General features: G+C 48.4%; 7 protein-coding genes and 3 long non-coding RNA genes across 22 annotated transcripts; 7 read left to right on the top strand and 3 right to left on the bottom strand.

Moving 5' to 3' along the window:
* The first annotated feature begins 6523 nt into the window (after positions 1-6523).
* LOC125977605 (protein FAM107B) lies at positions 6524-32653 on the top strand. Of its 4 annotated transcripts, none has more exons than XM_049734373.2 (5): positions 6524-6733; positions 27696-27753; positions 30001-30199; positions 30272-30440; positions 31215-32653. In XM_049734373.2, the coding sequence occupies exons 1-5, from the start codon at positions 6710-6712 to the stop codon at positions 31329-31331; spliced, it is 567 nt and encodes a 188-aa protein (XP_049590330.1). In that variant the 5' UTR covers positions 6524-6709; the 3' UTR covers positions 31332-32653. The 4 variants fall into 4 exon arrangements, with proteins under 4 accessions (XP_049590330.1, XP_049590328.1, XP_049590329.1 ...); XM_049734370.2 differs by lacking the exons at positions 6524-6733; positions 27696-27753 and adding exons at positions 27993-28259; positions 29299-29341; XM_049734371.2 differs by lacking the exon at positions 6524-6733 and having other exon boundaries at positions 25608-27753.
* LOC137840749 (uncharacterized) lies at positions 25743-30004 on the bottom strand. Its single transcript, XR_011087738.1, has 2 exons — positions 29855-30004; positions 25743-28556 (listed from the first exon to the last, which is right to left on the bottom strand). It is a non-coding gene; the product is annotated as an uncharacterized lncRNA (long non-coding RNA).
* Positions 32654-34800: 2147 nt separating the features above from the next.
* On the bottom strand, positions 34801-37377 carry LOC137840751 (uncharacterized). 2 transcript variants are annotated; one of them, XR_011087742.1, is made up of 3 exons: positions 36468-37377; positions 35182-35574; positions 34801-35104 (listed from the first exon to the last, which is right to left on the bottom strand). It is a non-coding gene; the product is annotated as an uncharacterized lncRNA (long non-coding RNA). The 2 variants fall into 2 exon arrangements; XR_011087741.1 differs by lacking the exon at positions 36468-37377 and having other exon boundaries at positions 35182-35617.
* Positions 35800-56178, top strand: pik3c2b (phosphatidylinositol-4-phosphate 3-kinase, catalytic subunit type 2 beta). Of its 3 annotated transcripts, none has more exons than XM_049734307.2 (33): positions 35800-36085; positions 38580-39157; positions 45373-45473; positions 45890-46050; positions 46113-46233; positions 46424-46535; positions 46924-47003; positions 47132-47195; positions 47275-47424; positions 47649-47682; positions 47758-47953; positions 48080-48202; positions 48266-48433; positions 48506-48620; positions 48694-48836; positions 48912-49100; positions 49165-49258; positions 49379-49473; positions 49551-49770; positions 50205-50312; positions 50398-50490; positions 50591-50720; positions 50786-50922; positions 51025-51194; positions 51328-51484; positions 51567-51676; positions 51989-52184; positions 52261-52385; positions 52475-52592; positions 52857-52932; positions 54462-54565; positions 54650-54778; positions 55982-56178. In XM_049734307.2, the coding sequence occupies exons 2-33, from the start codon at positions 38600-38602 to the stop codon at positions 56132-56134; spliced, it is 4530 nt and encodes a 1509-aa protein (XP_049590264.1). In that variant the 5' UTR covers positions 35800-36085; positions 38580-38599; the 3' UTR covers positions 56135-56178. The 3 variants fall into 3 exon arrangements, with proteins under 3 accessions (XP_049590264.1, XP_049590263.1, XP_049590265.1); XM_049734306.2 differs by having other exon boundaries at positions 35801-36085; positions 55318-56178; XM_049734308.2 differs by having other exon boundaries at positions 35802-36085; positions 49551-49731; positions 55318-56178.
* Positions 56179-58512: 2334 nt separating this feature from the next.
* LOC125977595 (protein phosphatase 1 regulatory subunit 15B) lies at positions 58513-61696 on the top strand. Its single transcript, XM_049734344.1, has 2 exons — positions 58513-60684; positions 60983-61696. The coding sequence occupies exons 1-2, from the start codon at positions 59215-59217 to the stop codon at positions 61193-61195; spliced, it is 1683 nt and encodes a 560-aa protein (XP_049590301.1). The 5' UTR covers positions 58513-59214; the 3' UTR covers positions 61196-61696.
* A 14639-nt stretch (positions 61697-76335) lies between these two features.
* Positions 76336-81392, top strand: aldh4a1 (aldehyde dehydrogenase 4 family, member A1). The gene is made up of 15 exons (XM_049734343.2): positions 76336-76503; positions 77613-77712; positions 77797-77889; positions 77963-78010; positions 78105-78260; positions 78328-78477; positions 78554-78628; positions 78773-78960; positions 79109-79182; positions 79260-79456; positions 79766-79813; positions 79886-80038; positions 80171-80292; positions 80374-80492; positions 80946-81392. Exons 1-15 carry the CDS (start codon positions 76454-76456, stop codon positions 81056-81058), a joined length of 1686 nt encoding a protein of 561 aa, XP_049590300.1. The 5' UTR covers positions 76336-76453; the 3' UTR covers positions 81059-81392.
* An 8869-nt stretch (positions 81393-90261) lies between these two features.
* On the top strand, positions 90262-106710 carry LOC125977588 (E3 ubiquitin-protein ligase RNF123). Of its 7 annotated transcripts, none has more exons than XM_049734310.1 (41): positions 90262-90431; positions 92168-92280; positions 92736-92820; positions 93775-93857; positions 94279-94376; positions 94452-94506; positions 94619-94704; positions 94764-94850; positions 94922-94989; positions 95200-95325; positions 95404-95518; positions 95605-95709; positions 95778-95903; positions 97357-97449; positions 97593-97666; positions 97738-97855; positions 97929-98028; positions 98303-98364; positions 98446-98517; positions 98912-99032; positions 99456-99557; positions 99697-99797; positions 100596-100773; positions 100879-101027; positions 101123-101206; positions 101277-101384; positions 101458-101635; positions 102056-102130; positions 102269-102356; positions 102431-102518; positions 102596-102680; positions 102895-102921; positions 103431-103570; positions 103649-103705; positions 104030-104161; positions 104233-104308; positions 104370-104454; positions 105014-105216; positions 105285-105379; positions 105952-106037; positions 106154-106710. In XM_049734310.1, the coding sequence occupies exons 2-41, from the start codon at positions 92220-92222 to the stop codon at positions 106257-106259; spliced, it is 3978 nt and encodes a 1325-aa protein (XP_049590267.1). In that variant the 5' UTR covers positions 90262-90431; positions 92168-92219; the 3' UTR covers positions 106260-106710. The 7 variants fall into 7 exon arrangements, 6 of the variants coding, with proteins under 6 accessions (XP_049590267.1, XP_049590268.1, XP_049590270.1 ...); XM_049734311.1 differs by having other exon boundaries at positions 99459-99557; XR_007484688.2 differs by lacking the exon at positions 105014-105216.
* On the bottom strand, positions 106442-113857 carry LOC137840772 (uncharacterized). The gene is made up of 3 exons (XR_011087794.1): positions 113716-113857; positions 110577-112689; positions 106442-110502 (listed from the first exon to the last, which is right to left on the bottom strand). It is a non-coding gene; the product is annotated as an uncharacterized lncRNA (long non-coding RNA).
* A 72-nt stretch (positions 113858-113929) lies between these two features.
* On the top strand, positions 113930-116057 carry mkrn2os.1 (MKRN2 opposite strand, tandem duplicate 1). Its single transcript, XM_049734379.2, has 4 exons — positions 113930-114144; positions 114243-114289; positions 115355-115511; positions 115580-116057. The coding sequence occupies exons 1-4, from the start codon at positions 113930-113932 to the stop codon at positions 115779-115781; spliced, it is 621 nt and encodes a 206-aa protein (XP_049590336.1). The 3' UTR covers positions 115782-116057.
* Positions 116058-116205: 148 nt separating this feature from the next.
* Positions 116206-121707, top strand: mkrn2os.2 (MKRN2 opposite strand, tandem duplicate 2). Its single transcript, XM_068652460.1, is given in 4 exon segments — positions 116206-116645; positions 116960-117009; positions 117080-117250; positions 117420-121707. Coding segments are annotated over 4 exon segments (633 nt in total). The 5' UTR covers positions 116206-116436; the 3' UTR covers positions 117623-121707.
* Positions 121708-140521: the final 18814 nt, after the last annotated feature.

Below are 140521 nucleotides of genomic sequence, written 5' to 3' on the forward strand. Positions count from 1 at the left end.
TCTCATCAGCAATCTTTCTCTTTTTGCCTTTTGAATCCATGGCCCGTCACTCACACACCTGTTTGTTTACAACTCGCCTGTGCTGTGTCGCTTGCTATGATGCAATTTTGCGCCATTCTGAAATTCTGAAATTCTGAAATTTTAATATATTTACAACTACATACATTTTCTACAGCATAATAATGTTTGTGTCATGAGTACCATCTAAAAACCATATTTAAAAAAACAAAACAAAACAAAAACAAAAACATATTTTTCCATTTTTACGCACTTTTGCAAGAGCTCCAGGGAGCCGCTAGGGGTGTGCTAAAGAGCCGCATGCGACTCTGGAGCCGCGGGTTGCCGACTCCTGGTCGAAGTATTTATGCCTCTTCGTTTCCCTTCTTGGATATCGGTGATGCTCAGTGTCTACATCAGTCTGGTTCTCGTGTTGCACTTCTGCCTCATTATGCTGTATCCATCCATCTCTTGTTATCAATCATGTCACCATTATCTTCACTATGTGATGTCTCCTCACCAACCCTAGTTTCAGTGGTTTTACTCCTGATGTCTATGGTTTCCCAATCATAGTCGTCATCTGTTTGTAGTTGACTGTCAACGCTGATGTTTTTGATGAATTTCACAATTTTAATACTTTTCCTGTCTGTGAGTTGTAGACCAGATATGCTGAGCTACTTCTACTATACACAACAAATATCCCTTTCTCACCTCTAGCATCTAGTTTCTTATGATCATGCTTGTATATATAGCATTCTGATCCAAACACCCACATTTTGGAAAGATCTGGCATTCTTCTCATTAGCATATAATATGGGGTGTTTTTGGTCCTGTCATTGTAACATCTGTTACGGATATGGGCAGCATTTTGGACCGCATAAGGCCACAGCACCTTCGGTAACCCCTTTTCTAATAACATACAGCGAGCCATTTGGAAAAGCGTTCTCCACTGTCTTTCAGCGGTACCGTTTTGGTGTGGAGAGTATGGTGATGATGTTTTGTGTCTAATTAGTCTATTTCTCAAGAGTGACTGAAAGGCATTGCTGGTGTACTCTGTGCCATTATCTGACTGCATACGTTTGACATTACCATATGGGGCGCTGTCAGCTAGGAATTTTTCGGTTGCTAGTAAAACATCTCTTTTGCTCTTGAGGAAATAGACAGAAACAGCTCCTGAAAAGTCATCTGTGAATGATATGGCATACCTATAACCATCTCGACTAGTTGGCTCAATGGGACCTGACAAGTCAGTGTGTACCAGCTCAAGAGGGGCGTTCGCTTTTTCATCTGATTTCTTATTTCTTGTGTTTATGAATTTTCCTTCGGCGCACACATTACAATCTCCTCTTGTTTTACCGGTAATTTTCATACCCTTTACCATACTTGGCAATTTCAACACATCATCAACGTTACAATGTCCCAAAATCTCATGCCATGTTTGGATATCACAAGTTAACATCACATCGTCTTTGGTAGTCATGTCACTGATTGATTCATCAATACATTGTTTGTTTGGCTTTACCGTGCTCACGTAGTATAGTCGTTCCTGTTCCTCAATGCTGAAGACCGTTCCATCCTTGGTCATCAGTCCGTTTCGGCCTTCTTCAAATGTTACTTTGTCTCCATCACTCGTAACTGCTTTTACAGAGATGATGCTTTGAGGGTACGTTGGTATGTATAAGGCTTTCTTCAAAGTGACACCAACGCATCTTCCTTTCTTGTCCCGAAGGAAGACCTTGGCGTCTCCTCTCCTCAATGCCACGTTGTTTTCCCTGGTTCCATCAGCTAGTTCCATGTAGTGCTTTGCTGGGTTAAAAGTCTTGTTGAATGTTGTGAATTTGTTTTCTTCATTTATGATGTGTGATGTGGCTCCACAATCAACCATTATTCCTTTTCTTTTGATGTCCTCTGGTAGGTGTTGTAGATTGATCTTGAAGACAAATGTCTTTTCCCCCTCGTGGTCCTCCTGTTTTTCTGGTATTTGTTTTGCATCGTCTTTCGACTTAACTTTTCGCCTGCATGTCTCATCACTGTGTGAGGCACTTTTGTGATAGTTGCACCACTTCTTAAGCCCTTTTTGGGGGCAATCTCTCACAATATGTCCACGATCTCCGCATCAATAGCAGGTTGCTGATGACACATCTACTTTCATCACATTGTCCCTATTGATATTAGAGTCAATTTCTCTGTCTCCTCAAAGCTTTGCAGTTTACTCTTAAACTGGGAAAACGTTAAGTCGTCGCTGCTTTGCGTTGTGTGAATGCTGAAAGGCTTGTATGATTCCAGGAGTCCCTTCAGAATCATAGCTACTATCAGCCCATCACTTATTGTCTCTCTTGCATTTCTCAGTGACGTTACTGCTTTTTCAGCACGAATGATATATTCAGTGATAGTTTCTTCTGGCTCTTTCTTTAGGGAAGTCAGCTCCGTGTACAGGGCGATAATTCTGGGCTTGCGTAATGGCCGCGGAGTATTTCCAGCGCCTTTCTGCCGTCGTCCGCCGCTTCTCTCATTACCAGGGACAAGCTTATGTCATTGAGGAACTGAATTAGCTCCGCGTAGCACTCTTCATTCTTCTCTGGGTCCGGTGCGATGGTGGATAGGATAGTGTCTTTCAATACAAGCATTCGTAAGTGGCCGAGGAATTTTACCTCCCAAAGTTCGTAGTTGTTTTCGTTTCCGTCGAAGCTAACTGCTGCCATCTCCCCGCTTGGTTGCCGCGTCTGGGCCCATAACCTGTTGGGTTTGCAGCTTCGTAGTCCATTTTCTCTCCGACATAATACGACACGATGGTGGCGTTTGGTATTCACTTCTTTATTGTTCCTCGTTCACTCTCATCTCAACACCTGTGCTTCTTGGCGTGCTTCCTTATATTCACTTCCTACTTCCCCTTGCCGCAAACAAAGTAAAAGCCAACGTAAAGTGTCAACAGTACTTAAAAGAGAAAAAGGTCACTGCAGTCAACACATAATACGGCATAAGTCACCAACAGCTTCATTCTCCAGGCTGTTAGGATCCTGAACTCTCTTCCCCCTTCTGCGCAGCGTCCTGTACTTATTTATTGTGTTATTTGTTTATTTATTATTTATTCATCACTCTTATTTATTCATTGTTTGTGCCTTCTTGTTTTATTTTTCTTGTGTTGTTTACTTGTATGTACATTGGGAACTATGTCTTGTCACCGTGGGATAGTGGGAACGTAATTTCGATCTCTTTGTGTGTCTTGGCATGTGAAGAAATTGACAATAAAGCAGACTTTGACTTGGACTTTGATAACGGTTGATTAACATGGACTTCACGAGTCTTATTCTGCATTGGAAGAAGGTGGTGAAGATAGAATTATCCCACTGAATGAGTCTAAATTGAGTCTGAACAAAAATTGTAAAAGTTAGAGCAAATTTTGAATGCCCCATAGAGAATGAATGGGGAAAAAAATTGCACCAACATTTTTTGAAATTTGGAACGAAACGAAAACTATGGGTTTAAGAAGTTCACTTTGAAATTCTAAAGTTGAAACAGGTTGAATCGGACAAAATTGTAAAAGTTAGAGCAAATGTTAAATTTAGGTCACTTCTGGTTTCATTCATGGCACTTCTGGTTGAATTAAGGTCACTTCCGGTTTATTTGGAGCACTTCCGGTTTGTTTGGGTCACTTCTTTTTTTAAAACGTCACCCGGTTTATTTGGGTCACCTCCGGTTTGATTTGGGGCACTTCCCGTTTCATGTAGGTCACTTCCGGTTTGTTTTGGACATGTTCGGTTTAATTTACGTCACTTCCGGTTTAGCTGAGGTCACTTCCGGTTTATTTGGGGTCACGTTCGGTTTATTTGGGCCACTTCCGGTTTATTCAGGTCACTTCCGGTTTGATTTATATCACTTCCGGTTTGATTTGGGGCACTTCTGGTTCACTTGTTAAAATTGGGGCACTTCCCGTTCATTTCCTGTTCATATGAACTTTCTGTTCATTTTGGGGCCCTTCCTGTTTATTTTGGGGCACTTCCGGTTCACTTTGTATTCATTTTGGGGCACTTCATGGTCAATCCAAGATGGCCGCCACACCGTGGAAGTGGGGGTGAAGGGGTGAATTGTGTAAACATAGTCGAAGTGGGGGTGAAGGGGGTGAATATGGTAAACACAAGGTGAACAAAGTGAATAAAGTTGGAATGGGTTGAATCGGTTGAAAAATTTAGAAATTAGAAGGGAAAAACTACATTTTGGAAAATTTGGTGTGAATTTCAAAATTGAAATTGTTTGGTAAGTGGGAAGGCAAAAAATGAACAGTTGAAAGTTGGAACGAGTTGAATCGGTTGAAAAATGTAGAATTTAGAAGTGCATAATGAATACGGCTGGTAAGATTATTGGTGCTTCGCTCCCCTCCCTGAAGGACATTTACACCTCCCATCTCGCCCGCAAGGCAACCTCGATTGCCAGAGATGTGAGTCACCCGGCTCACTCTTTGTTTGACCTTCTGCCCTCTGGGAAGAGGTACAGGAGCCTGCGCTCCCGCACCACCAGACTCGCCAACAGCTTCTTTCTCCAGGCTGTTAGGGCCCTGAACTCGCTACCCCCTTCTGCGTAGCGTGCGGCACTGTTGCGCTATTTTCGGGAATGTCTGCTGTACGCGCACTTGCTCCTTTTTTTTTCTGCTCCTCTTATTTATTTATTTATTGTTGTGTTATTTATTCATTATTTATTCAGCACGCTTTTGTTATACTTGTTTACTTGTTTGTCTGTTGTGAGCCATGTCTTGTCACCGTGGGATAGGGGGGAACGAAATTTGGGTTTCTTTGTGTGTCTTTGGCATGTGGAGAAATTGACAATAAAGCTGACTTTGACTTTGACTTTGAAAAACAAAATTTGGTGAAATTTTGCGAAGTTTTGCGCAAATTTTAAACGTGAAAACGTGAATTTTTTTAATTAGGCAATGTTGGGAATATATCCAATGTGATTTGAATGTGGTAACTCATGTGAATTTCAAACTGGAACGACGTAAATGTGAAATGTTGAATCTGCCATTAAAAATGAATGGGGAAAAATTTTCCGGAACTTTGTCAATTTTGTGAAAAGGGAATTTATTTTTAAATGAAAAGTATGTAAGCAACGGTGTAATGAATATTTGGAATTACCGTATTTGCCGGTGTACAGGTCGACTCGGTGTATAAGTCGACCCCCTAAAATTCGACGGAAATTTACGATTTTATGATATATCCTTTGTATAAGTCGAGCTCAATTGTTGCATTATATTAAACTTCAAAATTCAATATGCGAAATTTATTGATGAAATGTGTTCAAATTCCGGGAGGCCGTGCGGCTGTTTATAAGCACCGCGGAGGAGATCGCGGAGCCTCATTCGACTTCCAGCGGCCGGCGAGCTCGCGCACGCCGCCCGGCACCAACGGGGGGCCGGAAATAGCTCCAAGCCGAGCGGATCGGCACTTTATAAGCACCGCGGAGGAGATCGCGGAGCCTCATTCGACTTCCAGCGGCCGGCGAGCTCGCGCACCCGCCTGGCACATCCGGGAGGCCGTGCGCACGCGCCAAGTGGCCGAAAATAGCCCCCGCCGAGCGGATCGGCTGTTTATAAGCACGGCAGAGGAGATCGCGGAGCCTCATTCGACTTCCAGCGGCCGGCAAGCTCGCACACCCGCCCGGCACATCCGGGAGGCCGTGCGCACGCGCCAAGTGGCCGAAAATAGCCCCCGCCGAGCGGATCAGCTGTTTATAAGCACCGCGGAGGAGATCGCTGAGCCTCATTCGACTTCCAGCGGGCCGCGCACTCGCGCACGCCGCCCGGCACATCCGGGAGGCCGTGCGCACGCGCCGAGTGGCCGAAAATAGCCCCCGCCGAGCGGATCGGCTGTTTATAAGCACCGCGGAGGAGATCGCTGAGCCTCATTCGACTTCCAGCGGGCCGCGCACTCGCGCACGCCGCCCGGTTCAACGCACAATGAGATGCATGAGAAACGGCCTTGGTTACCATCACATTTGAAGCGAAGAATACGAAGTTAAATTTTATGACTCGGTGTATAAGTCGAGGTCGATTTTTTTCGGTCGATTTTGGATCGAAAAAGGTCGACCAATACACCGGCAAATACGGTAGTTAAAAGTGGAACGGAGTGAATCAGTTGAAGTATGTGGAACTAGTTAAGCGTCAAAAAAGTAGGGGGAATAAAATTGTCGAATAACAATAGTGTGAAGGCCTTCGCCTTCACACAATAATAAAGAACAGGAATAACAATAGTGTGAAGGCCTTTGCCTTCACACTAATTAGTTGGTCATTATGTTTATAATTGATTCATCAATTAGTGGCCTTGCTTTATTTAAAATTGGCCATAGACTGCGAATTTCAGCTTCTCGCTTCTCTTTTAAGTAGCTACGACTACGTACAGTGAGCTTGCTTCAGGTGCACGATAAATATCGCATTAATCCCCCTATTGCACTATTCGGCATCCGTATCTCATTTGTCAGACTTACATGGTCAGTATTGTAGGTAATCAGATTACTTAAACCACTTAACTTTAATCTCTTAGCAGGCAGGAGCAGAAAGTCAGAATGGGGACAGGTGGCCTCCCCTTCATTACACTCAGCTTCCTCTTTCTCACCGTTGGCAAACTAACCCGTGCCAGGGAGGAGGAAGACCGGGAGGATAACGTCTCACTGCCACAAAGTGGGCGAGCCAGAGAGGAGAAGGGAGCCTGCCGCCGCCGACAGCATGGGAGCGTCTCACAGCAAAAAGGTTGGTCGCTTCTTCCCTTCTCTGAGCTGAGCTCGAGCTCGGCGCTTGCATTCAGCAAACAAGAACAGCAAGAACAAGGCTCACCCAACCGAGCATGTTGACGACCTTTCTGTACAACGCAATGCTGATGCTCGGGTCAGCTTCACCAAGGTTTTGTTTTCCTTTAAAACGCTTGTCTATTATGTTGTCAGCGGTTGTCAAACTTTTTCATTTCAAGTTCGATTCCCTAAAAGTTGGATTGGACATTGTCAGAACGTTCTGTGCAGTTTCAACATCAACGCACTTCAAATAGTGGTTGCATTGGACTGGATTGCACAAAGACACGCCCGGACTGACCATCGGGAAAACCAGGAGTATTCCCGAAGCGCCGGCCTAAAATTGGCCTGCTGGCCTGCGTCTCTCTGGGTTTTTTTTAGTTTTTTTTTTTCGAATTTTAGTTTGCTGGTGCGGCAGCGCGCCTATCAGAGAGATAGGTCAGGCCACTCAGGCCAGGAGCATGTGAGGAGTGAAAGACAATTGGTTTATATCAGTTAACACCCGCCCCCACAGTCCGTATCAACCACACAGAGCGCATGTGGAGGAAGGGGTGTGTTACTATGTCAGGTACCGTCTGCTGTCGCTAGCGAGTGGTGCAAGTGAGGATAATGGACTTCGAACGTGGTAAAAAGAAGAGGAAAAGCGGTGCGGAGAGGGACAAAAAAAGAAAGGCGCTGGAGGAAGACGCGGCAAAATGCACAAAAGTTACGGATTTGTTCAGCCCCCCCCCCACACACACACACACACGGTGCCATTGAAAACTGTGTGCCCGCGCGTGTATGCCTGCCAGTTTGCATGTATAGTGTGCATATGTGCCGCTGCCATGTAATAAGGCTGTCCATCTGCTGATTTACCGTATTTTTCGCACCAAATGGCGCACTGGATTATAAGGCGCACCATCATTGAATTTTTTATTTTAGAAATTATTTCATATATAGGGCGCACCGGATTAAAAGGCGCATAAAGTAGAAACTACACTGCAACAAACTGAGGTTGACTAGGGTTGCGGTATGCATCCACTAACCCAGGGGTCAGCAACCCGCGGCTCCAGAGCTGCATGCGGCTCTTTAGCACATCCCTAGCGGCTCCCTGGAGCTCTTGCAAAAGTGCGTGAAAAAGGAAAAAGATGGGGTTTTTTTTGTTTTTTTTTTGTTTTTTAAATATGATTTTTAGATGGTACTCATGACACAAACATTATTATGCTGTAGAAAATGTATGTAGTTGTAAATATATTAAAAATACAGAATTTCAGAATGGCGCAAAATTGCGTCATAGCAAGCGACACAGCACAGGCAAGTTGTAAACAAACAGGTGTGTGAGTGACGGGCCATGGATTCAAAAGGCAAAAAGAGAAAGATTGCTGATGAGAACAGAGGGTTTAAGAAAGAATGGACTCAACTATTTGCTTTTATTGCCAATGCTGAAGGATTGCCTGAATGTTTGATTTGCAATGAGAAGTTGTTAAATATAACAAGGAGAGCAATTTGGAGCGACATTTTCAGCTAAAGCATGTTAAATTTGCTGCCGATCACCCAGTTGGAACTGAGAGGAAGGTTGCAATTTGAGGAAAAAAAAACAGTTTCAAGAAGTGGATTGCATCTCCAAACTCTACGACTGCTGCAAGTTTTTTTGCAGCCCGGGAGATAATAAAGCGCGGAAAACCATTCACTGATGGCAAGTACATGAAGGATTCATTCGTCAAAATATGCGCCTATGTAATTTCGGACTTCAAAAACAAAACCGAGATCATTCAGAAAATTAAAGACATGCCTCTCTCCTCAAAAACAGCGAAGGAAATGGTCATTTGAATGGCAAGCAATATCACCGATCAGCAAATCAAGGACATCAATTCAGCTCCAGCTTTCTCAATTGCCTGTGATGAGTCGTGTGACGTGACCGATATCGAATAGACAGCTCTGCTATCCAGGTACGTGAACTCGAATGGGCTGCAAGAAGAAATTGATACCACTAAAAGGCCAAACACGGGGGGAGGACATCTGCAAGGCTGTGCTGCAGTGTTTCAATGACAGAGATACACACTGGCCACATGATTTCAGTCACTACAGACGGCGCACCAAGTATGAGAGGGTCGCAAAAGTTTGTCCATTGCATATTGCACCAAGAGGCGCTGTGTGTGTAAACATTCCCACCGGAGTGTATGGAGGTAATGAACCTTGTCATCCATATTGTGAACAAAATAATTGCAAAAGCATTAAACCACCGCCAGTTCCGTGAATTGCTAGATGAAGTCGACAGCGAATATGCCGATCTCCTGCTGCACAACAAAGTCCGCTGGCTATCCAGGGGCGACGTTTTGCGTCGCTTTGTTGCTTTGTATTTTTAGCCTACTTAATTATTTTAATAGTAGGCATACAGCTCATGTATTGACAGTCTATGTTGCCTTATAAAAAGCTTTTAGATTTTTGCGGCTCCAGACAGGTATGTTTTTTTGGGGGGGGTCAATATGGCTCTTTGAACATTTTGGGTTGCCGAGCCCTGCACTAGCCAATAACTAATGAGCCCTCTGTAAACAATCGCGTTTCTCAAACTATTAAAATGTAAACTACTAAAATGATCGGAACTGACCGATCTAACACATTGGTACTGCTTACTTATGTTTCCCTTCCATATCGATCCGTAAATTTGCTTTTTTTTTTTTTTTTTTTTTTTTTGGATGGCGCCGCTCGAGTGGCAGCCTGTTACAGCAGCTCTGACCTTTCTTCCCTTCTTTTAGTGTTTTTTATTGTGTTATAGTGAGTTTGTTGTTTTTCACCTTCTCACATTATTGAATTAGGCTAGTGCGCAAATATGGATGTTCACGTTGTAACAGTCATAGTTTGTTCCCTACTGATTTTGGAACTCTTTGGTGCGGTGTCGGGTGAGCTATCCATACTTGGCTCTGTTGTCTACACCCGCGATCAGCTGTTAGCCTGGCGCTACACACCCCTTCCCTGCGGGTTGCGGCCGGAGATTCCCAAGGAGATACGGCCGCGGAGAAGAGGATGCCGAGCCGGAGTAAAGTGCAGGCAGCGGAAGACCGTGCTTGCCGTCGGTCATCATGGGAAACGTGAGATCTCTTCAAAGCAAAATGGAAGCACTAACGGCGCTAGCCAGGACGCAGAGGGAATATCGCGAATGCAGTCTCATGTGCTTCACGGAGACATCTCTCGCCCGACTCACACCTCTCCCTGGACGGTTTTCAAGTGGTGCGGACTGACAAGGAGTGCTACGGAGAGCGGTAAGAGGAGAGGTGGGGTACTCGCTGTGTTTGTGAACAATAGATGGTGCCATCCCGGACACGTCAGCGTTAAGGAGCGACTCTGCTCCAGTAACTTGGAACTGTTGGTGGTTCGCATGCGATGTGCTACCTCCCGAGGGAGTTTTCACATGTTATTGCTATAACTGTGTACATCTCTCCCTCGGCTGTCGCTGCTACCGCTACGAACCGAATCCACGCTATCGTTTCTAGGCTTCAAACCCAGCACCCCTAATCTCTCCTCCTCATCTCCGGAGACTTCAATCATGCTTCCCTGGTCTCTTCCCTCCTCACCTTTACGTAATATGTTGACTGCCCCACCAGAAACGATAGAACTTTGGACCTGTTGTATGCTAAAGTCAAGGATACATACACCTCTTCCCCCCACTTGGTCGCTCGGATCACAACCTTGTCCATCTGGTCGCAGTGGTTAAACGGCGTCCACCTGAGAGGAGGTCTGTGATGTTGTGGTCTGAGGAATCCACTGCCAGGCTCAGAGACTGCTTTGAGAGTACAGACTGGAAAGCTCTCTGTGGCCCCCATGGAAGTGACATTGACAGCGTGACCCACTGCGTTACGGATTACATAAATTTCTGTGTGGTAACGACTGTGCCCTCCAAGTTGGTCCAGTGTTTCCCCAATGAATAATAAATAAAGGCTCTGCTTAATGGGAAGAAGAGAGCCTTTGGTTCGGGGGATGTGATGAAGCTGCGTAGAATCCAGAAGGAACTACGGCTGAAGATCAGGCAGGGGAAGGAGAACTACGGGAGGAGGCTGGAGAAGCAAATGGGGCTTAACAACGCCAGAAACGTCTGGAGGGGTCTACAGTCCATCTCAGGCCATGGTAAAGGGGTTGATCGGAAACCAGCTGATGGGGACAAGGACTGGGCGGATGAACTCAATCTGTTCTTCAACAAATTTGGTTCCGCCTCCACCCCACCCCTTCACCTCGCTCCGCACCTCATTCTGCCACCTTCGACACTCCACCCCCCCCGGCAGCTCACCAACCCCCTCTCACCCCCCCCCCCCCCCCCCCCCCCCGGAGTTACTCTGCTGTCTCCACTCCATCACTCCGGTCTTCCGACATTACCCTCTCCTTTACAGATCTTCAGGTGAGGAGTCACCTCGGAAAGGTCAAGGCAGGGAAGGCTCCGGGCCCAGACGGCATCTGGCTGAGACTGCTCAGTGACTGTGCAGACCAGCTGAGTGGCGTGTACCTGTTCAAGCTGAGCCTGAGCCTGAACAAGGTCCCAGGACTGTGGAAGACCTCCTGCGTGGTCCCCGTACCGAAGGTGCCGCACCCCAAGGAGCCTAACCACTTCAGGTTTATTGCCTTGACTTCCCACCTGATGAAGACTATGGAGAGGATCATCTTGGGTCACCTGCATTCACTAGTGGGAGCGCAGCTGGACCGCCTGCAGTTTGCTTACCGGCCTGGTGTTGGGGTGGACGATGCAGTGATTTATTTAGTGCACAGAACACTGCTTCACCTGGAGGACAACAGGAGCACTGAGAGGATCATGTTCTTCGATTTCTCCAGCGCTTTTAACACCATCCAGCTGTCACTGCCTAGGGTGAAAATGGAGAAGGCGGGTGTGGACCAGCGCCTGGCTGCATGGACAACGGACTTCCTCATCGACCAGTCGCAGTATGTGAGGTTACGTCGCTGTGAGTCTGATGTGGTGCACTGCAGCACAGGTGTCCCCCAGGGTACGGTGCGCTCTCCTTTCCTTTTCACCCTTTTCACTTCAGACTTTACCCACGACACCGCTCACTGCCACATCCAGAAGTTCTCCGACAACACAGCCATTGTTGGATATATCTCGGAGGGGAACAATCTGGAATATAGGACGGTCATCAAGGACTTTGTCAGCTGGTGTGAGCTCAACCAGCTTCAGCTGAACACCAGCAAGACGAAGGAGTTGGTTGTGAGCTTCGGGAGGACAGCACCCATCGTCACTCCGGTGAACATCCAGGGATCGGACATTGAGGTAGTGGAGAACTACAAATTCCTGGGTGTTCGCCTTAACAGCAAACTGGACTGGACTAGACTGATCACACCCACGCCCTGTACAAAAAGGGCCAGAGTCACCTCCACCTGCTGAGGTCCTTTGGTGTGTGCAGGGCTCTCCTCCGGACCTTCTATGACTCTGTGGTGGCCTCAGCCATCCTCTACGCTGTGGTCTGCTGGGATGGGGGCAATACTGACCGGGACAGGAGGAGACTGAATAAGATGGTCAGAAGAGCGAGCTCTGTCCTGGGCTGTCCCCTGGACTCCATTGAGGTTGTGGGTGAGAGGAGGACGTTGATTAAGCTTAAATCCATCATGGACAACACCTCTGACACCCTCTATGAGATTGTGCGGTCCCTGAGCACCTTCTTTAGCGGCAGACTTTTGCACCCTCGGTGTAGGAAGGAACGGTTCCGCAGGGCCTTCATTCCCTCTGCTGTCAGACTTTACAACATGCGTGGCACCTGATAAAATTAATGTGTTTTGTCTCTACTAGTGGCACTTGTGTTTGTCCTTGTCTGTTATTTACCCTTTTTTGAAATGTTGGCACTTGTTTTATTCTTGCACTCGTATTATTCTTGCACTCATATGCGCTGCTGTGACAAGTGAATTTACCCGCTGTGGGATGAATAAAGTTCAATCAATCAAAACAGCCGCTGTTCTAGTGTTAAGAACACCAGTGAGATGCAAGTATTGCATACTACATATAGAAAATATACATATTATTGCCCATTTCAGTGCCCCTTGGCGATCGGACAAAAAGTGTTCTCTATTAATTGCCCACCCCCCCCGTTGGACATAAACCTTCTCTAATTATCGTCCTGGGCGATAATTAGAATAAATACGGTAACTCGAAACACTTGCAAGGGTTAATAATTAGAATAAATACGGTATTTAACCATATCATTCTTTTGATATTGATTAAATGTGTTCTTGTTGATATTATAATTATTAAGCTGGTTGTTCTGACAGTCCCAGCAGATGCAGAGTATACTGGCAAGACAAGTCCAGGGAGACAGCAAGACAGTGCAAGGGAAAGGCCTACTCAGGACACAGACAGACAGTTAGACTCAGAGAGACCTTTTGATTATTTTGCTCGCCCTCATTCTAGAGATTTTGATTTGTTTTTCCGGTACCACCCACAACAAAACCCCAATGGTTGTGTACATGTGCTTGCGCACAAATGCGTTTTGCTTGTGCCCATGCATTTAAGTGTGGGTGTGAACATGCACGTGTGGTCAAGGCCAGGGTGGCCTGGTTACATAACTGACTCCTGGCCTGAAAAAATCTCCCAGTCCGGCCCTGCACAAAGACAACAAAAAGTATATTTATTTTAAAAACAAACCTTCATAGAAATAACCTGTATTGAACGTCAAACGTCATTCGGGGTCTAGACATTATACCCATTCACAACGCTAAATGGCACCAGATATCTCTAATGCGAATGCTGAACTTAATTCCCCAGGCCAAAGCGAACCCCTGTCACGAAGAATAAAAATAAAAATAGCAGTAGCACGAAGAAGAAAAATTTAAAATAGCGGTAAGAAAGAAAAGAGAAGAAAATAAGAGAAGAGATAACAGAAAATGGAGAAACAGTTGGTTTATTTACATTTCAAAAAACAGAAGCCATTCATTTACAAATGTGATTGCACTTTAATTTACATTTTTAAATGTTCAGATATTAAGATGTGATAGATGGTTTTTGCATGATTTGACTGAGGCAAATGTCAAACGCACACTTTTTATCAAAGTGTCACCGGCTTTCCATTAAAGGGTTCGATAAGCCGGGGTGAAGGGACTCGTCCATCTTTGACCACCCGAGTTAAATTAATTCTATCAGAATCAATCTAATTTCTTTATGACGCCAATCCCTCTCAAGTCAACCGACGCGCTTGCCGAGTAACTCAATTCGAGGCAAGTCGTCAGAATGACCGCGGCATAATGATGGCTCCCTTCGGTTGTTTGATGCTTTTGTTATGTTACGGATATTTTTAGATGTCTTTGTTAAGACCTCAAGGATTCGTTAATTTACTAGAGCGCCCTCGCCCTAGCTGAGCTCAAGATAACTATTTCGAACCAGATCTGACAATTTTTGATGTTAAGGATTAAAGCTGTCTTCACTTTAAAAAGAATTGAACGGATTTAAAGAATGACTATGATAGGGAAATAAAGACATTTTAAAGTTCTAATTACTGCATATAAAACCATGCTCAACATAGTTAATACGAAATAATCGATAACCGAATTAAGGATTAAGAAGAGATTTAATGAATAAGCAAGAAAAAGAATTACAAGTAAAAAAAAAAAAACAACAACACTCACCCACTCAGAACAAAAGAGGAGACTAAAGGTCTAAAATCCTTTTTGGTTGAACAAGTCGAGTGATCGGCTCTCCTTTGTTCCAAAATCCGAATTCTGTTTAAAAAAGAGGAAAGGTCTGGCCGTGAGGAGCATAGCCAAAAAAGTAAAATTGGCGGCTTCCCCTTTCTGCCCGGAGCGGCTGTCTCCTCTGCCTTCCTCAAAGCCTAAAATTTGACAAAGTCCAATTCAAAGACTCTGGAAATTCATTTTAGTAGATTTCGGTTCAATCTCAAAAAGAATGAAAAATCCATCTTCGTTCTTTTATTCCGGGCAGCGTCACGGCCATCGTCCTGACTAGGAAGAAGCGCCCCGCTCTGTGTTCGGGCAACATATTTATAGGTTTCTGGCATTACCTCATCGGAACTACCTCACCGGCACGTGAGGTGGCCTTTCTGGAAGTTTCTGGAAGCTTCGAGAATGTTCCTTAGCTGATCCCTGTCCAGGCCAGCCGGAAACCACTGGTTGTCTTGGCAACCTTGCTTAAAGCAGCAACCACTGCGCATGACTGTAGTCTGCCATCGGATGCAGCTGTTTCCTGTTTTGCTCATTCTTTCACTAATTGCCAGGTCTAAACGGCATCAGACATTAATCCACACGCTGGAAACAAAGAGGAGAAGACAACCAGTATTCCTTTTGCTCACGAGGAGAATTACGTAGAAGGCCCATTTACAGTCCTCCACCAGTTCTGAGCTCCTCTTCCGCTATCTCCTCTTTTTATTTTGAGTTGCCCTGGTTACAAGAGGCGTTGCTACACTAAAGGGAGGGGATATTGTGGCTGTAGCAACGCTGATTAACTAGCTAACAATGTTGTGTGGTGCAAGGCCGCATGGCCTTGGCCGATTCGTGACCCCAGGAATGCAGAATCTGTTCTTAGGTGGTTGGCAGCCTCGTTCTCGGCTGCGATCTCCAAACCTGGATGCCGTGTCCCTGTAAAACAATGCTTTAGACCAGTGGTTCTTAACCTTTTTGGAGGTACTGAACCCCATCAGGTTCATATGTGCATTCACCGAACCCCTCTTTGGAGGGGTGGGGGTACCGATGTGTTCGGCCATCCGCTGACGGGGTGGGGTGGGGTTGCACCCGGTGTGTTCGGCCATCCGCGGGCGGGGGGGGGGGGGGGGGTTGCTGCTACCGGTGTGTTCGGCCATCCGCGGACAGAGGGGGGGGTGTGCTACCGGTGTGTTCGGCCATCCGTGGACATGGAGCGGGGCGGGTCAGGGGCGGGTCAGGGCCGGGGCAATGACATACCAGCGCTGCCGAACCCCTGACGCCGATTCACCGAACCCAGGTTAAGAACCACTGCTCTAGACTTTCTTGCTACGTTTCACATAATAATAATGATGAGTAAATAATCAGATACCTCTCGTGCATACACTCCAACAAACGTTAAGTAGATGTGAGATAACTTGCATGAAGTCTACTTAACCAAACATTGAGTAAATATGGGATAACTTAAAAACTGTCCCGGTCAACAACAATTTATGAATAGAAGCTACAAAGTATAAAAGAGAGAGAACTTCTCTTGAACTAAATAAAGAACAAAGGTGTTCTGTTCATAACTAGTGAGGGCCTCTCACAGATAAGAAAAGGAAGGGAGTATAAGAACTCCTTAAAGCTAGACAGATATGTTGGCTTGAGCGAAGATATGAGACCTCCGGTTCAGGCCGACCAGCGCTTTTGCAAAAACAATTATTCTAACACTAATAGCCCTTGATGTCTCCTCTCAACTCAATACATTCAGGTATGGATGGATCACCAATGTTAAATACAGATTGGACAAAACATTGCAACATTAATCACATATGACTTGTCAAAGATCAATCTCAACACATAATAGTACTTACCACAATAATGGGTTCCTCCAACTTAAACAGAAATATTGATATTGCTCATCTTACATCTTAAAATTATCGCATCACAAACTCATATTCTAAAATTGTGCGTTGCTACGTGTTTGAACAGGTCGTGTCCTCCCAATTGCTAACAATTTAATTTATTAGATTTGTTAATTTCCATCAGGTCACCCCTATGTCAAGCTTTAACACCATCTCCTGGTGAAATTTCGGAACTACTACATGTTTTGGGATAGCCAATGTGCCTGGGCCAAATTCAATACCTAATTTTACACCATCTTGTGCCACCATGCCACTTGACACAAAATAACCTGTTTTTTCTCTTGAATATAGTGTTATAATTATTTGTTTCAGATGTACTGTGCCGTAATTTTCGAACTATAAGTCGTGTTTTTTCATAGTTGGGGGGGGGGCGACTTATACTGAGGAGCGACTTACATGTGAATTTTTTCAAACATTTTTTCAAAATTCCCCCCAAAAAAAGAACAAAAAAGTTAAACTGCGATAAACGAACCGCGATGTAGCAAGGGATTACTGTAATTTGAATTTCAAGTTACGTCAGTGGCGCGGCTCGGTGGTTGTTTACATAAAGGACAAAGATTTGATCACGGGATGACGAAGATGACGAAGGGCCCCACGTACTACCGGCATCATTAGCGGCTTTGGTTGTAAGTGACACGGAGGACGAAGAGTTTGAAGGTTTTAATGATTTGAAGTGACACAGAAGGTTTGAAAAACTATTATGGCTTTTACGCACGCCCGGTCCTATTCTACGGAGCTCTTTTTCACCTCTGTGGATTGAAGTCGGGGGCCGGCGCTCGGCCGGGTGGCTGTCCAGGGACGGTGGATGGGGCTCGGACATAGCTTTTAAGCACGCCTGGTCCTACTCTACGGAGCTCTCTTTCACCTCCGTGAATGGAAGTCAGGGGCTGGCACTCGGCCGGGTGGCTGTCCGGGGACGGTGGATGGGGCTCGGACATGGCTTTTACGCATGCCCGGTCCTATTCTATGGAGCTGTCTTCCACCTCCGTGGCTGGAAGTGCCACCTCCGGGGATGGAAGTCGACACCGGCGCTTTGGGCCGTGTGATTGTGAACTATTTATGTTATAGTTATTTGATATATTTTATTTCGTATAGCAACTTGTATATGTTTTTATCGTTACAGCTCAGTACTTGTTGGCTCGTTGAACTCTTGTTTTGTTAAATAAAGAGACGTTTACCAAACCCACGTCTTTCCTTGTACCTTGTTAACGCTATAATATAGTTATATACTAGATCTGTGACGTCAGGGCTCACGCGCGGCGTTGTTGCCAAAGGACAAGGAATTTGATCGATGGATTTAATGATTTGGAGTGACACAGATGGTTTGATAATATTGTTGTTTATATGATAGTTATTTGATATATACTTTATATATCGTTATATGGGTCTGTGGAATATTTAGAATATTTAGACGTCAGCGGCGATGCGCATCCGCGGCATCGTTTCCGTAAAGGACGATCGATGGATTTAATGAATTGGAGTGACACAGATGGTTTTATAAGCGTGTTATTTATGTAATAGTTATTTGAATAACTCTGAATGTTACGTCAGGCCCGTTCTCGGCTCTTCGTTTGTTTTTATGTCACGTTAGCATACCTATCGTTTAGCCTGTTGTTGCTCGTTCATGTCCGTTCTTGGTGTTGGATTTTGTCGAATAAATTTCCCCCAAAATGCGACTTGTACTCCGGAGTGACTTATATATGGTTTTTTTTCACGTTTTTGTGCATTTTATGGCTCATTCGACCCATATTGCGGAGCGACTTTTAGTCCAAAAATTACGGTAATTATTTTCTGTATAAAAATTAAATTTGGTGTTCAAAAAATATTTTTTTCAAACTTGAGTCTTGAAAAAGAGGGGGTCGTCTTACAATCAGGGTCATCTTAAATTCGGTCTAATATTGTACTCCCAAACAGTATTCAAGAAATGTATTGTAGTGACTTTTTTTTCTAAGTTTGAAGCCACGCTCAGCTTCTGCTCAATTTGATTCATATGCCTAGCACTCGAGGGCGCTCGCGCACAATACGTGCAAATCACCGTTTGTATCAATGTTTGTCTTGTCTTCAACTTTGGCCTGATGTTCATCTCAATGATAGTCTCGATGTGTTTTTGCACGTATTAATTTCTTTAGCACAATGTTTTGTTAGCAGCGAGACTTTGTTCCACTTTTGTGGTGCGTCGGTTGTCACGGTGAGAGAGCACGCTGTCCAGTCGTCCCGTGAGGTCAAACGCTTGATGTAGTTTTAGCCCGCCGATGGGTGCAGTGGGCAAGCGGGTGCCCTGCACTGCCTTCGTTGTCCGCCGGGAGAGAAGACGACGGCACACACGCGCGTCCACCCATATCACATTCCCACGTACTTGATTGACAGTTATGACGTAGGGACAGGACAGAAAGTAGCTGTCAGACCGGTTTTCGAAGTAACTGGCACGCGTACGTGTCCTCCTTGTCATCGGCTCATTGGCGGCGTTCCGCGCTAGATTGCTAATACCTGTTTTAGCATGCTCTTTGGTCAGCAAACGCTGCTAATGCTATTTTGGTAGGATGTCGATAATGCCGTTGTTTTAAAATGACAACCAGGCAAAGAAAACAAAGTAGCGCTGGTCGATCAACTCGGGACGGCGACACGCAATCAAGGCATCGTTACGTAAGCGCACCAAGAGCGAGTGAAAGAGGCATCCCGAGTGACAAACCAACCAGATTAAAGCCTCTCTAAGTCTTTTGCAGAAAATCCTCCATCTAAAAATACAAGCGCACACGGGACAGAAAGGTATTTTAGTCAGCTACCGCTCACGTAAGTTCTGCTGCTTGAAATGGCGAGAGCCTTGTGTCACTTTCAGCATCGCCACACTTGAGCCATTTTTTGCTTCAACCTTTTGTCGCCTCTTGAAAACTCGATTTGAAAATGATGGCGGGAAGAAGTACTAGTAGTTTGGTCAGTCCGCGAATGGTTAGTGAGATGAACTCTGGTGGCAGATATGGACAGAGGTCAAAGGTTGCATGCGGGATTTCAGCAGATTTGCACCCGCTGCCTTTGCTCTTTTGGCTCTTGTAGCGACCGGTGATGTTTTGGGGCTGTGGCCAGGTTGTCGTGTTGGGGTTTTATTTTTCATAACATCCATTTGTGACATGAGGGTGTTCCTCGCAGGTGTATGAGCTCACATGGGCGCCCTCTGGTGCACTCTGATGCCCGTGTCCGGAGAGTCGGAGTGCGCTCCGCTGCCGTTGGTATCATTTCTGGATGCGCCGTGTTCCCGGTTGGTCGGGGTGCCGAACGCACACCAGTGGCACTTTGCCCTCAGTGTGCTCTCAAAGGGCAAAATCGAACAATGTGATTTCTAAATGCTCAGAGTTGAGCGTCAGAGTCTCCAACGGTTTTTTGGCCGTGCAGCCCTGATGCACCAAAATGGACGTGGTTGGCGGGTCTCTGGAAGCGTAGGCTTGCTTTGGGCGAGTCCCCACTTGGGAAGCGCACCTCGTCTTAAAGCTTACGTATCACAGTAATAAATTCTACTGTTTTATGTTTTACTGACTCAGTTGTGGTCTATATATAAAGTGGAACAGCGATGCTTTTGTTTGAATTCCTCATTTTGATAGCATCACAGGTCCCTCTTTTCGACTTGTTCTGAGGTGCGGCTCAGAGCAAGCCGTTTTGGTGCGGTCTCTTTAATGCAAATGAGATACTTCACACACCACTCCATTGAGGCCGCAAGATGTGCACCTCCCTTTCCGGTCGACCTATTTGTAGTGTGTACTTGCTCCGCAAACTTTTTGTTTGATTAAAAGATGCCAACGGCAGAAGACTTGTCCATACATACATAACATACACAAAATAAATCCCCTCACAATATTTGTGAACACATCTTGTAAAGAAGCACAGCAGTCAAGCTACAAAGTAAGCTAATATGAGTGCTAGGATTAATGAGACGCTAACATTATTGTGTTCCCTAAGAATAAAACAGCACCTTCGATGCCATTCATCTGATACAATTACCGTAGTTTTTGGACTAAAAGTCGCTCCGGAATATAGGTCGCATTAGCCATAAAATGCACAATAACGTGAAAAAAAAACCATATATAAGTCGCTCCGGAGCATAAGTCACATTTTGGGGGGGAATTTATTCGACAAAATCCAACACCAAGAACAGACATGAACGAGCAACAGGCTAAACGATAGGTATGCTAACGTGACATAAACACAAACGAAGAGCTGAGAACTATTACATAAATAACACGTTTATAAAACCATCTGTTTCACTCCAATTCATTAAATCCATCGATCGTCCTTTGTCAACAATGGGTGCGTGCCGCTGACGGCGCTTGCACTTCAAAATATTCCACAGGCCCATATAACGACATATAAATTAGATATCAAATAACTATTATATAAGCAATAATATTATCAAACCATCTGTGCACTCTAAATCATTAAATCCATCGATCAAATTCCTCATCCTTTGTCAACGCCGCGTGTGCGCCCTGACGTCAGCCTCGTCGTTATTCCACAGATCTACTATATAACTATATTGTAGCGTTAACAAAGTACAAGGAAAGACGCGGGTTTGGTAAACGGCTCTTTATTTAACAAAACAAACTTCCAGGCGTGTGGCGGCGTGGATTTCCAGCCATGGAGGTGGAAGAGAGATCCATAGAATAGGACCGGGCGCGCGTAAAAGCCATGACCGAGCCCCATCCACCGTCCCCGGACAGCTACCCGGCCGAGCGCCGGCCCCCGACTTCTATCCACGGAGGTGAAAGAGAGCTCCGTATAGTAGGACCGGGCGTGCGTAAAAGCCATAATAGTTTTTCAAACCTTCTGTGTCACTCCAAATCCTTAAATCCTTCAAACTCTTCGTCCTCCGTGTCACTTAGAAACAAAGCGGCTGATGATGCCGGTAGTATGTGGGGCCCTTCATTATCTTCGTCATCCCGTGATCAATCTTTGTCCTTTTTGTAAACAACCGCCATGCCACGACGCGTCGCGCTGCTGACGTCACTTGAAATTCAAATTACAGTAATCCCTTGCTACATTGCGGTTCGTTTATCACGGTTTCACTTTTTTTTTGGGGGGGGGGGGGGGGGGAATGTTTGAAAAAAAACACATATAAGCCGCTCCTTATTATAAGTCACCCCCCCCCCCCACCCAAACTATGAAAAATAACGCGACTCATAGTCTGAAAATTACTGTACTCAAAATACACCCACAAAAAGTGAAAACAGAGAGCGCACAGCAAAAAGATCAGCAGAAAGATTGACGCTAATGCTATGAAAACGAGTGGATGGACACGCAATATTATTAAAGTGAAATACAGTTTATTATTTTTCTGTCATCTCAAGCTTACCGCTTTACTGTAGCCATCATTACCATTGATTGATTGAAACCATCAATGAAACAAAGTCTTTCGTCAAATCCTCTATACTGAAAAATATTTCTGAAACACCTGTCCTTGAACAAGCAGGACTTTGCCCACAGACGTGGGAACACTGCTTGAAAAATACAATTTGACCAGGCAGTTCTTTGAGGTTCTGATGTTGGGGGACGATGCAATGATTTGTGTGGATTGATTCAACAAACAACAGAACATTTTGATCTCTCCACTTTGGCATCCTTGAGTTGTTTGGACTACAAAAGTCTCTCCGAGGGGCGGCTCAGTGGCGCACTGGTTAGCACGTCCGCTTCAGTTAGAAGGGTGCGGGTTCGATTCCACCTCCGGCCCTCCCTGTGTAGAGTTTGCTCTCCCCGTGCCCGCGTGGGTTTTCTCCTCCCACATCCCAAAAACATGCTTGGTAGGCCGATTGAGCACCCCAAATTGCCCCTAGGTCTGAGTGTGAATGCAGATGGTTGTTCGTCTCTGTATGCCTTGCGAATTGCTGGCAACCAGTTCAGGGTGATCCCCGTCTACTGCCCAATGACTGCTGGGATAGGCTCCAGCACGCCTGCGACCCCCGTGGGGATAAAGCGGTACAGAAAATGGATGGATGGATGGAAGTCTCTCTGACTAATAAAGAGGACGGATTTGCGAAACCGTTTGGCAACATCCTTGTTCCTTGGTTTATCCCGCCCCAATGGATGTGGAAAACTGAACGCAGTAATAAGTAGCCCCAAAACGGATCATAAAAGTATCTCTGCAGCACCTGCAGGGACAAATTACAATTTTCTACCCTTTTGGGGACTCCAAATACACCAAAAAATGAATATAAAACCAAAAAAGGTTGATTTTCCATATGTCTCTGTATGGGAAGCGGGGTTACAGCGTTGTTCGAGGGAACTCAGCAAGACAGTGGGGCTCTTGTTGTGGCTTTGTGTTCGCCTGATGAAGCGGCTCCCAGCAACCCACAACAGAACCCATAAGGCATGCGGGGTGCGACGCTCTGCGATTATCTAGCGACCAGTTCACAAGACTGTCCAGGTAGTCCAGCCGGGTATTCCAGAAAGCGGGTTACATGAAAACTCTGTCAGAGGTGCTCAAACCTTTTCAGCTTACGAGCTACTTTTAAAATGACCAAGTCACAAAGATCTACCCACTACAATGAAATAAATAAATAAATAAATAAATAAATAAATAAATAAATAAATAAATAAATAAATAAATAAATAATATAGTATGTGTATTTTTGTAACGCACTTAGAAAATGACATTGTGAGAAAAAAGTCCAACTCCCATTCCGTATGAAAGTGATACGTTTTTGGCTTCTTACTTGGTCCAGCAACCCCACGCATTTTTGATGGTCATAAACTTTTTTTTTGTTTAAAAGAAAAAAGCGAGTGCGTGCGTTGATAAGCTTATAAACTTTGGCGGTTTGTGTGTGCGCGGCCGTTAAACATGTTGCGGTGAGGGGTTGTAGTCACTGTCTATTGCGCATGTGCGGTTCACTGTGGTTGCCTCCCGACAGGCCTACCTGTATTTTTTTTTTTTTTTTTTTTTTTAAACACTGTTGGATTTTGTCCACAATTTAGGGAGCGCGTTATCTGCGCCTCACGGCAAAAGCCATTGCCAATCACCTGTTATCCAATTTACTCACTGCGTGCTCGTTTGATTTCTTCAGATATAGGAAAATGCTAAGACACTGAAGCAGAAATTAGATTTACACAGGTTGGTTGAGTTCAATCACAATTCTTGTCAAGAAAGCTCTGTTTTCAGGAAGGTACAATACAGCACTGGGCCTTTCAAGAGCGGAAAGTCTCCATTCAGAAAAGGCAACGTTCAAGGTTCTTTGGTCAGCTTATATTCAGTTGCACATTGTGGGCCGAGTTTGCTCAGTTATGCTCCTGCACAGACTCTTAAAAGTGGCACCCAAATGCCAGATTACAAATCAAACCTCCTCCTTCACTCTCACATTTTTGATAAAACAGTCTACTTATCTAGACACTGTCATCACATACGAAATAATGGCCTGCAAATTAAATATAATGTTGTTGCTGTGGTCCCTCAAAACATGTGACTAGGATTTAGACAATTATTAACCCCCATCAATTGATCAATTATCTCCTCACTAATTTCCTAGCCTGTTAACCTATCTGCATAAAGAAGACATTTACAATGTAGGGGATAAGAGAATAACAAGGAACACCTTAACAATAAACAAAATAAACCCAACCCACAATCAAAACCAAATAAACTAGGACCATGACATATGTGGACCCACACAGTACTCCAAATATGTCCTCATTAAAATTTTAGCCTTTTTGTGTAGAGCACCATTGAATTCTAATCATTGACCTAATTTTATCCTTAATTTAATCCCAATCACGAATGCCCACTACTTAATACTTTACTTGGTGTTCTTTTAATAAAAAATGCCCCCTTGCAATGTTGTTTTTATTTGTTGTTTTTAACTCTAAGTGATTCAAATCTTTGACTTATTCTTACACGTAACCACCTTGTATAGTCTAATGTCCTAATCGATCAATAATTCCTCCTAAATGTAACATCTGCAATCACAATTTAATTTTATCCAATTCTACAATGCATGTTCTCTCTTACTCTCACATTTTTTATGAGGGCTGGGCACTCTCCTCGTTGGACCAGTGTCTGCCCACAACCCTCAGATTATTCTATAATTTCTAATTTTTACATTTAACAATGCTAATCTGATAAACCATTTTCTAGCACACCGTTTTCATGCACCATTTTAGCCCAATTCCATCATTCATAACGAACTGATACACAAAGACAAACATAGATAACACACGGGTCCACAACATAGACCTGACAATCTTCCCAGCTGATGACAAGCGGGGGGGGGGGGGGGGGGGGGGGGGCAGTAGACGTGCGGACGTGCGGACGTGCGGAGAGCCTCGCCACCACCAGGTCGAACAATGCAACCCCCCGCCTCTGTCCAAAATATGCATTTGTGCCCACCTGACCGTTTAGTCCAAACTTTACAGCCGCACCCTTTTGAAAACAAAAATGGTTAGTTTAACCCCACCGCACAATGGGATACAACCTTCATGCTAATTATATATATACATTCTTTATCAAATTCTTGTTAAACCATTTTTCTGACTCAACTCACATGCAAAATAAAAAATAAAAAAAATAAAAAAATTTATACAAATCAACTTATTGTTCTTCATGAACCACAACTAATCACTCACTTCCCCAGCTGCGTCGCTGTCCCATCTGACAGTCAAGCCTGCTTTCCACACAATATCAACATAGACACACTTCAACAATTATGTAGCGACCTGGTTAACCCAGTTACCCTTCGCCCTAGACAACAATATAAGTCTCTAAGGTCGCACTATTGAGGCCACTCCGGCATCCGTCCTGCTATATCAGCGATGCCTCCACCTGTTTTTTTCTTTTTTTCCTTTTTCTTTTTCACGAGTCCCTGACTCGTATCGGTGGCCTGGCCAATCCAATCGACCCTGACCTTAGGCAACCGTTCAAAGTCCCTAAGTGTCTACTATTGAGGCCACTCTGGTGCCCATATGCTAGCCATTGGCATCCCACAAGTTCCCTACGGTGTGAGCGCCCTTCGTTGATCAGACGAAGTCCTCACCATCTTTCTGTTTCTTTCTTTTTCCACAAATCACTTTTTACCAAGTTCTACACAAGCCTAAATATCTATACAACAACCCTTCCTGAACACAGAGGTGAAATTATTAATTTTGTATTCCGCTTTTGCGCCACAACATTGCTGAACTGGGAGAGAGAACAAGGTTCCCCCTTACCTTTTGTGCTGATCAGACTGCAATATTGTTGAGCAAGAGCGGAGAAGGAAGAATCCTTTCCTGGAGCATGCACTCTTCCCTCTGAAGAAATCACGTCGGATGGTCACCATTTGTTGGATTTTGTCCACAATTTAGGGAACGCGTTATCTGCGCCTCACGGCAAAAGCCATTGCCAATCACCTGTTATCCAATTTACTCACTGCGTGCTCGTTTGATTTCTTCAGATTTAGGAAAATGCTAAGACACTGAAGCAGAAATTAGACTTACACGGGTTGGTTGAGTTCAATCACAATTCTTGTTCAAAAAGCTCTGTCTTCAGGAAAGTACAATACAGCGCTGGGCCTTTCAAGAGCGGAAAGTCTCCATTCAGAAAAGGCAACATTCAACGTTTTTTGGTCAGCTTATATTCAGTTGCACATGCCAGTGTGGGCCGAGTTTGATGGGAGATGAGTCTTTGGGGCGGGGCAAGTTCGCAGGAGAGTCTGATTCCATGGGAGTGGGTGCTGGTTCGGTGAGAGCTGGTTCCGTGGGGTTGGGTGCTGATTAGGGGCGATTCGATGTGTGGGGGCTGTTGTTTTCCTTTCCGTCTTTCAGCCTTGACGATCATCTTTGGCTGGGCTGTTTCCCTCTGGCACCTGCTGGTTTTATCTCCAAGTGACCTTCCTGTAAACATTCTCCTCCATTCTTGCACATACACTGTCTCACCTAATTCTTTCATCATTCTTTCAATTTTGTCATTTTGTACGAAATTATGTGAGCTTTTGGCTGTGACATCATTAATCTATTACTGTTCCCTGACTATGCAAAGTTTGTTCTTTTGATCTCCATGTACTTGCTTACGTCATAATATTCTTAGTTTAATCATGCTTTCAACCATATCTTTTCTTTGTTAGGCAAAATATTTCCCTCTGTCCAGAACGTTCAGTAGTAATCGAAAACTGGCGTCTAGCATTAGTCAACACATAAGATACAATCAAGTACTGAACATTTTTAGACGACTTTGGCAGTGTCCGTGATTTAGAAAATCAACAGGCATGCATTAAACAGTTCCTTAAGGGTCATTAAGCTATTCAGGCAATATATCAAAAAACATTTGTTATTTCAAAGTGCTCAGAAATATATATATCAGATCATAAAGTTATAAAAACCTTTCTCATTACCACTTATCAAAAATGTCTAGTTATATCTTCTTTATTGATTTGGTGTGTAGGTATAATTATATGCTTAAAATCCATCCATCCATCCATTTTCTGAACCGCTTAGTCCCCACGGGGGTCGCGGGCGTGCTGGAGCCTATCCCAGCCATCAACGGGCAGTAGGCGGGGGACACCCTGAACCGGTTGCCAGCCAATCGCAGGGCACACAGAGACAAACAACCATTTGCACTCGCACCTCGGGACAATTTGGAGTGCTCAATCGGCCTACCAAGCATGTTTTCGGGATGTGGGAGGAAACCGGAGTGCCCGGAGAAAACCCACGCGGGCCCGGGGAGAACATGCAAACTCCACACAGGGAGGGCCGGAGGTGGAATCGAACCCGCACCCTCCCAATTGTGAGGCGGACGTGCTACCCACTGCGCACCGAGCCGCCTCCCACATGTATGTGTGTGTGTGTGTGTGTGTGTGTGTGTGTGTGTGTGTGTGTGTGTGTGTGTGTGTGTGTGTGCGTGTGCGTGTGTGTGCGTGTGCGTGTGCGTGTGTGTGTGTGTGTGTGTGTGTGTGTGTGTGTGTGTGTGTGTGTGTGTGTGTGTGTGTGTGTGTGTGTGATTTTTTTTTAAAAACCCTTTTCCGGCCATATATCTCCAACCTCACACACCGCAGACAAGCACTCATACCAGAGCAAACTTAATGCTTAGAACTACGTTTTTTTTTTGTTTGGGTTTTAAATTATTTGAAGTAACCACTGAAATATTTTAGTTTAAATTAATATTTACTCTGTTTAATAACGTAAGTCCATTTAAAATAATTAAATTAAAATCAAAGAGAGGTGCACTCACAGCCTAACAAAACATACCTTACCTTTGTGACTAATGTTTTTATGTTTCATTTTGAGATGCTTCCAAGTTATTTTTTCTCATGTTGGATTGCATCTAAATCAAATTCGGATTTCATTCCTACTTAAATTCATAACTATAGGCTATGCTACGATCTTATGGTTAGATGTTACATCTGTGAAATAGTATATTCAAACTTGCGCAATTGGGCAGCAATTTCCTTCCTTGTCCTGCAGAGGGCGTACGACATCGCTCGGCGGCCAGGAGACGCAGACGGCAGCAGGACGAGCGCAGGTCAGCCAACGTCGACAGTAGCCGCCCCCCCCCCCCCCCCAAACGCGCACGCACGCACGCAGGCACGAATAAACACATGCACACACACGCACACAAACACCACCCTCGTCTGAGCACGACAGTCTGTGCATGAAGTAGAGTTAGGAGACGGTCCTCCCTAATACCACATGGGTAAACTTTGACAAGCTATCATAGCTTTCGCCTCTGGCAACCTCAAGTGACAGTCAACTGACTCCAGGATGCAGCCAGGTCCACCTGACAGCACAAGAACGCTGTTACCAAGGCAACCTGGGAACACGGAGCGGAAGGAAAGAGAGAAAGAGAAGAGGAAGGGCTTCCACAGTCATGTGACTCGACCAACACTTGACACTCGTCTGCCACCTCACCGGGGATGGAAAAGGAAAAGGGCCCATCGGCATTGGCAAGTACGGACGGACGGACGCACGGCAAGACTGACGAATGCCCGGATGATGAGATTTCCTACAGGGTGGCAGTGCTTTGTTCTGGTAAGACGCAAAACAAATCTAGCGACAACTGTTGGAATCGCACAAGTGGACATTAATGAAAAAAATAATCACCGGAGGAACAATAATCACTAAACAGTTTAATAAGTCCGGTGGGCATCTTTGGAAAATAACAATTCCTACCACTCTGGTGCCTTGACACTCAACTTTCCCCTTCACCTTTTTTGCCCGCGATTGGGGAGTGGGGCAATTTTGAGAGCAGCATCCACCGCGAGATGACGCCCGCACACCTTTCTCGTGGCTTTCCTCACAGCGGCAGGCCCCAGCCAGCGGGTAAGGCTGCTTTGAAACAAAAGAAGGAGCGAAAAGAGATGACTGCTAGTGTGCCTTTTACTCTTGCTGGTGTTTGCCGCTTACGCATGCGAAGAGCAAACTAGTCTCTTCGAGATGATTTGACGGCTGAAGCTCCGTGAAGCATTCAACTTCTCATTCTGAGCTTTGCTGCTTCATTCATCCGGGAGAGAAAAGAGGTCCAAGCAACAAAAGTCACTCGAGTGAAATATTCATTCGCGTTTACCTTCCCGCAATAAAAGTCCAAAGAAATATTAATTTATTATTTGCACAAGACTGTGTTGATTACAGCACCTTGAAATGGATCGATGCATGTTGGATATGAGCATATGTCTTGCAATGGAAAGTAACAACAGGGCAGGGATGTATTCATCGCTTTAGAGAAAATAAAAACTTTTAGAAATAAAATGTTATGTTGTGATGTCGCTCAATCACAGTCATTTGATTGATGTCAGAAATGTGCGCAGTCGAGGAGACTGTACGTTGGTGTGCAGAAGAGAAAAAAATGAAAACGTCTAGTCATGTTTCACATCTCTCGGTGGCGGACGGTGTCTGCTTTCATAAAAAGGTCGAGCACATGCACGTGTGAGGAAACAGGATCCACGTGGAGCAAAGACGAGGGAAGACGGCTTGTTATATTTTGTCCCATTTTTTTCTCTTGAATGCTCACTATGCTACTCATACTGACCAGGAGGCTGCCTTCTCAGTGGAACTATTGAATGTATTCCAGAAAGATGGAGACACAGCTGTGGAGCCTTCTCTGCGAGATTGCGGTAGGTCCCACCTCTACCTCGAGGATTTCTATTTTTGTACTACTCTTGGCCGCCCGCCTGAAACGGGGCGACTGCCTAGCCTGTGATCGATCATGCGTGATCTTGAGGGTCATTGGAAGCAAGAGAAGGCTCACAGCAAGTTAACAGCATAGCTCCCTAGCGCCAAAGAGGACTATCAGTGGAAGCAAGAGAAGGCTCACTGCAAGATAACGGAGTAGCTAAAGCTACCTAGCTAAATACCTAGGCCGAGGAGGCCTATTCTAACAGGCTCACAAGACCAATCTCCTTCTTTGTCCCCTCAAGACTCAGCTGCTGCTCGCGGGAGCTAAAAGCAAACAATGGAGCCTCCCCTCTCCCTTAAACGCATGCATTGCAAACTCGACTCGGGGTAGCAAACCCGCATGTTGTTGCACCGTGATGAGGCAAATTGAGCAGAGCAGAAGTTGTTGGCGAGTAGCGGACCAAATGACGAGTGGGCCAAGCTGAAGGCCATGGCTACCGGCGAGACCTCACCTTCAGTAGACATCTCAGTGAAATGAGGACATCGAGGATGAGCTCTCCACCAGGACTACATTTACTGGCATGCGTGCGTGCGGCAGGTGTGCAGTAGAAGGCTGCCAGTGCAGACCATGGGGCTGACATTGTTGTTGGCTGTGCAGCTTCGGCGTACGACGAGATGCCAGCTCACCAGGGAAGGACGGCACCCGCCGCTTCCTGCAGCTACGCGCCGCCGCCCAACTACTCCACGGACCTCCGTGACCACGACGACCTCATCAAGCCCAGGAAACTCCTTAATCCCGTCAAGTGTTCCCGGAGTCACCAGGAGCTCCACAGAGAACTGATGACCTGCTGTAAACGGTAACCCAAAAATCTGTCCGTCCATCTGTTTTGTGTTTGGTTTTGGTCGTACCACTGCGATTGTGTGCTTAGAAGCAGCGGGGGCGTGCGCGTCGAGAGCAACAAGCCAGAACTTGAGCGAGTCCTTGAGTGTCGGCGGCGCGATCGACTGCTGAGGGAACGGAAACTGGAAGAGGAAGCCCACAGGAAGATTTCGCCCCTGGAAGCCGAGCTCAGGAAGAGGCACCAAGCGCTGGAAGAGGTAGCGCGGAAAAAAAGAAAACACTCACACATTTGCTGGGCGGTCTCCGCAGCGTCCAATGCAATTTGCTCCTCGCGGATTGTTTACTGAAGCGAAATTGCGGCGCGCATGTCACGCTCCGTCCTTACTGCTCCTCTATGTTGTCAACCGTGCTAATAGCGGCGGGGCTCCGAAGTGTGCTTGTCTCGGTGCTGAAAGGCTTGAATCCCTTGAACTGGCTTTTCATGCCAATCTGAACACTTCCGAAGGTTCTTTTCCACCAGATAGCAGTTTCTTGTACTATTCTCTATTTGCAAAAGAGCTCCAAAGGAGCAAATCAAGATGAGAGGCGACGACAATTTCTCACTTTTTGACCACCTTGGTGACTTCAACCCCAGAGATAGGAGAGCCAACCTCAGGGTCTCCAGCCTCTGCTTCCTCAGCGGGAGGGGTGTCAGTGCAATTGAGACCCCCACCCCCCCTCCTCCTCCTCCTCCGAGTCACAACATACCAGGTCAAGGCTAGCGGCACCCCTTTCTTGCTATACAGTGTCCGCTCTCACCTTGGACCCGTCCGTTTGCCATCGGTGACCCTGCCAGCCGCAGATGGTTGAAGAATCATGCTTGGATAGTGAGGATGACAAGAAACAATGTTATTCAACAAATGTTTTGCAGCAAAAGAGGGCTAAAAATGTCAAGCTCAAGTGGGGTTAAAACCACAGAGGTCTGGGGGAGGGTCCAATGTTGAGGTTGAGGTCTGTACTGGCTTAACGTTGACGTTTTTGCGTCGTTGCAGATGGAGCTGGAGCAGCAACAGGGCGAGCGGGACAAGCTGACGGCTCCCGAATTCGTCAAAGTCAAAGAGAACCTGAGGAGGACGTCGTGTGCTGGCAAAGAGGAGAAGCAAGTCTAGCGTCAGGTCCCCTCTTGTCGCTCCTGATGCTGCTGAAGGACACGTAGTGGCAAGTGAAGGAGGGCGGCAGGGGGTTGTGACGTTCCACAAAGACATCCCTCGGCTTCGGAAATTGCCGGCAGTAACTGGGCAGTTGGATGCTCAGCCGGCCGACCTCGTGCGCCGCCGACATCAGGGCAAATGTAGTCTGATGGACTGACCCGTTGGCACCTGTCGAGTTTCCTAACTGTTGCTCCAGTGTGAATAGTTTGGTTTGTTTGAAAATGACGGACAACCAGATTTGAAGACGGAAATCGGCATCTCAGCCGGGTTGGTAATCTCTGAATTTAAATGGACTCAATCCAGTACAAGAAATAGATCTTATTTCAAGTATTGATAGTATCCTGCCTGCTTTCGCCTGCTGTCATTTTAAATACACATCAACAGGTCACAAGCATGTCTGAAGAGTCAAGGACAGATGGCACTGTTTTCAAGCCTCACTTCCATACAAAACATTGGCTGCATTTCTAGGACACAGCACGCACAGTTTGAGTTTTTACGTAGCGTAATTTCCGGACTATAAGTCGTGGTTTTTTTCATAGTTTGGGTGGGGGGGGGCGACTTATACTGAGGAGCGACTTATATGTGAATTTTTTCACAAATTTTCAAAATTCAAAAAAAAAGAAAACGACAAAGATTCGATCACGGGATGACGAAGATGACGAAGGGCCCCACGTACTACCGGCATCATTAGCGGCTTTGTTTGTAAGTTACACGGAGGACGAAGAGTTTGAAGGAGTTAATGATTTGGAGTGACACAGAAGGTTTAAAAAATTATTATGGCTTTTACGCACGCCCGGTCCTACTCTACAGAGCTTTCTTTCACCTCCGTGGATTGAAGTCGGGGGCCGGCACTCGGCCAGGTGGCTGTCCAGGGACGGTGGATGGGGCTCAGACATGGCTTTTACGCACGCCTGGTCCTACTCTATGGAGCTCTCTTTCACCTCCGTGGATGGAAGTCGTGGGCCAGTGCTCGGCCGGGTGGCTGTCCGGGGGCGGTGGATGGGGCTCGGACATGACTTTTACGCACGCCCGGTCCTATTCTATGGAGCTCTCTTCCACCTCCGTGGCTAGAAGTGCCACCTCCGGGGATGGAAGTCCTCGTCGCCACACACCTGGAAGTCCACGCCGGTGCTTGGGGCCGTGTGGTGGTGAACTGTTTGTTATAGTTATTTGATATATTTTATTTCGTATAGCAACTTGTATATGTTTTTATCGTTACAGTTCAGTACTTGTTGGCTCGTTGAACTCTTGTTTTGTTAAATAAAGAGACGTTTACCAAACCCACGTCTTTCCTTGTACTTTGTTAATGCTATAATATAGTTATATACTAGAGCTGTGGAATAACGACGAGGCTGACGTCAGGGCGCACACGTGGCGTTGTTGACAAAGGACGAGGAATTTGATCGATGGATTTAATGATTTGGAGTGACACAGATGGTTTGATAATGTTGTTTATATGAGTTATTTGATATATACTTTATATGGGTCTGTGGAATATTTAGAATATTTAGACGTCAGCGGCGCGGCGCATACGCGGCATAGTTTCCGTAAAGGACGATCGATGGATTTAATGAATTGGAGTGACACAGATGGTTTTATAAACGTGTTATCTATTTAATAGTTATTTGAATAACTCTGAATGTTACGTCAGGCCCGTTGTCAGCTCTTCGTTTGTGTTTATGTCACGTTATCATACCTATCGTTTAGCCTGTTGTTGCTCGTTCTTGTCTGGTCTTGGTGTTGGATTTTGTCAAATAAATTTCCCCCAAAATGCGACTTGTATTCCGGAGCGACTTATATATGTTTTTTTTTCACGTTATTGTGCATGTTATGGCCAATGCGACCTCCCCAGTCATGAACCTCACCTCACGTCACTGGTACATACGTACCTACCTACCTACCTACCTACCTACCTACCTACCTACCTACCTACCTACCTACCTACCTACCTACCTACCTACCTACCTACCTACCTACATACATACATACATACATACATACATACATACAGGGCTGGCTCAGAAAATTAGAATATTGTGATAAAGTTCTTTATTTTCTGAAATGCAATTAAAAAACCAAAAATGTCATACATTCTGGATTCATTACAACTCAACTGAAATATTGCAAGCCTTTTATTATTTGTATTTTATTGCTGATTATGGCATACAGCAAAACAAAATCAAATATTTGAAAATGTCCATTAATACACTCAGTACTTGGTTGGAAATCCTTTTGCACGGATTACTGCAACCAATGCGGCGTGGCATGGAGGCAACCGGCCTGTGGCATTGCTGAGGTGTCATGGATGCCCAGGATGCTTCAATTGCGGCCTTTAGCTCATTTGCATTGTTGGGTCTGGTGTCTTTCAGCTTCTTCTTCACAATACCCCGCAAATTCTCTGTGGGGTTCAGGTCAGGGGAATTGGCAGGCCAATCGAGGACAGTAATGCCATGGTCAGTACACCATTTACTGGTGGTTTTGGCACTGTGGGCAGGTCCCAGATCATGATGGTAAATGAAATCATCATCTCCATGGTGCTTTTCAGCAGACAAGCATGTAGTGCTCTAAAATCTGCATTTACTCTGGACTTGATGAAACACAGTGGACCAACACCAGCAGCTGACTGTGGGAACTTCACACTGGATTTCAAGCAACTTGGATTTTGCTCCTTTCTAGCCTTTTCTCCAGACTCTGGCACCTTGACTTGCAAATGAAATACAAAACTCGCTTTTGTCCGAAAAGAGGTCTTTGGACCACTCTGGAACTGTCCAGTGCTTCTTCTCCATAGGCCAAGTCAGATGCTTCTTCCGTTGTCTTGAGTTCAGAAGTGGCTTGACTATGGGAATACGGCTATTGTAGCCCATTTCCCGGACACGTCTGTGAACAGTGGCTTTCGATACCTGGACTCCAGCTTCAGTCCACTGTCTTTGAAGCTACCCCAAATTCTGGAAGCGACTCTTCTTCACTATGCTGTTAAGGCTGTGGTCATCTCTTTTGGTTGTGCAGTGTTTCCTGCCACATTTCCCCCTTCCAACAGAGTTTTTGTGGATGTGCTTTGAAACTGCACTCTGTGAACAGCTTGCTCTTTGAGAAGTTTCTTTTTGTGTCTTACCCTCCTGATGGAGGGTGTCAATGATGGTCCTCTGGACAGTAGTCAGATCAGGAGTCTTCTCCATACTTGTGATTTAGTTTACTGAACCAAGCTGAGTGTTTTTCAAGGCTCAGGAAACCCTTGCAGGTGTTTCGAGTTAATTAGACGATTCAAGTGATTAGTTGAATACCCTACTAGTATACTTTTTCATGATATTCTAATATTTTGATAGGATATTTGAGTTTTCTTAAGCTCTATGCCATAATCAGCAATATTAAAATAATAAAAGGCTTGCAATATTTCAGTTGATTTGTAATGACTCCAGAATGTATGACCTTTTTGTTTTTTTAATTGCATTACAGAAAATAAAGAACTTTATTACAATATTCAAATTTTCTGAGACAGTCCTGTACATCTTACGCTACAGTTGCAGTATACTTCAACACAATTTACATTTGTGCTGTCAGGTGAAAAATCTTTATTCATGCTAAAGACATTTAATGATTGTACAAGTGCTTGTGTCCAAGCAGCGGGAGGTCAGAATGAGGCCGGGAGTCTGTAAAATCCACCCCCTGAAAACCTCCAAAGTGACTGAATGTGTTCTTTCTCACTCCATTCGGCACATTCTGATGACGCTCGCCTGGGTGGGGAAGGGCACAGCTTGTGATAAGCTCATCCAAGGAGGTGGCAGGTGTGGCAATGTGGTTCCTGACTTACCTTTTTTGGCACCTTCTGCCATCATATGGTGTCTGAAAACGTCGGCAACCAAGTTTACGTGGGTGCTGACATTTACATTCTTATGGCTTCAAGTGGACGATAGTTGGCACGTGAATATGAATTTTGGGTGGGGATTGGTGGTTATTTCGTATGCCATGGTTTTGGTCCAAAGGTGATTGTTAAGTCAACGACTTCTACGATTTTGGACAAAATTTCTAACAATCAAGAAAGATTTGAAACACGATTAAAATGTATTTCAACATAATTTATAACGTATTGAATAAAATGTAAGGACATGTTAACCCCAACCCTGATTCCAATCGTTGTGATTCGAATCTGGCGGCCGCTCAATGTCACTGTTTCACCTTCCGCTGCCCCCCTGATTGTCAAGCGCTGAAATGAACGACACCGGAAGTACAGGTGATATGAGTATCATCGAAATCAAAATGTTTTCGGGAACAGTGAAACCGCCTAAACCACAAACATTGACCGGAGCGACTCAAATATTTTGGATTAAAGTCATTTGAACGCAAGTTTCGGGGTTTTCTTCATTTTACTTCGAAACAACTTGCGGAAACTACACGCTTCTTTTCAAATTGAACTGGGTGCCACTTGCTCTCGGAGGAGAGAGTCCTGAAAATAGAAAGAAGCGACTCCAGCGGCGAGCGTGTCCATGTGGTCAGGTTCCGAGGCTCCGGACAAGCTGCACACGTACGCTACTGCTGCCCCTACTGCCACCCCTGACAATTGAGGGGCTAGATCCGGCGGTCTACCCGAAATTCTTGCCTCGCTTACTCGAATAGGATTTTGATATTTTTTGTTCCTATGACGAGGGCTTCCTCCGTCGCCCAACGACACCGCCGGCTCCGGTGAACCGGCTGCGGCCCGGCGGGAACCCAGCAAGGTAGGTCAATATCAGCCTTGTCGCTAATTTAGCACGTTCGGATGCGGGTTAGCGCGTGTTAGCTTGCACCATGGCTCGCTGGCTCACTTTTGACTTATGGACTCACTCGCCGGGTCTCAACCCGCGCTCACGTCGAACTGCATTGACAAATAGTTGAAGTGAAACAAATAGTCGTAGCGATGATGTTTGTTAGATTATGAGCCGGAATCAGGACTAGAGGTAAACATCGGCTTGATACAATCCGCCGAAAATGAATGTTGAACTGAAGCTATTGGGCAGAAAGTGGACCGTGCTGCCGTCGCCGCCCTCCGTTCGAACCTCATCGAGCGAAGAGGTGCGTAACATTTTGGAAACGCGCAAAAGACCGCAATACATTTGTTACCTGTTGAAACGCATTGTGCCGCGCTGGATGAAGTTAGCGGCAATTCATTGTTGGCGAGCAAATTAACGGTCCGCGTTCAAGTCACCGTTTGGTCAATGCACGGTTGTGCAGGTGTCTTTCTTTTCTATGTATATTTATTTGATCTTGATCTATCCTTTGGTCCCCGTCATGATCGATATCATCATGTATTCGACTAGTTTGACGTCATTGCCGTCGTGTGCCTTGATGGAAGGTGCAGGAAATTGTGACGTCATCTGCCCCAATGCCGTTTTCCCCCGCGTGCGGTGACAGCTGTTGTTAAAGCGCCAAATAAAGAAAAACGGATTGGATTGGATTAGATTGTAGGCTCACTGGTTAGTACGTCCGCTTCACAGTTAGGAGGCTGCGGGTTCGTTTCCACTCCCTGTGTGGTGTTTGCATGTTCTCCCCATGCCCGTGTGGGTTTTCTCCGGGCACTCCGGTTTCCTTCCACATCTCAAAAACATGCTTGGTAGGCTGATTTAGCACTCCAAATTGCCCGTAGATGTGAGTGCGAGCGCGGATGGTTGTTCGTCTCTGTGTGTCCTGCGATTGGCTGGCAACCGGTTTAGGGTGTCCCCCGCCTACTGCCTGATGACAAAGCGGTACAGAAAACGGATGGATGGATGGATGGATGGATGGATGGATGGATGGATGGATGGATGGATGGATGGATGGATGGATGGATTGTATCTCCCCTTGTGACATATTATGTCCTGCAAAAAGGGTCATGTGATTTGAATAGGCGCATGGAAAAAGACAGTCAATCAATAGAATCAACTGCGTGCAGGATCACTACTCGTTTTTGTAGAGGCTGAAATAAAGCAGAGTGTTTTCAACATTACAGCGTGACATTTCTTGACATCAACAAAACAACACACCCCTCTTTTGTCTGACCTCGACCGTGTGGCACATACACCCACACTTGTGCTGATGATGACTATCCGGTCATTGTCCATGTGAAATATGGTAGGGGAGAAGAGGATGTACGTATTAGTCACCAGATGGGGAGCTGCTTCCCTTGACGAAAGCAGCTGCGACCCACTTAAATAGACGCACGCACGTCACGTGTGCTCCATTGCTTATTGCTTGTTGTATGGTTTAAACCAGTGGTCCCCAACCACCGGGCCGTGGACCGGTACCGGTCCGTGGGTCACTTGGTACCGGGCCGTTAAGCCGCACAGAAAAAATAAATATATACATACATACGTATATATTTTTTTTTTATCGACGATCAATTCCAACAAGGCCAAGACACTCTTGTCACGTGACATGTCACCCCAGTCAATCAAGCGAAGCAAGCAAAAATGAGCAAGAAACAGAGATGTTTGGAAAGCTTCTTCGGAAAGGGAAAAAAGTCCAATGAGGAGACGGAAGAAGAAGAGGCTCTACTTCTACTTCTACGAAAAGGAAAGCTGTATTTAAAAAAAAATTCCTGGGGTCCTACTTAAAATATGGATTTATCGCCACAGGTTACTCTGACGCGCCAAGCGCACTCTGCATAATATGTAGCAACAGGCTAGCTAACGAGGCAATGAAGCCTTCAAAACTGCTTCGGCACATGGAGACCAAGCATCCTGCATTAAAAGACAAACCTTTGGAATTTTTTGAAAGAAAAAACGTGAACAAAAGCACACTTTAGGTGTCCTTTTCTCCGATTATGCCAAGATAGGACGGGCTCGTTTCTGAGAAACAAACTCAGTGCTCCCACTAATTCAACGTAATGGTGAGTTTTATTTTTATGTGGTTTATATTTATTTTTATGCCAGTTGTATCATTCTATTTAATCGTTTTTATATATTTATTATAAATGTATTAGTTATTTATATAAATTTATTATTTATTTATATAAAGGCCGGTCCGCGAAAATATTTCTGACACGTAACCGGTCCGTGGCGCAAAAAAGGTTGGAGACCACTGGTTTAAACGGCCAGGTCTGTGTTGCGTGTGTGTGTTGCGTGTGTGTGTTTGTGTGCGTGTGCGCGCCTGTGTGCGTCATAAGTTTTTCAGGCCTGGACTCGTAGAACGATCGGGTCAAGTCAATTTAAATTAAATTGCTGGAGTCGCTAACCAACTTGTCGTGTGTCCTCTTAGCGGATCGCCACGCTTCCGTTATGTCGGAGTCGCAGACCCAGAAGGAGGGCGGCGTGAGTGGGAGCCGGGCCTGCCCGGACTCTCTTGGACTCAGTCGGAAAGAGCTGGTCCTGGCTGAGGCCTTGCAGATGGAGTACGACGCCCTCTCCAGGCTCAAGCAGAACCAAAACGCCCCTGCCGGGGAGCGGGCTCTGTCCGACTCCTCCCTAACCGTAACCCTCCCTGCCGTCTACATCCCGGATGGCCCCGAGCTGAACGAGCGCAGCCCCCCCGACGCCAAGACCCTTCCCAGCAGCATCCAAACATTTCCTGACGATACCCCCCCCGCCGTGCCCCCGCGCAACCCCATCCCACCTTTGCCGCCGCGACGGGGCTCAGAGAATCCCTCGTTGCCGGGTAGAGCGCCTGACATGGGGCTGCGCAAAGTCCCTCCGGGCGAGCCGGACTGCGATGCCGTCGACGACCCACCCGGGAAGCCTGTGGCACGGAGCCACACCCTCCCCCCTCAAGTCCCGCCCAGGACCTACTTACCCACCGCCAAGAGCGACAAGAACCGGCGCCGAGCGTCAGCGGAGCCGGTAAGATGCCCTGGGATTACGCTCGGGTGGCGTATCCGTCCTACGTTGAGCGCACAGAGTGAATGAGCTCCCTTTTCCTGTGGCCTACTTTACGGGCACAAAACGCTTTTGACTGAGTCCAAAAACTGCGTGAGTTGAGCTTCCCGCTTAGCAACAATGTATCCTGGATGGAGGGAGTCAGGCCTGGCGCTGGCTGGGTCATATCTGGAGGAAGATTGCTTTCATCTTCTTCCCTCCAGTGACATGAAGTGACTGGCTGGCAGACCTTCTTGCCTGTTGACTCTCTGAGTGGAAAGCAAACCTCCAGTGGCCAAATACTGGATAGCAAAGTATTGACAAGATGTCCATAGAACGCGACTCCCATCCCGCCCGCCAGTGGTCATGTGACCCGCCCGCCTCACTCTGTCTTAGGCACAAGCAGGGATGCACAAGTGCAGCATTGACAAGAGTAATAATAATAATAATAATAGATTATATTTATAACGCACTTTACATTCAGAAGAATCTCAAAGTGCTACATGGTAAGTAAAAACAAGAAAGCAAAGCAAAGACAAGTATAAAACAACTGGACGACAACCAGGATGTGAGAACAGGATTACGGAAATACTAGCGCAAAGAGGTGAGTTTTAAGTCCGGTTTTGAAAGAGCCAATGGATTGGGGTACTCTTAGGTGGTCGGGGAGGGAGTTCCACAGTGTGGGAGCTGCATGGCAGAAGACCCGGTCGCCCATGGTGCGCAACTTGGTTTTCGGGACGTGTGAGTTGGATGAGCAGAGGCTTTGGGTGGCAGGTTTTGGGGCAAGGAGTTCTTTGAGGTATGGGGGAGCATGTCCGAGGATACACTGGTGAGTGAGGAGGGTGATCTTTTAATCAGTTCGGAATTTGATGGGGAGCCAGTGCAGAGAACGGAGGATGGGTGTGATGTGGTCGCTTTTCTGCACCCTCATCAGGATCCTAGCAGCGCTGTTTTGAATGTACTGTAGCCTCTGGAGGCTCTTGCTAGGGATCTCGATGAGGTGTGTTACAATAGTCTAGCCTGGAGGAGACAAAGGCGTGAACAAGTTTCTCAGCATCTGTCAGGGTAAGTGTGGGGCGGACTTTAGAAATATTCCTGAGGTGGGAGAAGGAGGTTTTGCAGATGTGTTTTATGTGTGACTCTAGGTTGAGTTGAGGGTCCAGTTTCACACCCAGGTTTGTGACAGTGGCTGAGAGGGGGATAGTGTGACCGGTGAATGAGATGCTTGTTATTGGGAAGGTATGGATCTGATGGGGAGTGTCAATTAACATGGCTTTGGTTTTGTCACTGTTGACTTGCAGGAAGCTGAGATTCATCCACGCCTTTATCTCCTCCAGACACAGGGAGAGGATGGATGAGGGAGATGGAGGAGGCTGGGTTGTAGAGGGCGGGGGGTCGAGTTTGACGTATAGCTGGGTGTCATCCGCATAACAATGATGAGATGCTGAACTTCCTGATTATATTGCCGAGGGGTAGCATGTAGAGAGTGAAGAGGGTAGGACCGAGTACAGATCCCTGGGGGACACCGGAGGTGACGGTGTGTATGTCGGATTTTTTCCCTTCCAGGGAAACGTACTCGGTTCGGTTCGAGAGGTAGGACTGAAGCCAGGTTAGAGCAGTGCCAGAGAATCCAGTGGAGTGCAGTTGATTAAAGAGGATATTGTGGTGGACAGTGTCAAATGCAGCGGACAGATCCAACAGAATGAGGAGTGACTGGGAGCCTGTATCGGCAGCCATGAGAAGGTCGTTGGTGACCCTAACAAGGGCTGTTTCAGTGCTGTGGCCAGAGCGAAAACCGGATTGAAATTTCTCAGCAATGTTATTGCGGGTGAGATGAGTGTGAGGTTGGGCAGCTACCACTTTTTCCAGAACCTTGGAGAGGAACGGGAGGTTTGATATCGGTCTGTAGTTGGCAAGTGAGGGTTTTTTTTAGCAGGGGGGTATTGATGGCTGTCTTCAATGCAGGGGGTACAGAGCCAGCCTGGAGTGACAAGTTGATGACATTGGTTAGGGGACTAATGGCTGAGGTTTGTTGTTTAATGAGGGCTGTGGGGAAAGGGTCCAGGGCACATGTGGAGGGTTTCATCTTTTTGATGATGTCCTCTAACTCCAACTGCAAGATGGGGGAGAAACAGCGGAGAGGCTGGACTGTCCCGGGTGAAAGGAAGGGGGGTGGAGGTGAAGTGGAGGGGCCAGAAGAGGAGAGGAGCTGGGAGCGGATGTTGTCAACCTTAGCGGTGAAGAAGGTCATGAAGTTATTGCACACTACCTCTGAGGATTCTGTTGGAGTGGTGGGTTGGGGTTTGAGAAAGTGGTTGATGGTTGAAAAGAGCTGTTTTGAATTTCCAGGGGTATTGTTTATGATATTGGAGTAGAACTGGGCATGTGCATTCCCAAGGGCTTTTGAGTAAGCCTTCTGATGTTCTTTGTAGGCCTGTTTGTGCACGGTCAGTCCTGAGGCTTTGAGACGGCGCTCCAGGATGCGTCCAGTTGACTTCATTAGACGCAGCTCACTGGTGTACCAGGGGGCTGAACGTGAAAAAGTGACTGTTTTGTTTTTTATGGGGGCGTGGATACCTAGAAGTTTGGCCAAAGAGTTATTGTAATAGTCCACTGCCTTGCTGACTGATGGAAAGGTTGCAGAGGAGGAGGAGAGAAGCTGGAGGTCCTGTGCTATAGTGTCTTGTTTTTGAAATTTCTGAATGAGATTTGCCGCTTGGGTTTGGAGTGGGGGCATGGGAAAGGCAGTTCCATTTGAATAAGTTTGTGGTCAGACACACTGACCTCGTGAACTTGTAGGTTGCTTATGGCCGATGAGGAGATGACAAGGTCAAGTGTATGCCCTTTGTCATGAGTGGGGACATTTACATGTTGAGTGAGGTGTAAGCAGTCAGGTTGCAGCAGGTCAGAGGCAGGGGGCCGGGAGGGGGTGTCGACATGGATGTTAACATCACCTTGTATGGTTAGATTAGAGGAAGTGGAGGTACAGAGGGTAGCGAGTAGATCATGTAGTTCTGGAATGAAAGTGGAGTTTGGTTTAGGAGGGCGGTAAATGAGTAAAACTGTCATAGGATATGGAGGTTTACATTTGAATGCAAGGGATTCGAATGAGGCGTGGTCAGGTAGAGGGAGGGGGGTCAGCTCTAGATCAAGCCACCGCCACGGCCAGTGCTGCGAGGTTTAGTTATGAAGGACCAGAAGGACAGGCTTCATTGAGGGATTGATAGACATCCGGTGGTTGCCAGGTCTCAGTCAGGCACATTGTCCAGGATGAGGTCGTGAATAAATGATGATTTACGGGTGAGTGCTTGGATGTTGAGGAGATCCATTTTGATTGTGGCTGTGCGGCTGTGTTTAGGTAGGGGGCAAAGTAGAGAGAAATCCACTCCACGTTTTCTGTGCCACGTGAAGTGCAGTCCACTCTGTGTTGGAGTGAAATCCAATTCGTGTTGTCCTGGCCACCCGGGGTCCGCTCCGTGTTGGAGTCCGTTCCGTGTTGGTGAAATGTCCACTCCGTGTTTTCCCGGCAACCCGGTGTCCGTTTCGTGTCGGAGTCCGCTCGGTGTAGGAGTAAGATCTACACCATGTTTTCCAGGCCACCTGGAGTACTGCAGCCTCGCATGGTTGCCACTACAAGTTCCAAGTGCGCCAGGTCTCTGATGACGTCTTGGACATGCGACGGGGTGTCGGTCGGAGGAGGAGCAGATGGATAGTAGTGTTATGGACGGGTTGGGAGAAAACAAAGTTGAGACGGGTGCTTCTGTGGATGTGACGTGGTCTGCGGAGAAGTCCGAGTTGTTTGATGACTGAGACACACCCTGGAATGGTGTGATTGATGTATTAATTGTTGCATTAATTAATGTTTTGGAACAAACATAGACTCACCAGGTATTTAGGTTGCAGTGAACCTTTTACACGTCAGATTTAATTGAAAATAATGATCATATAGGCGTAATGATAACAAGGGAATTAATCAATAAGCACAATAAAAAAATAAGTACAGAAATATCCTCGTACCAAAAGCCATTTCCCGCAGTGAAAGTTTTCTGCAAGATAAAAAGAAGAAAAAAAGACGAAGAACATATTTACCTTGTATTCGTCCTACATCAGGAGCATTCCAGTCCAGGAGCTTGAAATTCGTGACGAAATACGGTGACGTCATCACTATAAATGAAATGTGTAATATCTGCAAAACCGTAGCAGCACAAACGAAACTTTTTGCAGCACAAACGAAGCCCAAACGAACGGCACTATTTCATTTTGGGTCCATTTGGAAGTAAATAGGGGGGCGGGGCTACGTGACGTCATCGCTATTAAATAAATGTGTAATATCTCCGAAACGGAAGCAGCACAAACAAAACTTTTTGCTGCACAAACGAAGCACAAACGAATGGTACCATTTTGGGTCCATTTGGAGAAAAAGGGGGGGCCAAGTTCACGGTGACGTCATCGCTAGAAATTAAATGCCTAATATCTCTGAAACGGAAGCAGCACAAACGAAACTTTTTGCTGCACAAACGAAGCACAAACGAACGGTAGCATTTTGGGTCCATTTGGAGAAAAAGGGGGGGCCAAGTTCACGGTGACGTCATCGCTAGAAATTAAATGCCTAATATCTCCGAAACAGAAGCAGCACGAACGAAACTTTTTGCTGCACAAACGAGCACAAACGAAGCACAAACGAACGGTACCATTTTGGGTCCATTTGGAGAAAAAGGGGGGGGGCCAAGTTCACGGTGACGTCATCGCTAGAAATTAAATGCCCAATATCTCCGAAACGGAAGCAGCACGAACAAATTTTTTTGCTGCACAAACCAGCACAAACGAAGCACAAACGAACGGTACCAATTTGGGTCCATTTGGAGGAAAAGGGGGGGCTCGATGACGTCATCGCTAAAAAATAAATGTGTAATATCTCCGAAACGAAAGCAGCACAAACGAAATTATTTGCTGCACAAACCAGCACAAACGAAGCACAAACGGACGGTACCATTTTGGGTCCATTTGGGGGGAAAGGGGGGGCTGGGTAAACTCTGGATGACCTATAAAACATACATACAACATTCATAACTAAAAAACCATAGCAGCACAAACGATATTTTTTGCTGCACAAACCGGCACAAACGAAGCATAAACGAATCAGACTATTTTCCTTAAATTTTGCGAGGTTTTGGGGGGCAACTTCACGCAGGTAGTAAGTCAGGGGTCACCAACCTTTCTTAAACCGAGAGCTAGTTCCTGGGTACTGATTAAGGCAAAGGGCTACCAGTTTGACACAGACTTCTGAAATAGCCAATTTGCTCAATTTGGCTTTCACTGTTTTATTATTGTCATCTCCAGTTCACATGTAAATGTGATTTTAACAAGAATAGCAAAAATACAGTCAAACCTTGGTTTTTGACCACAATCCGTTCCAGAAGGCGGTTCGAGAAGCGAATCGGTCGAATTCTGAATCTGTTTTTCCCATTACAAATAATGGCAAAAAAATTTAATCTGTTTTAAGACAAAGCCCCCGACGTTCGAAAACCGAGGTTTGACTGTAAAATAAATAGTTACAGTTCACTGACAAGTGCTGCTATTTGAGCTAATTTTAGAACAGTTCTGCGGGCGACTCATGGGGTCCTCACGGGCAACCTGGTGCCCGCGGGCAACGTGTTGGTGACCCCTGGAGTAAGTTAACATAGTGCCGGTTGGAGAACACTGAACTTGAGTGCTAGCCATTGGCTAGGCTAGCCAGATGCCTTGGCGGGGCGTGGGGGGTTGCGCCGTAGTAGGCAGCCGGCTGATTGTGAAGGTTTGTTGCAGTCCAGGCGACTGTGGGCCGACTGCGCCAGCCTCACCAACACCATCCTCTCGTTCCTCGCCAGCTCCGCCCGACAGGGCCTTTCCGCTCAACTTACGGCCCGTTGCGGTCCTGGTAACTGCGGTCCGACCGCTTTAGCCTGCACATTAAAACTAGATGCTAAAAACTAAACTTTAATAATGACACTAAAACTAAACTAATTCTGGTGGAGAAGCGGCGAACTATCAGCGCAAGCGTCCTCTCCCCAGACGTGCGTCGTCAATCAATCACAGGTTGACATCAGTACACAAGTTGCCGTGTCTTCGCCACACATCAAGATTGCGCCTGCCGGGAGCGGTGGCTGGCCCATCAAGTCGTGCTGCCCGCTAACTTGACAGTCTAACTTAATGGTCGACAGGTGGCACCGGGCTTAAGGACCAGCGGCTTCGGCTACCAACTCTTTCAGGTGTTGGAGGAACGCGACGAGGAGGTGGCAGCGTTCTGCCACATGCTGGACGTGTGAGTAGGGTGGACTTTGCGCTGGGGGGGTGGGGCCTCGTTGGCGCGGGGCTTTTCCTGCCTCAATTGGAGGCCCATCGGGTGATTGCCATCCATTGTTCACAATCCATTGTTCAAAGAATCGTTTGTTGCCAACCTTCGGTAAATGTGGTCGACTTTCCGGTGTCCCCTGGCAGTGCTGACCGAAGCGAATTTGCAGGCCAGAGGAGCCCAAATTTGGCGCCACGTGAGAAAAGTCAGAAAAGAACATTTTGGCCACCCTGAAATTGTTAGCTAGATGGCGGTGTAGCGTCAAGTGAATACGAGGTAAAAGGGTGCCTTCAACTCGTGGCGATGCCTCGGAAAGGTGCCGTGCCATTTTTTTTTTGTTTTCAGCTTGACAGCCGGCAGTTGAGAACTGGCTCGTGTTTGCCCAGGCTGCGTTTGGCGTACCCGCACTGCAAGCGCTCCACCAACGCCGGCTTGGTCTGGTCTCCGCGGGCCGGCCCGGAAGAGACCTGCTGCGGCCCGTGTCCCGCCGTCAAGGTGACGGTCATCAGCGCTCACTTTGAGGAGCCACTCATCTTCACTTGTGATGGTTGGTCAGTCGCCGCAGCCTTCTCCAGGCGACCCGCGCTCACTTGTGTGCGTGTGCGCCAGGCTCCTCCACGGCGGACCTGATCATCTACCAGATGCTGTGCTATACTCACGAGGACCTGAACCACCTGGACGTGAACGACTACCTGCTGAGGGTGTGCGGATACGACGAGTACCTGCAAAAGTAAGTCCTTTCGTTCTCGCCAGGCAACAAGGCGGCGAAGTTATTTGTTTGCAGAAACGCGTCGGCGCCGCTTCCGTGTGGGTTGCCCACTTCCTCTCGTGTGTCTCTGACGTACTGCTTTTCCCTCAGTCCAATCTTCTCTTCCTCCAATGTGAGCATGTGTGTTTGTGTGCATGCGTGCGTGTGGCAGCTGTCAGACTTTGGCAGGTTCCGAGTATGTGCAACAATGTTTGAAGTTGGACCGGGATGTTCGACTGGTCCTCACTCGGCGAGATGGTATCGACACGGAGCTGGCACGCACGGTCCGTGCACACATGTGCGCCTATTTGTAGTCGTCACGTCAGACCGACTAGCAGACGGGAACATTTCCGCCTAATTGTCTGAAGCGGCGAATGGTGTGGTCCTAGGCCAAATTCACCCCCACACACACACGCGCGCACACACACACACACACACACACACACACACACACACACACAAATCGTGGCTGAAACTAACTCACAGACATCTTCCAAGGCAGTGCAAAGATTGGCATATCAATATAGCAACGTGACCAGGAGCTCGCTCGAGCCCCATGATGAAGCCAACAACAATAGAAAAAGGCCCCCTCTGCTTTGCGGAAAGACACAAAAGACTGAGCCCTGAAGTCGACAACCGTACCAGGTTCTTGTTTTTGGTCCAACCCGACAGAAGGATGATGACGAGCTGGCGTCCGCGTTGAACCACGGCATCCTGCTGCAGGAGCGACCCATCAAGCAGACGCTCACCAGGTGATGCGGCACCAGCGCTAGTGGTGGCTCGCTTGGATACTTCAATGGCCACTTTTCCCTCCTCATATCTCAGAGAAAAAAAAACCAAACTAGTGCTGTAGCTCTGCATTTGGATGTTTTGCACACAGGGAGGCTCTGACGGTGCTGCTGGACACCTTCTACAACGAGGCCGAGTCCTTCACGCTGGCTGAGGTAAGGTGTCGAGCGCGGGCGACTGACCTTCGGGCGGTGAACAGTTGACTGACCCTCGGGGGGTTGTGGGCCCCGGCAGGCGGAGCCGGCGCCGCCGAGCGTGGAGCGGCTGGTCCAGTCGGTGAAGGCGCTGTGCAGCTCGCTAGCAGGCGTGGAGACGCCGGAGGTCACGGCGGCGCTCGGACGGCTGCCTGCTCGTCCCTGTCGCCTGCAGCCCAAAATCCTCAAGGTGCACTCGGGCTTTTGTGTCGTGCCGCAGCGCAAACGTGTTTAGGCCGACGCTAGCATTTCAATTTTGGCTTTTAAAACAATGTCAAAAGGACCAGGCTTTAGATTTGGACTTTCACACTAAAACTGGGTCCAAAACCCAAATTTGAAACCTCTGACCTGATGTGAGAGCCCAAGTTGAAAGCTTAAAACAAGACTTCTGAACACGTGCTCTCTGACCGGCAGGATGCCTCGGCGCTGTGCGTCCAGGAGAACCGAGGTAAGTTCGCTTGTTCGCGTCCCTCCCGCCGCTCGTCCTCACAATTTCCTGTCCGCTCCGCTTGCCGTCTCACAGAGAATCTGGTGGAGAGGCTGACGGCTGCCATCTTGGACCTGGTGGACCTGTACTGCGCCACTTTCAACGCCGACTTCCACACAGCGCCACACAACCGCCCTGGCGCCACGCCTGTCCAGGAGGCGGGACGCACAGCCACCGTGCTCTCCTTCAATGTCTACGCCGCGCACCGCCTGCCTGTCACCTGGGCTGCCAGGTGGCTTTCCCTTGGCTGCACGTGGGTGCGGGGCACATCCCTGTCCACTCGGGTGCACGCTGACACTCTCACGCCAAGGCGCTTGGCACCTCCGGTATTCATGTGCGTGTTTGTTTGCGCGCGCAGTTACGAGAGATATTTCCTGTCATGCGCACTGAGTCACGGAGGGGTGGAGCTCTGCGCCCCCCAGCACACCAACAAGCAGTTGGTCAACAAATACCTCTTCCACCTGGTGGTGTGGGACCAGAGGTAGGCGCCCGTCTTTGCTACCGCGCCCGCCGACCATCTTCTCATCCGCGCTTGTCAGCGCAGAGTGACCTTCCCGGTGCAGATCAGCCAGCTTCCCCGGGAGACACAGCTGACGGTGACACTGTATGCCAGCTCACTGCCGCCCCCCGGCAGCTCAGAGGAGAAGGGCAGGCAGCGGCATGGCGCCGAGGCCCTGGGCTGGGTAACCCTGCCACTCTTTGACTTTAGGCAGTAAGTGGCGTCCCCTTTGCCCCCCACCATTAGCGCCCCTGATAGCGCGCTAACGGCCGGCGGCATGTGTAGCGTGTTGATGTGTGGCAGGAAGCTGCTAGGCCTTTGGCCTTCTGCAGCGGGGAGCTGCATTAACGCCCGCTCTGGCTCGCCCAACTTGAGGCAGCCGGACAGCGTCATCCTGCAGGTGGGACAAGCCTCCCTCAGCCGGAGGAGCTGCGTGCGCGGCGCTCATCTCACACGGACTCGCTGGCTCACAGGTGGACTTCCCGACGCCAGCCTTCCAGGTTGTCTTCGGCATGCCGCCCGCCATCGATTTCTGCCCTCGATACGACTTCTCCCAACTGGACGCCGAGAGCCAGGTGGTGCTGCGCAACATCCTCCACAAGAAGGCCTTCTTCTGGTCAGGCACAAGAGAGCCACCCGCTCTGGCGCATGGGTGGCCAGCGCTTGAAGTGCTTTAGTGTGTGCATTTCAGGCTGACGGGGGAGGACAAGCGCGCCGTGTGGGAGAAGAAGGCCTTCCTCCAGGCGGAGAGCAACTGGCTTCCACTGGTGCTGGCTAGCGCCCCCTGCTGGCAGTGGGCCTGCCTGCCAGAGATCTATGCACTGCTGAAACAGTGGGCCTGCCCGGGTCACCTGGACGCACTGGGCCTGCTCCACGCCTCGTGAGTGCCACAAGGGCGGCCTGCCACGGCCAGCACGCCACCCGTGACGCCGCCGCCGTTGCAGGTTCCCGGACCAGGAGCTTCGCAGGACGGCCGTCAAGTGGATGGATGCGATCTCCGAGCCGGAGCTGGTCGACTTCCTGCCTCAACTCGTACAGGTCTGACCTCGCAAGGACTCGGCTCAATTGATCGACTGACTCGACTGTTTGAGCACACAATGGATGGAGTTGGTGTCGTCCATCCAATGTGAATTTTTTCCCCTTCCTTGTTTTGGTGAGGCGGTGAAGTATGAGTGCTACCTGGACAGCTCGCTGGTGCGCTTCCTACTGCGGCGTGCAATCCAAGACCTGAGTGTCACTCAGCAGCTTTTCTGGTGAATTTTGCCCTAGCCGTCTACACCCCTGGCGTGCCTTTTATTTTATTTTTTTTAAATCTTCTTTGCCCCGTCAGGCTGCTGAAGGACAATCTGCAGGATAGCCAGTTCCGCGCTCGCTATCAGCACCTGCTGGCTGCCCTGCTGTGCTGCGCGGGCCACAGCGTCCGAGAGCAGCTGGACCGCCAGTGCTGGATGGTGTCCATCCTCACGAAGGTGGCCCAAAGCGTCCGGGACGCCGCACCTGCCGCCAGACAGGTCAGCGGGCGGTGTCGCCCGAGAGCAGCCACTTGGCCGGTGCGACCGCCACTCGCAAAGACGCGCAAAATACCACTTTGAGATTTTCGGCCCTGCGCTGCCTTTGGGTGATAGCGGCCCTTCTCGTCACACCCGAGCACGGCCGCAGTCCCTCTGTTGAAAAGGCTGCCGGGCGTTTTTGCCGTCTCCAACAGCCTTTGGTGACATGTTTTGAGGGCCATCTCCAAGAGGACTAGATTCAAATCTGATTGGCAGAAAACGCAGCTCGGCGTAGGCTTGGGAGTGATGGCCGCCCGTGCCCATTCCACGGCAGTGCCTTTTGAAAATCAAGTCTCGGGGGTTCAACAGGGGGCTGTGTAAGATTTGCGTTCTCAGAGGCAGCTCGGCCAATGCTCAAAAGTATCTCGACAAACGGATCCGCTGGCTGTGTCAAAGCTGGCCGACTCGTGTATGGTGCACGTCGCTTTTGTTAGGCGGCGCTGCGGGACGCTCTGGAGGAGATGAAGAGCTTCTTTTCCATCAACGGCAGCTGCCGACTTCCCCTCAACCCGGCACTGCGGGTGCAGGGGATTTGTATCCCGGTGAGTCGGGGCCCGTCGTGCCGGCCACCTTGCCAACGCTGCTGACCGGAGGGGGGGGCGCTCCCTCTCTCTTGCCACCATGCAGGCGTGCTCCTTCTTCAACTCCAACACCGTCCCGCTCAAGTTGACCTTCTGCAACTTCGACCCGCTCGGCGACAACATCAGCGTCATCTTCAAAGTCAGACCGCCTGTCGTGTGTGTGTTTTTTTTTTTTTTTATGAATTCCTAATTTCCTTCCTTTGACGGTTGTTTGCACCTTTCTGCGCATGTGTGTGCAGTCGGGCGATGACCTGCGTCAGGACATGCTGACGCTGCAGGTGATCCGCATCATGAACAGGATCTGGCTCCAGGAGGGTCTAGACATGAGGATGGTCATCTTCAAGTGCTTGTCCACGGGGCGGGGCCGCGGTGAGGAACGCTTTGGCGGGCCGGCGGCCGGGCAGCATCTGATTGGCGGCCGTCTTTGCGTTCAGGCATGGTGGAGATGATCCCTCAGGCCGAGACGCTGCGCAAGATCCAGGTGGAGCACGGCGTGACGGGATCCTTCAAAGACCGACCGCTGGCTGACTGGCTTCAGAAGCACAACCCTGCCGAAGAGCAGTACGACAAGGTGCATCTGCCCGTCGTTGGCATCTTGTTTTAAAGGGCAAAGGTGACTTGAGACAGGAGCGCACCCCATTGCCCTAAGCCACGTATTCTTTGGTGCGGATAGGCGGTGGAGAACTTCATCTACTCGTGCGCGGGCTGCTGCGTGGCCACGTACGTGCTGGGAATCTGCGACCGGCACAACGACAACATCATGCTGAAGACCAGCGGCCACATGTTCCACATCGACTTTAGCAGGTTCCTGGGACACGCTCAGATGTTTGGCAACATCAAGCGGTGAGTGAAGGTTGCAGCTGCATGCGAATGCACGACAGCGCGCTCCAGAGGTCAAGTGTGGACCCAAGTGGTTGCCTTGCACACAGCCGTTGCTCTAGTGAAGGTGAGCGTGACTGTGTCCCCGTTCCCAAAGGGACCGCGCACCGTTCGTCTTCACGTCCGACATGGCTTACGTCATCAACGGCGGGGACAAACCGTCCAGTCGCTTCCACGACTTTGTGGACCTCTGCTGCGAGGCCTACAACATCATCCGCAAGCACGCGCACCTCTTCGTCAACCTGCTCGGCCTGGTGGGCGCACATCTGCCGACACGCGTGCATTTCCACGCGCACATGCCGTCTGGGTGAGCAGTCTGCTGTTTGTGTTTCGAAGATGCTGTCATGCGGAATTCCCGAATTGTCCGACGTCGATGATCTCAAGTACGTCTACGATGCTCTGAGGCCTCATGAGTCGGAGGCGGACGCCACCATGTACTTCACCAGGTGCGCGCATGATGAAGACTGAGTGACGTCCTCCGACAACCACCGCAGCAAATGTGTTGGTGCGGGCGGTCCGGGCCCGCTTCTGTTGGCCGTGAAGAGAATGGCTTTGGCTTGCCACGCCGCGACCACAAATGTTGAAAGGAATTTATGTGCGCTTTTTGGACACGGACGCATTTCAATGTGCAAAAGCCATTTGAAATACAAGTGTGGTTTCACACGTGTCTTGAGGCGCCACCATGTGATGCCACCTGAATACCAGCAAACACGGTCACAGAGGCACCTCATGGTATCATTGTGTGTGCGTGGGGTTAGGTTGATCGAGACGAGCCTGGGCAGCGTGGCGACCAAGCTGAACTTCTTCATCCACAACCTGGCGCAGATGAAGTTCGCGTGTGGCGAGGATGTCCCATCGCTGTCGTTCGCCCCTCGCGTGCACACGGCTCAGAGCGACCGCGTCATCCAAAGTCTCTATGTGTGCGCGCACGGCAGCGGCCATGGGAAAGCTCACGTCGGTGGCGCTCCTTCATTTCGCCGGCCACCTCCAGTTGCCGCAATGACGCTGTGCCGTGCACTTCGTGTTCTAGACCTACGCAGTGAAGGTGGAGCGTGATGGCCAGCAGGAGGCGCATTTGGTGCAGCGGACCTTTGAGGAGTTTCAGGAACTTCACAGCAAACTCAGGCTCCTGTTCCCCTCCTCCAAGCTTCCCAGGTATCCCCAAACGCGTGCGTCTCCCCTCCTTTGATTGGCGGCGCACCGGGGCTGTACAATTCTGAGTTCGGCGCTCGTCCTGCCCCTAGCTTCCCCGGCCGCCTGGCGATGGGCCGTTCCCGCGGCGAGGGGGCGGCGGAGCGGCGCAAAGATGAACTCAATGGTTACGTGTGGCAGCTCCTCCACGCCGTGCAGGACGTCGCACAGGTCAGTTGTTGCACTACACGTGACGGACACACAGGCGCGTACTTTCAAACGCGTGTGGACGAGTTGGCAGATGTCTACAACCCCCTTGACCCCTCAGCTCCGTCTTGGAACATTGTGTTTCCATTTCACTCAGCACGCACACACACACACACACACACACGTGAGTGCATAATGCTGATATGATATGAGCACTTCTGAGAAGCGGTGTGTGTGTGTGTGTGTGTATATGGGTGTGTGTATATATGGGGGTGTGTATATGTGCAGTGTGATCTGGTGTACACGTTCTTCCACCCCCTACCCAGAGACGAGCTACCAGGACCAAGCAGCAGCAGCAAAACAGGTGTGCATGCAAACACGTGTGTACACACACACACATACACAGGTTGCAGTTCACATTGTCTCTCCCGTGGGGCACTTGCTTGAGTGTGAGCTTCAGGAGGAGCTTTTCTCATAGGATCACTGGAAGATATTTGCATTCTTCCCAAATTATTACCGTACATTTCGGGCTATAAGCTGCACCGGACAATAAACTGCACCAGCTAAAATTCGGGATTTTTGTTTTGTTTTATACTCATATAAGCCGCACCGGACTTAAGCCGCTCGTGCACTCGAGTTTTTTACAAAGAAAGACAGTACACAGAAAGCCTTTTTAAAGTTTTAATCACATTAACATTTAGTTGTAAATACGGCACTAGCTAGGCTAATGTTTTAATAGCATTAACATTTCGTTGTAAACACGGAAGTAACAGCACTAGCTGGGCTAAAGTTTTAATAACATTAACGTTTTGTTGTAAACACGGAAGTAACAACACTAACTAGGTGGGTAAAAAAAAAAACATACCAGTCAACAAAGTCACTGAGAGCCGTCTTTGTCTTCCTCTTGTCCGCTGAAACCTGCAAAATCTTCCTCCTCAGTGTCCAATTGGAATAGCGCCAGATGTTCGTCGCAACACTCTTTCTCATTCTCTCTTATGTTGTCGCTTTCATCGTCACTCTCGTCCTGAGCCAAATTCACTCCTGAGCTTGTTCTCTCCTCTCTGTCACGCAGCAGGCCGGCTTTTCGAAACCCGTTGATGATGGTTGATTTTTTCACACTGCTCCACGCTGTCAGGATCCACTGGCAGACTTGTGCGAAAGTTGCTCTTCGCATGCGTCCAGTTTTTGGAAAAGGTTTCTCGCCGCTGGTCATCCAAGCCTCCCATTCAAGTCGGAGGGCCACTTTAAATCGATTCAATTATTCCAAGTTTACGTGCAACCGGTCTGTTCCCTTCTTTATCAGCCAACTCAATGGCTTTTAACTTGAAAGCTGCGTCTTCCAATGTCTTCCATCATTGGGCTCTGTTTACGCAAACTTTCCTCGTGCACAACGTACCACTACTGTCTTCCTCGGCGCATATATTCCACCTCTCTCACTCTTACCCTTTCTGCTCGAGCCCCCCCTGATGGCCGTTAGAAAAAAATGCAAGTAAAGTTGCCGCATGATCGCGTAAGGTTTTTAATGTTTAGTTACCATTTGTAAGAGAATATACACAAAGATGATTGTCAGGAAAGAGATGATTATTTGGGGACGCATAACTTTTATTAACATAACACCACAACAGCGGTCCACCTTTTTTATGAGTGTATAAGTTAGTCATGAGAAAAATCACGGGAAAACCCCTATATAAGCCGCACCGGACTATAAGCCGCAGGGTTCAAAATTTGAGAAAAAAGTAGCGGCTTACAGTCTGAAATTTACGGTAATCACAAGCCAGCATAAATTATTCTAGGTATATATAAAAAAATAAACTGATTGGTGCTTCGCGCTAATGTGCGTGCTGGACATGATTGTGTATGTATGTGTGTAACTTTGCGTGTGCACACGCACAGAAATGCCGTGGAGTCTGTCTGGCAAAGATTTGGGTGAGGTCAAACTGTCCATCTGCTACCGCAACGAGAAACTCTTCATCATGGTCATGCACATCCGAGGCCTGGTCAGTGTGTCCTACTGCGCGTATCGGGGGAGGGGGATTTCGGGCACACGTCGCCCACTGATGTGAACGTGCGTGTGCCAGCAGCACCCGCTTCAGGACGGTACTGACCCTGACCCGTACGTGAAACTCTACCTCCTGCCAGACCCGCAAAAGACCAGCAAGAGGAAGACCAAGGCGGCGCGACGCACCTGCAACCCAACATATAACGAGATGGTACCCACGCACACCCACGCATGATTGGAATGACAAAAGCAGCAGGCAAACAATGCAGCTTGCGCAGAAATTGCACCCAGATAGTAAGAAGCTGCTGCAAAATGCTGTGGAATGGCACGCAATCAGGAGGCGGAGCTTTCCACCCGGTGCCGCTAATACAACTTTAATGTCGCTTTGAGCCAGGAAGCCGCTTTGAGCCGCAAATTAGCCAGCCACTTTGCAGCCACACGGGCAGAAAAGCAAGTGGGCTCGAGACCCCTGATAAAAGGGGGTCCATCGAGCGTCTTGGTGCTGTTGTCGGTCTTTCAAGTATTGAAACTTTGGCTTCGGGCGGTGACGGCGAAGACCAGAACCCCCAAAAGGCGTCGACAGACTTTATTGACGGCACACAAAAAACGGAGAGGCTCCTAGCCAACTCCACAGAGAGTTCCGGAGCGAAGCCTTGCCGTCAGACGTGGCGGTGGTGTACCGTGTGGCCGACGCTCGTCAGAGTCGAGTTGCGCCACGATGCTAACAAGCTTGTGTCTTTTGCCCGGCAGTTGGTGTACGAACGCATCCCACGTGGCGACCTGCAGCGGCGCCAGGTGCACGTGCGTGTGCTGGCTGATGGCACCTTCTGGGATAACACGCTGTTGGGCGAGGCCTTAGTGCCGCTCGGGGCGCTGGTTCCGGGTCAGCGCTGGCTCCACTGGCACCCATTGGCGCCGGTGCCACAATGAGCACCGCGCGGCCACCGCAAAAATAACGGGAGCGCACGTGGAAAAGCCCTTTCGGCATCAACCCCACCTCCGACTCGTCAGCGAGTGAACAATTGAGCGCGCGCGCTTACAACTTTGCTCTACAGGGTTACATTCCCCCTCCACTATTGGCGCTTCTCCCCCTTCACTTCTGCCAAGCCGAAATCGAGCCCGCCACTCGGTCCGAGTCCGTGTGCGTGCGCTTGCTGACTTTTTGCCTCCTTTTTTGCCACATTCCGCTGCGTCCAGCGAGTGAGGCCAAAGAGCGTCGCTACACATGGGCGGACGAGGGCACTCGCTGGGTGGGCGCGTCAATGCCCGTGTTCCGGTGGGGTTGCGAAAGCCTCGCCGGCGCTCACATTAGCATGGGACTGATCTTTGTGTTTCGTTTCTCTTTGCACATTTGGTTTTCTATTTTTATAACCTTTCACATCCTTGGTGGTTTTGTTCAACTGTGCAACTGCAGACTGTGAACGTTGGCCTTTTGAAATGCACAAGAAATAAAAACTCCACGCCGGGACAGGAAGCGACGTCATGGGCTGAGAGGAATGTCAATGCGCGACGCGGAAAGCTTTCTATTCTTCATACATCCAACAAGCATTTTGATGAACGCAAATAAAGTCAATAAACAATAATAGCAAATAAACTGGAACTCAAAGCTGATGTGCTTGCCGCTTTGTTTCTGTTTGCAACACAACACATTCAACTTGCTGGCATGACTTGTCACTTTGTTTTATTGGCGTCTGACAGTAAAAACACCTTAAGTGCAAAAGTCTCGAATCTGACATCTGTTTAGAACTTAGTTCTTGCAACAAAAGAGAAAGGCTTGCATGTTTTTCAAAATGAATGAATTTGGCATCAGCCGCAGCCAAAGGATGCATGCGCAACTGATTTTCTTTGTTTACTGTTGTTACTTAATGAGCTATTCCCCCGGACGTTTTCTTTAGGGCTCAAAAGTAGGACATGTCCGGGGAAAAGAGGACGTCTGGTCACCCTACTTAAGCAATGAAAAAATAGCCCGAGAATGGTCAGCAGACGATGAGCGAAGAGCAGGGTTGTACAGGACTGTCTCCAAAAATTTGAATATTGTGATAAAGTTCTTCATTTTCTGTAATGCAATTAAAAAAACTAAAATGTCATACATTCTGATTTCATTACAAATCAACTGAAATATTGCAAGCCTTTCATTATTTTAATATTGCTGATTATGGCATACAGCTTAAGAAAACTCAAATATCCTATCTCAAAATATTAGAATATCATGAATAACTATATTAGTAGGGTATTCAACTAATCACTTGAATCGTCTAATTAACTGGAAACACCTGCAAGGGCTTCCTGAGCCTTGAAAAACACTCAGCTTGTGTTAGGGTTTTCCAGGTTATCTTTATCATAGGATTATGTTGGAATGCAACAGGTAATACATACCTTACCTTGTCCTCTTTATCACAAGGTCGTAAAACATCCCCTGAGATGTTTAGACTAGAGGACAAGGGCTTTCTATTCAGCCTACTCATACCCCCACTCTGTTTCTCTTAATAAATATCCTCTTGCAGGAAGGAGAGTTCAGACCTCCATTCGAACATCGCTGCACGCACAGCGACGAATGGACTCTCCACCTGCAGGTGTCTAAAAGGACTTACTTGTCTCCCGTGTGGTTCTTGCAAAATAAGTTGGAGTGAGCAAATCTCTAACAGCTTGGTTCAGTAAACTAAATCACAAGTATGGGGAAGACTCCTGATCTGACTGTTGTCTAGAGCAGTGTTTCCCAACCTTTTTTGAACGAATCGTTCACTCACGAGCCAACACTAACAGCAACACACACATAAATTGAGTATGTGCCGATGCCACAACATGAAATCTCAAAATTCTCCGATTTGCCACGCATGCACGATTAGCCTTGCGGAAACTGACCTGTGGTTTGGTAATCCTGTTACAATTCGCTCGGTATTTAATGTTGGACAATTTCCCAGGGAACATCTCTCACGTGACACCGGTGTGCCGCGGCACACTGGTTGGGAAACAGTGGTCTAGAGGACCATCATTGACACCCTCCATCAGGAGGGTCAGAAACAAAAATAAATTTCTCAAAGAGCAAACTGTTAACAGAGTGCAGTTTCAAAGCACATCCACAAAAAGTCTGTTGGAAGGGGGAAATGTGGCAGGACACGCTGCACAACCAAGCGAGATGCATTGTTAACAGCATTGTTAAGTAGAGTTGCTTCCAGAATTTGGGGGAGCTTCAAAGACAGTGGATTGAAGCTGGAGTCCAGGTATCAAAAGCCACTGTTCACAGACGTGTCCGGGAAATGGGCTACAATAGCCTTATTCCCATGGTCAAGCCACTTCTGAACTCAAGACAACGGAAGAAGCATCTAACTTGGGGTATGGAGAAGAAGCACTGGACAGTTCCAGAGTGGTCCAAAGTCCTCTTTTCAGACGAAAGCAAGTTTTGTATTTCATTTGAAAATCAAGGTGCCAGAGTCTGGAGAAAAGGCTGGAGAGGAGCAAAATCCAAGTTGCTTGAAATCCAGTGTGAAGTTCCCACAGTCAGTGATGGCATCCATAACACCTCAGCAATGCCACAGGCTGATTGCCTCTATGCCACGCCGCATTGATGCAGTAATCCGTGCAAAAGGATTCCCAACCAAGTACTGAGTGCATCAATGGACATTTTCAAATGTTTGATTTTGTTTTGCTGTTGTAAATCTTGTTTTTTTTACTTGGTCTGAGGAAATATTCTAATATTTTGAGACAGGATATTTGAGTTTTCTTAAGCTGTAAGCCATAATCAGCAATATTAAAATAATAAGACTTGCAATATTTCAGCTGATTTGTAATGAATCCAGAATGTATGACATTTTTATTTTTTCAATTGCATTACAGAAAATAAAGAATATCATCACAATATTCTAATTTTCTGAGACAGTCCTGTATGTCAGGGGGTGCTCGGCTCCAATAACACCGCGACACTCCCTGCCAACACACACGCCTGCCACTTGTGGACGTTCCCTTGACTTTTCTGATGAAATCTTTTGGTCGCACTACAGAAAAGAGCGAGGTGGCTGGAGGCCAAGCTTTTGCCCTCAAAGTCCTCATTAATCTCCGAACGAAGAGTTTGGGACTCGTAGACGACACCGAAAGACGTTTTTTGTTACGTGGAAGCGGATTCCTTTGCAGGGGCGGCACTTTAGGCCATTGACGAGCTGCGAAGCTAAGATTAGCTGAGCTAAGCTAAAATAAGATAAGCTAAATTAAGACAAGCCGACCGGTGGAGCTTTCGGCCCTCTCCGATCGGCGTCCGGAGACGAGCAGCATGGCCTGGATGGGGTCTTGCCAGGCCTACGGTGTGTACCCTGCGTCCCCCGCGAGCGCGTCGTCGTGCATAACGAAACCGAATGAGCAGCGGAGTGGCCAAAGCGCCGCCGACGACGACCTCCACCGGATCGATGTTCGCCTTGCCCCAGTGCCCACCGGCCCTCACTTTCGCAGGGCTTCTCGCCAATCCGAGTAAGCATAATGTCTCTGGGCAGGACGCGCTTCCATTGCGGAAACTTTTTAGTGGCAAGCGGGGACGAAAGTGGACTCGAGTTATCCGTTTGACGTCACGGTTGTCAAATTTTCAGCTTCTGGAAACTGACCACTCTTAAGTGTTGCTTGTGTGCGATTGAGAACTCAACTGAAGCAGTAGGAGTAAATATGTTGAAAAATGTCAGCAGCGAGGGCGGACTACCGCGCGGGCAGAACCTGGCCTCCGCGACCGGCCTGCGCGGCTCCTCTGCCGGCCTCGCTGCTCACGACAGCTCGTGGCTCGGCCTGCTCTCGGTGCTGTCCAGGCCCGCGCTGTCTTTCGTCTCTAAATATCTTCCGGGCCTTGTCGGTGGCGGCGATGCAAGCACCGGCCCGGAGTGGCAGCCCGGCGTGGGCCGAGCAGATGTGGCCCAAGAGCAGGACAAGTTTTGCGCGCCCTGGCTCAGCGACAGCGAGCATTCCCTCCGCCAATTGGAGATCAAGCCGGGCCGGAATCCCGAGGCTTCTCCTTCCGGGACCTTCTTCGCTTGGGACGTGCAGAAGGACGGGATGAAGGGCCGGTGGAGTGGCTTTCGGGAAGGAAACCCGCTGTCCGCTCCTTGGTCCCATGCTGAACTGGGATCAGTCCACAAGCACTTGGGTGTCTTGCAAAGCTCACAGTTGCCAAAAGAGCAGTGCCGCATTTTGGTCTCTGGCAACCTGTTGGTCAAAAACGCTGGAGGCGTCGTCCACAAACAGCAAGCGTCAGTCAATGCAGGCCCGGAAGGTACCCTGAACGGCGGCGACCAGGACAATGGCTACTACAGCCTGGAGGAGGAACAAGGCCTCAAGCGTCACGCGTGCCTCTCGGTCAGCGTCAAGCTGTCGGACGTGCCGGGTCGCATCTTATGGGACGGACTCCCTGATAAAACGGCGGGGGAGATAGAGGCGGGTCGCGCGTCTAAAGAAGGCCCACCCTTCGAGATGGCGACGGAGCGTCGTGAGACTGCCGACGACGGTCACGCCTGGCAATCGGCCGCGGCGCTCTGCGAAGCACACGTAAAGCTGCCGGATGGGACGGACTCCCCCAGTCAGGCGGCCGATAAGACGAAGGTGGATCGCTTGACCCGGACGGCAGTGCCACAATGCCGTAACGCCAGCATCGCCTTCATCATGGGCTGCCCACGCGGCGGCGGCGAGGATGACAGCCAGTCAGATGCAGACTCCGCCCAAGACGACGGCTTCAACAGTTCGGGCTCGTCTGACCTCTCGTCGGATCGATTGTCATCCGACGAAGACGGAGGAGTTGGCGACGTGGCGGACGACGAGGCGGGGCGTCTGCTTGCATCAGTGTGTCACCGCGACGACCCGTGCAACCCTCCAAACGTCAGTGCCTGGCTCCACACGGCTTGCGCAGAGCCTTGCTCCATTTCTGCCACCACCGCCTCGCCCGCCTCGGGTCAGGACGTGTGGGATGACTCCGGCGGCGAGGCAGACGAAGCTGACGAGGCAGAAAGCCGCCTCCTGTTGGCGTCGATGACCCCCTCCGACCCCTACAGTTTGCTCAACTTCCAGGTACCGCTAAGCACCGGGAAAACACCGGCTCTGCCCCTGGGGATGGATAGTGGCTTGGTGCGACCTTTCACCCAGGCCAAAAAGGTAAGCTTTTATTTTGTTGTGCAAGCTCGCTGAATCCTGAGAGAACCCAACTCACTTCCTGTTTGTGCCTGCAGTATGGCTAAGCTAACGTGTCCACTTCCTGTGTGATGTTTTAAAACTTTGTCAAATTTTGACTTGCTAGTCAGGCTTTTCGTTTGAATTGCTTCTATGTAGTTCCTGCACAGCGTTTGCTCTTGTGGCACCGAGGCTTGTGCTCATCGTGTTTACAGCTATCACACAGGATGGCACTTCCTGTGCCTGATGTCGTTTCATTCACATCTGAGTCGTTGTCGCTTAGGTTCGCTTCAGCGACGTGGTAGAGGAGTTCTTGATCGCGTCGGGTGCCAACGCGGCTGAAGAGGACCGTCGGGGGCCATGGGAGCAGCTGGCGCGCGACCGAGGCCGCTTCCTGAGGCGTTGCCGGGAGGCAGAGCTCACCCTGGCTTACTGCCTGCAGCCCGAGCATCGACATCGGGCGTACTGCCGCATCACCGGGCACCACGCCGAATAGAGTGCTCACGCTGCGGCCACCGCGTCTGACAAACGAGCCCGAACCCTCAATGCCAAATGGAACGCAACAAATTGCTGTTTATTTTCCCCTCCGCCCTATGGGCTCTGTTTTGTTTGCAAACCAAAGAGTGATCACCTGACCACTGGCCACATGGTCAAAAGTACTGAGATGCCTGTCATGCATTAATTTACATGCGAGATCCACGAAGCGGTCGCGTTTCCATGTCATTTGAGGCGCACAGGCACACACAGAAACAAGACTTTTGTGAAGGCCCACCTCTGTTTTGAGAGTTCAAATCTTTTTTCAATGAATGGAAAATTAGATGATAGCCCCACAGCATTGAGACCTCTGATAGTTTTTTCAGACAAGAAAGACTCAAACGGGGAACGTATTTTAAACACAAATGCTTCAATTGTATTTTTGTAAAGAGCGGTCACTTGGTGGGGTGACCTCCTGCTGTTGTTTGCTCAGCTGATCAATAAAAAACAGTCAACAGCTTGACCGCTTGGTGGTTGCCTAGCAACAGGCGTCCTTATTGTCTTTTGAGTTTTCTTTATTTATGTTAAGCTTTTGCTAAGCATGTTTTGAAATATGTGTGCGTTGTTAAAGGATAGTGCTTACTTTTGCTATTTTCAGTTGTCTATCATGAATTTGATAACTTGGCGTGGACTCAAAAGGACATCCAAGTTGCCCAGAGCAGAGCAAACGGCTGATGAGGCCGCACCTGTTTTCTAAATCGCTGTTCTGGGTCAACAGCCAGTCGGAAATTTCAACGGTATTAATTGCATTCGTTAAGTCCGTTCTATTTCTATACCGTATTTTCCGCAGTATAGGGCGCACTTAAAAGCTTATAAGTTACTCAAAAAACTACAGTGCACCAAATAATGCAGAGTGCCTTATATATGGATCAATTGCGCATGCACCAAAGCTAACAAGCTAATCAACGCATTACACATCAACGCACTCACTCGCTTTTTTCTTTTAAACTAAAGAACGTTTATGACCATAAAATATGAGTGGGGTTGCTGGACCAAGTAAGAAGCCAAATTGTATCACTTTCATCCGCAATAGACAGTGACACCCCCTTACGGCAGCAAGTTTGTCTGCGTACACAAATTGGGCACCAAAGCTAACAAGCTCATCAATGCATTACGCATCAACACACACACTCACTTATTTCTTTTGAACTAATGAAAGTTTATAACCATCAAAAATGAGTGGGGTTACTGGACCAAGTAAGAAGCCAAACCGTATCATTTTCATACGGAATGGGAGTTGGACTTTTTTTTTTTCCCTTTAGCACAGCTTCATCTCGTCCACTCGCACGAAGACGGCAAATGGATGAGGGATGAGCACCAAGGCCAAGTGGCGATGCTGACATCGATCTTGTAACGCGACGCAACTATACCCAGTTTGGCTGCTCTTCGTGCACTAAAGTGGAGTTCTCTTTCCACAAGCTCACCTGCGAGATGTTGATCGTTCGTGGATTTAGGTAGGTCTCAATAATCAGATTAGGGATATACCGAGATCGGATCGGTCCGTTCTTTTCCTATTTTCTGGTGACCGGAGATCAGATGCATTAGCTGACAAGTCAAGCCGATCTTTACGGGAACTGCCCTAGTTACCGCTGCGCAATTTAAACCATCGGTGCAAAGCAAACATGTCAGAAGTGTGGAAATATTTTACTCTCGAGAGTGAAGACTGTCCTAAAGCTACTTGCAATGTCTGCAATATGGCAATTTCAAGAGGAGGTAGCAGCAGAGCGACATTTAACACCACAAACTTGATTTGTCATCTGAGGACAAAACATAACAATGTATAAAGCGTTTTATAAAGCTGCAGATGGAAAGGTTGCTAAAGCAAAGCAACAAATGCTGGACGTTATGAGGAGAGACAAATACTCCAATGAAAACAAGAGGGCAAAGAGGTCAAGGTTGGTAAAATGTATTGCTCTTGACAACCAGCCCATCTCAGTAGCACTTGGATAGCACTTTTTGATAATACTGTACCAAGTAAGTGTTTTTCTTTTTACTTTTGTCTAAAATATTAAATTGAAACTGAAATTGAAATTCTCAGTAAGATTTTTATTTCATGGGATTTACAATAATAATAGTAATGCTTATTGATTAAATTTTATTCTCATAAAAAGTTGAGTTACTTGCTCAAAATATATTTCAGTTTGATGAATTTCAATACTAAGGGCAAAATATCGGATCGGGACAGAAATCAGATCGGATTTGAGGTTAAAAAACCTGTTGGAATAATTCAAGTGAAGTCTTGGCCTGCCAGACCCGGAGGCCTCGTATTTACAAGTTTATGACTTTCTTTTAATCTAGGTTCTTCCTCTTTAGTGACAGGGATGTCTTTTGATCCCTGTCAGCCATATGTATCCTTCCTGTATCCATGTTGTCTGTGTGTTTTGTTCTTGTAAGAGGCCTTCAATAACAATGAGCAGAGCTTCTTTGCATAGGCGAAATGTTCTTGGGTCGGTTCAAAGGAACTTCATTCCTTTTAGTTAACTGTAGGTTTGGTTCATAGATTGTTGTTGATCAGAACTGTTTTTCTTTGTTAACTGTTATATACAGTTTGAAGTAGTTGCATATAAGTTATCCCATATTTACTCATTGTTTGTTTAAGGAACTGCATACCAGTTACCTCACACATTTACTTAATGTGTGTTGAAGTGTTTAGGACAAAAGTTACTTATTATTATTGTATGTTAATTTACCAAGTAGATAAAGTTAAAGTTTTAGTTGCATTGTTCCACAGGAAAGCGGCAATCAACGTGATTCAAGTTATCTGATCACAGTCGAGGACGAGTCAGCCAGCCAGGGGAAGACAGCTGGTTGAGGAAAGAGGACAGACTCTGCGGGGGTCACGGGCCGACAATGAAGTGCTAATTCACACCACACTACATTCCTTAGCTAATCAGCGTTGCTACAGCCACAATCTCCCCTCCCTTTAGTGTAGCGACGCCTCTGTAACCAGGGAACCAAAACATTACAAAGAGGGGCCTGTGGAGTAAGGACTCAGAATTGATAGAGATTGTAACTGAGGGTCCTTTCTCTATCATTCTCCTCACGAGTAAACCTGTTATGGTTGTCTTCTCCTCTTCGTTCCAGCGTGTGATTTAATGTCTGATCGTACTTAGACCTGACAAAACCGGATCGGGATCGAAGGCCCAAAATGCTGATCGGGACATCCCTAGTTACGATTCTTGGCTAGCACTGCAGAAGACCAACAACCAGTTTGAGTGGAGCAACAAAACAGCTTTGATAAGTAACACACTCATGGCAGTTGAAGAAAAAAAAGTTCTCAGTTGGCAATAATTCAAAAGTGCAAACTAACGTGTCATCAAAGTCAAAGTCTTCTTTATTGTCAATTCCTTCACATTCCAACACACACAAAGAGATCAAAATTACGTTCCCACTATCCCACGGTGACAAGACATAGTACACAATATACAAACAAGGAAATAACACAAAAAATAAAAACAAGAAGGCACAAACAATGAATAAATAAGAGTGATGAATAAATAATAAACAAATAACATAATAAATATGAGGGGCAAAAATGGAGCAAGTGTGCATACAGCAGACAGTCAGAATATGGCGCAAAAGTACAGGACGCTACGCAGAAGGGGGGCAGAAGATCAAACAAAGAGTGAGCGGGGTGACTCACATCACTCACAATCGTGGTCGCCTTGCGGGTGAGATGGTAGGTGTAAATGTCCTTCAGGGAGGGGAGTGAAGCACCAATAATCTGACCAGCCGTGTTCACGATGCGCTGCAGGGCCTTCATGTTGTATTCACTGCAGCTACCACCCCAAACAGCGTTACAACTGGAGAGGATGCTCTCAATGGTGCCATGGTAGAATGTAGTCATGACCGCCGGAGGAGCACTTGCTCGCATGAGTTTCCGCAGGAAGTACAGGCGGCGCTGAGCTTTCTTCGCCAGTGATGCGGTGTTGGTGGACCAGGAGAGGTCCTCACTGATGTGCACCCCCAGGAATCTGGTGCTGCTCACTCTCTCCACCACAGCACCATCAATGGTCAGCGGCAAAAATGATGAGTTTTTCATCCATTTCAAGAAAACAAAGATGCACCTTTCCAAGAAATTTCCTACATAATGTTGGAGGAAAAGAAAAAAATAGCCTGTGGAAGGACTAATCGAGCTGTAAGATGTTGGCATTGACGGAGGAGAGTAAAGGGTTAGGATGGATGCATGACGGAGGAGAGTAAAGGGTTAGGATGGATGGATAGATTATTTGATATGTAGTTTATATATACAAGTAGTTATAGAGGTCTGTGGAATGATTGGAACCGCAACTGACGATGAGTCCGACATCAGCGCCGCATGTACTTCCAGAGTCAGCAGCGGCGTTGTTTATATGCGACACAAAGGACGAATATTTCGATGGATTTAATGATTTGGAGTGACACGGATGGTTTGATATACTTGTTATCGTTGTTCACGTTACGTGAGGCACGTTCTCAGTTCCTCGTTTGTGTTTATATAACGTTAGTATACCGTATCGTTTAGCCTGTTGTTGCCTATTCATGTCAGTTCTTGGTGTTGGATTTGGTCAAATAGATTTCCCCAAAAATGCGACTTGTACTCTGGTGTGATTTTTATATGGGGTTTTTTCTTCTTTATTATGCATTTCATGGCTGGTGCGACTTGAACTCCGGAGTGACTTATAGTCCGGAAAATATGGTAGCAATGTAGCGAGCTTATGATAATGTTGACAAGCGAAGAAAGAAATGCAACACGCTAAGCGGACATCACCAGTGTTGTCCACAGAACCCCGTCTTGTGGTACCCGCACCGACCCCAAAATCAAGAATGTGGTCTGTTAACACGTGGGATCAATGACAGCTCTTGCACTGATTCCAGGCAATTCATCTATTCAAAAGGTGTGCAGGTCACAAAGCCCTCACCACGCCCTATTTGTTTCTATTCTCATTTGCGCTCCCTTTCACCCCCCTGCAGCCCGACCCGTTCAGCATCTCCAAGGTAGGCAGACGTCTCGCCCCGTGCTTGCGTCGTCATGTCGCGTGCGGCTCGTGCAGCATTCCCCCGACTTGTGGCTTGCAGACTGGGGTGACAAATGCGGCTGGGAGTGGCTGGACAACCCCGCCAATGACCTCTGCTACCTGATGAGAGAGGAAGCCACCCGAAGACCTGGAAGGAGGTGCGTGACGACTGCAAGCTCCACGGAGGCGACCTCCTCACCATCACCAATGGCCACAAGCAGGCCTTTGTACACGGTAGAGTGACTGGCCGTGTGTGCGTGTGTGTCATGCGCACACACAGCCAGTCGCCCTATCGTGTACGAAGGCCTGCTTGTCTCTTCTGAATTTCTTTCCAGGGCGGAGTTGCAGCACTGACACTTTGTAAGCGCCAATGTTCAGCCCGGTTTAGTGTCCCTTGAAAGAATTTCGCGAGAGCGGTTGATCGTCTATTGGGCATGTTCTACAGAGTTTAACTCCATGGCTGCTCAGAGCCGCTGACGCCAGCCAATCACAGTCACCGTACGTCACACGGCCAATGTTGGTGGCATGCTGTGACCTTCGGATCAAAGTTCCAACATGGTCAGCTCAGGTCCCGAAGGTCAGCGCCGTTCCCTTCCAAAGTGTGCATGCACATTTCTGAACTCTCGCTCCATGTTGGAACTTTGATCCGAAGGTCACAGCACGACTGTGCCTGCACTGCCCCCCTGTGGCTGCGCGGCAACACGTTCTTTACCGAGGGCGGCGGCAGCTGGGCCGACGGCTCCCCATTCAGCTACGTCCACTTGAGCGCAGGTTGGTGCTGATCCTCGTTCATATTCATCGCTCGGCATCGAACAGAGTGCTTAGTCTCTGTTTGCAGGTCACCCTGGCGACAAATCTGGTGGACGCTGCCTTTCCTTTCTCAATGGCAACGGCTACTGGAAATTTGACGTGTGCCAGAACAAGAGAGGCTACTTCTGCAAGAGAAAAGGTAGGACGGGACGCGACACACCACACCACTCAGTCTCAAGGCATGCTGACGTCCACGTTTGGCATATGCAAACGCGGCTGCTCTTTATTTCTACAGGGTGTTATCAGCAGCTGGACACGCCCGTATCGGCTTGATACATAAGCTTGCTGCCGCTGGAGGACGCCAACGTTGCCATCCGCTTTGACGTCTTGGGATGCGTGCCTGGCAGTGAGCGCCGCTGCACTCGTCCAAGAGACGAATGCGTTCTGACTTGTATTTTGTCCGCAGATGTGATCAGGTGCAATGACGGGCCCGCCAGCATCGGCATCAATGGCAATCCCAAGACGTGAGTTACACCTGCGAGGAGGGTTCCCGCTCACGTCTCACAACAGTCTTCCGCATCTTCTGCAGGGTCTACTGTCTGCCAGGTTGCGCCAAGTTGGCCCGCTAAAGTGTTCAGCACGTCGGTGTACAAGGCGGTACGTAATGGCGCGACCCGACTTTGACTACGACTTTCCCCGAGCACAGGACTCGCACATCTGCGCGGCCACCGTTCATGCAGGCATCATTCACAAAAAGATCAGTGGAGAGTGCACCTTGGTGAGAGCTCTGGAGCAGGTCTTCACCGCCTCCACCCAAAACAGAATCGCCTCTAGACACTGAGTGGCCTGTTTTCACCGCTCGGCCCGACGAAGGAAGCCAGCTAATGAGCTCGCAACTCTTAGCAGAGCCGACCAAATTGAGGTTTTGGCTTTCACATTTGCGGATGAAGTTGAGTTTGAGTCGGTTCTCCGTGCCGTCGCGTCAACTTGTGATGACACGACATCTCATCCGCAGAGAAGAGACTGAGAGGAGTTTGCGGGCTCTTGCTACAACCCTTTTGAAGACCAAAAGACGTGGGCTGACACTGACGCACCTGCAGGAATATCGGTGCCCAACTAATTTCCATCGGCTCAGAGGTGGAGCAGGAGTGGCTGAGAGACACCTACTTTGGTGTGTTTAATGTGTCGCGCCTCACGTCCTCTTTGTACCTCGCGTTGTCTGCTCTCCCGCCCTTCTGGACCAGACTGAACGACCTGATACTTTTCGGAATGTTTGTGTGGTCGGAACACCGGGTTGTGATCTTGACCTACTGGGGCATTGGAGCCCAACAACCAGGGCAAGATAAATTGAGATAAATTATACTGTTCAGAGAAAGCAGTAGCGCTCGAAAAGATATTTTTCTAGAAATGATGAAACATCTAATCTGTGTCGTAATATCCTCTCACAATGTAAAGTGTTTCGAATTATTACGACCTCCATGTCGACCGGATTCTGAATTAACGGACAATCCATGATTAACTGCTTTCTTTGTGTGGGAGGAGACAGATTGAAACTCTCGGTCTCTTATAGTAAACCTGCCAGCAAGCAGGTTATGTTCACAGAGTAAGTTACTGCAGTAATTGATCCAGAGTTTAAGATACCTCTCTATCGGGAACGGATATGAAGTGTGTGAAACAACAACATGTACATATATTGTTAATTTAGACAAACTCATAAACGTTTCAGAATTAGAATCAGCTTTATTGGCCAATTTTGTGCATGCCAAAAAAGGAATTTGACTCCGGTTGATCTCAGCCTCTGTACAACATTTGAGTGACGAACAACATTAAGGTGACTAACAATTATTAATATTATTACCGTATTTTTCGGACTATAAATCGTGTTTTTTTTTATAGTTTGGGTGGAGGGGCGACTTATACTGAGGAACAACTTATATGTGAATTTTTTCATAAATTTTCAAAATTAAAAAGAAAGAAAAAGTGAAACCGCGATAAACGAACCGTGATGTAGCAAGGGATTACTGTAATTTGAATTTCAAGTGACGTCAGCAGCGAGTGTGAAAGTGAAAACCGCGGCGCGGCGGTTGTTTACATAAAGGATAAAGATTCGATCACGGGATGACGAAGATGACGAAGGGCCCCACGTACTACTGGCATCATTAGCGGCTTTGTTTGTAAGTTACACGGAGGACGAAGAGTTTGAAGGATTTAATGATTTGGAGTGACACAGGAGCTTTGAAAAACTATTATGGCTTTTACGCACGCCCGGTTCTACTCTACGGAGCTCTCTTTCACCTCCTTGGATGGAAGTCGGGGGCCGTCGCTCGGCCGGGTGGCTGTCCAGGGACGGTGGATGGGGCTCGGACATAGCTTTTACGCACGTCTGGTCCTACTCTACGGAGCTCTCTTTCACCTCCGTGGATGGAAGTCGGGGGCCGGTGCTCGGTTGGGTGGCTGTCCAGGGACGGTGGATGGGGCTCGGACATGGCTTTTACGCACGCTCGGTCCTATTCTATGGAGCTCTCTTCCACCTCCATGGCTGGAAGTGCCACCTCCGGGGATGGAAGTCCACGCCGCCACACGCCTGGAAGTCGACGCCGGTGCTTGGGGCCGTGTGGCCGTGAACTATTTATGTTTGATATACTTTATTTCGTGTAGCAACTTGTATATGTTTATATTGTTACAGTTCAGTAGTTGTTGGCTCGTTGAACTCTTGTTTTGTTAAATAAAGAGCCGTTTACCAAACCCACGTCTTTCCTTATACTTTGTTAACGCTACAATATAGTTATATACTAGATCTGTGGAATAACGACGAGGCTGACGTCAGGGCGCACGCGCGGCGTTGTTGACAAAGAACGAGGAATTTGATCGATGGATTTAATGATTTGAAGTGACACAGATAGTTTGATAATATTATTGCTTATACAATAGTTATTTGATAAATAATTTATATATCGTTATATGGGCCTGTGGAATATTTTGTTGACATAAAGGACGATTGATGGATTTAATGAATTGGAGTGACACAGATGGTTTTATAAACGTGTTATTTATGTAATAGTTATTTGAATAACTCTAAATGTTACGTCAGGCCCGTTCTCAGCTCTTCGTTTGTGTTTATGTCACGTTAGCATACCTATTGTTTAGCCTGTTGTTGCTCGTTCATGTCTGTTCTTGGTGTTGGATTTTGTCAAAGAAATTAAAAAAAATGTCAAAAAAAATGCGACTTATACTCCGGAGCGACTTATATATGTTTTTTCCCATGTTATTGTGCATTTTATGGCTAATGCAACCTACATTACGGAGCAACTTTTAGTCCGAAAAATACGGTATTTTTTTTCCATGTTCATGTGTGCGCAAATCTTATTATTACATACCGTAATTTTCGGACTATAAGTCGCACCGGAGTATAACTCGCACCAGCCATAAAATGCACAATACAGTGAAAAAAAACACAAGTCGCACCGGAGTATAAGTCGCACTTTTGGGGCAAATTTATTTGTCAAAATCCAACACCAAGAACAGACATGAACCAGCAACAACAGGCTAAACGATACGGTATGCTAACGTGACATATACACAAACGAGGAGCTGAGAATGGGCCTGAGTAACATTCAGATTTATTCAAACAAGTATTACATAAATAACACGTTTATCAAACCATCTGTGTCACTCCAATTCATTAAATCCATCGATCGTTCTTTATGTAAACAATGCCGCGTATGCGCCACATATGCGCCGCTGACGTCGGACTCGTAAGTTGCATTTCTAATTATTCCACAGACCCATATAACGATATACAAAGTATATTTCAAATAACTATCATATAACAACAATATTATCAAACCATCTGTGTCACTCCTAATCATTAAATCCATTGATCAAATTCCTTGATGTTGGAATAATTTTAAGTGAAGCTTTGGCCTGCCAGACCTGGAGGCCTCGCCTTTACGAGTTTATCTTTCCTTTTATCTAGGTTCTTCCTTTTTAGTGATAGAGATGTCTTTTGATCCCTGTCAGCCATTTGTATCCTTCCTGTCTTTATGTTGTCTGTGTGTTTTGGTTCCCGTAAGAGGCCTTCACTAACAATGAGCAGGGCTTATTTGCATAGGTGACATGTTCTTTGTTTGATTCACAGGAACTTCATTCCTTTTATTTAGATGTAGGTTTGGTTCATAGATTGTAGTTTATCAGACCTGTTTTTCTTTGTTAAGGGTTACATACAGTTAGAAGTAGTTGCATAAAAGTTATCCCATATTTACTCAATGTTTGTTTAAGGAACTGCATACCAGTTACCTCACGTTTGCTTAATGTGTGTTGAAATGTTTAGGACAAGTTACTTATTATTATTATGTGTTAATTACCAAGTAGATAAAGTTAGCAAAGGTCTAGTTGCATTTGTTCCACAGCAAAGCGGCAATCAACGTGCTTCAGGGTAATTGACCACAGTCGAGAACGAGTCAGCCAACTGTGAGGGAAGACAGCTGGGGACGGCCTCTGCGGGGGGTCACGAGCCAACAGCGAAGTGCTAATTCACACCACACTACATTCTTTTGCTAATCAGCGTTGCTACAGACACAATCCCCCCTTCCTTTAGTGTCGCAACGCCTCTGTAACCAGGGCAACCATAACATTAAAAAGAGGGGCACGTGGAGTAAGGACTCAGAACTGATGGAGATTGTAACTGAGATTGCTTTCTCTATCGTTCTCCTCGCGAGTAAACCTGTTCTGGTTGTCTTCTTCTCTTCATTCCAGTGAGTGATTTAATGTCTAATCGTATTTAGACCCAACACTTGTCCTTTATGTCAACAACGCCGCGTGCGCGCCGCACAGATCTAGTATACAACTATATTGTAGCGTTAACAAAGTACCAGGAAACACATGGGTTTGGTAAACGGCTCTTTATTTAACAAAGCAAGAGTTCAACGAGCCAACAACTACTGAACTGTAACGATAAAAACATACATATACAAGTTGCTACACGAAATAAAAGATATCAAATAACTGTAACATAAATACGTTTTTCAAACCTTGTCACTCCAAATCATTAAATCCTTCAAACGTGGGGCCCTTCGTCATCTTCGTCATCCCGTGATAAAATCCTTTGTCCTTATATAAACAACCGCCGCGCTGCTGATGTCACTTGCAGGTCAAATGACAGTAATCCCTTGCTACATCTCGGTTTGTTTATCGCGGTTTCACTACATCACGGATTTTTGAAATTTGAAAATTTGCGAAAAAATTCACATATAAGTCGCTCCTGAGTCTAAGTCGCCCCCCACCCAAACTGTGAAAAAAAAAAACGCGACTTATAGTCCGAAAATTACGGTATGTACATACATACATACATACATACATACATACATACATACATATATATACATACATACATACATATACATACATACATACAGATATATATATATATATATATATATATATATATATATATATATATATATATATATATATATATATATATGTTTGTGTATACCGGATTCGGTTGAAGTTGGGAAATTGTGTAAAATGTAAATAAAAACAAAATACAATGATTTGAAAATCCTTCTCAACCCATATTCAATTGAATACACTACAAAGACAACATATTCAATGTTCAAACTGGTAAACTTAATTGTTTTTTGCCAAATAATAATTAACGTAGAATTTCATGGCTGCAACACGTCCAGTAGAAGTTGGGAAAGGTGGCAAAAAATACTGAGAAAACTGAGAAAAGTTCATCAAACACCTATTCGGAACATCCCACATGTGATCAGGCTAAGTGGGGACAGGTGGGTACCATGATTGGGTATAAAAGGAGCCTCCCCAAACATTCTCAGTCATTCACAAGCAAGGATGGGGCGAGGTTCACCATTTTGTCCACAACTGCGTGAGAAAATAGTTAAACAGTTTAAGAACAACATTTCTCAAAGCAAAATTGTAAGGAGTTTAGGGATTTCAACATCTACGGTCCATAATATCATCAAAAGGTTAAGGGAATCTGGTGAAATCGCTGCACGTAAACGCCACGGCCGGAAACCAAGACTGAATGACCGTGACCTTCGATCCCTCAGACGGCACTGCCTTAAAATCCTACATGAGTGTGTAAAGGATATCACCAAATGGGCTCAGGAAAACTTCAGAAAACCACTGTTAGTAAATAGTTCTTCACTACATCAGTAAGTGCCGGTTAAAAGTCTACCATGCAAAGCAAAAGCCATTTATGAACATCCAGAAAGGCCACCGGGTTCTCTGGGCCCGAGGTCATGTAAAATGGACTGATGCACAATGGAAAAGTGTTTTGTGGCCTGATGAGTCCACTTTTCAAATCGGTTTTGCAAACACTGGACGACATGTCCTTCGGACCAAAGAGGAAGCGGACCATCCAGACTGTTATCAACACAAAGTTCGAAAGCCAGCATCTGTGATGGTTTGGGGGCGCATTAGTTCTCATGGCATGGGTGACTGAGATTTCTGTGTAGGAAACATAAATGCTGAAAAGTACATACAGATTTTGGAGCAACATATGCTGCCATCCAAGGGATGTCTTTTTCATGGACGCCGCTGCTTATTTCAGTAAGATAATGCCAAGCCACATTCTGCACGTGTTACAACAGCATTCCTTTGAAGTAAAAGAGTCCAGGTTCTCCCCTGGGCCGCTTGCAGTCCAGAACTGTCTCCCGTTGAAAAGGTGTGGCGCATTATGAAGCGTAAAATACAACAGGGAAGACCCCGGACTGTTGAACAACTGAAGCGGTTCATCAAGCAAGAATACGAAAGAATTCCACATGAGAAACTAAGAGAATTAGTGTCCTCTCTTCCAAAACGTTTATCGAGTGTTATTAAAAGGAATGGTGTAACGAAGTTGTAAACATGCCCTTTCCCAACTTCTACTGCACGTGTTGCAGCCATGAAATTCTAAGTTAATTATTATTTGAAAAATAAAATAAAGTTTATTAGTTTGAGCATTAAATATGTTGTCTTTGTAGTGTATCCATCCATCCATCTTTCTCCACTTATCCGGGGTCGGGTCGTGGGGGCAGCAGCTTTAGGAGGGACTCCCAGACTTCCCTCTCCCCAGCCACTTCATCCAGCTCATCCCGGGGGATCCCAAGGTGTTCCCAGGCCAGCTGAGAGACATAGTCTCTCCAGCGAATCCTGGGTCATCCCCGGGGTCTCCTACCGGTGGGACATCTACTCCAGGTCTCTCCCGGATGACCGAGCTTCTCACCCTATCTCTAAGGGAGAGCCCGGACATCCTGCGGAGGAAACTCATTTCGGCCGCTTGTATCCGGGATCTCGTTCTTTCGGTCACGACCCATAGCTCGTGACCAAAGGTGAGGGTAGGAGCGTAAATCGACCGGTAAATTGAGAGCTTAGCCAAAAGGCTAAGCTCTCAATTTACCACGACGGACCGGTACAGAGTCTGCATTACTGCCGACGCTGCACCGATCGCCTGTCGATCTCGCGCTCCATCCTCCCCTCACTCGTGAACTAGACCCCAAGATACTTGAACTTCTCCACTTGGGGTAGGCTCTCTTCCCCGATCCGTAGAGGGCATTCCACCCTTTTCCAACTGAGGACCATGGACTCGGATTTGGAGGTGCTGACCCTCATTCCGACCGCTTCACACTCGGCTGCGAACCGTTCCAGTGAGAGCTGGAGATCACGACCTGAAGAAGCCAACAGCACCACGTCGTCTGCAAAAAGCAGAGACGCGATGCTGAGGTCCCCAAACCGGACCCCCTCATCGCCTCGGCTGCGCCTAGAAATTCTGTCCATAAAAATTATGAACAGAATCGGTGACAAAGGGCAGCCTTGGCGGAGTCCAACCCTCACTGGGAACGAATCCGACTTACTGCCGAAAATGCGGACCAAACTCTGGCATAGGTGATACAGGGACTGAACCGCCCTTTGTAGTGTATTCAATTGAATATAGGTTGAAAAGGATTTTCAAATCATTGTATTTTGTTTTTACTTACATTTTACACAATTTCCCAACTTCAACCGAATCCGGTTTGTATTATTATTTTATATAAACATAACTGCTCAACCAGAACACGGATACAGCACCCAGAACTTTGTGGCCACATAGGCACAGACGGCAGACACAACATACACAACACACACACACACACACACACACACACACACACACACACACACACACACACACACACACACACACACACACACACACACACACACACACACACACACACACACACACACACACACACACAGGGGCGGTAACCTCCCAATACACATTGGTACCAAATGGTTAGGTGACGCTTTTTCGCCTTTACCGGACAGTATACAGTGATCCCTCGTTACTTCGCATTTCGTTTATCGCGGCTTCACTACATCGCGGATTTTTTTCCAAATTAAAAAAAACAACATTTAAAAGTCCAAATAAAACTTCTAAATTGAGGAAACGTGTCTAACCTTTAGGACAATGTAGTATTGTGTTCGTTTACATTCCTTTAGAAGTCCGTTTTAGCACGATCGCGAATTAGCATATTTCCGCTAACTCGTTAGCCTGCCCAGTACTTCTTGTTGGTGACCGTACTTCGCGGATTTCACTTATCGCGGATGGCTTTTGGAACCAATTATCCGCAATAAACAAGGGATTACTGTAAAACCTTCTGACCTGGAGATGGGGGTTGTTGTTTCATCTGCTGCCGTGCCTCGTGTACTGACCGCCATTAAGCAACCCAAGATCTTGCCAATAAAGAACCAACTGTTACTCCATATCTTTGTTTTCCTTGCTCAACAACGGACATCTCAAACAACATGCAACAGATAACTCAGAGTTTCCCTCGTTTCCAGGGTAACTTACTGAGAGTTTTCACATAACCCGCTTTCTGGAATACCCCCCCAGGTGTGTTTATAGTCTCCTTGGATATTGTGTTCTAGATTTTATCATTCTAAAGTCCAGTTGTAACAAAAGATAGCAGCAACGTAAAGTGTTGGAAGGGAAATCTATTGGTTTGGTCAAACATTGAGTCGATGCATTAACAATAAGTAGAGGGACTCTATTTGTTTGGAAATGTCTTTAAGCTTCCTAGAAGAACTTAGCTTAGCCACCTTGCACGACTCTACATTACACAAGCTACAAGAACAAAAATGATGATAGATACGTCTTTCCAAAAATGAACGGAATGTGGGCAATCCCAAAACGTGTGGAACGGGTCTTCGAGAGATCCGTGACACAAAGTGCGAGTAGTGTCGATGCCTTTTTTAAACCTCTGCAAATAGTAAAAGTGGAACAAAACAGTGCAAAACAACAGCGACACCATGCGGTCATCGACGTGGTCATGCAGCGTGAACGTGCGTGCCAACTTTGTATGTCCTGAAAACAGCCGTGGGTCGAGGCGTCTCCTATCAGCTGACCGGGGGCGGTACAGGACAGCAGGGGCGTGTTCCTGCTGAAGCTGCTGCATCGTCACTCTTGTGTCCGTGCTGCGGGTAGAACCATGCTGAGGGTGACTACAGCGGCGGCGACGAGGCGGACGTCGTGGCGCGGGTGAGTTCGCTCGTCCTCAGCACAGACACGCAAGAAACAGCACGAGTGACGGCCAGACCAAATACCGTGACCTCGGCAAGAAGTCATCCAGCTAATGCTCATGCTTACAAGGGCTCATGAGAGGGGAGATAAGCCCCGCCCACATTGTGGCGTCATACTAACATGGCAGCCAACGTGGTTAAATTACCCTCGCAATCTTTGCTCAGCGTACTCGCTTGTTTCTGTTCTCGGTCCGTCTACTTGCCTGCTTGTCGGCACAAGCAGGCGTGTGAATGAGTATTTTGCCAGGGTCCAACAGTGCTTAGCGGCTAAGATAATGAGCCCGATGACGTGCGTGTGAGTGTGCGTTGAGTCCCAGCGTGTGCACCAGCTGCACAAACACGCGGACTCTTTGTTCCTGTCTTTGTTCATGTTCCACATTTCACTCACACAGTCAAAGGTGCGGAAGAGGAAGGTCAGCACAAAGTAGCGACTATGCTTAGCGTCAGGAATTTCTCCACTTTCTGCGTCCTTATTCCAAATCACAAGAAGCAAACAGTCGGTGGGTTTCCATTGCCCTCAGAATTGCGCAAAAGCAAATTGCCCTTTGGCGACCTTCAGCTGCGTCTGACGTAGGAGTTAATAAGTTAAACTTTACATGGCGCCCGCACAAACGTGCACTTTTGCCCCAGGGTCAAATTTTGAATGAAAAACTGTGCTTGTACTGGCTGGATTCGATTTGGCTTTGTTTGCTCCCCCTTTGAGCTCATACAACAAGTACAAAAGGAACAAATGAACCAATGAGGGAAAGAAATTCTATTAACAGTCATGTCATGAAATAAATTGGTCACCTCCTTTGGCACTTAATGAGCGGTTCTGATCGGTTTCCTTGTGTTTTGGGCTGCGTGTTCATGTGACAAAAACAAGTGCCGCTTGTAAAGTAAACCAAACAGCCAACGACGGGGTGCTCCGAGGGGGCACAACGGGCGTCGCGGCTTGGTCCTGGCAAACTTGGAAGTTTCGTGACAAGGGAGCAGTGGTACCGGGGGTCCAAATGTGGCGCCTGCAGGCAGAAAAATGGCGCTCAAGCTGCAATGCGAGGGAAAGCTGAGCGTGTGTTGTGCTTTTAGTTTGAAAGGGTCGGCCCATTGCGCCGGAGGCGTGTCAGTGAGGAATGAGCCGGTGCTGGACTTCAAACGAGGGAGTCCTGAAAGACGGCAGCTTCTGCAGGTCTGCTCGGTGGTTTGCGCTCGCCTCCGCACCAGGCCAATGCGATGGCTCTCCTTTTCTCTGTCAACATGAACGCGCACTCAGGCGCTGGAGCGGCTCAAGTCCACCACAGAGGAGATTCCTTGCGTGGTCGGGGATGAACCCGTTTGGACCGCTGACGTCCGATACCAACTCTGTGTGAGTCTGCGCCACCTTGTCACCAGCTGAATGGCTTCCCGGAGCCTCACGTCTTTGCTCTTCTCTTTTCAAGCCCTTCAATCACGCACACAAAGTCTCAAAGTTCTGCTACGCCGACAAGGTGACAATCGGCGCTGCTGGTTTTCAATCGGCAAATGACCAAGTTTGAGCTTTGAGAAACTTTGACATGAATTGGAGCATGCGTGCCCGTGCAGGACCTTATCCACAAAGCCATCGCGGCGTCGATGGCGGCACGCCGCGAGTGGGACCTGAAACCCGTCCAGGACCGAGCAGCAGTTCTCTTCAAGGCAGCCGATGTAATCAGCGGAGTTAAACGAAGTGAACTGCTGGCCAAGACCATGATCGGACAGGTAACGGCCTGCCTCGGCTTGCGCCGCGGCCACTCTGATGCAATGGACTGGCTCTCCGGGCTCCCAGGGCAAAACAGTGATCCAGGCGGAGATTGACGCGGCCGCCGAACTCATCGACTTCTTGCGCTTCAACGCCAAACATGCCATGGAGCTGGAGGCAGTGCAGCCGCTGAATGCCGAGGGCAGCACCAACACCGCAGTGTACCGCGGTCTCGAGGTACGGAGCAGGCGCCTTTCCTCCCCCTTTCAAGTGGGACAGTCACAACAACTCCTCTTTTTTTTTTCCCCATCAGGGCTTTGTGGCCGCCGTGGCGCCTTTCAACTTCACTGCCATCGGCGGGAATTTGGCGGCAACGCCGGCCGTGATGGTGAGCGAGACAGCGAAAGGTTTTCCGGCACGCCTCGCAAAAGCTTCAAATGGCGCTGCGGTGGATTGAGACTTGAGATTTGAGTCCTGGTGGAGAACTGGGAGGAGTTCTTCAACAGCGTGCATCTGTGTGCATGGCGTCCAGGGCAACGTGGTCTTGTGGAAGCCCAGCGACTCAGCCATGTCAGCCAGCTACGCCGTCTACCGCATCCTGCGCAAGTGCGGCCTCCCGCCCAACGTCATCCAGTTTCTGCCGGCCGACGGTCCCGTCTTTGGAGACGCCATCACGTCCTCCCAGCACCTGGCGGGAATCAACTTCACCGGCAGTGTCCCGTAAGTGCTTCTTTCAAACCTGCTTTGGAATCAGGTCCAGTCGCCCTCCATGTTTTTTCTTTTTGGGTGGAAAGTTTCTTCTCGTTTTGCGTCGTCTGTCCGACTGATCTCGACCCAGAAAACAAAATCCCGTGCCATTTTGCCGCAGGACCTTCAAGAGCCTGTGGAAGCAGGTGGCCCAAAACCTGGACGTGTACCGGACCTTCCCCAGGCTGGCCGGAGGTGAGGATCCCCGCCGCCGGCCGCAACGGCACTCTTCTCGCTTTCAGTTGCCCCCCCCCCTCTCTCTCTCTTGTCAGAGTGCGGCGGAAAGAACTTCCACTTTGTGCACAATTCTGCGGACGTGCGCAGCGTGGTGAACGGCACAGTGCGCTCAGCCTTTGAGTATGGTGGCCAGAAGTGTTCGGCCTGCTCCAGGATGTACGTGCCCGCCAGCTTGTGGCCCGACGTCAAGCGGCAGCTGCTCGACGCTCTCAAGCAAATTCGTGTGGGAGATGTCAGTTCCTCTTCTTGCCCTTCCTATAAAGTGCGGTTCTTGTTCTTCCATTGCGGGCGGGGCGGGCCAAAGAATGGCCAGTAAGTGACCTGAAGGCGATCGACGTAGAGAGCCTGCATGCACAGCTGCCAAAAAGAAAGCCCATAAATGACTTTTTGTCGTAGAGGTGTGTTACAGAACGTCCGGGACACTAGGCACAACTTTTTCTCACACTTGCTTGTGTCCGCAGAAAAGCATTCACAAAATATCACCATCACAAGCTGACATTGACATCATGAAAGCCAACCAGGCCTTGTTCTTGTCTTTTAGCCAGTGGAAGACTTTGGCGCCTTTTTCTCCGCCGTTATTGACCACAAGGTGAGGCCTTTAGCGTGTGCGCAAGCCAACACGCTCGCGGGCTGACGTCCTCCCCTGTGTCTTCCTTGGCAGGCATTCAGCCGCATCAAGAAGTGTTTGGATGACGCCAAGTTGTCCCCTGAGCTGGAGGTCATTGCCGGGGGCAACTGCGATGACTCCAAGGGCTACTTTGTGGAGCCCACCATCATCACCTCCAAAGAGCCCCAACACCCAATCATGGCCCAGGTCACACCCCGCTTTTCAATCTAACAAGTTTGAGGTTCTTTGTGCTGCTGCTGCCAGAACAGAACAGATTCAAACAAGAGCTCTACAATGTCCACACCCGAAAACCCGTGGTTGTGAACGTTTGTCTTGCAGGAGCTTTTTGGCCCGGTTTTGTCCGTGTACGTGTACCCGGATGACGACTACAAGCAGTGTCTGAGCCTAGTGGACCGCACGTCCCCTTACGCGCTCACCGGCGCCGTCTTTGCACTGGATACGTAAGAGCCCGCCTGCCCGGGGTTTGGGCCAATGACAGGGGCCTGTTGCCTTTTGACAGGCGGTTTGGTGACCTTTTTCAGGGCCGTGGTAGACGAGGCGTCCAAAATCCTGAGGAACACCGCGGGCAATTTTTACATCAACGACAAGTCGACGGGCTCCGTTGTGGCGCAGCAGCCGTTTGGGGGCGCTAGAGCGTCAGGTCAGAACCAGCAGCATTACAGGGACACCTTGACACGTTTCACAAGAAAATAGGTCCCCAAAAGAGGCTTCAGCTTTTTCGTGAGCCTCCCACTTGAAGTGCACCCTAAATGGTGTGGATGCAGGTTCCCCCCTTGCTGCTCTTGTTGTGGAGGAAACATGAGCGTTCAAAAAGCATTCGTGATGACTTTTCTGGATGCTTTCATCAAGTGTGAATTTACTCTCTCCTAAGAGTACACTTTCCAGACAGGTTTGTTTGAATAGGGTGATTTGAGATACGAGTGTTGAGTTACAGGCATGGTCATGAAACAAAGTCAACTCTGACCCCAAGGCACCACTGAACACGCCAAAACACCCTCGCTAACGTGTCTGTGCTGTAACAAGTCTCGATGCCATCTTTGTTGGGTTTTTTTGCCAGTCTTGACGCCATCTTTGTTTTTTTTGCCTTTGCCAGGCACAAACGACAAACCGGGCGGCCCTCACTATGTCCTCCGCTGGACTTCCCCGCAGGTGGTAAAGGAAACGCACATCCCGCTCACACAGTGGAAGTACCCTTACATGGCCTGAGGGGAGCACCGCCGTCAAGTCGCAGGAAGCCCTCGAGACTGGCCCCGCCCACTTTGCGCTGACCTGCAGCCAATGTCAACGTCAATGTGACGTGTTTCAGAAAGAGTATATAGTATATAAAAATCTTAGGAAGATTGTGTGCATGTATATATTCACACTCTTCCTGAGATTTATGTGTGCGTGCATGCGTGTGCGCGTACACACACACACGGAAATAATGACAAGAATCAACTGATACCATGAATATATGTAATTAGGGAATTTTAAGTGTTGAAGATCTGGAAAACGTTCAGTTAACACTAATTATTACAAATAAAAATCATGTGACAGATCATGGCAGCTATTCCTGCTTTTTATTCGCTTCATTTATAAAGAGCACACAAACTAGGTTGACCAGATTTGGATTTCTGAAAAAGAGAACACCTTTTTTTTTTGTGGGGGGGGGGGCATGGTGTCAGTATAGCAATTGCATTTATTAAACAACATATATATATATACAATGACAAAAACACATTTACGCTAATGAAAAATATGTGTATACTGACATTTTTTAGTTTTATAATGGTACAGTAAGTATAAAAAGACAAAAGAAATACGGCCATCGGTGCATTTGAAGAAGAAAAAAGGGCTCTTGCGGGGTGCGTAATAAAGGAAAATGTGCTTTCGGCAGTTTGCAAACATATGTTTTAAGGTTGTGTTAAACTTATAATCATATTAATATCTAGTATTAGAGTGCTCGTGTGGATTGGTGGGGGGCGAGGAATGTGCAGACAAACTGCATGAACTTGTTTTCTTCAAAGTGTTGTGGAATAGGCCCGGATAGGGAGTACCGGAGGAGACCATCTCAAGGTCGGTTAGGAACAAGAACAACAGCACGTCTATGAGACCGGCCTTCGAGGGAAAAACCCAACTGTCTGACCTCAGCGACACCTGGACCGGGGAGGAGATGGCCATCGACCAATCATCTCACAATATTTTGCATGCTTTAATATTCATATTGTGTTTCTTTAAAACTGGGCAACCCGGAAGAATGTGTCGTCTTTTGGTGGTCACAAAAACGCACGAGTTTTAGTGTGAGGGACCCGGGACCCAGGCCTGTATTAGTGCGCTTTGTCAGGAATAAATAATTGGTAAATTTGGTCTGATTGATCTACTGGTCTTCTCTTTGACAGAACGAACTCGCAAAATTGTTAGGTGCGTAAAGGAAAATGTGCTTTCGGCAGTTTGCAAACATATGTTTTAAGGTTGTGTTAAACTTATAATCATATTAGTATCTAGTATTAGAGTGCTCGTGTGGATTGGTGGGGGGCGAGGAATGTGCAGACAAACTGCATGAACTTGTTTTCTTCAAAGTGTTGTGGAATAGGCCCGGATAGGGAGTACCGGAGGAGACCATCTCAAGGTCGGTTAGGAACAAGAACAACAGCACGTCTATGAGACCGGCCTTCGAGGGAAAAACCCAACTGTCTGACCTCAGCGACACCTGGACCGGGGAGGAGATGGCCATCGACCAATCATCTCACAATATTTTGCATGCTTTAATATTCATATTGTGTTTCTTTAAAACTGGGCAACCCGGAAGAATGTGTTGTCTTTTGGTGGTCACAAAAACGCACGAGTTTTAGTGTGAGGGACCCGGGATCCAGGCCTGTATTAGTGCGCTTTGTCAGGAATAAATAATTGGTAAATTTGGTCTGATTGATCTACTGGTCTTCTCTTTGACAGAACGAACTCGCAAAATTGTTAGGTGCGCCAGTGTGTGGATTAGGACATAGCAATTTATGTGTTAAGTGTTGATCGCAATTTGGAGTCAGATCAATAACTAGAATCCGTAACCTAACAATTTCTTGGTGACCCTGACGTGATGTCAAGAGAAGGGTAATTGACAACTCGTGGTCTTTAGCCAAGACACCGGACAGTGTCAGGGACACTGTCTCCCGGTCGGCGAACCGTTTGGAATAAGCGCACAACGTTGAGCTGGTACGACGTTTCCTAAACCCTGAGCTCATCACCGATAAGGTAAGCAGAATACCTGTTACTATAAGTCGAAATGCTGCAAATTGAAAGAGGAAATTTAAGAGGAGACTGTCGTTCAGATCAAATAAGGTGTGCATGAAGTTAAGATACATACGGTGAATAAGTTTGGAACTTACGTGTGTAACGTGTACGGTAAAGTCAGGGACTTACGCGTACTACTGATAGGTCAGGGACCTAGTGCTTCGTCGTGGCGGACAAGGGTGCGGTGACGATCGTATTCAAATAGCTGGGGTTAATAAAGAGATCCCCGAGGGGAAGTGAGGCCTCCTCAAAAAATATCTGGTGGTAACAGTTCCTCCTGTGAGAGATCAGACCGCTAAAACATCCAAAATGAACCAAATTGGGGGGAGAGAGTGTGTGCGCGCAGAGGATCCTCATGAGTGGGTGTGTATATGAGTGTGTGAGTGATGTGTGTTCTATGGAAGAATGATGTGTTTAAGTTAAGTTGGTTAGAGAAACTAAGATGAGCAAGGTGTGGCAGTAGAGAAAATAAGGTGTGTGACAGAAAGTTACTAGAACGGTGGCTTGATAGGATGAGAATAAGAGACAACAAATGTTGTGTAGAAGACATTGAAAGATGTCGAATGTGAACATGATGAAGGGCGCAACAGCAAAGTTGGCCTGCCCTTTGAGAGGTTGCGACTGATGAGCGTGCCTGCACTCACGCGTAGTCGCGGGTCTGGGCTGTGCGCGTGGGCCTGTGCTATGCTCGTGCGGGCGGTGGGCCGGCATCATGATTGTTGCAGGAAATGGCCAGCCTGTAACCAGTCAACATTGATGCCGCGACCCCCTCGCACGGGGGGTGCTATAGCCCGGGCGGGGCAGGGACAGTGTGAGTTTCTCAGTGAATGTTTGAAGCAGTGAGATTGAAGGAATGTATATGCTGATGTGGAAGCGCAAATTGTGAGCGGTATTGACCGATAGAAAGTGGCAAAGAAGCTACATGAGAGATGGATTGTGCGTGCGTGCGTGCGTGCGTGCGGATGCGTGTGTGTGTGTGTACGTGCGGTTGTGTGCGCGCTCGGTGTGTGCGTTCATGTGCACACCCTGTGTGGGTGCAGGCGTGTGAGGAGGAAGACGGCATGGATCAGAGAATGTTCAAGAAAGGGGGGCTAACTCGTAAATAATGAGGAGCTATTGGGAGTAATCTGTTTGTCCTTTCTTTAAGGTTAGGTTAGGTTAGCAACACAAGCGATTTAGAGGTTCAAAAGAAAGACAGTTAAAAGAAAATAACATTTTTGATTTGGACAATTGCAGGCTAACAAGAGCATGAGAAAGAAGGGTAGAGAAAGCGGTGAAAATAGACAAGGAAAGAAAGGAATACAAGGGCATTTATCCATCTTTGCATGATGTGACACACCCGAGTGCCCCGAAACTCGGAGTGAGCTATGTTGGACCGCCGCCGTACGGCGACCCCGGAGTAATGGTTCCGGTGGTGACGCTGGGTGGTAGGATGGTAGTGGATGTCGAGGGCGAAGGCGAAAGGGCGGATCAGAGTATTGTACAGTTGATTGAACAAGCAGTAAATAAAGAGAGGCGACGGGCCCGGGAGGGGGACACATCCCGCGTGGACACATCCCGCGTGGACACCTCCACCCCCGGTCCGAGCCCTCAACCGTCCAATGTGACAAAAGGAGAAAGCTGGCATAGACTTACTGCCGAGAATGAGGAGCTAAAAAAGAAAATTGATCAAGCCGATGAGCAGCGTAGACAGGAAGCGCAGATGTTAAAATGGTCAACAGAGAGAGAGAGAGAGACACGGAGAAAATATAATTTGCGGAGTGGTCAGGGACAGATGACACAGGCCGAGGTGCAGAAAAATGAATTGATGTGTCCGCTGGTGACCACATCGGGCGGTCAGCACTACGAGCCCATGGTGCTCCGTGATGTGACCACGATAATGGAAAATATGCCCCCACTTCACAGAGGAGGCAAGGTGTGGCTGAACAAATTTTTGGCTCTGATGAGTGGGCAGAGCTGTACACTCGGTGACATGCGCTAGATGTTGGCAGGAGCATGCTCCCTGGTGCAACTGCAGGCAACTGAGGAAGCAGTAGGCACAGCGAGACTGGGGAGGGAGGTGCCCTTGCCACAAGTAGCAGCGCCCCTGTTACATTAAATTGACTTTCCCACAACCCACCGATCTGGCCCCCACTATGTTTCCTTATGATGTGAAAATGTCACCTGCACAACATTATGTAACATGTGTGGAGAGTTGGATTGAAACCACAGGTCAACATCCGGCTCTCACGCACGAGGCAGAGGTGCTCTTCCGAACGGCGCTGCTGGATGGACTTCCGCCAGATGTGAAGAAGCAGCTAATGTCAGATCCTGACATTCTGGTTTGTGCCGAAGAACGATTTAAACGTCATCTTTTGCATCACTGCAGAATGTTCACTGAGTCACAAGCTAAAGTTGAAAACGAGACAGACGCATTATCTAAACAGTTGTTGAAATTACAGTTGGCAAAAATGCATGGTGAAGCTAAACAGTCTAAATCACAGAAAAAGGATTTGTTTGAAGAAATTGAAGGGCACATGTGGGATTTAACTTCATCGTGCATTTTGATTGGTAAAGAGGGAGTCGCAGCGGCAACTGAATTGACATATGAACAAATGCAGTGGTTCAAAATGACAGAGAAAGGGGTGCCACACATTTCGCTGGCTCTTGCCCCAGGACACGAGGCCAGACAATTGGGCTCAATGGCCAAGCAGTTGTTGCAACAGACCGATTGGCGGAAAACTCACATTCCTAATTTGTACTGGTCTGAGTCTCAGAATGCATACCAAATTAAACAACCCATGGCAGACACAGGATTGCTGGAGATGATGTTGGTGTCCCGCACACACGGTAGGGAGTTAACTGATTATGAGGACGCTGAAGTAATGCTGGCGGCCTTGCCCGACACACTGTGGTCCCAGAGTCCATTTGATGTCGGGTTTTGTCATTAGGTGGCCCCTATTGATCTCCAAATGGATGAGACGCAGCCTATCAAACGGCCTCAATATCGTTGGCCGAAAGAGGCGGACCAAGGCATGGAAGACACTCTGTGTGGCCTCTGGGACGCAGGGGTGTTGGAAGTGTCCGACGGCCAAATCGCACTCCTTGCTGTGGCGTTACCAAACTGGGTGAAGCTTGGGTCAAGGTGGACAGGAGCTTCATCGTGCACTAAGTTTGACAGAACTGAGGAGATTTGATAAAAATTGAAGAAAGCGTAGAGCTACAGAGAAAAGCATCATAGTCAGAGATTGAACAGATTTGGATAAAACAAATAGGCTAAAACGGTAAGAAACAAGAGCGAGATCTGATATTTTGGCTCGTCAGGCTTAAGAAGTAGAAGTCGAGTTAGATACATTTTAGAATAGGACATTTGGACTAAAGTGGATTCGGTCAAGAGGAACAGGGGCATTTTGGCATTTTAACAGGGATTGACAGCAAGGGAGATTGAGGATAGAAGATCTGGACAGCAATGACGTAAATTACATTAAAAACTGCCCATTCTAGGGAGAGGTGCTGAATGGTGTGACAGGCAGGATTTTTAGGAAGAGAAAAAGGGGCGAGTTAGACTCGCCAAGAGGGGCAATAAAGAGAAGCAGACTGAGAAACATATTTGAGCTAGACAACAGGAAAAAGGGGGAGAGCCAAATGATGATGTAAAAATCCAGAGGGAATAGTCGGACCCATCTTTATTGAATTTAATTAGGATAATTAATAGAGATCGAGTTTGTAGGAGCAATCCGAGGTTATGGAGGCTCCCCTGACACGCGGGTCCCACAGTCGTCCCCCCAGATAGACATATATGACAATTTGAGATGAATCTGATGGGCGAGTTTATGGAAAATTGAATTGGAGATTTTACAATAGGTCATGTTGACAAGTATGTCCAAATGTGAAGAGTTACTATTAGGAGTCAATGTTTGCCTGCACACTAACATACTAACTTTGCTTAGTGTGGGAGGAGAGCTGAGTGATAGAGACGGATGTGTGTGTCTGCGAGTGTGTGGATGGGTGTGTGCGCATGTGATCATCTATGACTGTGTGTGCGCAGTATGATTGGCCAGAGAGGTCTGAAGTTGGGGTGATGTGTTTGCAATTGAGGATAAAATTCCTCTCACCTGAAGGGGTGGTACAGACTGGAGGGTCTGGAACTGGAAAGTGATGAGTTCTGACCGGAACCATGGCTCAATGATCAAATCAGGGGCACCATCGACAACAAAACGGTGTGATGGAGAAGGCCCATTTCAGTGATATGGTCAGACAAGACAGAACTAGTATCGAACAGCAAGACTTTGGACGATTTGACGTGTGACGACTTTGAGCTCACCCGACGGGGTGACGGACTAGGTGGACAGTGACCAATTGTTTGACGCTTGAACGTGTTTGCGACAATAGCACGCTCTGCTTTGTTTTTCTGTGTGACTTGATTTTTTATTTTTTTTTTGCAGCATCAGCCACCAGCCAAGGAGCGGATTGCGCGTTGCTTGCGTAACTTGTTTTCATTCTTGCAGGTTGTCGATTGCATTCGTGGAAAGTTTGTGTTGGATTTACAAGAATATGTTAACCCTTGCCCTTTTGGTTTTTATGATGAACTTGTTGATGACGTGGTTTTCAGGACATGATCCGCGGGCGCCAGGATTCATTTTATGACTGTTTTAATTTTGATAGTTGATGTCTGTTTTTGTGTGTACAAATGTCCGCTGTCAGCCGGGCTATAAGCTCACTGACAGGAGTGCGATGATTTTTGTTTGTGTTGCCGAGTGTGTGTGGTGGACAGTCAAGTTTCAAGGACTTGGGGTGATGGTCCCGGGGCCCAGATGGTAACTAGAGGTTCCGCGGGCCTGGCTACAATGAGTGTGGTGATGAGAGGGGACGCTTTGCAGGTTCCTTTTGATACGTAATGACACATTGGGTGAATGTGTCAAAGGGGGAGAGTGGTAAAATAGAAATGGGTGAGTAGGTTTCAATTTGTAATTGTGATATACAAATTTTTTTTCCAAATTCACTTGCTTTCAAGCTTTAACAGGACATGCCAGAATTCACCCAGCAATGATGGAAGGAGCAGAGGAAGACCAGTGACATCTGGTTGTGGTGTGGAGATGACAAATTATAGGATTGCTTGCCGAAGAATGCATCAGGTATCTGTGCCCTCGTGTCGTTGATAATGCCTGTGGTGGTTGTCCCCATTGAAATACAGAATCTCAATTGGAACCTGGAGTCCCCACTGGCGGGGCTCCTGAAGCAAGCCAAAAGAGACATTTTGCCCCCGTGGTTGAGCGACGACCATCCAACATATATTGACACTATAGGAGTGCCCCGGGGTGTGCCAGATAAGTATAAACTCGTTAATCAAGTGTCCTCGGGATTCGAAAGTATCTTCCTATGGATCACCCCCAGTAAAAATGTAGACCGTATTAATTACGTTCATTACAATGTCCAACGACTGGGTAATTATACAGCTGAATCATTTGCCGCAGTTCATGAACAATTGGCTGCAACGTCGTTAATGGCGTTCCAAAATAGAATTGCGTTGGACATGCTATTGGCTAAGGAACATGGTGTGTGTGGAATGTTTGGTGATGCATGTTGTACTTTCATCCCAAACAACACGGCACCAGGAGGCCGACTGACCAGGGCGTTGGAAGGACTAAGGACACTGAACAAAAAGATGAAAGATCATTCAGGCGTACACACCGATATTTGGTCTGATTGGATGAAAACGTTCGGAAGCTGGAAAGGCCTCATCATGTCTGTGCTTGTTGCTGTAGCTATTTTTATTACAATTATGATTTTACGCGATTGTTGTTGTATTCCATGTATTAGGTCACTCACTGTCCGGTTGATCGAGAAAACCGTCGGCCCGTTGCCACCGATGGGCCAATATGCCCTGGTGACTCAACATGAGCAGCGGGGGGAAGGAAGGATCGACAGCGCGCTGGTAGCTGTTTGCTAAAGTAACGGGTGATGACCTCATAAATGAGGTCATGAGAGGGAATAAAGGAAAATGTGCTTTCGGCAGTTTGCAAACATATGTTTTAAGGTTGTGTTAAACTTATAATCATATTAATATCTAGTATTAGAGTGCTCGTGTGGATTGGTGGGGGGCGAGGAATGTGCAGACAAACTGCATGAACTTGTTTTCTTCAAAGTGTTGTGGAATAGGCCCGGATAGGGAGTACCGGAGGAGACCATCTCAAGGTCGGTTAGGAACAAGAACAACAGCACGTCTATGAGACCGGCCTTCGAGGGAAAAACCCAACTGTCTGACCTCAGCGACACCTGGACCGGGGAGGAGATGGCCATCGACCAATCATCTCACAATATTTTGCATGCTTTAATATTCATATTGTGTTTCTTTAAAACTGGGCAACCCGGAAGAATGTGTCGTCTTTTGGTGGTCACAAAAACGCACGAGTTTTAGTGTGAGGGACCCGGGACCCAGGCCTGTATTAGTGCGCTTTGTCAGGAATAAATAATTGGTAAATTTGGTCTGATTGATCTACTGGTCTTCTCTTTGACAGAACGAACTCGCAAAATTGTTAGGTGCGCCAGTGTGTGGATTAGGACATAGCAATTTATGTGTTAAGTGTTGATCGCAATTTGGAGTCAGATCAATAACTAGAATCCGTAACCTAACAGTTAGCACCTTTATTTGCCACAGACACGCAAGTGCCTGCCTTGAATGTCAAGCACTCCGCTTCATAAGGATCACGACCCTGGCGAAAGGACGGGAATGGTTTTATTCAACTCCTCCGTGAACGTGCATTTTCGTTTCGGCATTGCTTGTAAGCACTCGGAGAAGCCAAGCCAGCCCACCCTACTTTGTAGCAAAGTGACTATAGTCAGTTATTTGACTATAGTCAAATAAGTCACGCCCTTCTAAAAAGGGCGTCTATTTTTTCTGTGCGGCTTGACGGCCCGGTACCAAGTGACCCACGGACCGGTACCGGTCCGCGGCCCGGTGATTGGGGACCGCTGTCCTAATGTACACCCAACATCACACTGTGAAACGTACCGCTTTTAACGTGGATTTCATAACGTACTTTTTGTATGATTTTTTTCTGGCGTGGCAGCAAAGCGGTCATGACTCATGACAGGAACGTTCCCTTGACAAACAGTTGCTTTTGATGTGTGGCGATTAGTTTCGCGGTTGGAGTTTTTCTGGTTCAGCTGAGGCTCCGTAGCGTGGGAGGTGTGGCCAAGCCAAACTGTTGTGTTGAGCGAGCGGAAACTCAAGGAAATCCACACGCATTCTTCGGTTGGGATTTAAATCACGCAGAGGCCCCAACAACATCCTGCGCAAGAACGAGCGGAGTTGAACTGAAGCAGGACAAAACTGGTAAAAGTGTGATGATAGTTTTTGTTTTGTTTTACTATGTTCGTGTTTCGTCTTGTTAGCTTGCTAGGTAGCTCGGCCAGCAATCTGCTAGCATGGCCGAGCCATTGCCACTTATGCTCATTTAGTTTGCCATCATTATTGTGGCCTTTGGTGTTCTCTTTTGCACGAAGGCATGTTTTGGGACCGCTCGGCTCACCTAATGTTGCCACACAGGCTGAAACCCCCATGACGGAGTGACGTCGTCAATCTACCTGACACCCCGATTTTTCTCCAGGAGGCTCGTAATCATCATCATCGTAAGACATTTGGGAAAAGAGTCGAACATTTCTGCGAGACTTGGAGCGTCAAGCCTACACTTCACACACATTATACACAAGAAGGCGTGTTAAACCTGCCAGTAAAGCGGTGCCCCGAGATACGAGTGCCTTGACTTGTGAGCCTTTCCAAATACGACCATGTTATGCTTGACCTATAAGCAAAATTTGATTGGAGCCCTAGATGGCGGCCGTCTTCGGTTGGTGGCAGTCATGAGCTGATGAGCCGGTCTACCAACTGCCAATAACAGAAGAAAGGCTAATGGATTAGGTACAAAGGAGTTTTGAGTCGAGCAGCAAATTCTCTTAGTTTATTTTTTTTTTGACACACACCGTACCAAAAATGTATGTAATGTATCCAATTAATTGATAAGACACTTAAGACAATGTTTCTATAAACATTGGATAGTAACAGCCTTAAGTACAAGCCACTTCATTCATTATTTTGTTGTTGTGCAACAATATCAGTCAGAAAAAGGCTTCGTCAGGTTTCAGTTGATTATACGGTTTGGATTTTCACTAATTTTGAGATTTACTGGACTGGCTCGACACCTCGAGTGATGACTCATGCGCGTAAATGTTTGCCGCTCTGACAAAAACAGTCCTGGAATACATAGACTCACATTAGGGAAGCCGCCGATTTATTTGCGCAGTGTATGACTTTTCTAATATCCCAACATCAAGCGTAAGCGTTAACTTTGCAAACTTGTCCACATGAAATGCAATTCTCGCACATTGATTGCACTGCAAATCAACAAGCGGGTGGGTGATCATATTCAGGCAAGCCGGCAGGTGAGCGGGCACTTAGCACTGGCTGCCTTTTCCACCGCTCCAAACCAGTTTGTGTGTTTTCTAAATTTAGCTGCTCTGTGGCGGTGCTGCTTTGAGAGCGACTTGATACCCTTGGGGGTGAGGGTCTTGTCATGACTTCAGCTCCAGTTGGAATGGAGAGGATGGGAGGCGTATGGGCCAAGTTGTCGGGAGTGAAAGCAGGAAAACGTCCAATTGCACCAAAAGTCACAGTTGGGGACCCTCCCACTCCCATTAAGAAAGTGTCTTGGCTTGCTTCACAATGGCTACAAAGACGGCTGAAAATGACAAAAGGCCAGCCGTAGATGAGGCACCGGCTGCTCGCATCTTGCTGTTGTCTCACGGCTTTGGCAACACGGTGAAGCTGACCTGGATGGAAAATAGAGGCTCCCGAGACGTCCGTCCGATTGAGCAAGTCACAGAGAGGTCCGCTCCGCCCCAGCGTCAATTTTGTCTCCGTGGTGATTCTTGCTCTTCTGCCGTTGGATCAGCCGTACGATGGAAGAGTCTCGCTCGCGTGACTCGCAGCCTTCAGGATGGGCTGGAAAACAAAGGCCAGGATGCCGCTTGTGTCTGTGGTAATTTTTTTTTCTCATTTGTGTGTGTCTGCAGCGGTTTGGCCGACTTCCCGGCGAACACCACGAGCTACAAAGGTAGCGGTGGCATGGCGCTGAGCCACCGCGACTACAGGCTGGCCTCGGACACAGACAAAGCCAAGTCTGCTGGTAATGCTTTCCGCCGATTTTGCAAACCCAAGCAGCCATTTTCACAAATGGTGCCATGTCCCGTCGGTCGTGCACAAGACTGGAAAATGCCACGGATGCGCCGAGTCTTAGCGCTGTGGCTTGTCTGAAGGCAACAGGTGCAAGTGACTCCCAAGACAGATGAAAAGTCGATTTGAGTGGCAAGCGCGGTCGTGCGAACGATTCAACTTGCCTGTACGGCAAAAACGGACCTTGTGGCACACTCAATCTCTCTCTCTCTCTCTCTCTCTCTCTCTCTCTCTCTCTCTCGCTCTCGCTCTCGCTCTCGCTCTCGCTCTCTCTCTCTCGCTCTCTCTCTCTCGCTCTCTCTCTGTCGCTCTCTCTCTCTCGCTCTCTCTCGCTCTCTCTCTCTCTCTCTCTCTCTCTCTCTCTCTCTTCCCCCCCCCCTCTCTCTGGCTATCTCTATCTCTCCCCAGGTATCGTCAACGAGAGGCTGCTGAGCGACTATTTGCATCACGTCTTCCCTTTTGCCGATGAGGCCGCTGTTCTGCCCTCCCTCAGGTTGTCTGTCCGTCTGTCTGTCTGTTGGGCCGGCTGCTGTCCGGGCAGCTTTCTGCTTTTTGAAGGCAATGCAGGCGAGCGCAGTTGAGCATCGCCATGACAACTTCCTCCTTTTATGGCAACATGGCCGCCCCCGGCCAGGATGGCTGAAAGCTGTTGCGTTTTGCTGCTTCCGTCCCATGGTTGAACTCAGCAGACAAGTGCATTTTGGACTGGACTTCCCGTCTGGTGCAGTTCCCAGAATTCAAAGGCTTAGTTAGAGGAGAAAATCTTTGTCACGGCAAAATACGGCTGCAACTTCCATCCATCCATTTTCTGTACTGCTTTGTCCCCACGGGGGTCGCGGGTGTGCTGGAGCCTATCCCAGCTGTCATCGGGCAGTAGGCGGGGGACACCCTGAGCCTGTTGCCAGCCATTCGCAGGGCACACAGAGACGAACAACCATCCGCACTTGCACTCACACCTAGGGTCAATTTGGAGTGCTCAAACAGCCTACCAAGCATGTTTTGGGGATGTGGGAGGAAACCGGAGTGCCCAGGGAAAGCCCACGCAGGCACGGGAAGAACATGAAAACTCCACACAGGGAGGGTCGGAAGTGAAATCGAACCTGCACCCTTCTAACTGTGAGGCGGCTGTGCTAACCAGTGCGCAACTTGTTTCATGAAAAAATGTGAATTTGAGATGAATGGCAGCAGTACACCTTTTTCTAGAATTTAGGCATTGCTTTTGCTTTAGCCTGTTTCCAACTTTTGAATGCGGAGTGGCACAGGCTCAGCTGCTGTGTTGTCTAACAGACGCTTGTATTCATAGACACAGATACACACGCCTACTGCATGTTGGCTTTGCAGGCCTCTCCAAATGTGAAATGTTCTTCAAGTTGGTGATGATGGTTATTGGTCTTCTTCCCTTTGGCGGCGCAACCCGGACGACTCGCCTACTCCCCCTGGTGTTCAGGAAGCCTTTGACCTTCCAGGATTTGGACACTCATCTGCAAACGTTGTTGTGCGAAGGCGACACGGCTGACAACAGCGCCTCGGGTACGTGTGCACCTCGCGCTCTTTGGCTCCTCGTTTTTTTTCCTTTGTGTGCTTTTCTGACCCGCGTGTCATTTTGGAGCGCCTCGGAGTTGGCGACCGATCCGCCAGTCAGCGTGTGAAACAGGAACGTGGAGTTGTCCCGGACGTGAGCGGAAGGCAGCCAGCCAAAAGGGCAGTCAGAACCCCACCTCGTGAAAAAAACGATTATAGAGCGTCTATACGGCCGGCGCCTTCTCTGAAACGTGTCGGCGCTGTGCTGTCATCGGCCGGCGCCAGTCCTTGAATCGCAGCTCAAAAGCAGATTTTCAAGGCAGTCTTTGTGCTTGAAGAACAATGTTGCTTTTAAAAGGCAGCATCAATGTAATCCTGACGAGGATGTTGCGTTGGCACCTCGAGCAACGCTTGGTGACTTGTCACGCAGACCGTGAGCTGGAAGGTCGTCTGGGTCCCCAGCCGGTGGTCCTGGATCACACCGGTGGCTTCGAGGGCCTCCTCTTTGTGGACGACGACCTGCTGGGGGTAGGTCGGGCGCCTCCCTGTTTGACAAGTCACCTCGCCACCCGCCTTGACCTTTGCCCACCACGCCTCCTTCAGGTGATCGGCCACAGCAACTTCAGCTCCATCCGGGCCACCACCTGCGTGTACAAAGGTGAGCACGCGCGGGCCAAAAGCCGCTTTGAAGCCCTCGTCAAACCCTGTTGGCGCTAGAGTGCCAAAGTAGGGCGGGGCCTTTCCTTTGACCCTTGACCCTTTGCACGCAGGCAAGTGGGCGTACGAGGTGCTGATCTCTTCGCAGGGTCTGATGCAAATCGGCTGGTGCACGCTCAACTGCCGCTTCAACCAGGAGGTGAGCTCTCGCTGCCGCTCGCTAACGGCCACTCGCTAACGGCCACCCGCTAATGTCAGGAGGGTGTTGGCGACACGCCCGACTCATACGCCTACGACGGGAATCGAGTGCGCAAGTGGAACGTGGTCACCACCAACTACGGCAAGGTGAGCCATCGTTCTCTGGCTCTGCCGCCAGTGCTGGCGATGACGCTGCCTTTTTGTCTGTGCGCCGGCAGTCGTGGGCGGCGGGGGACATTGTCAGCTGTCTGATAGACCTGGACGATGCCAGCATCGCCTTCTGCCTGTAAGTCATACATGCTGGACGCGCCCCTCGCCAATCCGTGCTGTTCTCGGCCCGCCCGTTCTGCGGTGGTGCTTCTCCGGGAGATGCCTCTTCCAACAAGTTGTTGTTGCCCTTGAGCGCCAATGCTCTTGTAACACATTGCCAAGTTGTTTCTCAACTTCCGAAAGGGATGCACTCAAAGCAGGCCCTAACGTGTCAGTGTGTGCCCAGGAACGGCCAGTCGCTGGGTACGGCGTTCGCCGACATCAAGACGGGCCCCGGTGTGGCCTACTTCCCGGCCATCAGCCTGTCCTTCAAGGAGTCTGTGGCCTTCAACTTTGGCAGCCGGCCGCTCAGATATCCTGTTGCCATCTTTTGTCCGCCCGCCTGCCTGCCTTGTCCCGCTGTATTTGTTCTTAACACGCCGGCGCTCACGTACCCGTGCGAAGGCTACCTGCCCTTGCAGGACCCGCCGGCTGCCGATCTGCTCAAGGCTCACAAGCTGCTGGGCTTCGTCAAGAATGTCCTGTGCACGCACATCCACGTGCAGGTTGTTCACCACGCCCACGTGCAAAACATCACAGTCGCGGGCCAGGACAGTGACACTCCTGCCGTGCGTCTGCTTGTATATCGCAGGAGGAGCGGATGGCCGAGGCGGATTGCTCCGTGTGGAGGCTCAACGGCGAGGCAACGGTCCTGATCACAATGGCGCACATCTTCAAGTACTTTGCTCCACTGATGGTGAGCCAGCGCGTCTTCCTTGGCCTTGGTGGCGTCTTTGTCGACCGTAAACGTACCACCATGCCTAGTGCCAAGTCTACCTGGTGGAGGACGTGCTGATGAACTTCTTGCTGGGAATCCTGGAGGGCGGCGGTTCCGTGGACGAGCATCCACTCATCCAACAGCTCCTCGACCTCTTCTGGCTCCTCATGGAGGTACTGTATTTTTCAGACTAAAAGTCGCTCCGGAATATAGGTCGCATTAGCCATAAAATGCACAATAACGTGAAAAAAAAACATATATAAGTTGCTCCGGAGTATAAGTCGCATTTTGGGGGAAATTTATTTGACAAAATCCAACACCAAGAACAGACATGAACGAGCAACAACAGGCTAAACGATAGGTATGCTAACGTGACAAACACAAACGAAGAGCTGAGAACAGGCCTGACGTAACATTCAGAGTTATTCAAAAAAACTATTACATAAATAACACGTTTATAAAACCATCTGTCACTCCAATTCATTAAATCCACCGATCGTCCTTTGTCAACAATGGGTGCGCGCCGCTGACGGCGCTTGCACTTCAAAATATTCCACAGGCCCATATAACGATATATAAATTATATATCAAATAACTATTATATAAGTAATAATATCAAACCATCTGTGTCACTCTAAATCATTAAATCCATCGATCAAATTCCTCGTCCTTTGTCAACAACGCCGCGCGTGTGCCCTGACGTCAGCCTCGTCGTTATTCCACAGATCTAGTATATAACAATATTGTAGCGTTAACAAAGTACAAGGAAAGACGTGCGTTTGGTAAACGGCTCTTTATTTAACAAAACAAGAGTTCAACGAGCCGACAACTACTGAACTGTAACAATAAAAACATATACAAGTTGCTACACAGAATGAAATATATCAAATAACTATAACATAAATAGTTAACCGCCACACGGCTCCAAGCACCGGCGTCGACTTCCATCCCCGGTGGTGGCACTTCCAGCCACTGAGGTGGAAGAGAGCTCCATCAAAGAGGATCGGGCGTGCGTAAAAGCCATGTCCAAGCCCCATCCACCGTCCCCGGAGAGCCACCCGGCCGAGCGCCGGTCCCAGACTTCCATCCACGGAGGTTAAAGAGAGCTCCGTAGAGTAGGACCGGGCGTGCGTAAAAGCCATAATAGTTTTTTAAACCTTCTGTGTTACTCCAAATCATTAAATCCTTCAAACTCTTCGTCCTCCGTGTCACTTACAAACAAAGCCACTAATGATGCCGGTAGTACGTGGGGCCCGTCGTCATCTTCGTCATCCCGTGATCAATCTTTGTCCTTTTTGTAAACAACCGCCACGCCGCGCTGCTGACGTCACTTGAAATTGAAATTACAGTAATCCCTTGCTACATCGCAATTCGTGTATCGTGGTTTCACTTTTATTTTTTTTATTTTTTTTTAAAGTTTTTTAAATAATTCACATATAAGTCGCTCCTCAGTATAAGTTGCCCCCCCAGTATAAGTTGGGTGGGGGACCCAAACTATGAAAAAAAAAAACTTATAGTCCGAAAATTACGGTAAGTGCTCCCTCATGCGGCGTGCGCTGTGACCGCCTCGCCCGGCGTGCGCTGTAACTGCCTCCTTCCCTCCCTGTCTTGCTCGCCCGCCCACAGGACTATGAGGTGAACGAGTGTCTGAAGCAGCTGATGATGTCGCTGCTGAGGGCCTACCGCTTCTCCCCCATCATCCCCGACCTCGGTTTCCAGGTACGCAGTGCCCCTCGTAGGTCGTCTTGATGCTGTTCCTGCGCCGGCTTTTATCAGCCCGTTTTCATTTGTGGTCTTGTGCCTGACTTCTTGCTACTCGTCTTCTAAATCATGTGTGATGGAACTTTTGTATGTCCTTTCAGATCCACTACCTTCGTTTGACGACGGCCATCCTGCGTCACGAGAAGTCTAGGAAGTACCTGCTCAACAACGTCTTATATCCTTGCGCGTCCACATGGTGGCGGACGTCCTCGCACCCTCGGTGCATGTTCCTTAACGGGAGTGCACGTTTGACGTGCTGCGCTCGGTGGTGTTCTTTTACATCAAGACTCCGCTGCGGGTGAAGGAGGCAGGGCTAGATGAGCTGATCCCCACCACCTGGTGGCCCACGCACTTTGACAAAGAGGTGCACACATCTCCACCCACGTGTACCTGCGTACCCCTGCTCACCTGAGCCTAGTTATCCTCTTGTACATCAGGGAAAGGATGAGCGCCAGCCCAAAGACGAGAGTTCTGATGAGCGTCTGCGGAGGCGAGCTTACGAGCGAGGGTGTCAGCGGCTGAAAAAAAGAATCGAAGGTAGAACACTTTCGACCAACCGACGCTTCCTCACCAACGCGTTGACGGTGCAAGTGCATTGGCGGCACACCGACAACCTCCTCCGCGGGGCAGGCCCAAATGTGCACCGCACCGTTTCCAAAATTCTTGACGGAAGCTGCTCATCTGCGGGCACTGCTGGGGGCGAGACAAGCAGGAGGGCTCCCGCTCACTATTTGGCAACACCAAACCCGCCCATTCTGCTTTGTGACAAGACTGTGCACAATCAATAAAATGGCTTGTTGTCTCCGTCTAGTGGTGGAAGAGCTGCAAGTGCAGATCCTCCGGCTGCTACTCAACAACAAAGACAAGCGCACGGTAAGTTTTTGGGCTCAGGAAAAAGAATCGTTTTTACAACATACGTGTCTTTTGTGTGGGTCCTGTTGTGACTTTGCTCAGGGCAAAGCCTCGCGTTACATTTTCCTCAACAAGTTCCGCAGGTTCCTGCAAGAGAACGCCAGCAACAGAGGGGTAAGAGCAAGCGCACAGCAGCCGGCTTTGCTTGCAGCCTCTTTCCAAAACGGAGGAAAAACGGGGGTTCGCACGGTTTGGGGTTCACGTGGTTTGGGAATCACACGGTGGCCGATTGGTCAGTGTTGAGTTAACGCGCCCATAAGCTCAGAACACGTCATTGCTGCCACACAAGAATTATTTCTTAGATGGCATTAATTTGGTTTAACTCAAGGAGGGATTTTGAACTGTTGAACCACTATGATTTTGAAAAACGGCTTAACCTTAGTCATTGTGGAGGCAAGGGTCATTCCTCATCTCGTCCGCTCCAATTTGGAAAAGGCTGTAAGAATAAAAATGCGGTGCTGCCAATGCTTGAAAATATAACGTGAGCACTGCGTGTGTGGGCCCGCAGCATCCCACAGCCCTGTGCCCGCCCGAGTACATGCTGTGCTTCTTGCACCGCCTGATCACGGCCGTGCGCGCCTGCTGGGATGAAAGCTGCAAGAAGATTTCGGGCAGTGTCACCAGTGATGGTAGGAAAGCCTGCCGCAGACACAGCTGCAGATGCAACCGTAGAAACCGTCTTTGTCAATCCACCTTTTGTTTCTGTCAGCAAATGTCGTCCCGCAGGGCAGCACCAAAATTACTTTTGTAACCGGATAAGAGGCAGTGTCTTCTTTTTCCAGGTGCAAACCTCGGTTGTCCAAATAAGAACAAGTGGGGAAGGGCTTTGTGGGCACTGCTATGTTGCCGATCACAGTATGTTGCAAGCGGGGTGCAAGGCTCATTGATGTCATCCCAGCAAAAGTCTTGACATCTTTTCATTTTGGAATTAGCCGGTGCAATGATGCCCAAGAAACGTTTCGGATCATTTGATACTTTTGATGGCGGCGTGTCAGTGTCACGTAACCTGTGGCTTCTTGTTGCTTTCCTCGCCGGTCGACATGCGTCTCTAGCAGCGTTTGTGCCGCCGCAGCTCTTCTACAATGGCAAGGTGGACTACTTTGACCTGCAGCGGCTGGGTGGGCTGCTGTCGCATCTCAAGAAGACGCTCAGAGGTCAGTGCAGCGCAGTGGGTGACACCAAAAGGCTGGACTGCCGACATGCTCGCTAAAGATTGCCTCGCCTGTTCTGCCCTTGGCCGCCGCTGGCTGACGAGCTAACGTCAAAGGCGTTGCCCACCTTGTGCGTCCGCAGACGACCTGGCCGCTCAGGCCAACGTCATCATCGACCCCGCCGAGATCCAAGCGGCGTCCATGGGTGACTTGGATGAGGATGAGGAGAGCGGCGCTGCGCAGGTTGGTCTTGGCTTTGGAAACGCCGTCGGTCCTTATTTTTCAAATTGAATGCTGCAGACGGACGTATGAAGGGCGAGACAATTTTCCGTTGTGCGCTTTACAAGTTGCCTCTCTGAGTCAGGGCGTCATGATGGGCACGTGGGCGATGTGAGCTTGGCGGGCGACATGAGCTCGGCCGGTGACGGTAGCTCAGCCGGCAACGTGAGCTCGGTGACATGCCACGCCTGCCAAAATTGGCCAGGGTCTGTGTCAAGCGTACCGTTACCCGCCCATGTGTGCTAGCGTTAGCTTTGGGGCATGACTGGCTTCCTTTTTTTCAGGCTATTCTTTTGTTATATTACATTCCATATGCTATGGATGGATGAATTATTCTATTGACAAATCGAATAATCAGAGGTGTCTACGCAGACAAGCCTTCCCCTAACTGCCGTTCCTTTTTTATTTGGCATTATTTAGTGTTTAAAAAACAACAATGCACGAGCACATAAGAAGGATTGACTTGGTGGTGAGAGTTAAAATAAAAAGAGCCGCAAAAAGCAACAAATGTCTAACTTGGATGAAACGCAAACGAGTCTGCTCAAGAAGGACTTGCAAAGTCAGTGCAGTGAAACCTACTTAACAAGGCTCGACATTTTCTCGCTTGAGAATATAAAAGTCCTGAGCGAGTCTTTTCCTTTTGTGTCGGCCAGTTCCTGAGCTGGTCTCGGTGTGCATCCCATGGAATGTTAATAAGTTCATTTTTTGTCGTCAATCACATCTCCTAAGGTAGATGTCACATGTGGGCAAATTTTTTCCCAGAGGCCAGCGGGCAGCACCCCGGCTCGGCCCGGCTGGCTGGGCTCGCCCACCCTGGGCCGCACCAACCGCTTCCTCGGTGCCGCTGCCGTCGGCCTCGTGACCCCCAGGCGACCCCTTGGCCAGCCTGACAAGGTCAAAGTGCGGGCCCTCGCCATGGAGCGGCGCACCGAGGAGGACAGTAAGTCAGCTGGGGCTTTGCCGTCTTTGTTGCGGGAAAAAACTGCACAAACACCTTGTCCCTTTCCTCGTCATCCTTTCCGCCGCGCTCTCTTGTTCTCTAAAGTTGAAGGGAGCCACGGCGGCGATGACGGCCTGCTGCTGGGCCGACCTGTGGGCTGGCTGCAACAGCCAGTAGCCGACAAATCACTTCTGGAGCTCACCGACGGGATTGTCATGATGTACAACCTCAGCGTGCATCAGCAACTGGGGAAGGTGCGCCCTGCCCCGCCCGCCCGTCGCCATCTTTTTTTTTTCCGTTTGTTTTCGTTTGCATCCGTGATTGACAGGTGCTCATGGCCTTTGTGCAGATGGTGGCAGTAGCCGACGACGTGCGCGAGTACGCGGTGGCCCTCAAGGACACGGACGAGAAGATGGCCCGATGTCCGCCCGGAGTAAGTGGGACAACGAGTAAAGGCGCCTCCATGTGTCTGTCTCCATGTGTGCTGTGGCTTGCCGCTGCAGAGGCCAGACATCTTGGAGGAACTCGGCAAGAGTCAGAAGGTCTTTGCGGAGAAGTTGAATCACCTCAGCAGGAGGCTGGCCTGGATCAACGCCACCACATACTCCAAGGTGGGGCGGCACCCGCGCACAGCATGGCGAGCCGAGCACACGGCAGGCCTCGTCACCGCCACTGTGCGCGCAGGAGAAGATGTTGGATGTGTACTGGCTGCTGCGCGTGTGCATGGGCACCATTGAGCACGCCGACCGTACGGGCTCGCTCTTCGCCTTTGTCCCCGAGTTCTACCTCCACGTGGCCATGTACGCCTACAACGCGCTCAAGAACTACTTTGCTCCCGCCGGCGGCATGGAGCAGCTGCCGGGTGAGCTGGGCCCCAACGTCGACAGCGTGCCATACGTGTGCGCGAGAGCCCCTGCCACCTGTCTTGCCTTGCCGCCCTCGCTGAGTGTGCATCCGCCGTCTCGGTAGGGCCACGGATGCAGGTCGGCTCAATTTGTGGCCCTCACTTCCCTTTCTCGTCACTGTTGAGTCCTCGGACGGTGGGGGTGGGCCTCAGAAGACAAGGATTGGAAAACCCGGCTAATATGCAGGGTAGTGCGTATTGGTATGAGGCATGCTGCCCACGCCGCCCTTTTTGCTCCAGACACACAAAACGAGATGAAAATAAAAAAGAAGCAACTCAAGTTATTGGGTGGCAACGCAAGATGGTTGCCAGCGGCCTCACTCCTGCCAGCCCATTGTGAGTCTGTCGCCCGCCAACCTGACTTTGTCATCCCCGTAGGCTACGAAGAAACACTGACCCAGCTGGCGGCCATTCTCGCCAAACACTTTGCGGATCCGCGCATCGTCGGAACAGGTCACACGTGCACGCACACACCATTTTTTGCCACCGTTAACCCGCTCAGTATTTGCGTCGTGCCGCTTCTTTGACCAAGGCAGTAAGTACAGCGCCCCGAACAAAGCGTCACTGGTCTGCGGCGCTTTTGTTTCATAGACATCAAAGACGCACTAATGCAGGCGCTGGCCAGCTACGTCTGCTACCCGCAGTCCCTCAGGGCAGTGGAGAGGATCCCCGAGGACCAGTGAGTGGCTCCCGTGTCAGACAGCCGCGGGCTGTCTGGTGGGCTGGCTGGCGAGCGTGCACTTGTGCTTTCAGACGCGTGGCCATGATGAGGAACCTGCTGGCCCCCTATGAGCAGAGACCCTGGGCGCAGACCAACTGGATCCTGGTCCGGCTGTGGCGGGTGCGCTCTTGCTTCCTTCCTTGTAGAATGTATGGTGGTTTTATGTTTGCCCTTGAGTGCCATCGGGTATGTTGCAGGGCTGCGGTTTTGGCTACAGGTACACGCGCCTGCCGCACCTCCTCAAGACCAAACCCGAGGACGCCAACCTCCCCAGCCTCCAGAGTACGTTGCCCGCCTTGTCACCTCGCCACCGCCGCGTTGGTCCGTCCGTCTCATCCTTGGTCGAAATGGCATGTGTTTGCCACCTTGATTGGCACCTTGATTGTCTTTGATGGATTCGTGTGACCTCAGTGAGCGTCTTCCCGTCCCGCATGCTCATGCGTCTTTTGTCGTCATTTTGTCTTTTGTCTTTTTTCTTTTTTGCATGCCCTTGGAGGGGATTTGACCATTGCGTGTTCACACCGTAAGTTCTCTTTGATGTCTTTGAGTCCAATGAATTTAAATGAGTTAGCCTTTATTCGTGCAGTTGTGTTGCAAGCTTCTCCTGTTATTGATTTCCGTTTCCACAATGATTTTTCCAGCCTCCCTTTTATCCTTCATTTTTTCGAGTCAAAATCCTCCTCAAGTTTAGTTTCCACCTTGATATGTGTTTGGTTCTCGGTTGAATGTCTTTGTTTTCTTCCTCTGGCATGGTCATTCGCCATCCCCTCCGAGGATGCACGGAAGCCTTGGTTGGGGGTGGGGGGGGGACCACTGGATTGCGGCGCCGTCTTTCCCTGGCCAGTCTTTGTTTTCTTCCTCTGGCATGGTCATTCGCCATCCCCTCCGAGGATGCACGGAAGCCTTGGTTGGGGGTGGGGGGGGGACCACTGGATTGCGGCGCCGTCTTTCCCTGGCCAGCAGTCAGTCTCGCGGCAGCTTTTCTTGCTTTTCTTGCCGTTATGTGACCTGTGAGCTGCAATTGGTCCCCAGAGCCATGTCCGTCGCTGCTGCTTCAGAGACACATGGCCCGGCTGCTGAGCACCGACAAAGACATGGCTGCCTCCTTCCTCAACAGCGTCCTCAATCAGCTCAACTGGGCCTTCTCCGAGTTCATCGGCATGATTCAGGAGGTAACGCCTGCTTGCCCCGCCCAAAGACACGCCCACCTTCCATCTGGCCCTCTTTGAGGCATCTTGTCCTCGCTGCAGATACAGCAGGCAGCCGAGCGTCCTGAGAGGAACTTTGTGGACACGCGTCAGCTGAAGGTGAGCATTACCTGTGGAAAAGCGGCTCGGGTGGCTGCGCTTGCACCACAGTTGCGCTCCACAGTTGCACCCCACAGTTGCACCCCATAGCTTCACCCCACAGCTGCACCCCACAGAAGCCCTCAGTGAGCAAAGGCAGTTTCGGCATCATCTAGAACAGTTTCACCTCAGGCCACAGGAGGCAAAGCTAAGTATAGGGTGGGGCTGCAAACAAAGTGAAGTTGTGTCTGGCCTGGACATCAGGCGTCCATTGGTGGCGGTTGCAGCTGGCTCATGACGCATGATGGATTGCAAGCATCCGCCGAGCATCTTGTGGCTTTGCAGGTATGCGCCACCTGCTTTGACCTGTCCGTCAGCCTGCTGAGGGTACTGGAGATGACGGTCACGCTGGTCCCGGAGATCTTCCTGGACTGGTCGCGTCCGTCCGCCGAGCTGTTGCTGCGCCGCCTGGCTCAGGTGGGCCAGCTCTGCACCCGCCGTGGCGTTTTGGCCGAGGTGGTGACCCGCAATTGCACTGTGCGCCACAGTTGCTGAATCAGGTGTTGAATCGGGTGACAGCCGAGAAGAACCTCTTTGACCGCGTGGTCAACTTGCGACTGCCAGGTAGGCGGCCAGCCGGTGGACCCACCTGAGCACGTACTCATGTTGCCATTGCGCCCTGAAGGTCTGGAGAGTGTGGACCACTACCCCATCCTGGTGGCCGTCACTGGCATCCTTGTTCGACTTCTTGTGGATGGCGACCGGCACAGGTGAGTCCCACCTTCTGCTGCTTCTTTTTCCTTCTTGTTTTTTGCACCCATACCGCACCACAGGCCACATCCCTGCACGTGGGTTTGGTATTAGCATCGTGTGCGTGAGCCCTTCCGATGTCTTCCGACTGCCTGAGCATCCTTGCTGGATGCTTGCTAATGATGCTCCTGCCGTCCGCTGCTCATGAATTAAGAAAGCGCCACATGGGCTGCAAACGTTGTGAAAGGGATACGCGGCTTTTTAGGTTTGAATTGGTGACCGCTACAAACGCAGCCGAAAACGCCGGCTGAGTTGTTTGTTCGTCTTTGGAGTTGTGCCTCGCAGATTTGTTCTTGGCTGAAGATTTGGAAGGCAAAGCAAAGGTGCCACACAGGCGCCAGGACATCGCGGTAGCGGTAATGGCGGTGGGGTGCAAGGGGCCGTGTAATGGGATCGCTAGGGTGCGACGAGGACCGTGTCCGTTTGCTGCGCCTGGGGCTCCCATGTGTGTGTTGGCGGTGAGCTCGTGGTCCGGGCCCTCGGCGGGGGGGCATGCGCTGACGAGTTGCCTTGTGCCAGGACGTGTCGCGCGGCCTGCGTGCTGCTGTCGGACCCGTGCTTCCAGCTTCACTCCATCCGTCACCTTCTCAGCGAGGCCGGCGACCAGGCGAGCCTGAAGACGGCACCCGCGCTAGCCTCTTCCTTCTCCGTCCCGGTGCCCTCAGTCGCTCCACCCCCTCTCGCCGGCCCCTCGGAGCTCAAGCATTTCTCCCTCAATGCTTGTGAGTCGCGTGCGCCTCCACGCCTCTACTAGTGTGCCTGCTTGCTTTGCTTTGCTTTTGTTTTGCAGACAGCGACTACGTCAGCGAGGACGAGAAGCTGAAGGTGGAAAGCATGCTGGCCTTCCTCACCAGGGAATCGCAGAAGGCAGCGACCAGCATGCAGGTTGTCCTCCATCACCTCTAAAGCCACTCATGGCAGCGCGTCCGTCCGTTCGCGCCTTCGTCCATTTGCGCGTCCACCTGCCATTGGCTAAATGTCATTTTTGGTTGGATTCCACCATAGGACGAGGTCGTCAAAAGATAAAGGTCACCTGCCTTCATCTCAACGGGCAAACGATTTGCCAGAGCGCCTTTTGAGTGACAAGCGTGGCGACGGAACATATTCATATCACATCTGAAGGCGGCACTCTGTCGCAAAGGCCTCTCGGGCCATTCTTTCAGGCGTTTCACTCGTCACAAACGCGGCACTTTGAGGAAGACCTATCCAGGTCCGTTCCTTCGACACCACCGGCCCAAGTTACCCGTCAAAAGCTCAGGCCGCTCGCTTCATGTTGAGCACTCGATTGCTTTGCTTTTGCCAGCGTGAGCCTATCCAATCCTCGGTCCGATTGAGTTTTCCACTTCAGCCTGTTCTCTTTTGATTTTGCCTTGTTTTCGGACTTGCCGGGCCTACACGGAGTGTCTGAAGAGCTGCACGTGGCAAACGTGCGCCTTTTCTCTTTTGATCTCTTCTAGCCTGCCAGCGAGGATGACCTTTGCCCCATCTGCTACGCGCACTCCATTTCGGCCATCTTTCAGCCCTGCTCGCACAAGTCCTGCAAGTCAGTTCATAGATAGTAATTAGCTAAGACAAGCGCGCGCTCGGGAACAGGACTGCGGCGCTTGCCACAATGCAGGCTGGGAGTTGTGAGCCCTCCTTCTTGTTTGTTGCTTTTAGGGCCTGCATCAATCAGCATCTGATGAACAACAAGGATTGTTTCTTCTGTAAGGCCACCATCACGGCAGTGGACGACTACTGCAAGCCCCCCGCCTCCAGCTCGTAGCACGCACCTCCTTTCACGTCACGTGCGCATTTTGACGCCCACTCCCGTTCAGGACCGTGTGTGAGGATCATTTCCTTTGTCCATGGAGCCATTGATACATGTTACGTGTGTGACCTTCACTATCCTGTCATGGAATTAAATTATTCATTGCAAAGAACAAAACTGTTGTTCTCATGGTGACATCATCAAAACACAGGAAGTATAATCCACGCAGGAAGGGAGAGGAACTCCAAACCATGTGCGCGTTTGCGCACGTGTGTTTGTGGTTCGTGTGAAGATGACCTTTCAGAGGAAAGCAGACACCAGCAAGCACATGGATGTGTGTGTTGGAGGATGCAGGCTTGAGATGTCCATGCATGTGCTTGCTGCATACAGGCCTGTCTCAGAAAATTAGAATATTGTGATAAAGTTCTTTATTTTCTGTAATACAATTAAAAAAACAAAAATGTCATACATTCTGGATTCATTACAAATCAATTGAAATATTGCAAGCCTTTTATTATTTTAATATTGCTGATTATGGCATACAGCTTAAGAAAACTCAAATATGCTATCTCAAAATATTAGAATATCATGAATAACTATATTAGTAGGGTATTCAACTAATCACTTGAATTGTCTAATTAACTCGAAACATCTGCAAGGGCTTCCAGAGCCTTGAAAAACACTCAGCTTAGTTCAGTAAACTAAATCACAAGTATGTGGAAGACTTCTGATCTGACTGCTGTCCAGAGGACCATCATTGACACCCTCCATCAGGAGGGTAAGACACAAAAATTAATTTCTCAAAGAACAAACTGTTAACAGAGTGCAGTTTCAAAGCACATCCACAAAACGTCTGTTGGAAGGGGGAAATGTGGCAGGAAACGCTGCACAACCAAGAGAGATGACCGCAGCCTTAACAGCATAGTGAAGAAGAGTCACTTCCAGAATTTGGGGGAGCTTCAAAGACAGTGGACTGAAGCTGGAGTCCAGCTATCAAAAGCCACTGTTCACAGACGTGTCCGGGAAATGGGCTACAATAGCCGTATTCCCATGGTCAAGCCACTTCTGAACTCAAGACAACGGAAGAAGCATCTGACTTGGGCTATGGAGAAGAAGCACTGGACAGTTCCAGAGTGGTCCAAAGTCCTCTTTTCAGACGAAAGCAAGTTTTGTATTTCATTTGGAAATCAAGGCGCCAGAGTCTGGAGAAAAGGCTGGAGAGGAGCAAAATCCAAGTTGCTTGAAATCCAGTGTGAAGTTCCCACAGTCAGCGATGGTTTGGGAGCCATGTCAGCTGCTAGTGTTGGTCCACTGTGTTTCATCAAGTCCAGAGTAAATCCAGATTTTAGAGCACTACATGCTTCCGTCTGCTGAAAAGCTCTATGGAGAAGATGATTTCATTTTCCAGCATGATCTGGCACCTGCCTGTTAGGGTTTTCCAGGTTATCTTTATCGTAGGATTATGTTGGAATGTAGACTATAATGATTAACCAATCTTGTCTTGCTCTCACAACGCAGTAAAATAAAGTGGTTGCTTCCTCTGCTTGATTGACCAGCTGCAGAGGAAGCAATCAAAGTTGTTCTGTTTCCCACAACATCGTAAAACACCCCCTGGTCTGATCTTACCAGAGGCCGGGGGTTCACCAAACCTGTCCACTCTCACCCCCACTCTGTTCCTCCTAATAAATATGCCCTTGCAGGAAGAAGACTTTCAGATTTCATTGCTTGAGCGAGTGAACTCTCCACCTGCAGGTGTCTAAAAGGACTTGCTTGTCTCCTGTGTGGTTCTTGCAAAACAAGTTGGAGTGAGCAAATCTCTAACATTTAGCTACACCCAGATACCGGGGTCCATCACGTCCTACCGTGCCCAACTACACACCCCAAAGCAAACAGCACAACCAATCAGGTATCAACGACGTTGTCAGACATTTGGCCTGTCGCGAGCTGGTCACTACAGGTATGACTCAATTCAACGACAAGCCTGCAAGCTACAGAGCTTGGCGACTGTCCTTTCAAAATGCAGTGAGAGGACTCAATCTCACTCCCAGCGAGGAGATAGATCTACTGGTCAAGTGGCTCGGGAAAGAGTCGGGAGAGCATGCAAAGTGTATCAGGGATGTCAATGCCAATCACCCCCAACGAGGACTAATTTCTTTAGTCAAACCACGGGACAGACTGAACGCATGCTACGGAGCCTCGGAAGTAGTCGAAGAGGCTCTCTTCCAACGCATCAACAATTGCCCAAAAATCACCAACCAAAACTGTGCAAAGCTCCATGAGCTCAGTGACCACTTGATGGAACTAAGACCAGCCAAGGCAGACGGAACCCTTCTAGGCCTTCAGTACCTAGACACAGCCAGAGGAATAAGTCCCTTGGTTCAAAGGCTGCCCTTTAGCCTGCAAGAGAAGTGGCGGACTAACGGACTCAGCTACAAACAACGTTATGGAGTTTCATTCCCCCCCTTTGGAATTTTCTTGGACTTCATCTTCCATCAGGCTAAAATCATGAATGACCCGAGATTCAAGGCCATTAGCCAAATGGACATTCCTGAAACAAGCAGGAACACCAAAATGCACAGACAAAAGGAGATCTCAGTCCACACGACGGACGTCGGTGCTGCGGAGCGGAGCGCTGGAGCCAAGAGCCCCAATCGTCAGTGCCCTATTCACAAAAAGCCCCACCTGTTAAGGAAATGTCGGGCTTTCCGGGAGAAACCCATACAGGAGAGGAGAGCATTCCTGAAAGAGCACAGAATCTGCTTTAAATGTTGCACGTCTACGAAGCACATGGCCCAGGACTGCAAGTATACAGACACATGTATTGAATGCGGGAAACATAACTCTGCACTTCACCCTGGACCAGTATCACAGACTAAAGAGCCAGCCCCCACTACAGAGCATGGCGGGGAGCTAGCCCCTACAGCTCCTTCGGAGGTCACAAGCAATTGCACCGATGTCTGCGGTGGCAATCAGAGCGACAGATCATGCTCTAAAATCTGCCTTGTCAGGATCTACCCTGTCAACCATCGTGAGAAAGCGACAAAGGTCTACGCAATCATCGATGAACACAGCAACAGATCCTTGGCTCGTTCTGAGTTCTTTGACACCTTCAATGTCCAAGGACCCCCTTCTCCATACTCTCTCCGCACATGTTCTGGAGTGACAGAAACCACAGGGAGAAGAGCACCGGGCTACCAAATCGAATCCATGGACGGCAAAGTTAGGCTTCCCCTACCAAGTCTTGTAGAATGCAACAAAATCCCAAACAACAGATCCGTGATACCAACTCCAAATGCTGCATCCAACCACCCTCACCTGAAATCAATCGCTCATCTCATTCCAGAACTTGAACAGAGCGCCCCCATAATGCTTCTCCTTGGGCGAGACATCATCACGGCCCATAAAGTCCGCAAGCAGGTGAACGGTCCAAGAGATGCTCCATTCACCCAGAAACTTGATCTTGGATGGGTGATCGTCGGAAATGTGTATTTGGGAGGGGTTCACAAGGCTGACACCATAAATGCCCTGTATACCAGGACTACAGAGCAGAAACACCCCTCCACCTGCTGAGGAGACTGAGGTCTTTCGGTGTGTGCAGGGCTCTCCTCCGGACCTTCAATGACTCTGTGGTAGCCTCAGCCATCCTCTACGCTGTGGTCTGCTGGGGTGGGGGCAGTACTGACCGGGACAGGGGGGGACTGAATAAGATGGTCAGAAGAGCGAGCTCTGTCCTGGGCTGTCCCCTGGACTCCATTGAGGTTGTGGGTGAGAGGAGTACGTCGATTAAGCTTAAATCCATCATGGACAAAACCTCACCCCCTCCATGAGAGTGTGCGGTCCCTGAGCAGCTCCTTTAGCGGCAGACTTTTGCACCCTCGGTGTAGGAAGGAACGGTTCCGCAGGTTCTTCATTCCCTCTGCTGTCAGACTTTACAACATGAATGCCACCTAAGTGAATGTGTTTTGTCTCTACGAGCAGCACTTGTGTTTGTCCTTGTCTGTTATTTACCCTTTTTTGTAATTCCGGCACTTGTTTTATTCTTGCACTCGTATTATTCTTGCACTCCTATGCGCTGCTGTGACAAGTGAATTTCCCCGCTGTGGGATGAATAAAGTTCGTTCAATCAATCAATCAATCAATCAATCAATCAATCAATCAATCAATCAATCAATCAATCAATCAATCAATCCAGCAATCCAGCAATCCAGCAATCCAGCAATCCAGCAATCCATCCATCTTCGAACCCTGCCCGAACGTCCTTCAGGTGAAAGAGAGGTACAGTCAATTCCAAGGCACCGATCATCCTAAGCTATAGTCGACAGAGAAACTTACCTGCAACGGAGAAACCAACCAGCTGGGTTCTCCAGTGTTTCAACAAACAAAGGATGATAATAAGGTGGCTCCCTCCATTGACGACCTCTCGTTCCTGAACATCATGGAAAGGAAACCAGCGATGAAACAGCATTTCCTCACCTTCATGGAGAAGGTCTTTCGGAACAAGCACGCAGAAGTGGCCCCTCCTCTGAAGGAGGACTAAGAGCAGTGGCAGCACGTGTCTACAGAACTGAAAACTGCAGATATTGCCACGAGGTCCGTGACTGCTGCACGTCTCTCAGACTCCAGCTGGCTGTCTGGACCTGCGTTCCTGAAGCAGCTCCTTAAGGTCCAGCCTGAAGAAGACTCCTTCGAGCTGGTGAATCCTTCATCAGATCCAGACATCCGTCCCCTAGTGTCGACTATGAGCACAACCATGTCGAGCAAACAACTCGGGTCTCAGCGCTTCTCCAAGTTCTTAAGTTGGACATCGTTGACCCACGCCATAGCTCGCCTAACCCATGTTGCTTGTTGTTTCCAGAAGAATTCTACAACCGAAGCCAGTGGCTGCAAAGGTTGACATCACTGCCACGCAACAATCTCAATCAATGAACTGTCTCAGTCTAAAACAGTGGTTCCCAAAGTGGGCGGTACTGCCCCCCTGGGGGCGGTGGAAAGATCTGGGGGGGCGGTGAGGACGAAGTGGGCGGTAGGGGGGTGGTAGGAATTCACTGGGGAGCCAAGGGGGCACTAGCCTGAAAAAGTTTGGGAACCACTGGTCTAAAAGAACCATCAGCCGGGCAGTTCAAGAGGAGATCTACCCTCACAAGTACGCCTGTCTGCGAAAGAAGGAGAAATTTTCTAAAGACAGCCCTCTCAAATCCTTAGATTCCTTCATCGACGCTGATGGTCTGCTGAGGGTCGGAGGTCGTGTCAGAGAAGCGCAGCTCCAGCAAGAGGAGAAAACCCCTCTCATCATACCTGGCAAACATCGCATAGCAACGCTCTTGGTTCGATACCACCATGAGAAGACAAAACATCAGGGACGACAGTTCACTGAGGGCGCTGTGTGGGCCGCTGGTTTCTGGATAATTGGCGGCAAAAGGCCTGTGAGCAGCCTGATCCACGGGTGTGTCACATGTCTCAAACTGAGTGGTACCCCCCCCCCCCCCCGAACACAGAAGATGGCCGACCTTCCGGCAGACCGCCTCTCTACCGAACCTCCATTCACGAACGTGGGCATCGATGTGTTTGGACCATGGACCGTATCATCACGGCGTACAAGAGGTGGCCTCGCTCACAGTAAGCGGTGGGCAGTGTTATTTATGTGCATGAGTGTACGAGCCGTCCACATCGAAGTCATTGAGTCCTTAGATACCTCCAGCTTCATCAACGCCCTCCGGCGCTTCCTTGCCGTCAGGGGCCCTGTGAAGCTCACCCGTTCCGATCGAGGAACCAACTTTGTCGGTGCTTGTAAGGAGTTGAAGATCCCCTCAAACGTCGACAACACTTCGGTTGAGAAGTTCCTTCTGGACCAAGGATGTGCATGGTAGTTCAACGTTCCACACGCCTCTCACATGGGCGGTTCGTGGGAGAGGATGATTGGAGTAGCACGAAAGATCCTGGACTCAATGTTCCTCCAGCTTGGAACTTCGAGACTCAGCCGCGAAGCACTCTCCACACTGATGGCGGAGGTCGCTATGATCATCAACGCCAGACGTCTGCTTCCAGTGTCTACTGACCCGGACGATCCTTTCATTCTTACTCCAGCAACCCTCCTCACCCAGACCTTCAGCCCCAGTCGGTGACTGGATCAAAGACCTCCACAAGTCCCAGTGGCGCCAAGTCCAACATCTGGCCAGAACGTTCTGTGATCAATGGAAGAAGCAATACCTCGCATCACTTCAGCCGCGACAGAAGTGGCAGGCTCCCACTCCAGGCATTCAGCCTGGGAGCATTGTCCTTCTCAAAGACAATCAGTTGGTGAGAAACGAGTAGCCTCTGGGACTGATTACTCAGGTCTTCCCCAGCAACAATGGCATGGTACGTAAAGTTGAGGTCAAGGTCTCCAAGACAGGCGGGACAAAACTGTACCAGCGTCCCATCTCCGAGATGGTCCTCCTTCTTGCCCCTGATAAGAAACAGTAAGAACTGTATAATGGGTCTTTAAGGTTGTGGCAAAATGCCAGACGGGGAGTGTCATGTCTTTGTAGTCTGTGATCAGTGTTACGATAGACTAGAATCAGGAAGTAAGCGCATGTTAGTACGGTGTTGAAAGCGAACGCTGCTTGTTCTATTCTCTCCTGCAGTTCGGCAAAACTACTACCTACATTTTGTGTTATACAAGGCATCGTTGTTTCACCCTTTCCCTTGTTATTAAACCTGGAGTCAACCTTCAACCTAGCCTTCAGAGTCTTGATGAGTGAAAGTGATTGCGCTTACTGTCTTCGGATATTCAACATATTTGGAGTGCAGGATACCGAATCTATTACAAATAATGGAACAAAATTTAATCCGTTCCAAGACTAAAAAAAAACAACCGCCTTTATTAAGCATTTTTTCATTTTTGTCCGATCGCGCAAGTGCAGCGCACCGCAGAACGCGCAACAGTAGCGCGCCGCGCTGGTCGCATTATTGTGACAGAGCCGTCGCTGAAATTTAGAAAATATTTTTAAAGTCCTGATGTACTTTCCAAATTTTAAGTGGACCTCAGTGCGCAGGGAGCTTAATTTGGTCCGATCGCGCAACCGCAGCGCGGCGGTGTTGCTCTCTGTCGCATTGCTTTAGGAGCGTCTTTGTGTTTTAGGATGGCTTTACTGCTCCCACTTGCTTTCTTTGGAGGCATGATTAGTGGTTAATATAATCCTCAAAGTAACGAAAATACAATAACGAACGGAGTCAGTCGGCATCCGGGCCGCGTGGTCGGGTTTTCTCGGGTCCTTTCGGCTCATCTCGCGAGGTTCAACCTCCGAATTTTGTTCTACAACCGAAGCAAAAATATCTCAAATTTTTCGTTCGAATTCCGATTTGTTCGAGAACCGGGACGTTCGAAAACCGAGGTTTGACTGTACTTCGTTATTACATTTGACTAAAACGTACTAAATCTGCAATGCTGTTTTTTAGGTAAATAAAGAAATCGAAACACATTTTTACCAACCAATTTCAGGGAGAACTTCGCAGTAGATGGACACGATTTGCAGTGGGGTGCATTTATTCATGAACGGAGCCATGACGATTATTCTTAGTGCAAAATTTAAATAAATGAAAACAGATGAGACGGCGCAGTGTTTCCAGGAAGCGTCCTGCCGCTTTGGCCCCGCCCCTAGTGGGCACCTGCGCCACTTCCTGGTCCGAAGTCTGGACGCATCTTCATGGAGCTGGGAGACCTGCTGCGGTTCTCCCACTGCGGGCGGACGGTGTTCACGGATGCTGACGCGGGCGTGCTCCTGCGCTGCCCCGAGTGCGGCCGGGCGCCGAGCTTATCCCTGGCGGAGGCCCCGGTTCGCCTGCGCGCGCCCGTGGTGAACGGACACCGCACCGGCTGCTGCTTCCTGGTCACGTCACGGTACGGCGCGGTCGGCCTCAGGTAAAAGCAGTAGCGACGACGACCAAACTTGACTCTGTACACGAAAGTGTTGTCCCCGCAAGCATGTCCATTTCTTGCGCTTTTGTGTGTGTGTTCAGTGAAGAAAGTGACTGTGAGCTTCATGTGGGCATCTCCGACTCTGAAGGTAATACGCAACACTTGTTTGGCGTGAGTGAAAGCAGAAAGGGTGCTGGGTCAATTCACACCTGTCAGTTTATTTATCATAGTGAATGACAGTCAACCCAAAAGTGGCTTCCAAGGTTAGCTTTCAATAGGAGTATACAGTAATCCCATGCTATATCGCGGCTCGATTATCGCGGCTTCAGTACATCGCGAATTCCCCCGCCCCCCCCCTCCCCCCCCCAAAAAAAATTCACAAATTCAAAATAAACCGTCTAAATTGAGGAATTATAGCACAAAGGTTGCCTACACGCCAGCAGAAGGCAGGGAGTGTCCACACAATTTCAGTACGTACACTTGTACCTTTTTATTAAAAAAAAGTTGTTATAATAATAATAAGAGTTCTAAAAACATATTTACAGTATTGTACCTTGTTATAAAAAAAATATGATAATAGAGTTCTAAAAACATATTTACAGTATGTATACTTGTACCTTGTTATAAAAAATGTGTTATAATAATAAGAGTTCTAAAAACATATGTTTTTAGTATGTATACTAGCTACTATACATATTTCTCACGCACGCACACACACACACACACACACACACACACACACACACACACGTATCTTATTTATATTGTTTATACATTATTTTCTGTATGTCATTTATACTATGTATTAATATCGTATTTACATGGTTGAACTATTAAACTATTATTTAATGTTCTAATGATAACATATGCACTTATATGGTTTAATATACACTTATTGATGCACAAACAATGTATGTATGTTATAAAAAAGGGTGACACTACGAGGGATCACTATAGTCATGCCTTTAACGTTGGCTTCCAACTTGATCTAGTAGTGGAGGCGTCTGTGCAGCTTCCTGCTGTTATGAAAAGCTTTCTAACTACGACGATGTGGGCTGTTGCTGTCAACGTTGAGATGCAACTTTTTAAGCTCCCTTGAATAGCGGCCGGAGCTTTTGATGGTTTCGAGGCCAGCAGAGAAAGCTGGGAAGGCCACCACTGGCCTCTGATGTTAACCTTCCAACCTGAGCTCAACCAACATGTGATTGTGCAGGTGCGGTGTGGAGTTATAGCGAGTCGGGCATTCGGCGCCAGCACCATGGCTGGGAGCAGAGCATCGCTGTCCCTCTGGTGGCCCCCGGCGATTGCATCCCCGACTGGGACATGCGGCTGGAGCACTTTGCCACTCTGGACGAGTGGACGCCAGAGAGGTCATCGCTCCCTTGCCCGCTCCTTCTGCTCGGGTGGCTGACGTCCGTCCATGTGCGTCTGCGTGCAGGTTTGAGGAGCAGAGGGAGTTTGGCTCCTGTTGCTACGGTTTCGCCCTGGGGTTCATCAACCAGCTGATGACGTCGCAGGGCAGGCGACCGATCACGAAGGAGCATTTCACCTCCGATCTGGTGCTCCCCCGAGTGAAAGCAGCCTCCGGCTATCTGGCGGTGTTCCGTTACGTCTCTCGTCACGGGTATTGGACCGCCTGAGCTGGCCAAGTACTCATTTCTCCCAGGGACCCTGAACTCACCCGTCGTAAGTGTGTTGCCGTGGCAACGTAATACACCTGTGTGGAAACTTGACACTCGAGTGCTCATGTCACAGGTGTTTCAGTACTTTTCTGTCCTACTCTAGTTTCTGATTAGCAAAAATGTTGCCTTGTTTTGGATATGATAACATTTGTACAATCATTCCATCCAAATGAGCAAAAAGGGATGTCATCAGTCAGTGTTGTACAGCTCAATAAAGATGGGCTACGTCTCTGACATCATGCGTCAAATCGTTTGAGCCGGCCGGCAAGACACCTCCGTGGAAACTTGACGCTCGAGTGCACATGACACTCGTGTCACAAGTGTCTCGGTACTTTTCCATGCTACTCTAGTTTCTGATTAGCTTGATTGTTGCCATGCTTTGGATATGATAACATTTGTACAATCATTCCATCCTAATGAGCCGGAAGTGATGTCATCAGTCAGTGTTGTGCACCACACTAAAGATGGGCTACATCGCTGATGACAGGCGTCACATCATTTGAGCCGGCCATCAAAGTTGGGCGAAACTAAACACCTGAAGGCTGGCGCAGCTCAGACAAAAGCGTTGACAGTGAGGTGCTGCTGGCGCACACTTGCCTTCCCGCCCGCATCCATGGAGGAGCCCGACGTGATCTGCGTACGGCACGAGTGCCTCAAGGACGTCTGCTGCTTCTCTGTGCCTCCCGCTTGTCCGGCTTGCGGCCGGCCCCTGGCAGGAAGATGCCTGCGGGAGGCACCGCTCAGCATCCCGGACCCGCTACTTGACGGGCACAAGATGGCCTGCTGCCTCCTGGTTGCATCCACTGACCGCCACGCTGATTGGTACACACACACATACACACACACACGAGAAGAGATCGAGCCAGAGCCAGAGCCAGAGCCTCGAGCAAAAATGCGCCAATTGTTAATATGAAGAAACCTTTTCTTCCAAGATATGCATCCACAAATCCAATTCCATTGCAATAGCCATGAATTTCTATTTCAAAATATCTGCGGGTGATTGGGGAGGTAAAAATGAACGGGTGGCTTCCACAAACAAGCAATCGGGACAAAAAGTATTTTGTTCTTGACAAAATCCCTCAGAGTGGAAAAGGCAAATCTTGGCCAAGGTAATAAATGATACAGTTGTCTTTCAGAGGCTTTGATGGCACATCGGAACTTCACGAAGGAATCGCTAACACTTCAGGTGGGCTCACAATCAAGGTTGCTGTGAGAATGGAGTGGTCGCCACTGAAGGTCTCGGTGTGCACATGCAGGCGTGGTGTACAACTACACGGGGGCAGGCATGCGCCAAGACCGCAGCGGCTGGCGCGCTTGCGTGAGCGTCCCACTTGTCAGACCCGACGCCTTCCGCCTCCTGGCCCAGTGGGACCAGCATCTGGAGCGGTTCTCATGCGCACTCCAATTGGACCCCACCAGGCACAGGTGCGCACACGCCCCAATGAAGAGACTCGGGGTGCCTCTCAGTGGGAAGGTGCTCGGACAAAGCCCGTGGTCCCTAGTGAGCTCGGATCTTCTTCGCATGTAAATTGAGTTTGTGTCTTTGGTTGCACTGTGGCATTTACCTCGGGCTGCCGCTGCTGCATTTCTGCTCAGTTTCTGCAAAGACACACAACTGCCTGACATTCTGCGTGGAGTTTGTGAACAGCGTGTTGGTGGCGGAGGGCCTCACCAGAGGTTGCGTGAGCAGAGACGCCTTCACGTGCACCCTGATCGCATCCGCCGTCAGCCGATTGTGTGAGTACGCGGCGCTGCGCCGACGCCTTTGACAGCAACAATTTCACGTGGCCCAGAGATGAGTGACCTATTACATGGAATACAACAACAATCGCATAAAATCATAATTGTAGTAAAAATAGCTACAGCAACAAGCACAGACATGATGAGGCCTTTCCAGCTTCCGAACGTTTTCATCCAATCAGACCAAATATCGGTGTGTACGCCTGAATGATCTTTCATCTTTTTGTTCAGTGTCCTTAGTCCTTGCAACGCCCTGGTCAGTCGGCCTCCTGGTGCCGTGTTGTTTGGGATGAAAGTACAACATGGATCACCAAACATTCCACACACACCATGTTCCTTAGCCAATAGCATGTCCAACGCAATTCTATTTTGGAACGCCATTAACGACGTTGCAGCCAATTGATCATGAACTGCGGCAAATGATTCAGCTGTATAATTACCCAGTCGTTGGACATTGTAATGAACGTAATTAATACGGTCTACATTTTTATTGGGGGTGATCCATAGGAAGATACTTTCGAATCCCGAGGACACTTGATTAACGAGTTTATACTTATCTGGCACACCCCGGGGCACGCCTATAGTGTCAATATATGTTGGATCGTCGTCGCTCAACCACGGGGCAAAACGTCTCTTTTTGCTTGCTTCAGGAGCCCCACCAGTGGGGACTCCAGGTTCCAATTGAGATTCTGTATTTCAATGGGGACAACCACCACAGGCATTATCAACGACACGAGGGCACAGATACCTGATGCATTCTTCGGCAAGCGATCCTATAATTTGTCATCTCCACACCACAACCAGATGTCACTGGTCTTCCTCTGCTCCTTCCATCACCGCTGGGTGAATTCTGGCATGTCCTGTTAAAGCTTGAAAGCAAGTGAATTTGGAAAAAAACTTTGTATATCACAATTACAAATTGAAACCTACTCACCCATTTCTATTTTACCACTCCCCCCCTTTGACACATTCACCCAATGTGTCATTACGTGTCAAAAGGAACCTGCAAAGCGTCCCCTCTCATCACCACACTCATTGTAGCCAGGCCCGCGGAACCTCTAGTTACCATCTGGGCCCCGGGACCATCACCCCAAGTCCTTGAAACTTGACTGTCCACCACACACACTCGGCAACACAAACAAAAATCATCGCACTCCTGTCAGTGAGCTTATAGCCCGGCTGACAGCGGACATTTGTACACACAAAAACAGACATCAAGTATCAAAATAAAAACAGTCACAAAATGAATCCTGGCGCCCGCGGATCATGTCCTGAAAACCACGTCATCAACAAGTTCATCATAAAAACCAAAAGGGCAAGGGTTAACATATTCTTGTAAATCCAACACAAACTTTCCACGAATGCAATCGACAACCTGCAAGAAGGAAAACAAGTTACGCAAGCAACGCGCAATCCGCTCCTTGGCTGGTGGCTGATGCTGCAAAAAAATCAAGTCATACAGAAAAACAAAGCAGAGCGTGCTATTGTCGCAAACACGTTCAAGCGTCAAACAATTGGTCACTGTCCACCTAGTTCGTCACCCCGTCGGGTGAGCTCAAAGTCGTCACACGTCAAATCGTCCAAAGTCTTGCTGTTCGATACTAGTTCTGTCTTGTCTGACCATATCACTGAAATGGGCTTTCTCCATCACACCGTTTTGTTGTCGATGGTGCCCCTGATTGATCATTGAGCCATGGTTCCGGTCAGAACTCATCACTTACCAGTTCCAGACCCTCGAGTCTGTACCACCCCTTCAGGTGAGAGGAATTTTATCCTCAATTGCAAACACATGGCACTGACGCCCATCATCATGAAGTGCTTTGAGCGGCTGGTCATGGAGCACATCAAGTCCGTTCTCCCCCCCACCATTGACCCTTTCCAGTTTGCGTACCGTGCCAAGCGGTCCTCTGAGGATGCCATCTGCTCTGCCCTCCACTCGGCCCTCACCCACCTGGAGACAAAGGACTCATATGTGAGGTTGCTGTTTGTGGACTTCAGCTCTGCCTTCAACACCATTGTGCCGCAGCGACTCATCTCCAAACTCGATGAGCTGGGCCTCAGTACCTCCCTCTGCAACTGGCTACTGGACTTCCTCTGTCAGAGGCCTCAGGTGGTGCGTGTTGGCGACAAAATCTCCGCCAGCATCACGCTGAGCACGGGGGCCCCCCAGGGCTGCATGCTCAGTCCATTGCTCTTCACCCTGCTGACGCATGACTGCTCTGCGACCTACAGCGACAACCGCATAGTGAAGTTTGCTGACGACACGACTCTGGTGGGTCTCATCACGAAGGGCGACGAGACTCGGTACAGGTCAGAAGTTGACCTTCTGACCACGTGGTGCAGGGACAACAACCTCCTGCTGAATGTCAATAAGACCAAGGAAATCATTGTTGACTTCCGGAAGGGACACACAACACACCTGCCGCTGATCATCGACAGTGCTGTGGTGGAGAGGGTGAGCTGCACCAAGTTCCTGGGGGTGCACATCAGTGAGGACCTCTCCTGGTCCGCAAACACCTCGTCACTGGCAAAGAAAGCTCAGCGCCGCCTGTACTTCCTGCGGAAGCTCAGGCGTGCATGTGCTCCTCAGGCAGTCCTGTCTACATTCTACCGTGGCACCATTGAGAGCGTCCTCACCAGTTGCATCGCTGTCTGGGGTGGTAACTGCGCTGAACAGAACTTGAAGGCCCTGCAGCGCATAGTGAATACGGCTAGTAAGATTATTGGTCCTTCGCTCCCCTCCCTGAAGGACATTTACACCTCCCATCTCGCCCACAAGGCAACCTCAATTGCCAGAGATGTGAGTCACCCGGCTCACTCTTTGTTTGACCTTCTGCCCTCTGGGAAGAGGTACAGGAGCCTGCGCTCCCGCACCACCAGACTCGCCAACAGCTTCTTTCTCCAGGCTGTTAGGGCCCTGAACTCGCTACCCCCTTCTGCGTAGCGTGCGGCACTGTTGCAAGTTAGTATGTTAGTGTGCAGGCAAACATTGACTCCTAATAGTAACTCTTCACATTTGGACATACTTGTCAACATGACCTATTGTAAAATCTCCAATTCAATTTTCCATAAACTCGCCTGTTAGGGTTTTCCAGGTTATCTATCATAGGATTATGTTGGAATGTAGACTATAATGATTAACCAATCTTGTCTTGCTCTCACAACGTAGTAAACTAAAGTGGTTGCTTCCTCTGCTTGAGTGACCAGCTGCAGAGGAAGCAATCAAAGTTGTTCTGGTTCCCACAACATCGTAAAACACCCCCTGCTCTTATCTTACCAGAGGCCGGGGGTTCACCAAACCTGTCCACTTTCACCCCCACTCTGTTCCTCCTAATGAATATGCCCTTGCAGGAAGGAGACTTTTCAGACTTCATTCTGGAGCGAGTGAACTCTCCACCTGCAGGTGTCTAAAAGAACTTGCCTGTCTCCCGTGTGGTTCTTGCAAAATAAGTTGGAGTGAGAAAATCTCTAACATTTTGGTGCTGTGACCCGGATCCCTCATACCCGCTATCTGGCTGACGAAGGAGGACGTGCTGCATTGTCGACAAGCCAGCGTCCATTAAGAGGACCTGGAGGAGAAAGTCCTGGGAAGAGAATTCTTCGCTGGGCCAGCATCTTGGGTCTGCCTTCGTCTGACAGAGGTGGATTGACGGGACCCGGCAGTGCAACGAACCAGGGGACAAGTAAGTTAAAGGCCTGAAGTTGTGTGATTGTGGTGTTGTTTGTGAAACGCGTAAAAAGGAAGAAGTGCACAGGAATAAGTTTTGTGGAAGGAGGGGGTGTTGTAGAGTCCCCCTCTGGATGAGGTGTCTCTTTTGGAGCAGTGGTTCTCAAACTGTTTTAAAATCTCAGTACCTCCGTGAATCATTATTTGACGACTACTGTTCTAAGGAGTACAACCTCGTGTTGGCAGGGCTGGGGACAAGGACTTTTGTCTTTAGTTCCCAGGGAAGGTGGGGGGTGTTGTAGAGTCCCCTCACTGGATGAAGCAGCTCCTTTTTAAAAAAAAAAAAAAAAAAAAAAAAAAAAGGAGGACTTCGCGTTGGCAGGGCTGGGGACAAGGACTTTTGTCTTTAGTTCCCAGGGAAGGTGGGGGGTGTTGTAGAGTCCCCTCACTGGATGAAGCAGCTCCTTTTTTTTAAAAGGAGGACTTCGCGTAGGCAGGGATAACTTGTGTGATTGAGTGTGTGACTGGTAGGATAAATTGACTAAGAAGCAGTTCTAGCGTTGATCCACGGCAATAAAACAGGCTAGTAATCTGTCGAAAGGTCAATTTAAACCTGCATTGAGGATCCTCAAAGAAAAATAAAATTGAAAAAAAAATTGTAAAACCTTAAACTACTGAAATTAAGATGGGAAATAAGAACGGTAAATCTCTTGCGGCAATTGGGCGAGGAAACACTTGGTGGAAGCGGACACTGCTTGGTTTACAAAAAACATGCAGTGGCCCAGAGACGCTGATAAAGGGATTGAGATCAGATTCAGACAACTGTTGGAACTGTGGGAGACGAGGACACTTGTTTTGCAAAACAATATCAATCAAAGGGTGGAGGAAGGAGCAGAGGAAAAGCCAAATTTTTAGCATGACAAGCTTCCTCCTCTTTGACTGCTTATGCTCATACAGAGAAAGAAAGAATAGATGCCCATATGACAGCAAAACATGTCATTGTCAGATTATTATAATTTTTTTTTTGGATTGTTGGAGGTCCTGTCCATCCAGGAAGTATGACAATGCTGTTTGTATGCCCAATTACAAATGACTAGAGCTCAAATTGTGTTACACTAAAGTTAAAATATGCAAATCAAGTGGTAAAGAAATGCAACTTGCTTCTAGAAGATAAATAAATAAAATTAGAATGTGCTGTCCTCGTGTGCATGGGAGGGACCAGCTCACGATCGACCACAGGAAATGGCCAGCCTGTGACGAATCATTGGTGCTGGGAACTACCTTTTGCGTGCGAGAGCTGTGCATGTGTGTGCGTATATGTTAAAATGATGAACATTGGCTAAAGTTTTAGTATAAAAAAATTTTGCTAGACTGTGGTCTATCCAATTTGCACCGCAGAACAGAAATGATTTTGAAAGATAAAAATGAGAGGAAAAAGAGAGAAATCTGTTTGCGAGCAGAAACTAATCCACACTAGTGCATGTTAAGTGTCGAGCCCACATGAGAAATTCGAAGAAAAAAAATGACAGAACATGCCTTCAGGAATTGGAAGAAGCTAAATTGTGAATTTAAGATTTTGCAATGCTACATTTAATAGGAATAATTGATTGGTTGTGTTATAAGATTATACAAAATTCTAAATGCAAGCTAAATCTGAGAGATTGAGTTCTTCAAATTTAAAAACCAAGAAAAAATTCAGATTAATTTGCCAATTGTTTGTGTTAGAAAAATTGTATACATATGTTATCATGCGTTCTCTAATGAGTACTTATTCACAATATTACTGTTCAGTATGCTTGCTGCTTTGCCTTGCTTATTCTTATCTTGTACAACAGAACAGAAGGATTACGGCTGGGTCAGGGGCGAGATGACGGTTGTGTCAAACAAGATGCTGCTGACAGCTCAGCGTCCACCGGAACAGATCGTGAAAACAACACGTCAAACAATGCGTCATGAACCTTCTGATCTTCCTTAAAGAACGTCACTTTCTCTTTTTATCTCTCGGAATATCGCTTAAACTGTTTTGCTGATATAGCCATATCTGCACGCAACAATTTGTGCGTTACTTTTTGTTTCTTTTCTTACGAGACGAAGCCACAATCTCTTCCCCCCCCCCTTAAGGGCTAATCGTCTCACACTGTGGGTAGGGCATTCCAAATAAAAAGAGCGAGGAGTGTAAAACAGATTTTTAGTGTAGTCGGATTGCTGTAAGTCTGAATGCACTCCTCGCGAGAAAAGACTCAATATTCTGCCTCACTGGTTTTGTCTGCTGATCCTTTTGCTGATTTTGAACCTAACAGATTTTTGGGGGCTCGTTCCGGGGTCTCAATAGACCTATTTCGGGATTCCAGCTGACTTTTCGACCCAGGACAAGTCCTTGGCCAAGGCATATAGAGGAAACCCTTTTCACGGGGCTGACTCGATCAGTCAGCTGGACGCCGGAGTGGTTGACGAGATCATCCGAGGAGAAGGCCCAGCAGACTGTGAGTACAAATCTTGATTCTGTTGAAAGTAATGAAAGTGCAGTGACAAGAGGTCACTTAAAACCTTGACAATTCTAGACCCTATCAAGTGCAATTAGAAACAGTAAATTCCGCTGGGATGATGGAGTCCCCTGACTGATAAGTCAGTTAAATTCCATGGGAGAGCGGACCCATCTGTTTTCTAAAGAAGTACAGGTAATTTGGAGCAGTTAAATTCCGCTGAGGTGTCGTGGGGCCTCCTAACTTAACCTTCCTAATGTGTTAGCTTTCTGCTGCCATCTGTGGTGTTTTTCTTAACTCTTGTTTAGCTGGTTTGGCTTCATGGGGCCCGGCCGGGCATAGCCCGAAATGGAAACGTGGGTCCCCCTTCCCATGGGCTCACCACCTGTGGGAGGGGCCGAAGGGGTCGGGTGCAATGTGAGCTGGGCGGCAGCCAAAGGCGGGGACCTTGGCGGTCTGATCCCCGGCTGCAGAAGCTGGCTCTTGGGACATGGAATGTCACCTCTCTGGCTGGAAAGGAGCCCGAGCTGGTGTGCGAGGCAGAAAGATTCCGACTAGATATAGTCGGACTAGCCTCCACACACAGTTTGGGTTCCGGTACAAGCCCTCTCGAGAGGGGCTGGACTCTCTTCCACTCTGGAGTTGCCCACGGTGAGAGGCGTCGAGCAGGTGTGGGTATACTTATTGCCCCCCGGCTGGGCGCCTGCACATTGGGGTTCACCCCGGTGAACGAGAGGGTAGCCTCCCTCCGCCTTCGGGTGGGGGTACGGGTCCTGACTGTTGTTTGTGTCTATGCACCAAACAGCAGCTCAGAGTACCCACCCTTCTTGGGGTCCCTGGAGGAAGTGCTGGAGAGCGCTCCTTCTGGGGACTCTATCGTTCTACTGGGTGACTTCAATGCTCACGTGGGCAATGACAGTGAGACCTGGAAGGGCGTGATTGGGAGGAACGGCCCCCCTGATCTGAACCCGAGCGGTGTTCTATTGTTGGACTTCTGTGCTCGACACGGATTTTCAATAATGAACACCATGTTCAAACATAAGGGTGTCCATGTGTGCACTTGGCACCAGGACACCCTAGGCCGCAGTTCGATGATTGACTTTGTAGTCGTGTCATCGGATTTGCGGCCGCATGTTTTGGACACTCGGGTGAAGAGAGGGGCGGAGCTGTCAACTGATCACCACCTGGTGGTGGGTTGGCTCCGATGGTGGGGGAAGATGCCGGTCCGACCTGGCAGACCCAAACGCTCTGTGAGGGTCTGCTGGGAACGTCTGGCAGAATCTCCTGTCAGGAAGAGCTTCAACTCCCACCTCCGGCAGAGCTTTTCCCACGTCCCGGGGGAGGTGGGGGACATTGAGTCCGAGTGGACCATGTTCCGCGCCTCCATTGTTGAGGCGGCCGACCGGAGCTGTGGCCGTAAGGTCGTTGGTGCCTGTCGTGGCGGCAACCCCCGAACCCGCTGGTGGACACCGGCGGTAAGGGATGCCGTCAAGCTGAAGAAGGAGTCCTATCGGGCCGTTTTGGCCTGCGGGACTCCGGAGGCAGCTGACAGGTACCGGATGGCCAAGCGGAACGCGGCTTCGGCGGTTGCTGAGGCAAAAACCCGGGCGTGGGAGGAGTTCGGTGAGGCCATGGAGAATGACTTTCGGACGGCTTCGAGGAAATTCTGGTCCACCATCCGGCGTCTCAGGAGGGGGAAGCAGTGCAACGTCAACACTGTTTACAGTGGGGATGGCGTGCTGCTGACCTCGACTCGGGACGTCGTGAGTCGGTGGGGAGAATACTTCGAAGACCTCCTCAATTCCACCTACACGCCTTCCATTGAGGAAGCAGGGCCTAGAGACTCTGAGGCGGATTCTCCAATCTCTGGGGTCGAAGTCACTGAGGTAGTTAAAAAACTCCTCGGTGGCAAGGCCCCGGGGGTGGATGAGATCCGCCCAGAGTTCTTAAAGGCTCTGGATGTTGTGGGGCTGTCATGGCTGACACGCCTCTACAACGTTGCGTGGACATCGGGGACAGTGCCTCTGGATTGGCAGACTGGGGTGGTGGTTCCCCTCTTTAAGAAGGGGGACCGGAGGGTGTGTTCCAATTACAGGGGAATCACACTCCTCAGCCTCCCTGGTAAGGTCTATTCAGGGGTGCTGGAGAGAAGGGTCCGTCGGGAGGTCGAACCTCGGATTCAGGAGGAGCAGTGTGGCTTTCGTCCTGGCCGTGGAACAGTGGACCAGCTCTACACCCTCGGCAGGATCCTCGAGGGTGCATGGGAGTTTGCCCAACCAGTCCACATGTGTTTTGTGGACTTGGAGAAGGCGTTCGACCGTGTCCCTCGGGAGGTTCTGTGGAGGGTGCTTCGGGAGTACGGGGTGCCGAGCCAACTGATAAGGGCGGTTCGGTCCCTGTATCACCGATGCCAGAGTCTGGTCCGCATTTCCGGCAGTAAGTCGGATTCGTTCCCAGTGAGGGTTGGACTCCGCCAAGGCTGCCCTTTGTCACCGATTCTGTTCATAATTTTTATGGACAGAATTTCTAGGCGCAGCCGAGGCGTTGAGGGGGTCCGGTTTGGGGACCTCAGCATCGCGTCTCTGCTTTTTGCAGATGACGTGGTGCTGTTGGCTTCTTCAGGCCGTGATCTCCAGCTCTCGCTGGAACGGTTCGCAGCCGAGTGTGAAGCGGTCGGGATGAGGGTCAGCACCTCCAAATCCGAGTCCATGGTCCTCGATCGGAAAAGGGTGGAATGCCCTCTCCGGATCGGGGATGAGATCCTGCCCCAAGTGGAGGAGTTCAAGTATCTTGGAGTCTTGTTCACGAGTGAGGGGAGGATGGAGCGTGAGATCGACAGGCGGATCGGTGCAGCGTCGGCAGTAATGCGGACCCTGTACCGGTCCGTTGTGGTGAAGAGAGAGCTGAGCCAAAAGGCAAAGCTCTCAATTTACCGGTCGATTTACGCTCCTACCCTCACCTATGGTCACGAGCTATGGGTCGTGACCGAAAGAACGAGATCTCGGATACAAGCGGCCGATATGAGTTTTCTCCGCAGGATGTCCGGGCTCTCCCTTAGAGATAGGGTGAGAAGCTCGGTCATCCGGGAGAGACTCGGAGTAGAGTCGCTACTCCTCCACGTTGAGAGGAGCCAGATGAGGTGGCTCGGGCATCTTATCAGGATGCCTCCTGGACGCCTCCCTGGGGAGGTGTTCCGGGCATGTCCCACCGGTAGGAGACACCAGGGACGACCCAGGACGCGCTGGAGAGACTATGTCTCTCAGCTGGCCTGGGAACGCCTTGGGATCCCCCGGGATGAGCTGGATGAAGTGGCTGGGGAGAGGGAAGTCTGGGAGTCCCTCCTGAAGCTGTTGCCCCCGCGACCCGACCCCGGATAAGCGGAAGAAGATGGATGGATGGATGGATGGATAGCTGGTTTGGCTTCTTTATCCATGACAGATAGGTTTTATATCTACTTTAAGAATAAGGCAAAAATAAGTTTTTTATTACACAATAGGAAGGTTAAAGAGTTTGTTAAAATCCACGGGAGGGCGGACTCCCCTGCTTGCCTGTGAGACGATAAGAGTGCGCATTGTGTGTGTGTGTGTATGGTTTGACTGAGAGTGATCTCATTTGAGCTCTCCTTTATATAAAACATTGTAGACAGTGGCTTTGTGTGGAAGCAGAGGAAAGGAGACTTACCACTGAATATTTTACCACTGTCCTGTGAATTAAATTGGCTTTCGGACACTGTAGGTGCCATTCGAATTGCCAACTCCGAAATTTAGAGAAATAAACCATGGGAAAATCAAATAGCAAACAAAAGCCGCTACCCCGACATGAATTAAAATGCAAGGGGTCGACACCGAAAATATAAAATATCTTGACAAATGCATATTTTGGACAGAGGTGGTTGCATTATGCGACGTGGCGGTGGCGAGGCTCTCCGCACTTCAGTTGCTCCCCCCACCCTTGTTATCAGCTGGGAAGATTGTCATGTCTATGTTGTGGGCCCGTGTGTTTGTTTCTGTGTATGTTTGTCTTTGTGTATCAGTTCGTTATAAAGGTTGGAATTGCGCTAAATTGGTGCACGAAAACGGTGTGCTAGACAATGGTTTATCAGATTTGCATTGTTAAATGTAAAAATTAGAAATTATAGAATAATATGACGGTTGTGGGCAGAAACTCATCCGACGAGGAGAGTGCCCAACCCTCATAAAAATGTGAGAGTAAGAGAAAACATACATTGTAGAACTGGATAAAATTAGGTTAATGATTAGAAATCAATGGTGTTATTATTATTTTCTAATCCCCTGCATTGCAAATGTCTTCTTGATGCAGATAGGTTAACAGGCTAGGACTTTAGTGAGGAGATAATTTATCAATTGATGGGGGTTAGTAATTGTCCAAATTCTAGTCACATGTTTTGAGGGACCACAGCAACAACATTATATTTAGTTTGCAGGCCATTATTTAGTATGATATGACAGTGTCTAGCTAAGTAGACTGTTCTATCAAAAAATGTGAGAGTGAAGGAGGAGGTTTGATTTGTAATCTGACATTTGGGTCCCATTTTGAAGAGTCTCTGCAGGAGCATAGATTGTTTTTGTTTAAAGATATGTTTAACAGTTTATCTCGGTGCAGTAAGGATATAGCAATTTTGCAAGACTTAAAATTAAAAATTAAAAAGCAAAATTACATTCTCATTTTCCCAGATGAGAGGAAAAGTGAAAGATAAGGAAGACGAAGAAAAGATAAAAAAGAACTTGCTGTTGCACAGACAGGAAGATGATGACACAGTGTCAGCGCGAGCTCGCTTAAGAATCGAAGCTAAGAATGTGATGAATGAAGATGAGAAAAATGATCAAATTACAAAGACAGATGTGGCACGGCAAAGCGAACCATCCTTTCCGTCTTTGTACCCCAAATTAAACAACTCATTGCTTCCTGTAATTTGAGAGGTGATGAAGTACAACAGGTTTTCATGGCATCCTTAACCAAACATTGGGCAAGCGTTAAAGGCACCTGGAGTCCTTTTGATCTCCAGGGCCGTCCATTGGAATATAACAGGGTGCCATTACAAATACGAATTGACCAACTATTGGGCAGGATAAAAATAAAATTCCAACGTAGAGCAAATTACACAGACATTGGCCGAAAACAAGATAAGTTGTTTGAAGACTTTAGACACAGACCAGAAAGAGTGTTCAACTGATGTCTATGATCAACAACTCAAAAATACTCTACATGCAAATTTGCGACCAGTATTATGTCGACAACGAATAAATTCGACAATTTTTTCCCTATAAAATGGTGCCGTTTGGGTTTGAAGTACATAGTCGCTTCAAAGGAGGAAAAGCATGATTTAAGATATGCAATTGATCAATGAGAAGGCTATCCCTTGTGCCAGGGGTGTCAAACTCATTTGTTCAAGGGCCGCGGTGTAGTCATGGCTTCTTTTGGAGGGCCGGTATGACTGTCATACCCGAGTAGATGTGTGAGCGCCTCATATTGTGGGAGTTGCAAAACAAGCTGACGAGTAACTCGCTTTCAAATCAGACAAATACAAACTGGTCTAATATTTAAACTTACAACATTATTAAGAGGGAAGATAATTTGCAATTCGAGTAATGACATGAATATGAAGCACAATTTGACACCTGTGCCTTATACAAAGGTAAAGTAGGATTAGGAATTGCTTGCAATATAATTAAAAATTAGTTAACACCTGTGTGATTGATTGATTGATTAATTGATTGTCAGATTGAGTGAGTGAGTGAGTGAGTGAGTGAGTGAGTGAGTGAGTGAGTGAGTGAGTGAGTGAGTGAGTGAGTGAGTGAGTGAGTGAGTGAGTGAGTGAGTGAGTGAGTGAGTGACTTTTCTGTCGCCTGCACGTCATCTTTCTTGCATGGCTACGTTGCTGTCTCAGCTGCTCTCAATCCTGCCACTCATTCCCCTTCCTGACGACGGCGGATTCCATGATTGTGTCGATGCTGCCCAACAGATTGCAAAGGCTCGGCCTGATTTGGAAGATACGCCTCCTGCCAGATGGTCATGTGGGTTTTGTTGATGGGTCTTCTAAGAAAATGAATCTGGTGTGACCCTTACTGGGGTATGCCATTGTTACTGCCGACGAAGTCTTGGAGGCTGCTAAACTGCCATCCTATATGTCAGCACAGGCCGCTGAGCTCATTGCTTTGACTGGGGCCTGCAAATTGTTTGCAAACAAGTCCGTCACTATCTGGACTGATAGTCAGTATGCTTTTGCTACAGTGCACGTTTTTGCTCAGCAGTGGAGCAACCGTGGCATGATAACTTCTACAGGGAAGCCCGTCACCCATTCCACATTACTAACTCAACTTTTGGACGCTGTCCAGCTACCTTTAAAGGTGGCGGTTTGCAAATGTGCTGCTCACACTGCAAGATCTGATCCTATTTCTCTTGGTAATGCTTTTGCTGACAAATCCGCTAAGGCCGCTGCAGAAGGCCTGCTCCATGTCCTCTCGTCTCTCACTGATCATGATTCGATGTCACACATCTCCCCTGATTTGTTGCTTGACATGCAGTCTCAGAGCCCCTCCCAGGAACGACTCTCTTGGAAAAAAATGGGGTGCAACTAAAAACACTGATGGTCTTTTTGTGTGACCTTTGGGCAAACCTGTCTTGCCTCGTAACTTGTTCAAATGGGCTGCTATTTCGAGTCATGGGGTCACCCATGTCTCGACGGGGGGTATGGTGAAACAAGTTGAAGCTATTTATACGACATACGGTTTTGCAGCTTTTTCACGAGGCAATTTAAGACCTCAGAGAGGAAAGTTCCCGACTCCATTGTATCCGCTTCAGACAATACATATGGTTTATATCCAATTACATAAATGTGAAGGGAAAGAATATTGTTTTTTCTGCATTTATTTGTTTTCTGCATTTACCGTATTTGCCGGTGTATTGGTCGACCTTTTTCGATCCAAAATCGACCGAAAAAAATCGACCTCGACTTATACACCGAGTCATAAAATTTAACTTCGTATTCATCGCTTCAAATGTGATGGTAACCAAGGCCGTTTCTCATGCATCTCATTGTGCGTTGCACTTAGAAAATTTGAACCGGGCGGCGTGCGCGAGTGCGCGGCCCGCTGGAAGTCCAATGAGGCGCCGCGATCTCCTGCGCGGTGCTTATAAAGTGCCGATCCGCTCGGCTTGGAGCTATTTCCGGCCTCCCGTTGGTGCCGGGCGGCGTGCGCGAGCTCGCCGGCCGCGATCTCCTCCGCGGTGCTTATAAACAGCCGATCCGCTCGGCGGGGGCTATTTTCGGCCACTTGGCTCGTGCGCACGGCCTCACGGATGTGCCGGGCGGGTGCGTGAGCTCGCCGGCCGCTGGAAGTCCAATGAGGCGCCGCGATCTCCTGCGCGGTGCTTATAAACAGCCGATCCGCTCGGCGGGGGCTATTTTCGGCCACTTGGCTCGTGCGCACGGCCTCACGGATGTGCCGGGCGGGTGCGTGAGCTCGCCGGCCGCTGGAAGTCCAATGAGGCGCCGCGATCTCCTGCGCGGTGCTTATAAACAGCCGATCCGCTCGGCGGGGGCTATTTTCGGCCACTTGGCTCGTGCGCACGGCCTCACGGATGTGCCGGGCGGGTGCGTGAGCTCGCCGGCCGCTGGAAGTCCAATGAGGCGCCGCGATCTCCTGCGCGGTGCTTATAAAGTGCCGATCCGCTCGGCTTGGAGCTATTTCCGGCCTCCCGTTGGTGCCGGGCGGCGTGCGCGAGCTCGCCGGCCGCAATCTCCTCCGCGGTGCTTATAAACAGCCGATCCGCTCGGCGGGGGCTATTTTCGGCCACTTAGCTCGTGCGCACGGCCTCACGGATGTGCCGGGCGGGTGCGTGAGCTCGCCGGCCGCTGGAAGTCCAATGAGGCGCCGCCATCTCCTCCGCGGTGCTTATAAACAGCCGATCCGCTCGGCGGGGGCTATTTTCGGCCACTTGGCTCGTGCGCACGGCCTCACGGATGTGCCGGGCGGGTGCGTGAGCTCGCCGGCCGCTGGAAGTCCAATGAGGCGCCGCGATCTCCTGCGCGGTGCTTATAAAGTGCCGATCCGCTCGGCTTGGAGCTATTTCCGGCCTCCAGTTGGTGCCGGGTGGCGTGCGCGAGCTCGCCGGCCGCGATCTCCTCCGCGGTGCTTATAAACAGCCGCATGCGCACGGCCTCCCGGAATTTGAACACATTTCGTCAATAAATTTCGCATATTGAATTTTGAAGTTTAATATAATGCAACAATTGAGCTCGACTTATACAAAGGATATATCATAAAATCGTAAATTTCCGTCGAATTTTAGGGGGTCGACTTATACACCGAGTCGACCTGTACACCGGCAAATACGGTATCTTATTGTAAAAAGGTGATCTCCGCAGACCCAACCTAAGTACGGAAGGTGAGCAAAGTCTGGTAATAGTCCCTGATCCTGGTGCCAAGATCCAGGGTTGACACGAAAGCTAGCAGAAGCCAATTTCCAAGACACCAACCCGAAGCTCAGGGTGTTGACTCTGAGGAGATCCAAAAACATGAGCATTAGAGAGTCATTTGGTGAGTACTTTAATCCGGCTGTGGCCTGCGCAAAGTCTGCCATGTGTTTTTGGTTGCTTTTGCTGGTTTGTGTTACCATTGTATTTTTTTCGGGGGTTATTTTATTTGGAGAGATGGAGTACCATGAGCCTCGAACATTCTTCTCTCAGGCAACTACCAACACTGATTCTAATCAATACGGCTCATGGGGAAAAATTGCTAGACATAAGCGCAACAAAAAAATCCCCTTTCGATCATGTTGTTTGTACACCAGAAACCGTCCGCGTTCCAACTTGCGTACCATGGTTTTTGTCTTGGACTTACAATAACTCATTAATGTTTACTGTGGCTCCTAATACATCTTCTTCTATTATTTTACCAATGAAAAGTTTGAAGGGTTTTCGAAATGGTCACCCCACTACTGGGGATAAATGGCTCGGATATTGGTGGTATTTAACTGGTCACCCGGTTAGCACCGACTGGGGCACCCTTGTCACCACACAAACGCAAGATTTTTGGCCCTCTGGTTCCAGTGAAGAGGCTGTGTTCTTTGCTAAACGAGTAACTTTGAAAAATCAGGGCACAAGCCTCCTTTTGACTCTTACACTCCCTGATGGTCAAATTCTTCCTCCAAATGCCACTTTAACACTTCTTGTTGGGGTTTTCAACTGTGGGCTTGGTCCTCTGGAATTGATCCCCACTTTCCTATTGCTATTTGCATTAACAAAACAATGTCGATCGCAGACCGTCCCGTTACAAATAATTACACCTTGTCAGCAGGAGCAAAAATCACAAGTATGCTCCTCACTGATATAGATAGCTATTTTATAGCCTCCACAGGAATAAGCGGTCAAACCAACAACTGGCTTCTTATGGCTGAGCAAGCCGCAAAAATGGCTAACACCAGTTGCATTGCATGTATGGGTCCAAGACCTCTTTTGAAAATCATACCTGCAAATATAGTTCCTAAGTGTGCTGTTGTTTTAATGTTAAACTCATCCATTTCACCCACTCATGATTGTTTTAAATGGGATAAGGTTTACCCTGTTGCCTCTATGACAAAATATAAACCCCTTTTTTCGTCCGATGTAGCTAAGGGTAATTTTACATGCATTAGATTACCTGGTACTGGTGAGAAGCTCGGCGCCCTACCTACTCCATGGTGTGAGTCCATGACCAATGTCACTGCCCCTTTTTTGCCCATTGCTCGTAGTGATATTTGGTTTTGGTGTAATAGTAACAAACTTTATGATAGGTTGCCTTTAAACAGCTCTGGAATTTGCGCTTTGGTAACCCTATTGTTTCCTGTTCATTTGATACCAATGTCCTCTTATGATCTAACATCTTTTGCTAAGTCCGTAGTGCCCGAATACTGGCCGAGAACGAAGCGAAACGCCGAATGGCAGGGCGCAGCTAATCCAACTTACATAGACGCCATTGGTGTTCCTAGAGGAGTACCGGATGAGTATAAGCTGGTGAATCAGATAGCAGCTGGTTTTGAATCCGCCCTGTGTTGGTGGTGTACTCTTAATAAAAATGTTGACAGGATTAACTACATCCACTACAACGTGCAGAGGCTTGGAAACTGGACCGAGGCGGGTTTCAAGGCGGTCCATTCCCAACTGGCCGCTACTTCCCTCATGGCTTTCCAGAATCGAATGGCCCTTGACATGCTACTCTCAAAAGAGGGCGGTGTCTGCGCCATGTTTGGTGAGCAATGTTGCACATTTATTCCAAATAATACTGCAGCCGACGGAAGCCTGTCCCGGGCCCTTGAGGGTCTGAGGACCTTGAATGGGAGGATGAAGGAACACAGTGGGGTGAACACGGAGGTTTGGACCGACTGGTTGAACGTGTTCGGAAAGTACCGCACCCTGGTTTCCTCGGTTCTGGTCTCCATTGCCGTTTTCTCTGCCATTTTGACCCTGTGTGGATGTTGCTGCATTCCTTGTCTCCGATCCTTAATTAATAAGCTAATTACAACTGCTATCTCTCCACCAGCTGAGACTTTTCCGTTACTCCAAAGGGATGACCTTTCAATCGACGGGAGTTCTTTCTCTAGTGACGACTCTGTCAGCGAATCCATTGTGGTAAACCTGTCCGATTTGTTTCGTGACTCTGGCTTTGACGATTAAGACTCAATTTCCTCCCAAGTGTAAGTTAGTTCTTGCGAAATGTGATCCCTTGGCTGAAAATCTTTTGAAATGGCCATATGGGTGATAAGTTAGTCCCCGAGAACTTATGATAAACAGGGGGGAATTGTTAGAAAAATTGTATATATATGTTATCATGCGTTCTCTAATGAGTACTTATTCACAATATTACTGTTCAGTATGCTTGCTGCTTTGCCTTGCTTATTCTTATCTTGTACAACAGAACAGAAGGATTACGGCTGGGTCAGGGGCGAGATGACGGTTGTGTCAAACAAGATGCTGCTAACAGCTCAGCGTCCACCAGAACAGATCGTGAAAACAACACGTCAAACAATGCGTCATGAACCTTCTGATCTTCCTTAAAGAACGTCACTTTCTCTTTTTATATCTCGGAATATCGCTTAAACTGTTTTGCTGATATAGCCATATCTGCACGCAACAATTTGTGCGTTACTTTTTGTTTCTTTTCTTACGAGACGAAGCCACAATCTCTTCCCCCCCCCCCCCTTAAGGGCTAATCGTCTCACACTGTGGGTAGGGCATTCCAAATAAAAAGAGCGAGGAGTGTAAAACAGATTTTTAGTGTAGTCGGATTGCTGTAAGTCTGAATGCACTCCTCGCGAGAAAAGACTCAATATTCTGCCTCACTGGTTTTGTCTGCTGATCCTTTTGCTGATTTAGTTAAGTTTTTTTGAATTGGTGGATTGTTCTACCAGGAAACCTGAGTTGAAAATGATATATGAATGTTGTGTGGTGAGCTTGGATGAATTGGGACCAATGTGATAGGAAGACTCCTTTTTGGAGACTGTGTGAGATACATATGATGAGCATTGATGAATGATTGCCTGAATGAAAGGTTGAATGGTTGAAGTCGTTGGCGACTACTATGGAAAATTAGTAGAGCGACTTTGATGAAAGAGTGATTTTGAGCAGGTTGAATGTTAGAAAGAAACACGTAGCTTTTGGGTTGATAATTAACTAGATAAAAAACTGGAGAACCAGTAACACATGTAGAAGATGTGTGAACTGAGAAATTGAGAAGCGTTTTGGACAGAAAGTCAAATTAAATGATGATGGAATCGTATGTAATAAAGAACGCATTCTCCCAAAAAGTTTGTCAAGGTGTGAGGCATGGGCGTTGCCAAGCCTCAAAAGGAGGGAGTGAGTAGGACAGATAGTGGAAGATAGTAATAATACAACACTTTATGACAATGAATTTTCGAATACATTTGGTGTTATACTGTGGTAAATTTTTTATTCTGGTGTAGATAGGTTAGCAACACGAGAGATTTAGAGGTTCAAAAGAAAGACAGTTAAAAGAAAACATTTTTGATTTGGACAGTTGCAGGCTAACAGGAACATGAGAACGATAAGAACTACGAGGTGGGATCCAATTTCATTGGGGAGATTGAGAATTCACAGCACCATACTCTAAGTCACATTTTTGAGCAAGCATGACAATAACATGTGAGAGGTCAAGACATACAGATCAGGGCTTGATGTGGAACGCAGACCTCGATGAGTTGATTTTCAATAATGATACTGAAGACAACATACTGTCCGATTAAATTGGAACTATAGATAAAATGTAGCTCAAAAATAGGATGAGTTGCAGGATTTACGATATAAAAACGAGACCGCTGTTATTAGGATAATTTGAAGTTTGGTAAACAAACGTTACCAGCAAATTGATGGAAGCAGCTACATTTGGAGATAGTCTTACAAGTTTGATGTCCCAGCCTGTCATTCTCTGTGTCAGAGTCCCTGAAACCCAATCCGAGACTTCGCCTGCAGCCGTGAACAACCACAAAATGGTGCCTGGCTCTGAAGCACCTTTGACCTTTGGCGAAGGACAAGAAGGGACTGCTGTTGTGCTTGGAGGGGGACAAGTACACTCCGGAGGAAAAACAACATCCTCGGGGACGGAAAAGACAGTGAAAAGCGGAGGAACTCACAATGATGAAAATTGACTCATTTGAACAATGGACTCATTCAAGCATGATGGATGGGGTCGCTCTGGAGCAGCAACAAAAGAGCGCCAACTTGAGGGGGTGAAGTGCGGCAGGGGGATGTGGACTTGGAGTGTCCGACGGCCAGGTCGCACTCCTTGCTGCGGCGTTACCAAATTTGGTGAAGCTTGGTTCGGAGTGGAAGGGGGGTTCATTGTGCACTGAGTTTGACAGAACTGAGGAGATTTGATAAATAAATAAATAAAAATTTGAAAAATACGTAGGGCTACAGAGAAAGGCATTGTGGTCAGAGATTGAACGGATTTGGATAAAACAAATGGGCTGAGGCGGTGGGAGACAGGAGCAAGATCTGATATTTTGGCTCATCAAGCTTAAGACGTAGAGGTCGAGTTATATAAATTTTAGAACAGGACATTTGGCAGTCAGGAGGAGGCTAGGTTGCTTAATGTACCTACTCAATACAATAGTAAGGTTTTTTGTTCCACAGTGGAGGTTGGATGGTCAGAAAGTTAGGTACGTTCAATTTTTGACATTCACACAATCACGCATAGGAGTCACAAGGCGAGAGTTAACAAGACAATGACTGCAATAGGGGCCACCTACGACTCCACCGACATGAAAAAGTAGAAGTGAGAGAGCAGAGTATGGGATTATATGCTAAAACGTCTGCTATACAGTTACCAATAGGAGATTCTATCAAAAGAAGCTACATGAGAGATGGATTAGAATCCCTTTGTCTCTGTGTTCTGTGTTTGTGTGTAATCTCTGTAAAATTGTGTCTGTTGTTGTTCGTCTGAACTTTGTATGCCGTTTTGTGTATGTGTGCGTGCAAATGTGTGTGTGTGTGCGTGTGTGTGTGTGTGTGTGTGTGTGTGTGTGTGTGTGTGTGTGTGTGTGTGTGCGCACACCCTGTGTGGGTGCGAGCGTGTGAGGAGAAAGAAGGCATGGATAAGACAATCTCTTTTACACCAGGAGGCAATAAATGGGAACGCCCCTGTCATAAATAGTCTTTGGTTAAAGGGAATCATTAGGAAGTGTTCAAACTCTTCCCGCAAACACTCCTATTTGCCAGTTAAATGGGCACTACAATTGACTACGAGAGTTGCAAGCAACAGATGAAGAGCAGTCCTTGGCAGATTATATGATCAGGACGCTCAAACTGTGTCAAAGACAAATTAACTGCCGCCTGATCTTTCCTCCTCACAGGTCGACAACCCCATCAATCCAGGAGACTGGGTCTACATCAAGGTCATCAAAAGAAGGAACTGGGCCAGCCACGACGGGAGGGACCATTCCAAGTCTTGCTGACTACACATGTTGCATCCAAGGTTGCAGGACCCACAAATGCATTAACGACGACTGCTCTCCAGGAGGAAACTGGATGGGAGCTTTGGACATCACCGCTGTGTGCCAGGATGAGAGAGCCGTTTTCAAGGTGTAAGGGCTCTACTACCAACATGGCTGCACCATCGGACGGGACCTACTTCATCCAGAAGTTCAGAGGCACTGCCTCACCTGCATCCTATGGGTGCACGTGCCTGTTCAGAATGGATCGTGGTTTTGTGGTCACAAGAGTTGTCCGATGCTGCCTGCCAACTGGACACGAGTGTGTGCGCCAGTGTGTGTGACAGACCTCACCTACAGACTAGAACATCATCAGCTGACGAAAACACGAGCACATATACAACTTCTTAGACGTGACAGATGTGATAATGATAATGAGACGTGGATTGCGTAGATGCTGTTCTGTTGAGCATGTTTTACAGAAACTTGATGATTTGACCATCGAAAATGCTTCGCAAGTGATGGATACAATGATGTGCTGTTTCTGTGTTTTTATTTTTATTTTTTTATTGATAGCATTCTGGTCGCCTGTGGCAAAGGGGCCGTGTAAGAAGTTTCCTGCTAATGACATCTGGCCAGCAGGTTTTTTGCTTACACAATAAGTTTGATCTGGGGTGTTGAGGTAATGCCTCATCTTCACTGGAAGGTGTTGCTATCATTGTTTGTTGTTTTTATTTTTGCTGTTCTTCTTTCTTCATTATACATACCGTATTTGCCGGTGTACAGGTCGACTCGGTGTATAAGTCGACCCCCTAAAATTCGACGGAAATTTACGATTTTATGATATATCCTTTGTATAAGTCGAGCTCAATTGTTGCATTATATTAAACTTCAAAATTCAATATGCGAAATTTCTTGACGAAATGTGTTCAAATTTCGGGAGGCCGTGCGCATGCGGCTGTTTATAAGCACCGCGGAGGAGATCGCGGCCGGCGAGCTCGCGCACGCCGCCCGGCACCAACGGGAGGCCGGAAATAGCTCCAAGCCGAGCGGATCGGCACTTTATAAGCACCGCGCAGGAGATCGCGGCCGGCGAGCTCGCGCACGCCGCCCGGCACCAACGGGAGGTCGGAAATAGCTCCAAGCCGAGCGGATCGGCACTTTATAAGCACCGCGCAGGAGATCGCGGCCGGCGAGCTCGCGCACGCCGCCCGGCACCAACGGGAGGTCGGAAATAGCTCCAACCCGAGCGGATCGGCACTTTATAAGCACCGCGGAGGAGATCGCGGCCGGCGAGCTCGCGCACGCCGCCCGGCACCAACGGGAGGTCGGAAATAGCTCCAAGCCGAGCGGATCGGCACTTTATAAGCACCGCGCAGGAGATCGCGGCGCCTCATTGGACTTCCAGTGGGCCGCGCACTCGCGCACGCCGCACGGTTCAAATTTTCTAAGTGCAACGCACAATGAGATGCATGAGAAACGGCCTTGGTTACCATCACATTTGAAGCGATGAATACGAAGTTAAATTTTATGACTCGGTGTATAAGTCGAGGTCGATTTTTTTCGGTCGATTTTGGATCGAAAAAGGTCGACCAATACACCGGCAAATACGGTATATATATATATATGTTTTTTCTTACTTGTCTTTGTTGTTTGGGGTGACATAATCATATGATAAAACAGGAGGGAGATGTTAGGGTTTTCCAGGTTATCTTTATCATAAGATTATGTTGGAATGTAGACTATAATGATTAACCAATCTTGTCTTGCTCTCACAACGTAGTAAAGTAAAGTGGTTGCTTCCTCTGCTTGAGTGACCAGCTGCAGAGGAAGCAATCAAAGTTGTTCTGGTTCTCACAACATCGTAAAACACCCCCTGCTCTGATCTTACCAGAGGCCGGGGGTTCACCAAATCTGTCCACTCTCACCCCCACTCTGTTCCTTCTAATAAATATGCCCTTGCAGGAAGGAGACTTTTCAGACTTCATTCTGGAGCGAGTGAACTCTCCACCTGCAGGTGTCTAAAAGAACTTGCCTGTCTCCCGTGTGGTTCTTGCAAAATAAGTTGGAGTGAGCAAATCTCTAACATCGCCCATCAGATTCATCGCAAATTGTCATATATGTCTATCTGGGGGGGGACGACTGTGGGACCCGCGTGTCAGGGGAGCCTCCATAACCTCAGATTGCTCCTACAAACTCGATCTCTATTAATTATCCTAATTAAATTCAATAAAAATGGGTCCGACTATTCCCTCTGGATTTTTACATCATCATTTGGCTCTCCCCCTTTTTCCTGTTGTCTAGCTCAAATATGTTTCTCAGTCTGCTTCTCTTTATTGCCCGTCTTGGCGAGTCTCACTCCCCCCTTTTTTCTCTTCCTAAAAATCCTGCCTGTCACACCATCCAGCACCTCTCCCTGCTTCCTTAAATCGTCACCTATTTCCACTCCTTTCATCCACTCCCTCGCGCAGTCTGCCCCCCTCTGCAAAGCTGCAGCTCCACACAGGGAGCGCCAAGCCCTCTCCCTAGAATGGGCAGTTTTTAATGTAATTTACGTCATTGCTGTCCAGATCTTCTATCCTCAATTTCCCTTGCTGTCAATCCCTGTTAAAATGCCAAAATGCCCCTGTTCCTCTTGACCGAATCCACTTTAGTCCAAATGTCCTATTCTAAAATGTATCTAACTCGACTTCTACTTCTTAAGCCTGACGAGCCAAAATATCAGATCTCGCTCTTGTTTCTTACCGTTTTAGCCTATTTGTTTTATCCAAATCTGTTCAATCTCTGACTATGATGCTTTTCTCTGTAGCTCTACGCATTATTCAATTTTTTATCAAATCTCCTCAGTTCTGTCAAACTCA

This window comes from Syngnathus scovelli, chromosome 11 (genome assembly GCF_024217435.2).
Source record: "Syngnathus scovelli strain Florida chromosome 11, RoL_Ssco_1.2, whole genome shotgun sequence".
Taxonomy (NCBI): Eukaryota; Metazoa; Chordata; class Actinopteri; order Syngnathiformes; family Syngnathidae; genus Syngnathus; species Syngnathus scovelli.

Coding starts and splice junctions, on each gene's coding strand:
- mkrn2os.1 (XM_049734379.2), top strand. CDS start 113,930: ATGGAGCTGGGAGACCTGCTGCGGTTCTCCCACTGCGGGCGGACGGTG. Junction 114,290..115,354: donor GGGCATCTCCGACTCTGAAG/GTAATACGCAAC, acceptor GTGATTGTGCAG/GTGCGGTGTGGAGTTATAGC. Junction 115,512..115,579: donor GACGAGTGGACGCCAGAGAG/GTCATCGCTCCC, acceptor GTCTGCGTGCAG/GTTTGAGGAGCAGAGGGAGT.
- LOC125977588 (XM_049734310.1), top strand. CDS start 92,220: ATGGCGCTGAGCCACCGCGACTACAGGCTGGCCTCGGACACAGACAAA. Junction 94,990..95,199: donor GCCAGCATCGCCTTCTGCCT/GTAAGTCATACA, acceptor GTGTGTGCCCAG/GAACGGCCAGTCGCTGGGTA. Junction 102,519..102,595: donor TCCTGGTCCGGCTGTGGCGG/GTGCGCTCTTGC, acceptor GGTATGTTGCAG/GGCTGCGGTTTTGGCTACAG.
- aldh4a1 (XM_049734343.2), top strand. CDS start 76,454: ATGCTGAGGGTGACTACAGCGGCGGCGACGAGGCGGACGTCGTGGCGC. Junction 78,261..78,327: donor CCAAGACCATGATCGGACAG/GTAACGGCCTGC, acceptor CCGGGCTCCCAG/GGCAAAACAGTGATCCAGGC. Junction 79,183..79,259: donor CTTCCCCAGGCTGGCCGGAG/GTGAGGATCCCC, acceptor CTCTCTTGTCAG/AGTGCGGCGGAAAGAACTTC.
- LOC125977595 (XM_049734344.1), top strand. CDS start 59,215: ATGTTGAAAAATGTCAGCAGCGAGGGCGGACTACCGCGCGGGCAGAAC. Junction 60,685..60,982: donor CTTTCACCCAGGCCAAAAAG/GTAAGCTTTTAT, acceptor GTTGTCGCTTAG/GTTCGCTTCAGCGACGTGGT.
- LOC125977605 (XM_049734370.2), top strand. CDS start 27,993: ATGCAGCCAGGTCCACCTGACAGCACAAGAACGCTGTTACCAAGGCAA. Junction 28,260..29,298: donor GGTGGCAGTGCTTTGTTCTG/GTAAGACGCAAA, acceptor AATGTATTCCAG/AAAGATGGAGACACAGCTGT. Junction 30,441..31,214: donor GGCACCAAGCGCTGGAAGAG/GTAGCGCGGAAA, acceptor GCGTCGTTGCAG/ATGGAGCTGGAGCAGCAACA.
- pik3c2b (XM_049734306.2), top strand. CDS start 38,600: ATGTCGGAGTCGCAGACCCAGAAGGAGGGCGGCGTGAGTGGGAGCCGG. Junction 49,101..49,164: donor CTGGGCCTGCTCCACGCCTC/GTGAGTGCCACA, acceptor CCGCCGTTGCAG/GTTCCCGGACCAGGAGCTTC. Junction 52,933..54,461: donor AAGCAGCAGCAGCAAAACAG/GTGTGCATGCAA, acceptor GCACACGCACAG/AAATGCCGTGGAGTCTGTCT.